The 144,179-nt window shown below is 30.3% G+C and overlaps 13 protein-coding genes, 2 long non-coding RNA genes and 1 other non-coding gene across 24 annotated transcripts; 10 read left to right on the top strand and 6 right to left on the bottom strand.

The window, feature by feature from the left end:
* Positions 1-10,391: 10,391 nt before the first annotated feature.
* On the top strand, positions 10,392-14,256 carry LOC114191748 (zinc finger protein GAI-ASSOCIATED FACTOR 1-like). Its single transcript, XM_028081123.2, has 3 exons — positions 10,392-10,864; positions 12,096-12,492; positions 13,070-14,256. The coding sequence occupies exons 1-3, from the start codon at positions 10,645-10,647 to the stop codon at positions 14,028-14,030; spliced, it is 1,578 nt and encodes a 525-aa protein (XP_027936924.1). The 5' UTR covers positions 10,392-10,644; the 3' UTR covers positions 14,031-14,256.
* Positions 14,257-18,007: 3,751 nt separating this feature from the next.
* On the top strand, positions 18,008-19,592 carry LOC114189880 (Photosystem II reaction center PsbP family protein). Its single transcript, XM_028078601.2, has 3 exons — positions 18,008-18,537; positions 18,635-18,845; positions 19,138-19,592. The coding sequence occupies exons 1-3, from the start codon at positions 18,240-18,242 to the stop codon at positions 19,448-19,450; spliced, it is 822 nt and encodes a 273-aa protein (XP_027934402.2). The 5' UTR covers positions 18,008-18,239; the 3' UTR covers positions 19,451-19,592.
* Positions 19,593-19,647: 55 nt separating this feature from the next.
* LOC114189879 (JmjC domain protein JMJ24) lies at positions 19,648-26,685 on the bottom strand. Of its 2 annotated transcripts, none has more exons than XM_028078600.2 (13): positions 25,804-26,685; positions 25,571-25,713; positions 25,386-25,485; positions 24,887-25,019; positions 24,703-24,757; positions 23,954-24,593; positions 23,492-23,821; positions 22,756-23,178; positions 22,574-22,646; positions 21,110-21,195; positions 20,542-20,661; positions 20,320-20,390; positions 19,648-20,000 (listed from the first exon to the last, which is right to left on the bottom strand). In XM_028078600.2, the coding sequence occupies exons 1-13, from the start codon at positions 26,416-26,418 to the stop codon at positions 19,901-19,903; spliced, it is 2,889 nt and encodes a 962-aa protein (XP_027934401.2). In that variant the 5' UTR covers positions 26,419-26,685; the 3' UTR covers positions 19,648-19,900. The 2 variants fall into 2 exon arrangements, with proteins under 2 accessions (XP_027934401.2, XP_027934400.2); XM_028078599.2 differs by having other exon boundaries at positions 25,571-25,716; positions 25,804-26,683.
* A 5,157-nt stretch (positions 26,686-31,842) lies between these two features.
* On the top strand, positions 31,843-32,800 carry LOC146884813 (uncharacterized). The gene is made up of 2 exons (XR_014996459.1): positions 31,843-31,974; positions 32,087-32,800. It is a non-coding gene; the product is annotated as an uncharacterized LOC146884813 (long non-coding RNA).
* Positions 32,801-33,562: 762 nt separating this feature from the next.
* LOC114189695 (P-loop containing nucleoside triphosphate hydrolases superfamily protein) lies at positions 33,563-41,343 on the bottom strand. Its single transcript, XM_028078339.2, has 15 exons — positions 41,036-41,343; positions 40,794-40,952; positions 40,615-40,704; positions 40,352-40,480; positions 39,966-40,066; positions 39,221-39,335; positions 38,355-38,486; positions 36,401-36,466; positions 36,024-36,203; positions 35,728-35,823; positions 35,419-35,556; positions 34,545-34,627; positions 34,406-34,443; positions 34,073-34,281; positions 33,563-33,848 (listed from the first exon to the last, which is right to left on the bottom strand). Exons 1-15 carry the CDS (start codon positions 41,207-41,209, stop codon positions 33,756-33,758), a joined length of 1,803 nt encoding a protein of 600 aa, XP_027934140.2. The 5' UTR covers positions 41,210-41,343; the 3' UTR covers positions 33,563-33,755.
* Positions 41,344-47,855: 6,512 nt separating this feature from the next.
* Positions 47,856-50,656, top strand: LOC114192392 (autophagy-related protein 18a-like). The gene is made up of 4 exons (XM_028082099.2): positions 47,856-48,741; positions 49,333-49,540; positions 49,839-49,965; positions 50,349-50,656. The coding sequence occupies exons 1-4, from the start codon at positions 48,019-48,021 to the stop codon at positions 50,437-50,439; spliced, it is 1,149 nt and encodes a 382-aa protein (XP_027937900.1). The 5' UTR covers positions 47,856-48,018; the 3' UTR covers positions 50,440-50,656.
* A 1,005-nt stretch (positions 50,657-51,661) lies between these two features.
* LOC114190837 (uncharacterized) lies at positions 51,662-55,258 on the top strand. Its single transcript, XR_014996649.1, has 2 exons — positions 51,662-52,388; positions 54,728-55,258. It is a non-coding gene; the product is annotated as an uncharacterized LOC114190837 (long non-coding RNA).
* Positions 55,259-57,676: 2,418 nt separating this feature from the next.
* Positions 57,677-64,165, bottom strand: RECQSIM (RECQ helicase SIM). Of its 7 annotated transcripts, none has more exons than XM_028082590.2 (15): positions 63,099-64,165; positions 62,806-63,025; positions 62,299-62,409; positions 61,865-62,054; positions 61,442-61,775; positions 61,114-61,328; positions 60,725-60,781; positions 60,091-60,171; positions 59,866-59,929; positions 59,600-59,699; positions 59,442-59,525; positions 59,102-59,189; positions 58,664-58,783; positions 58,453-58,545; positions 57,677-58,133 (listed from the first exon to the last, which is right to left on the bottom strand). In XM_028082590.2, the coding sequence occupies exons 1-15, from the start codon at positions 63,616-63,618 to the stop codon at positions 58,080-58,082; spliced, it is 2,331 nt and encodes a 776-aa protein (XP_027938391.2). In that variant the 5' UTR covers positions 63,619-64,165; the 3' UTR covers positions 57,677-58,079. The 7 variants fall into 7 exon arrangements, 4 of the variants coding, with proteins under 4 accessions (XP_027938391.2, XP_027938392.2, XP_027938388.2 ...); XM_028082591.2 differs by having other exon boundaries at positions 58,664-58,780; positions 63,099-64,163; XM_028082587.2 differs by having other exon boundaries at positions 57,677-58,113; positions 63,099-64,159.
* Positions 64,166-66,979: 2,814 nt separating this feature from the next.
* LOC114190208 (formin-like protein 11) lies at positions 66,980-70,910 on the bottom strand. Its single transcript, XM_028079005.2, has 4 exons — positions 68,936-70,910; positions 68,649-68,839; positions 68,104-68,339; positions 66,980-67,866 (listed from the first exon to the last, which is right to left on the bottom strand). Exons 1-4 carry the CDS (start codon positions 70,501-70,503, stop codon positions 67,126-67,128), a joined length of 2,736 nt encoding a protein of 911 aa, XP_027934806.1. The 5' UTR covers positions 70,504-70,910; the 3' UTR covers positions 66,980-67,125.
* A 15,551-nt stretch (positions 70,911-86,461) lies between these two features.
* LOC114190984 (respiratory burst oxidase homolog protein B) lies at positions 86,462-92,193 on the top strand. The gene is made up of 12 exons (XM_028080090.2): positions 86,462-87,358; positions 87,448-87,607; positions 88,566-88,614; positions 88,841-88,954; positions 89,467-89,895; positions 89,976-90,362; positions 90,461-90,556; positions 90,646-90,761; positions 90,861-90,963; positions 91,061-91,134; positions 91,229-91,743; positions 91,832-92,193. The coding sequence occupies exons 1-12, from the start codon at positions 86,836-86,838 to the stop codon at positions 91,939-91,941; spliced, it is 2,676 nt and encodes an 891-aa protein (XP_027935891.1). The 5' UTR covers positions 86,462-86,835; the 3' UTR covers positions 91,942-92,193.
* A 5,905-nt stretch (positions 92,194-98,098) lies between these two features.
* LOC114191863 (heavy metal-associated isoprenylated plant protein 35-like) lies at positions 98,099-100,444 on the top strand. 2 transcript variants are annotated; one of them, XM_028081303.2, is made up of 3 exons: positions 98,329-98,621; positions 98,717-98,792; positions 98,891-100,444. In XM_028081303.2, the coding sequence occupies exons 1-3, from the start codon at positions 98,547-98,549 to the stop codon at positions 99,907-99,909; spliced, it is 1,170 nt and encodes a 389-aa protein (XP_027937104.1). In that variant the 5' UTR covers positions 98,329-98,546; the 3' UTR covers positions 99,910-100,444. The 2 variants fall into 2 exon arrangements, 1 of the variants encoding a protein (XP_027937104.1); XR_014996731.1 differs by having other exon boundaries at positions 98,099-98,797; positions 98,891-99,158.
* A 5,559-nt stretch (positions 100,445-106,003) lies between these two features.
* LOC114190463 (rapid alkalinization factor-like) lies at positions 106,004-106,690 on the top strand. Its single transcript, XM_028079357.2, has one exon. It carries the CDS (start codon positions 106,180-106,182, stop codon positions 106,528-106,530), a length of 351 nt encoding a protein of 116 aa, XP_027935158.2. The 5' UTR covers positions 106,004-106,179; the 3' UTR covers positions 106,531-106,690.
* Positions 106,691-114,116: 7,426 nt separating this feature from the next.
* On the bottom strand, positions 114,117-114,188 carry TRNAE-UUC (transfer RNA glutamic acid (anticodon UUC)). The gene has a single exon. It is a non-coding gene; the product is annotated as a tRNA-Glu (tRNA).
* Positions 114,189-116,449: 2,261 nt separating this feature from the next.
* LOC114192452 (26S proteasome regulatory subunit 6A homolog) lies at positions 116,450-119,859 on the top strand. Its single transcript, XM_028082180.2, has 10 exons — positions 116,450-116,725; positions 116,869-116,985; positions 117,134-117,241; positions 117,438-117,629; positions 117,731-117,922; positions 118,340-118,458; positions 118,598-118,685; positions 118,939-119,058; positions 119,138-119,278; positions 119,602-119,859. The coding sequence occupies exons 1-10, from the start codon at positions 116,609-116,611 to the stop codon at positions 119,677-119,679; spliced, it is 1,272 nt and encodes a 423-aa protein (XP_027937981.1). The 5' UTR covers positions 116,450-116,608; the 3' UTR covers positions 119,680-119,859.
* Positions 119,860-122,853: 2,994 nt separating this feature from the next.
* Positions 122,854-124,733, bottom strand: LOC114190155 (Methionine sulfoxide reductase (MSS4-like) family protein). Its single transcript, XM_028078941.2, has 5 exons — positions 124,486-124,733; positions 123,859-123,932; positions 123,473-123,601; positions 123,218-123,375; positions 122,854-123,125 (listed from the first exon to the last, which is right to left on the bottom strand). The coding sequence occupies exons 1-5, from the start codon at positions 124,511-124,513 to the stop codon at positions 123,008-123,010; spliced, it is 507 nt and encodes a 168-aa protein (XP_027934742.1). The 5' UTR covers positions 124,514-124,733; the 3' UTR covers positions 122,854-123,007.
* A 6,441-nt stretch (positions 124,734-131,174) lies between these two features.
* On the top strand, positions 131,175-133,709 carry LOC114191337 (beta-amylase-like). The gene is made up of 7 exons (XM_028080506.2): positions 131,175-131,228; positions 131,317-131,715; positions 131,802-131,966; positions 132,102-132,365; positions 132,444-132,653; positions 132,969-133,208; positions 133,308-133,709. The coding sequence occupies exons 1-7, from the start codon at positions 131,190-131,192 to the stop codon at positions 133,521-133,523; spliced, it is 1,533 nt and encodes a 510-aa protein (XP_027936307.2). The 5' UTR covers positions 131,175-131,189; the 3' UTR covers positions 133,524-133,709.
* Positions 133,710-144,179: the final 10,470 nt, after the last annotated feature.

Genomic DNA, 144,179 nt, shown 5'->3' with positions numbered 1-144,179 from the left:
AAATTTAATTACTTATATATTATAATTTAATTTTACTTTTAATTGATATGTGATCTTCCGTACATCTTTACACAAAAAAAATACTGTACGTTGAATATAGGAATGAAAAGAGTTCAAGAAACCAAAATTTCTATTAGATAACCTTTGAATTTGATAAGTTTAGTTAAACTTAAATTGGTATGTTTAATAATTAGAAAATATTTTAATAAATGAATTAAAACATTTAATTAACTTTATAAAACATGAAAGTCGCATTCTACTTTAGGGTTGCTGGGTCTAAGTTAATAAAAATGTAATTTATTGAATTTATAATTATTATCTTATTAGTATAATATTCGTGGTCCATTTCATAGTCGGTGTTTGTTTTTAGTTCCGTATAGCGTGCAAAATCCATCCTGTTGTAACTTTTGAACAGCACCATCGAATGTATAAGAAATACTAAAACTAGACTTTGTCCTTGTCCATTGCATGTGTTTCATGCCGATGGAATTAATGTAAAATTACCATACATATAAAATTTTGTTTTTTTCTCTGTAGATAAGGTTTCAAATTTATCTTTTAAAGTTTTTCTGATACATCAAATTATATTAGTTAATTTGATGACGTATGATAAACTCCAAAAAATGTTGCATTGGTCAAAATCTATAATATTTAGTACCAAAAACTGATAGAAATATAAATTTGATTAGTAAATACATTATAAGGAACCAAAATTAAAAAAAAAGGTTGAAAATAATAACAAATTTGAAACCTAAAATATAAATAAGTGACTAAAGTTAGTTAATAATATACCATAACATGAACTTTTGGTTGGATTTCAAACAATGTATCTATAGTTGGTCAATATGATAAAGTGAAAACAATTGATGGTGGAAGTGAAGATGTTGCAAGTTCGGGAACTGTTATGATGAAATGGAAATCTCTGGGGAATTCAACAAGAATCAAGTATATAAAGGATTTAGGTGTATGAGCAATGTAACATGCTCTGCAGTACAACACATATTTAGCTTTAATTAGTAGCTAGAAAAAAAAATACTCAATCATAAAATTACAAGAAAATCTTGTATTATCAACAAAAATAATTCCTCGACAATAGTAAAATTTCATTGATAATAATAAAAATTCATCTATAATTTGAGTTTATTCATGGTCAAAAATCCGTCAATAAAGTGATTCGATAAATTTTATGTCGGATTTCAAAATTTGTTTACAAATAACAAAAAATTTGTTGGTAATTACTATTCTTCTCGATTATCTCCTCTTAACATATAAAAAAAAAAAATTCATTAGTCTTTCTGAGAAATTCGTTGTTCAATTTATTGATAGATTTATTTAAGAAAACATAGCTTAGTAAAATAATTATAAGATATCAACTGAATTTACGGACGAAATTAACATAATTTAATGTATTTTTCTATTATATTTATAAGATTCTATCTAATTTTATAAAAATAATAAAAATTTATGAAAAAAAATATGTTCTATTTTCACTCTAATATTTATCAATAATAGAAATTTTAATTTATTGACAAAAATAAATTTTTATAAAATAAATGCGACAAATATATGTCTCATGCCTAAATCCTTAGCATACAAAATAATTTTAAAATAATGTTGGTGATCATTTGCATAGGGATGTTACTTGAAGAGAATTCCACTCCATTCTTTAATAAGAGTAATTATTTTATTATCATGTACAATATATTTTGTGCTGTATTAGTAAAAGTCATTTTGACTTAATTAAGTCCCAAATAAATCAAATTTTGTACAAGTATATATTTAAGTGCCGATTAAAAAGGTACGTGTAGACTTTTAAAGCCACTCAATTATGCCAAATCCTCTATTGAGAAGAGACAACATATAGATATATATATTTAGAATCCAGGGTTCTGTTCAAAAAAGTGTATCAGCTTTACTTAATCATTCATTATAATTTTTTACCACTTTTATAATTGAAGTATGATCAATGGAGGACAGGGGAGTAAATAAATAAATAAATAAAAATGAAATTTTGAAATAACGAAGAACTAATAAGGAGTGTTGTAAAAGGCTAAAAGCTTTAACCATGATTGCACATCCAACTCAACCAACTGGTGTTTCTTTTTATCATTATTTACCAAAAAGAACTCATAATCTCCAAGTGGATCTACCATGGCATTCTAAGTTTGATCACATTTGCAAAAATCTGAACCATCTTCTCTTTCCCCCATCCCCATATATACCAAAAGACAAGAAAAGAGAATGATTACTATGGGATTTTTAGATGAATATTCATATATATATGTGTGTGTGAAAAGGAAAAGGAAAAGCTCTGATGGAAAATGTTACTTTTAGCAGTTCAAAGAAAGAGGTATAAGCAGTTGCACATGAGCATTGGGCAGATTCATATCATTTGCAACCACGTGGGTCCCATTCGGGAATCAAAAAGAGGGTCAGAAAGGTGACGTAGCGAGCGAGGGTTTTTTAAGTGACTCATCAAACCCTAAATTATGTGGACTTTATTATTAGGGTTCTTTGTCGGCAAATGCAGCACCTAAATGATAAATTCATGGATTGAGGTGTTTTTTTTTTGAGTGATATCGTACAGTTTGATGTATTAGATCATATGAAAAAGAAGAAAAAGATGTAGATGTTCATAATTATAAAACCCGCTGTAAGCCATTCATGCATGTGATAATATTTCACTTTTTGTCCCCCTTATGTGTGTATATAACTCCTTTTACCTTTCCTCTCACAATTATTTTATTTCCTCTTTTCAGCTTTCATAAATCACCCTCTATCATTTTCCCTCTTAATACACTTCTACAACTTTTTTTTTCTTTTAATTTTGCTGAACAAAGTGTTATTGATTTAGTAACTAATAAAATGAATTTGTAAGGAGTTGTGTGAAGAAAATTATGGAGAGATAGATGGATGGAGGATGGTACAGTGGCTTTAGACATGAATAAAGGTTATTTACATACAAAAGGAAAGAAAATGTACAGATTATTTGCCCCCACACCACAGTGATACAACCACACCAATGTCCCACATCTGCTAAGTGCAACTTCCTTCTCATATTTAAATACTGAATGAGTGAAACTTTTCCTCAAAATGATTGATCAGGATCTCTCATCCATAACACAAAGATTGCCTTTACAGAATTACAGTGGAACAAGGATAAGAGCGCATTATCCCCTGTACCTCCGTCCACGTCAAAAAAATAAATAACATTCTTCTGTTCTCTTCTGTCTTCTCATCACACTCACTGTATATCAACATTACTCTCATTAATCATTCATGTACTCATTCTTTTTATAGCCATTCAAAATTACGCTCCTAATTCTACATGAAAATATACAAACAGATTAAACACGCATTGTCCTCGTATAGCAAAGGAAGTGAGAAAAAACAAAGCTGCTGGTTTATTGGTTACATGTGTGGAATGGTCTTGTTTGTATGATTGTATGAATTGTACGTGAATCGGAAGTTTCGTTTGAATTTATGTTATTGTTTGTATGTATGTGTGTGTATATATATATATATATATATATATATATTGATTGAGCGTGCTATTCTGTGTCTGGTTCTCTCACACAGGCCAATAATCATCGATAGTAACAAAGGCATGATTTGGAAATAATGACAAAGTATGAGAGCAATGAAACTACAAAATTGCCGTTACTGGTTTGGTATATATGGAGATGGAGCTTGACCCCAACTTTTAGACCTTACCCATTTCTCATCATTCCATTGTCTCATTCTCTTCCAATTCTTTATTTTATTTTCCCAATTTACCTTATAATAAATAAATTAAATATATATCGCTCTATCCATTCATTAGGTTGCGTCAATATTATATATATCAACTCTCATCTATGCAAACGACAATAACATCGGCTACATGTTTATAAGTAAATTGGTCTCTCGCATAAATATATTATTGTTGTTGCAAGTGGACGACATTAAAGTTTCAATCTTAATCAGTGGGACCTGTTGTTCCAATTTTATCAGAAATTAGTGGGGACCTACATGGACCATGCCATATGCATGGCTCAATTACAGCAAATCACACCATCAATGAACATAACTTAACTTTTTTTTCATATAAAACAAAACTTTCTTTGCATAATAACTTCTAAAGGACCATCAAAATAATATATTTTTTTCGTTAAAAAGTAATAATAAGTTTAATAGCTTCGAGTTGTTCTGTACTGTACTATATTCAATCCCTGCCTTCTGCAATTACATCATAAAGATTGATTATTAGCCTGCAAATCACTTTCAATTAATGTATTCTAACATATTATTATTCAATCTCTTTTTTAAACCAAAAACTATATATATATATATATATATATATATATATATATATATATATATATATATATATATATATATATATATATATATGTTATAAATTAAAGAAGGCAAGTGGTTGATACAATGAGTTGAATATACTTCACCGAAGAAAAAGAGAGAGTTGAATAGACCTAAATGGTTTCCTTTTGTCAACACATTTCAAGGAAAAGAAGGTTGAAAACAATCCTTCACCTTTTCATTGATTGATAGGGATATTTACTATATATATGTAGAGAGGGATGTGATATATTTACTAAGTGCTAGCTTTTTACTCCAAAAACATGACAAATAAATTAACAAAGTAGATCGAGACACCCGTGGGAACTATACAAGAAAATTTGATTAAAATGGAAAACCAATTCAATGTTTATAATTTTTTTTTATATATATTTATTCACATGCATCAATTATTTGACAGTAGTACGAGCAAAAAGGTGTAATCATGGTTGTTGAGACGATGTTTAGAAGTTAAGAAACCAATGCTTAGACTGGCAAATCAGAGATTCTATGAGCATTATGGAACGACGTAAATATTTCTCAACCTGAAATTTTGCTTTTTGTTTATAATTCTATTAAAAACTTGAAGCTAATCAAATAAATATTTGATTTGATAGTTCACATGGTTAATTAATTATGTGCACATGTATACGAAGTTAAATATATTGTTTTTGTTTAAAATTAAATAAGTAAATATGAGGTTTGTTGTTGATTCATAAATTTGTTAAGAATTAAATTAAAGCATGTGCTTACATGAAGTTTGAAGAAATTGTTCCCTTTAGGAAAAGGGAAATTGATTAGGTATAGTAGGAGTAAGTTGGAATAGAAGGAGTGTCCCTAACTCAACATTACTTTGGAAAAGTGACTAAGGAAGGTGGACTATGCCTACATATATTTATGAAAGTTGTTCTAACTTAGTAGTCTCCACCGTTGAAACTCAACAGGGAGAATTTCATTGTCTTTATTAGTATGACCTAGGTCAAATTTCAAATGTGGATTAAATTATATGTAAGTGAGTTTTTAAATAATACTTTTTTTTTATTTTATCAGCAAGAGAAAAAAAATACATTTGAATTATTTCAACCCATATCCAAGGATCTAAAATGCACATTAAAAGCCATTGAGTATTATTTCTCCTAAATTATTTAAGAGTGGAAGTATATGTATCATTTCTCAATTAGTGTATTAATAGATTATATGATTTAAAAGTATTCTAAAATTATTAAATTTGCATAACTGTTGGTATTAAATTAATTACATAATATGAATGTCTTTACATCTTATATAAGTAATGCCATAGGAACATAGGAACAGACAAAGTGAATGAAAGGAGGGTGATTTTTGTGGAGTGAGACAGTTCAAGAAATTAGTCTATGGCCTTTAATATTGTCTAGAAACAGAAAATTAATGAATAATTGACGACATCTTTTGAAGAAAGACTAATGTAAGAGATTAAAACAAAATTCTCAAATCTTTCTTATATAATATGAAAGAAACAGATGGAATCATCTAATCGATTACAAATATGCTAATCAGAAAAAAAAAAAAGGAATTCATAAATAAAAGTGAGTAAAATAAATGATATATAAATAAAAAAGAAGAACGCGCAATAATTGAATTTATATGTATTATTGATATAAAAAATTTACCCTGTCATTCAAACAAAACTCGTCGTATGTAAGACTGTTTAGATATTAATGGTAAAAGTTAACAAAATTTATTATATAAACAAACGTGATTTGCAAAAGAAAAAACTATTAGTATTCTTATTTAATCATTTATTTTATGAAAACGTTCAACAAAGCATATTTTTTATTATTGATTAAAAATTATTAAAATTTATATAATTGAGATTAGTAATTAAAGCGTGACACAAAATGTTGTAAATTTTAACAGTTTTTCTATAAAAAAATTGGAGTATATAGACTTTCACCTGCATGCATTTATATTATTCTATAGTACATATAATATATTCTTTTTATATTAGTTTAAGGTTTTATTCAAAGTTTTCATGACATCGTGTTAATTTATTATCGTACACACATCATCAATTTAATTACAATTACATAAATTAGCGTTTCTAATCACTTGATAAGTGATTTATTATCATCATCATCCTCAATACAGTTCATAGCAAAACTGGTGGCATAAAGTAATATCAAAGTATTCGTAAGCAATAAAATTTTTAAAACATTACATATTAATTATATTGGTTGTAAGATAAAAAAGAAATATTAGTTATAAGCTAGTGTATACATAACTAAACTAGTTTATATTTAATCATAACCACAACTAAGTAAAAAATGTCACTAATTAAAGAACAGTGTACACTGACAGAAAATTGCATGGTTAATTTTTTTTACCCATAAAAAAATAAAAAAATATGTAATTAACGTAAAACACTTCTTGTTGGTAAATTAAAAACTGTATTTTGTTTTTAAAAAAGGTAGCATATATATAATGATGTACTGAGAGGAGAGGCATTGAAAAAAGAACGTAAAGGACGGAAGACAGCACGTTAGATGGAATAGTCACTTTCTTTCGTTATTCGAAAGCGCTATTATATGCATTTTTTTCTTTCAATTTTAATTAAATTTTAAATTTGTCATTTTCAAACTGAGAAGTGAAGATAGACACAAAAGCAGGAGCCAATAAGTGCTTCAATATTGTTCACCATCTACCAAAAAGCCCTACGTGATCCAACATATATATTATTATTTATTTATTATTATAATTCATTATTCATCTTATCTCAAATTCCTTAAAATAATATTGGTAAAGTTAATAACTATATATTTTATATCATTAATATTTTCTTCCAAAATCACTTCAATAATAATAATAATAATATACGAACCAATAATAATTTAAATGAGTTTGTATAATCTGAAACGTTTACAGATATACACAGTTATAATGTATGCATTTTGCACTTTAGATAAGACTGCTCCTGAAAATGATATAAAAAATTGACGGAAAAAATAAACTAAAGTGTAAAAGTGTTGAATTTTATGTGTAAATATTCTTTTCTTGCCTATTTCATGTAGCTCCGATAGTATATATATGCAACTATGTGTGTAAGAATTATTAAAAAATAATGACGACATTATTATTGTTAATAATATTACTATTATTTTTAGGTTAAGTGAAAACGAGATATTCCTTCCCCTTCTTGCTTTTTTAAATTGTGACAGTGACAATTTGACGATATTCAATTTATTTGATGATTAAAATATTCAAAGAAAAACGCTCCAATTTGACAACCCAAAAAGAAAGATCAATTTAAAAACGTATCACTATGATTAGGGCTTTTTTTTTTCTTCAATAATTGAACCATTTTTGAATTTGTAGCCAGAAATTAATCTTTTTCAAATGCAAACTTATTCGAGTAATAAATATTATTTTTTAATAATTTTCATACACAATTAAAATGATATTCTATTCACTGTACTTAAAAAATTGAATGAGGTTGTTTTACACGATGACTATTATTGATCAATCTTATAGCATCACTTATGAAGATCTTGACTTTTGCCAAGCAAATAATATTACAACTAATAATATAATGTTAAATAAATACATATATTAAGACCAATAATATTACACTTTTTATTCAAAAATCCAACTTGAAATTTAGAAAGAAAAAAAATCTCTAACTGTTGTTATTAAATAAATCAGGCTAATGACAGTGGAATAACAGAGGAATGTTTTATTCCTCTCTCAGTTTCAGTGACTAAAATGAAAGAAGTAAACATAAAGCAGAACAATAATATTATATTTATTCGTTTAATTTTAATTTAGTTTTAGATGAATTATTATTATTTATTAAAAAAATAAAAGAAAGAAAGAAAAGAATAGGAAGACCAATTGATGCACGCCACTGGTGAGCATGCTGGGAGATAGATGAAATTACATAATAGTCCAATATTTGAATTTTAATTTCAAAATTACCGAGGAATCTGAACCATCGGAAATTACCCCGAACACACGTGAACAGAAGAATTTTTGTATTATTGTGGGGTCATTTTCGAGAATGATTCGATCAGAATCAACCCGTGACGGGGTAAGGTTAAATCGGTAACTACCAACTCTAGGCGGCTGAGTCTTACTCATAGTGCCACTTCTGTTATTTCCATTAAAGAAGAGGGGTGTTTTCGGGAAAAAACTATTCACTTTAAAATATCCTCAGAAAATGACAAACTTTCCAACTTGAAGCCCTCGTCTTCTAGTATTGTCACATAAATTAAACTTTTAAAAGACTACCACAACTGTAATTCCCACAATACCCTTCTTAATTATTATTATTATTATTATTATTATTATTATTAATAAAGAATATTGTAAATATTCTCTCTTTTTCCCATACAGTTTATAGAGTACAATTAACTATTTCAACAATACAAAAATTTAAAGTATGAGAATCAATCTACGTGCGTTTCAATCTACTTATAGCAATTCTGAATAAAGTTTACTTCACCCTATTAGCACAACTTTTCATACACTTTTCACAATCAATTTTTCAAATAAAATTGTATATAGAAGGATTATTCAAGTTCGTAATCCAACGGAAAATATTTAAATCAATGGACATAAATATGTGAATGTGTAATATTTAATTTTTAAACTTAAATATGAATAATATATATATATATATATATACTTTTTTTAAAATTATTAAGATTATGTATTAAAATTTGTGATTATAATTTATTTATTAATAATCGATATTAAAAAAATTAAATATGTACTATTTTGTATTAGATTCTTTATCATATATATTTTTTATAGAAGATTATTTAATAAGTATTTAGATAAATACTTATATTTTTAGATTGGACATAAATTTACATTGGACGAGGATAATTAAACTCATAGTCACTGCCATGTCATCGCTACTCATTGGTACAAGACATTGATACACTAGAGTTGGTGGAATTTGAAAAAGAAAAAACACTTTGATTCGGTAATATAGGCAAAATAAGTTAAAGTCGTATTTTTTTTACCACAACTAATTAACATACTAAAGATTTAATTTAACTTTTATAAACCTAATAATGTAAAAGATAACATTATCTGAGCAATAAACTATGTAGAATACGACTTTAAAAAGTAATTACTACAAATTTAACGACTATGCATTATGAGTACAAAAAAAATACATTAACAATACGCAATAAAAGTTATAATTAATACAATTTTTAAGATTGCTATAAGAAAAAATATCATACTTACCTCATTATTCTTATTATTTCTACTACATCTATATATATGACGGTTTGTAAAAAGTGGTAGTATAAAATATTGTTATATACTAGTTATCACAACCTATTTTTAATTATTATGCATATATAATATTCCCTTCGTTGTTCTTATGTATTAGATTCAAATTATAGATCATGCTCATGATTATAAAACACGATATTCATACCGTCTCTTGTATTAATATGTTTTTAAACTAAATGTATATGGAAGAGGAAAAATTTATACTAGGAAATTAATGAGAATCTAAGTATGAGTTTAAGTCCCACATTAAATAAATATGAAAAAGTTGAGTATTATATTGAAGATCTATAAATCTCTTATCTTATAAATTTTTAGTTAAGAGTGATGTCAATTTCTTATGTATATATTAAACTCATGTTTTATGGTTGTTATATTTTCTCCTTTTTCGAAAGACCCAACAATGATGTCAATCCAGTTTCACCAATAATATATCATTTGAAATTTCCTCTTAATATGAATTTTGTGTATAAAACTAATATATTTAGTAAAAACTTACACACATTATTAACTGAAACGATAGTAAAACTATTTTTAATGAGCATAAAATGGTATAGCAATATTATTTTGAATTAATTAAATAAAATGAGTATGTTTTAAGTAACTAATTACGTATTCGAGAAAAAAAAAAAAAAGAAGTGAAGGGCTTTTTATTAATATGAAGGAAGGGTAGGGGCATATATATATATAGCTAGAAACAACAGTGCCTAAAAGAAGTATAATATATAAATATATTTTATTACAATGCAAATCCAAAGCGTGGTTTCTTGTATTGTTGTGGCAGCAAACACCCTCGTCTCCACACCATAAAAGGAGGAGAGTTTCCTGGTTTTTGTCTTCCTCTAGTTGCACAAATCCCACCTTTTCTGTCTCAATTTCCTCTCTTTTTTTCTTAGTTTTTCTCAACAAAATTCATCTTGCTGCAACAAGTTCAGTTGAGTGAAAGAAACAAACAACACTTGTTTGTAAATTAAGTAAGGGAATATTTTCAATAGATTCTTCTTCCCTTTTCTTTGCCTAACTTCAATGTCAAACATCACAAGTTGTGATAGCGGGAGCTTCTCCACAGAGAATACCAGAGAAGATGCAGCAGCAGTTAAACACCAACCTGAGATGCTTCCTCAGTTTCATAGTCCACATTCTCTTACTTCAACCACAACAACAACAAATAACACCAATGCTTCCAACACAATTTCACAACCTCCTCCACCTGTTAAGAAGAAAAGGAGCCTACCAGGAAATCCAGGTATGAACTTTTTCAACACACATCTCACAAATAAAGTTTACTCTTTTTCAGTCCCACTTACATCAATATTCATCATTCTTTCTTTTCTTCTCCTTCTCCTCTTGCTTTCTCAGCTTTACTAGTTTAAGTAACACTTTCTAATAATTGGTTTTCAATTTCTTTTTCGCTTTTAAAATATGGATGGTCAAATTAAAGCTGCAGCCATAGATGAATATTGTCATCTATGGCCTGCGCATGCTGTGTAACAAGAGTTCTGGTGTATATATATGAGGAAAAAAAATCTGTATATTTTACTAAAAAAGGGCTTTTGTGTAATGAAATTCAGAAAATGATATCCTACAAAAGGTGTACATTAAATTTCAGGACGATGACATGGTTAATTAACTACAGCACATTTAATTAAGATATATGAAGAGATAAGCACCATGAAATTAAGATAAGGCCTTGATCTGTTAGAAGTCACCTTCTTTGAAACTGTGACAAGGATCTGGGTATGTTTTGAGCCAGAATTTGATAACCCAAATGAAGAATTATTGAGGAGTAATTAGTAGTCGAAGAAGCTCACTCAATTATTGCCCTGAAGGGCTTTACAATCATTGCTGTTCACTGTTGACTTTGCTTGACTACTTGTTTCCTTTGTTTTTTTGTTTCACAATAGTTTCAAGATAAAAGGACCATACATATATATATATATATATATATATATATATATATATATATATATATATATATACATGCTTTTATATATATCTGAAATAATAACTCTTGCTCTGTGTGTATGTGTGTGTGTGAATGTGAGTATTCTTATGTGTTTGTTTTCTTGTGTCTGTATCTGGATGCGTCAAAAAAAGAATGAAAGGGTGTGGAAGAGACAAGGAGAGAGAGAGGTTTAAGATCTTGGAGTTTTGTTGCTTTAGTTTAAATTATATGGAAAATATATATTCTATCTTTCTCTTTCCATTCTTCTCATCTTCGTGTGAACCAAGAATGAGATGTTGCATTCTTCTTCTTCAACTCCATTATTATTACAAATTATACTTCATCACTTCCTAGTTTTTTGTCACTTTCTTCACCTTTAATTAAATATATCCATTGAAACAACTTGGAATTATATTAATAATCAGTGCACATATAATTGCAGCACATTAAGCTACTACTAATAAGATGAATATATCTGCATATACTTGTAGTACATAGTTTAATTACCATTTTGGAACTGACGTGTGTGCAGATCCAAGTGCTGAAGTAATAGCATTATCACCAAACACATTAATGGCAACAAACCGGTTCATATGTGAAATCTGCAACAAAGGGTTTCAAAGAGATCAAAACCTGCAGTTGCACCGGCGAGGCCACAACCTGCCATGGAAGCTGAAGCAGAGAACAAGCACAGAGGTTCGGAAGAGGGTTTATGTTTGTCCAGAACCTTCGTGTGTCCACCACAACCCTGCAAGAGCACTGGGTGACCTCACCGGTATCAAAAAGCACTTCTGCAGAAAGCACGGCGAGAAGAAGTGGAAATGTGATAAGTGCTCAAAGAAATACGCTGTTCAGTCTGACTGGAAAGCCCACTCAAAAATCTGTGGTACAAGGGAATACAAGTGTGACTGTGGTACCATTTTTTCAAGGTTCATTATATTATATATTCTTCTTTTTTATTTTATCATACCATGAATATGTATGTTTGAAATTTGACTCCGCAATATAATTCACCATGGTTTCCGTGCATAAGTTTCATGCAGTACCTTTACATGGGGACCCTTGTTCACTTAAATAATCAATTTCTTTCGTAAATAAACCTTTGTTAGGTTGCTTTTATCTGTTTTCAAGTTTTGTCTCTAGTTTTTCTAAACCTTTTCTTTATCAATGGTCAATAATAATTAGCAAGTAGCATTTATATACATTTTTTGCACGATGTGTAGAACTACCAGAACCTAAGTCTTTGTATATATATATATATATATAGTCAACAAGAAAAAGTCACTGTAAATATATAAAATTTATTTGACTGTCAAAGATTCCAGGCTGAGGCACTTTTTATTTGATAATAATAATAATAATAGTAATACCCATGCATGGTTTTCATGAACAACTATGTACCTACTTTGCATTATTTATATGCAGCTTGTCAAAATCCTGTCTTTTTAATTTTCCTTACGCATGCATTATACTGAATCCTTCGAATATTCGTTTTTTTCTTTGCAGAAGAGACAGTTTCATTACACACAGAGCTTTCTGTGACGCACTAGCTGAAGAGAACAACAAAGCCAACGAAGGACAAATACCAAAGATAGGTTCAAACCTGCAATGTCAACAGATTCCGAACCTTGTTTCTTCATTACCGATCAACACCAACGTTGTTCCCAACCCACAACAAATCGGTGGCACCTCGGAGTTCAACCGTGGTGAACAGAAGCACCCACTGTCACTCCCACACGAGCTAATGCCAATGCCTGCACCAAAACCCTTCAACAACAACACCGCCATGGCAGGAACAGTGTTCTCCAGAAGCCTCTCGTCAACCTCTTCGCCGTCTCTCCAACTGAGTTCGAACATATTCGAGGAAAACGGGCCCCACCTGGCTGCAGGGTCGCCACACATGTCAGCCACCGCGCTGCTGCAAAAAGCTGCGCAAATGGGAGCAACGGTGACGGAGAAAAGTTTTAGCACAAACATGGCACCGCCGTCGTTTGGGGTGCTGCAGCAGCAGCAGCCGAATGGACAATCCTTCATGAACCAGTACATGCACAGTGGGCAACACCAACAGGATCCGAACGTTAACATCTCCGCTCAGTATAACGGTTTCGGCGGAAATGGGATGAGTGGAGGGAGCGTTGGAATGAACGGTGTGGACATGTTCAACGCTATCTTGGACCAAAGCAAGGCTTTGTCAAAGATCATAGAGCAAAGCAACAGAAGCAGTAGTGGAGGTGCAACAAATGGAGGTTCAAGTGCTGCTATTAACGTCGCTGGAAGTAAAGGAAGTGAGGATGTGATGACTCTGGACTTTTTGGGAATAGGAGGTGGCGGCGGCGGCGGCGGTGCGCAAGGAAACTTCTATGGTAGTGCTCAGCAAGCAGAAAACGGTGCAGCGGATGAGGTTTGGAGAAACTGGTCAAGTAAGAACGCAGGGTTTGAATCATTTTCAGCAACAAGTAGCATTTGAAAGGGTGCAACAAACTGAAAAATGTGTCTTTCTAAAGAGGAAGATGCATTGAATCGTGGACAGTGATCGATTACTTACCATCAGGAGCAGCCAGTGGAACATTAATTGTAGAACCATGCATAAAATTTGTGCTCCGATGTTAAAATTAAGGATAATGTCAATTTCTGAAACACTTCTATAATACATTTTTTAATCTCTCTTTTATCACAGCATTTATATTACTTTACTCTATAGGTTTTTCTCCATCCCTCACCACGATTTTTTTTTCTTTTTTCTGAACAAAATGTTGTTTTTTTTTAATGTATATTTTACATGCATGTTTGTTATTTGGAGGTGATTTGTTTTTTTCTTACATGGCTCTGAGCGGGGGAAAATTAACATTTGGTACACACAGAAGTTTTATTTCGACTGTACCCTTCATTTTGACTGAAGTAGGGGCGGACTGTAAAATTATGATGAGATCTTAAAACCTTTATTATTTCATATACTTATTATATACATAAATATATTACTACTAGTATATTCTAAAAAGTTATTATATTTATTATCATCATTTAAATAGAACACTTTATTACTAAAAGGAGTTTTTAATGATTATTTGAGAGAAAAAAAAGTGTTGCTAACAAATATTTTTATATAAATTATAAGTAGAGTTCTATCAACTATGTACGAAATAGAATTACATTATTTATTAATTTGGATTCTAATGTAAAAAACTACAAAATTTTTAATTATATTTTGTGGATAGCTTTTTATTATAAAATCAAGAGAAACAACTAACTTTGGAAATATATCTGTGTGTGTAACTTTAGTAAGAAGTGATAAGACGAATAAGATTTAGAAAGAAAACTTTTAAAATTTATGGATCCCATGACACGAACATAAGGTCTTTGGAAAACATTTATGTAACACCTTAAAAAAACTATTTTCTCTATTATAAATCCAGTAGAGGTTTGCATAAAGCGTCTTTCAAAATATAACATAAATATACACACACAAAATATACATAAATACAACTATTTACAAAAGAAATTTCAAAATAAAGTCTCAGATTATCTTATTGTCTTTCGGTTGTTGTTCATGCACTTGTATACCTTATATTTATTCTGGTACATAGTATAGTCATAGTAAGTTATTATACAAACAACACGGTAAGTTATTGAAATAAATTTCTATCATTAAAAAATATATATAAAAAGAAACAATTTTAAAATTCATAACAATCTATTATAAATATATCTCCTCAAATACTAACATATGATCCATATTAGAAAGTTTGTTATTTGGTTAATCTATTTTATTAGGATATGATCAGTTTAAAAATTCGAGTTTTCTATATATAAGTCCCGTGAGATATGGAATTCTTGGAATTTAGTCATTTAGAAAGTCAAGTTCAAGGGAAACTATGGCTAAAGTCATAAGCGAACCTAAAAATAATGTATCTCAATATTAGTTTATTAAGACATAATTTCGCACGTTTCACATTGTATGAGAATTCTCAACTCAACTACTCATTACTTGATATTTTAGTCTATGTAACTTAAAGCATTAGTGAATCAAGAAAATTCATCATTACAACGTAATATCAATACTTAATACACAACTCAAATAATAATTCACACATAATCTCATATGTCTAATCCCAAATTCATCATTCTAACTAAACATTATCATATAATATAACTAGTTTAAACAAAACCACAAATCAATCATGTATAACAATTAATATTCATTTTTCAATTATAAAAACATTTATATTCAATTCATTTAAGAGACTGTAAGAGAAAAAAAAATAATTTGAATGAAAATTTGCTCGCTTAAACAAAAATTCCTTCTTTTAATGAAAATATGGACAAATCAAGGGTTGGGTTGTAGTCCTATATTTGTTTTAGTGAAAAATCTTTCGCTTGAGTGAAAATAAGATCGAAAACAATGTCATGTAACAAAATAAATTTATTTTTAGTTTTGCCCAAAGTCAATTTAACAAATACAACTCTCAAACACATTCAAAATAAGTAGTATACGATCTAAAATTTGCCCAAACATCATTCTTCATTTATTTCAATTCAATTTTATTTATTCAAACTCCTTATGTACTTCATTCACATCAAACTTATAAACTTATAAAGGGACGAAAAAACAAGTGTTGTCGACCTTTCGCTGCTATTTGTATAGCGCTACAGAATTTGTGCTCTCCAAGCAAGCATTAAGATCATGTATGTGGACGTAGGGTAAAAAAGCAAGCATGAAGCTTTGACATAAGGTTCATCTTCCTCTACCTCTCTTGTTATTGGATTGAAGAGAATGACAAGAAAGAAGTGATTAAAGCACTTTCGAAGTTAGTATTTTTCTTTTTTTTTATGGTCAATATTATATCCAGATCTACCTTAGTCAAAGTTGCATCAACTAATACGAAATAACTAATGTTAAGGAGCTCTAAACATGGTATTTTATCTATAAAGTCTTCCTAAGTCAAGGTCTCAGCAAAGATCGTTTCATACACCCTGAAAATAAAACGAAATCTCTGGACTAAGTCACATGCATGCAACCAAAAATTATAGGAAAGTAACTATATTAGGAGAAAACATAACTTATGTTGGTTATGTAAGTGGATTATTTTCAAGATTATTTGCAAAAAAATTTCTTCTTTTAATCTAAAATATTTAAATAGCGTGTTTATAAAATTACAAAATCATAAAAATATAATTACAAAATTACAAATTAAAAGTTATAATATTATAAAATTACAATCATAAAATTGTAATCACCAAATTATAAAACTAATTATCAAATTATGAAATTATAGAATTGAATTATCAAATTATGAAATTATAGAATTGAATTATAGTTAGAATGTATTGGTTCAATAGGCTTACATAGAATAGAATTATAGTTAGAATGAAATTATGTAATTAATTACTTACGGTGATTACTCGCTGACCTGATCCGTAATTAATAACGTATTGATACATAAGCAAAATTCGTAACAAACATGTTCGTAGGTAAGATAGTAGATAACATGTTTATAAGTAAAATATGTAGGTATATATCTATAAGTAAGATATGTAGGTAATTATTAGCTAGAAAAGAATTATTTATGATTTTTTTTGTCATAAATAATCTATAGGTCAATCATAATTATTTACGAATTTTGACTAGTATCTCCGTATTTTGACTATAGATAATAAAAAACTATGTTCACAACTTAGTTTAATAAACTATATACTTTTAACATACATAATTCAACCACTAAATCAACTTATTGAAAGTGCTCAATTCAAAATATTATAAAACAATCAAAATCTATTATTTGCATATTAACATATTATTAGTATGTGTCTAAATAATTTATATGGATAATTATATACAATTTATGATAATAACACTTATAAATTTTTTATTATAAAATTTTCTTGTAAGTGTTGAAAATTATTAAATTTAATATGTAATTGTACATAAATAAAGAATAATCAGTGTTATCTGTTAATGAAATAGTGCAGAAAATTGTTTCATGATTATGAAAAACTAGTTGAAAATATTATACAAAGTCCTAATATAATAAATATGGGTAATTATTTTAAGTGCATATAAATTACATATTTCTTAATATTAGCACAAAATCTTAAACAACTAATTAATTTTGAAATTAATCAAAAATAAAAAATAACATTCCCAACTTTAGATTGTTAATAAAATAAAAAACAGAAATCACAGCAAACAACCCTAAGGACCATAAAAGAGAATAAAAAAGATACTAGTTGAAGAAAACAGTAATGTGATGACTCCATGCCAATAACTTTTTTCATAAATATTTTAGAAAATAAGATTACTTTCTTCCATGAGTTCAAATTAATTTTTTTCTTCATTAAGTTTCTAATAATGTTGTGAAAAAGTGGTATGTAAAATAAAATAGTGTAAAAATCTTTCCAAATGAAAGCAAGAAATAAAAGGGGGGGAAATGAGAACCACATGATTGATGAAGCAGATAAGAGGTATGCCATTGGCATGGCAGCATGGAGTACCAAACAGAATCCACCACTTCATTATTTTGTCTTCGACTTGGATTGCATCCCTTCTCGTGATTGGAACCCAAAATTGAAAAGGTTACAATGGGTAGGGGCCAGGTAGTAGGGACAAAAATATACGGTGTAAATTAAATTTGGCATCGATATCGCACGACAACTGCCCTGCGACTTAGAATAGCAGCACATGGGTTTGGCAGTGCAAGCGAACCCAATTCTAATGCCACGTTGTTCCGGCAATCGTAACGACGGGGTGAATGGAGGACCATCTCCGTCAGAGGAATTTGCACCACTGGCTACCAAATTTCAGAGGCGTCTTCTTGTGGGCACAGGCTCAGCTTCACTTGTGGCTTTGGGTGCAAACTTTGGAGGTATCACCAGTTTTCTTCTTGGTTTGTCACCACAAAGTGGTCGCAATCTGAAGCTGGACGTGCTTTATCCGATTGGTGGCTACAGCCGTTGCGTTGACACAAAGGAAGGATTTGGTAATGTGAATTAAAGATTCATTATATTGAAAGCAAACCGTTGTGTAACAGAAGAGAAAAAAAAGGAACTCATGTTTTTATGTATTTGGATGATCAGAATTCATATACCCAGCAAATTGGGTGGGAGATCAGACAGTGCTGTATCGAGCTGCTAAGAAAAGAGAGATGGAACGATCATTGGATCCTCCTCCCCTGAATGTACGGCGGCGTTCTAACATCAACGAACCGGTTGTTGCATTTGGTCCCCCGGGTTCTACTGGAGAACTCAATGTTAGTGTAATTGTTTCACCTGTGGCACCAGATTTCTCGTGAGTATGAGCAGTAGAATCTAGTAAATTTTAGAGATGTCACTTCAATTTCCCTTTATTAGTTATGAACCGACCAGATGACCGACTATAAGAATTATATGTTAATTGAAAAAGGAAAAGATAACTTTTCACTTTTTCCTTTCAGTGCAAGGGCATTGAAAAAATAAACGAAATTTTATCAATAGTTTGCCAATCATGAATCACCTGTCTCATGTGATGTTCTCTTTTTCATAAGTATAGTGATTATTAAGAAAAGGAAGATTGACAGCTTGCATACTAACCTTTTCACTAGGATTGAAGCATTTGGAGGGCCCGATGAGGTAGGTGAAGCAGTGGTTCGAAGCATAACAGGATCAGGGCAACGCCCTGAGGTGAAGGGCACATTGATAAAATCAAGTTTGAGGGAGGATTCTGTCAGAAATGCCAAATACTACGAACTGGAGTTCAGAGTTGAGAGCCCCTCGTTTAGGCGACACAATGTCTCAGTCTGCTGCGCTCGTGGTGGTAGGCTTTTTACTTTAAATGCTCAAGCACCCGAATCAGAGTGGCCAGGATTGAATTCAGATTTCTATAGGATTGCTAATTCATTTAGCCTCACAATTTAGTGATTCAAAAAGAATCTTCAATAGGAAATAAGGGCAGAAGCCCAGACCAAAAAGCTTCCCTTGGGTCGACCTTGTACATGCTTTGTTTCCAAAACCATGTTTTTGAATTGCATGGCTAGAAAACCAAACAAATTTTGTGATATGTGGGGCGTCTGCTGCAGTAGAACCCAAGTATTTCTTAATTTAACAAATAGGACTGACAAATAAGTTTTAACTTTATACATTACATGTTTCTTTTCAACTTTTTGAAATAAAATACAGATCAGAAGTTTGTCACTATACGATGATTCTCTAACTGTAACTATTATACACATTTAAATGATTACCTAGGTATTTGCTCAAACCTACATTGAAACATACTACTAACCCATCAAATATTGCTCAAATACAACTAATGTACATAAGTCTCCCGTTTCCCAACAACTCGTTGACCAAACCGAAAGTGGAAGGTCAAGCACAAGTAATCTGCCTCCGCTTAACCATCTTCTCATAATTCTCAGAAACCATTGCAGTCAAATTAGGGTCTCCATATCCAATCTCGGCACCAAGTCTGGCAAAACAACAGGTAAGACGTCTCACTATTTTAGGTAGCAATAAGATGTTAACTTTGGGAAAATTAATTTTCACAATAGATCAACTAATAAGAAAAGAAACACGATATTTCTATCTATGGTTGACCTTGGAGGGGACCTAACTGGTCAACTGATCAATTCCAAATTCCATGCAGAAGGAAACTTAAAGCCACAGGACTAAGAACTCAGTCAAGCAAATCAACTTATTTTCCATTTTTAATGACGAGCGACGGGAGAGAGAGAGAGAGAGAGAGAGAATTAATGCAATTGACAAAGACAAGTGCGAAAATTACATACTTTTGGTCAAGTACAAGTTTCTGAACTTCTTTGATGGCAGAACTTGCTGCATAGAGAGATATCTTCCCCACCTGCATAAATTTCCAAGAAGTACATGCCAACACCAACTCGTCAATAAAAACAGTATATGAAATCAAGCATTTTAAAAGGAGAAAATGAGATATAAGCAAGTGAGAACTAAGGAGGAAAGCTAATTTAAATGTAACTTTTCCCTCTTCTCACCTCCAATACTTGAACTTTTGATTCATGTTCATTCGGTAGACATCGAATTTCCTCTGTCAATCGTACAGCATCGCCCAGGCTTTCCGGAGATAAGAAATCAAGGCCCAGCTGAACATTCGACTAAAATATAGAGATAACGCACATAGACATATTCAACGGTGAGAATTCATTTTGTTTCCATTAAACACAAGAATATCCACTTTAGTTCATCAAATTTAATATTCAGTGATAACTGTCACATCTGGGTTGTATGAATTTAGGCTACAACTCACATATATCAGCATTCCACTTCAAAAAGAAAATGCAATATAATCCAAGCAGCTTATTAAAACAATTTTAGTCATGGATCAACCAATGCCATAATTTTTTGTAATAAACTAGCCCAAATAGAAACCAAACAATGAAGCAAATATCATTTACCATATATTTCAAATCACTTGAGTTATGGCACTATCAGCCATAGAACAAGACCTCAGTAACTCAGTAGATTAAATGGTCATAAAAACTAGGATTATATTAATAATGGTATAACCTTTATCAGATAAAATAATGATGTAAATGAACTCACTTGAACATTCCTTGCTTGGAAAGGGCAACCAGCAGGAACAAATATAGCTTCCCCCAAATTCTGTTCAAATGACCAAGGCTCCACTCCTATTTCGGAAAATAATAATCAAATTTAAAACGAAGATAATTTTTTTTTTTCAGAAATTTCTCTGATTACCCTTAATGAAGCACATCGGTAAATTTCCAATAATAAACACTTAAACGTTATACATGAGAAAATTGTTCATACCTACATTTAAGCCTTATAGAAGTGTTCATTATCTTTTCTTAAACCAGTAAATTTATACAGAAAAAAAAAATTTGTTTAAAATTTCAACAAGCAAAACTAACAAAATTTAAGTTACTGAATTTATAGGGTAAAATAGTAAATTGCATGTTTTTAAATACAAGGCAATGTAGAAAAAAAAAAAACCTGTGTAAAATTTCAACAAGCAAAACTAACTAAATTTAAGTAACTGAATTTATAGGGTAAAATAGTAAATTGCATGTTTTTAAAGAAAAGGCAATTCTAACTACCCTCTTCCCCTTCATTCCAAAAAGAAGCAAAGCTTTATTAAGTACTACTAAGGTGTGGTCTCTACTTAATAAGATTTCAACCTCGTCATAGTATAGTATATGCAACCCGATCCTACCTCCGGCCTTATACAGTTGATTTGGGGACTCAACCCTCTTAAAGTAATCTTGGCGATTGTCCACCAAGACACTTCACTCAGCCTTTCTAGACAACCCTTCATAGGTAACCCTTTTTATAGACATCTTTCCAAAAACTTTACTTCAACCTCTGTTAAGAAAATTTATGAGGGGAAACGATTAACCCTTCTTATTCCATTTACCTACCAAACTACGACAAGAACTTCACTCATTTCCTTAAATTAAAACATTAAATTACGATTTCTGACCATATCTTCCTCCCTCTCACATCAACAAAACATCCTTAAACTTCCAAATATGGCACTAGGGGAATGATAGGGAATTGGTCTCCTCATATCCAGTTCTTAAAAAAATCTTAAACTCCCAATAAAGGGGAATCATTTTATTCTATTTCCATCGCTCTCATTACTATAATTAAAAGAAACTCGACAAGATTTTGTCAACTCAGTGGGGAACACCAACACGAAGCACCCAAGAGCAACGCAAGGCCCTCTGTAATTCCATTGTGCCAAACTAATTTATACCACTTCTCTATACAGCTCTTGAAAATTTTAAAAAATGTCAGGTCAGGAATCATATTTTATTATTCTATATTTAGAATATTATAGTTAAAATTTATAACTGAAATATTCGTGAATCATAGGGATCTGATTATGTCCCTGAATCATAAGGATGTAATTACGGTAAGTGTTGATATTATATTTCATAAAATTAGTTTTCCAATCTTGTATATATGTCTTGTGTACTCTTAGCAAAAAATCATCCTATTCTACCCTAATATTTGAGAAAAACAAAGAAAAACATAAGATCTTACCAAATTCTTCCTTCAACTTTCTTTTATGGTGTTTGTCGAGAAAAATAGTTCCACCATAAAGAGGCCATGCAACCTTGAATCCGGAGAGTACCATCAGAAATAAGAAAAAACAGAAACATGTTACTTAACAAATAAAAAGGAAAAGCAATGTAATTTAAAATGATTTTTTTTTAAAGACTTACAAATTCATTTCCCACATCATCTGACTTCCTCAATTCCTTCCAATGTATTTTCAAATATTTAGTCAATATTGGTACATCCTGCCGACGAAAAACATCCCAAAGAACTCCAGGATGTGTTTTCTCAGAGACATCTCCATTTTGTGTAGACGGGAGCTTACAATTGACCATATTACCTTCAGCACTAGAATAAATTTCAAATTCTTGATCCATAATTGACTTATTCTGGTTTGAATCCATGTCAAGTCCACTACTTTTTGTGCCAAGTGATGAATCAAGTGAACTCCCCCTTGAAAATATTTGAGGATCTCCATGTGACTCTTTCGCTTCAGATTCCTCATCAGCTTTAGCCTTTTGTATAATTTCAATTTTAGTTCTCTGCCAGTCCTTTAACTTTACTTCATTTGTATGAACCAAAAGGTATACCTGTTGAAACTCAGTAAATTAATTATTTATTACTTCAAACAAATCAAAAATTCCATTATTTAACTCTAGACATTATAACAAAGAGATAGGGAGAGAGATAGAGAGAAAGAGAACTTCAAATTATTAAACACAAATGCACAGTATGTAGTAGTGCTTAGGTAAACAATCCACATGTTTAGACATTTGAGTTCAAATTGCAAATTATAAATTGTCAGTAAACATAAATCAATAATGAAGCATCAAATTGATTTTGTCAATACACTTAAAATTAGAACAAATTTTATAGAGATGTGTCGAGGATAAAGTACAATACCATGTCACGAATATTGAAGTGGAGATTTGTCACTGAATCACCTCTTCCAAGTTCATTGCTAATTCCATAAGCTATATATATCTTGGGTCCTACGTCATTCTGCAAGGAGTAATGAGGCAATTTAGCTGCAACATTGAGAAGGCCCCACTTGGAGTGAATATACTGAAGTAAAGGTAGTTTGCTGATAAACTCGGGTCTTTGATACAATAGAAATTCTTCAGATGCGCTAGGTGAAGGCCAATCCTTCAATTTTAATAACTGTGGCCAACCATTTTCATGAACACGCCCTTCGAAGTATCCTTTCATGAACTGAGCAAGCTCGATATCAATCTGTCAATATAGTAATAATAAAATACAAACATAGCAGAGTGATTAAAATAAATGATAAACCCAAAACACAGTTCAACATAAAACCAATACAATCTCAATAACCGAAAAGACAAGAGGTACAGATATGTGTACCTCAGATCCATCTAAGCAATCTATGGCCTTAACCATCCTGTTTTCATCTTTTGCTTTTTCATCTGTTGTCTCTTGAACCCCCCTCCATATGACCATTGGATCCCAGCTTGAAATGGATGACCCATCAAATACTTTCTTAACAATAATGGGCTCACCAGTTTTCCAGTGCTTTCTAAATTTTCCAATCCCATCATTTTTTATATCGTCAGATGCTGGACAATAAAGATAATTATCATCACTGGCTTCTCTATGAGAACATTGGCACAGTCTGAGACCATTCAGGCCAGTTTCCGGTGGACCATCGGCATCACTAATTCTGCAGCCACTAACCATTTCCTCTACATTTTTCACCAACTTTGCTACCCAATTCATCTTGAAAATTCGGCTTAAGTTTAATGAAGAATGACCGCAGCCACCATACTCCTTAGGAGGACATGGAATACTTCCATTGTCATTGGATGTCCAATGAGGAAATTTACTTAAAATATTTTGATCACAAGTTTTAGCTAACTCTGTCTGAGGTTCTTTATTGTGATCTGCAGTTGCTTCTCGAAGATCTCGACAGCAATTAAGGCACAAATCATATGAGCAATTTGGACAACGTCGATGATAATCAGTAATAGGTATCCTACAGAAATTGCTGCAAGAAAACAAATCAAAATAAATAATGACTTATTAATAAGGAAAAGGTGCTTGATGCGTCAGCACCCACTAAAATCAACCGTTCTACAAAATTTGTTACAAAGTACCAACACATCTGTTCATCCGTGTTGAATTTTATTCTCGGAAGATCTATTTCAGCACCTGAGAAAAAACATTTTATAACATCATCAAATGCTCATCACGACACAAAGAAAAACAACATAGACAACCAATCACCACTTATGGTGCAAAGCTGCAAACAAACCTAATAAGCCTTAAAATGGACCTTACCACGCAACTTCTTTTCAAGTTCAACTTCAAAACACTGTTCACGGTGGATCTGCTTTACCACCGGAAGAACCGAAGATAGCAACACATGGAGGTACTGTAACTTATCCAGAACAGGTATCTCGCGTATCCGAACCTTAATCCCATCAAAACCAGAAAATCACTAACAGGGAAAAAATTTACACATGCTAAAACTTCAAAAGGCAGGCCTCATCAAATTTTAAGGTCCTACTTGGATAGTAAAAGTCCCCATAAGCACATTTAGGAGAAGGAAATAAGTAGGTAAATTGAACGGAGCTTCTCTTATAAGCTAAAATAAACTTTTGCACTTAACTTCCGTAGAAGTAATCTTATTTTACTTCTCCAAGTTAAAATGCATCAGTAAATTTGAGCTAACAGAAGAAGCTCATCTCGTTTTAGTAGCTAATGATCTTCTTTCATGAGTGTTAATGAGAAATTTATTCAAAAGGAATCTAATCTAAATTTGTAACAAACAAAAGACCTTGATAGAATTATCACTCCGCAAGCAAGTCTTGCAGTTACATATACCGCGGCAAGCAGGACATATCCTCTGTATATCATCCAACGAAATGTCCGAGTACCTAAAAACAAGCAAACAATAACTTAAAATAACAACCCAACTGAAAGAGTTATTATCTCTTATCATTACTAAAATCCCATGCTCACCATGCTGATATACAGCTATCACAGTATCCCCTCCGGTCACATTTTAAGCACCAAGTAACTCTATCTCGGTCATTCCTCCGGCACTGATGACAAGTCTGCCCGCCGGTGTCTTCAGAAGAACCAGAGGTTCCATCGGAATATTCCTGCTACACAACACAACCTTCCAAATTCAGCACAGTACACTACACTTGCATCAAAATCACCCACCCAAACAGAACCCGAAATGAACTCACAGTAGTGGCATTAGCATCCAAGCTCCTTCGCGATCTCTTGCGCGAGGAGTCCGGTGGGGAATCATAAGAGACCCAATTGTCTTCTTCATAGAGCGCCACATCAGCATCAGCATCTGCATCCGCGTCCATATCCCCATCCACATCCACATCCGCATCCGCATCCACATCCGCATCCACATCCGCATCCGCATCCACATCCACATCCGCATCCGCATCCGCATCCGCATCCATGTCCACCTCGTCATGGGCGTGTCTCGCATAGGAGCCTCTTCGCCCGTCACGCTCGGGCGTGTAACGAAACTGGTTCTTCGAGAGCTTCTTCTGCGAAAGGCTTATAGCGGAGAGAGGAACGTCGAAATCGTCGCTCTTACTCTCCAAATAAACATCAGACTCGTTCAGCGACTGCGACTTCCTCTTGGCTTTCTTGAGGTTGGCCCTCATTGCGGAATTCGCGGCGCGCTTCTTAGCCTGGATGTAGTGTTTCTCGCACACCGTCTTATCCGGCATCGACATGGCCGTGCACCGCCACTGCTTTCCGTCAGACCTCTTGCACCGCAAGTCGTCCGGAATTCCCGCCGCATTGTCCTCGCCGTTGGTCGATCGCGCGTGATCCATTCAAAGAGGAACCCTAACTGAGCAGTAGCGCGAAGCACGAGGAGACGAAAACAAACCCTATCCGAAAGAGGAATTGAATTGCGAGTGAGTTGAAGGTGTTACGGGCCGTAACGGTAGAATTGGTCGGAGATTGAGGTTGCGGCGGCGGCGGCGGCGGGCGGCAGTTAGTATTGGAAAGTTGGGAGAGAGAGAAAGAGAAAGAAAGTAAGAGTTGCGTTGTGAGATAAGCATCGAAAAAGCTTACATAATACATTCAGTAAACGATGGAGGGCCTGAGAGAGGGTGATCCCTTCGTGCGCCTGCAACTCGAACGGTAAAAAAAATTATAATTAAGTTATTTGATTTTTTAAAACAGATTAATTTTCGAATATTGGAAGGGAAGACTCAATTCATTATAACCTTTGTATAATATATGATCATTTATTTATCATTGGATAAAAATTTAAATCATTTTGGAAAATATAATGTAAAACTTATTCTATTTATGTATTTCTCTGTTCTTTTTTCTTTTTTCTTTTTTCTTTTCAAAATCTTACCATTTTTAATAGTTCAACAAATTTTGTTGTGCAAGATTGGTAAGTTCGTTGCCATGAGAAGTGTCCGTAACAACTTTTATAAATAATCAGGTTAATTTTATGAGTGTAAAGATTTTTTTTTTTCATACTGTTAATTAATTAAAAATTATATTAAGTAGATTTATTATTGTTAAGTTTTAAAAACTTTTTATATGTATTATTTTGTTGATAAACATTTGGATAATTTTATACGAAGAGACAGAGTTGTTTAATGATTTACGACTGAGAGAAAACGATGATTTGCGTGATAACAGAGGATCAGTGAAAATATGTAGGGTAAGTAAAAATGTGAAATTTTTTATGTTAAAAAACCATGGTGTAAGACAGGTATGAATTTCAAGTTTCAGTTTCAGCAAAAATAATTAAGATGAACACAATTTAAGGAAAGACAGCATGATAATAAAACAATAATAATAAATAATAACAATAATATATTAATTTTAACTAATTTAATACGATAGTTCGGATTATTCGTAAATTTTCAAAAACTTCATCTTTAAATTTGTTGATCTCCATTTTCAAATTTCTGAGGTACTCTTTGGATTGAAAATAGGATTTGAGGGAGAACAATTTTCGCTTCAGGAGATTACCGGTGATGATAGATTAGGAGATGATTTAAGTCTTCGTTTCACTCAATACGAGAATGAGGAAAGGTGATCATTTGTAGAACGAGATGATTTTTTATTCCCACATGGTTGGAGCTGATTTGATTTGAAGAGATATTATATGTAAATATTATTTTATCTTCAATTAAAATTATCATATTTTAATCTAGAATTGATCCACGAATAAGGAAGGGATATGATCCCTTCACTTAGAGCCACCACCTTCTATCATCATCTTATACGACTTTGACAAGCGACTCAAGAAGGGCATTCCCATAAGCCATTTAACAAAGAATAAGTTTACAGAGAGAAGGTCGTAACATTGCTCCATCACTAAATCATCTGGTATATTCATTGCTACTAACATTTCACATATGTCACTCTCCACATATTGTAATGTCGAGGTACAAGGAAGAATATCATTTCTTTATTTAATTGTCACCACCTTTTCTTTCAATATCGCGCCAACTGTCATTTAGCACAACTAAATAATTTCTCAAAGTGAAGATTTGTTCTCCTAAGGTGTTCCATGAATTTATCGTATCGGGTTTTGAGCGATGCAAATTGGTTGGAGATTTCCTTTAAGACCTATGATGGAGTCAGCTCAGAGTTATGTGAATCCACGTGCAGAGGTGATGGTAGTGTTGGTTGAGCGCCTTCATCAAATTGGGGTAAGTCTGGGATGTAATCCATCTGGTCAATTAGATCCATGTTCATGATATACCTTTGAACCTGAACCTCTTGTCTTTGCTCTATGGGTCGTGCGACATATGTTCCCTATGGCGCGATCAAATCCCAACAATTCCTCCAATAAGGTATAATGTTTGATTGAAGTCACCCTCCATTTCATAGCAGTTGGCTTTGCCTGGAATTAATTCCAACAAATAAACATTTCACAAACATTGTCCATGACTTTTGTTAGCGTTACTCCAAACACCGTCTTCAACTTCGAAATACTTGGTTGAATCCTTCTAAGAATGTTTGGTTGAATCATTCTAAGAAAATCCGTTTAATCCACTAAATAAGTCATGGACCTCACGCCATTTATCCATAAGCACTTTTTTATATTATTCTTATTTAACCCGACTAAACCATATTTGTGGAGATTTTCGAGAATGTTGTTGTAAGCTTGGAACACCCAATTGTCGTCAACTCTCTTACCCAGTCAAGCTAAGTTTATCATAACAGACAACAATCAAATATTCATATCTTCCGTCCATTTAGTGAATTCACAAAGGTCGTCAGATGAGTTTAAGACAAGACCCTTCCCCCTATTCATGATGTCCTATGGAAAAAAAAAATAATGCAATGATATAAAGAAAAAAATCATATAAAAGTGTGAAACCAACCCAACTTTTAATTATAAATAAGAAATGTCTAAACACTTCCATTAATCAAATAAACTTTTCAAACACATTCATTGTTTTCATAATCATGCCATATTTGATTTGCCATTACATCCTTAAGGTTACACTCATGTCTATAGTTAACTTCACAATCTTAAGTATTTTTTGAATCTTCTACTAGTTTCATCAACTCCTAATCTACTTCATCAAGGAATGAGTCATTGTTGTCTACCCCTCGTATGAAGTTATGAATAATACAACGTGTCAACACTATTTTTGTCATTGAATCAAAAGAGTAACGAGGTTCAATTATGCTTGATATAATTGCAAATCATTTTTTCAGCACATCAAATATCTTTTCAATAACATTTCAAAGTGATGAATGTTAGTGGTTAAAAAACTCTAATGGATTTTGTGAATCCTTTATGTTGTACTCCTTTAAGTGATATTTTACTCCTCATATGATGTAATTATGTTTCGATTTAACATAAATCTTGCATCTCCAAGAAAATACTTTCCTTCAGTTCATTTAAAATTCCATGATTACCACTATTCACAACCCATATATATATATATATATACCCGATATAAATTGTTACAGCAAAATAAAATTTAGTTAAAATTATAAATAAACTAATTCATATTCTATATATATATATAGTAAATTTATATAAGTACAAAACTTTTAACTTCAGTTCTTCTTGGGTTATTTAAAGTTTGTAAAAATTATATTAAATTAAATTTCTAATAATTAATCATAATAATTAACATAATTGATCATAAAAAAACAAAAATTAATTCTTATAAATTACAAAATATGTATGAAAATAAATAATTTGCATCTTTAACTATGTTATGATTATTGTATCTTTTAGACATAAATTAAATGAAGTTAATTTCTAACTTCAGGTAATTAAAATTGCAGGTTCTAAAACCTTTGAATATATTTTTAATAAAATACAATATACATGTCAGAAAATTAATAGGAAATTATGATTTTTTAAAATTACAACTAAATAATACGATTACAATTAAATACACTAAAATGCATACAATTACAATTATGATATGTTTTTATTAGTTTTTAGAATAATTTTAGAAAAATAAAACGACAAATAAGAATCTTGTCAAACTCCATTGAATTTTTTTAAAATTTTTAAGACTCGGTAAATCACAATTTAATACGAACGAATAAACATATTTAAATCATCAATGTATATCTAACTAACAAATCATTATGTCTCACTGATTAACAAACTAAATTAAAAGAAATAAATATATTGCATGCAACTTAATTGACTACATTAAGATATTTATAATTACCAATTAACATACCACTTTGAATTAACAAAATTATATTAACACTGACAAAGAAAAACCTGACGAAGACCAACAAAGAAAAGCTTTTATAGCTCCAAACCACCACCTCACCAAACTACAAACAGGACCATCCCTCACCAAGACCACTTCAGCACACACCACTGCACAAGCAGCCACTGAAACTCATCAAAAACTGCATCCAAGGAATGAATAAAATGCAAGATTTCTCACCAGAACAACCTTGTAATTGCAGTCCTGAAGAAGATGACCACGTCTTCCCCTGTCGACAACACCTCTTTCTCCTTCTCCTCTACTCACTTCAACAACTCCCTTAAATATTAGAAGAGAAATAAATGTTCTCAACATTCACAATGATGCCTTCTAATACAACCAACTACCATCATTAGTCAAATAAGCACGGAGACGCAGAAGAATTTGTACTGTTTGTGCAACCAATTTTATGCATGTAGGAATCTTGGTAAGCTCACACTTTTGTAGAGCTTCATTTCAAAATAAAGTCATTATTTTTGTATTTTACATTTGTACTGTTTGTGCAACGAATTTTATGCATGCATGAATCTTGGTAAGCTCACACTTTTGTAGAGCTTCATCTCAAAATAAAGTCACTATTTTTGTATTTTACATGTAAGTGTACAGCAAATCAACCTATATTTTTGCATCGGAGCGTGGATGAATAAAACCTTCTTTATGCAAATCGGTTACTCCAAATGCTTTCACATCCATGAAAATAAACATTCAACTAAATTGCTCATCCTTCCTTCCACACATGCGTTAACATTACCATCGCTTGATACAAATAGACTTTTAAAGTAAATAACTCGAACTTTATTTTTTCAAATATATTTATTCATTTCATGCTTTCTCAAATCTATCTTTAAAAATAAACAAAGCCTCAAAATTTTGTAACATAATCTTATTTAAAGTTTTAGTTCTTCATAATGTAAGAAAAGTCAAGGTAAAGAAAATTAGATTTTTTTAGTTTTATAATTTGGTTTATAAATGATAATTTGCTTGTGAATTAAATTAAAATTCTTGAATGTGCAAACTTAAGGATTGCATTGTTTGCTTTTTAAAAATATGTGAAAGTTTCGGAAAATAAAATTATATATTTTGAAATGAAGATGTTATAATATTTATGAAACCTCTTTTATTTTGAATCCTTCGTAAATTGTAAAAACCAAATTTATAATGATGGGACTCTGTCGAGTAATTTGGTGTTTAAATTGTATTTTGTTAGACCTTAAAAGGGTTGGATGAATGTTTTATAGTCATAGCTTAAATTTGCGAACGAAAGATAATTGTTATATTAAATCAATATATTAGTGTAAAGTTTGTTTGACTAATTTATTTGAAAGTGCGAATCAGTAATCATTGCATTATTGTTTTGAGACATAAGTCAAATTTGAAGTGGAATGATTGTGAAAGTTTTGAAGTTGTTAAATGCAATGAGTAAAATTTATTCTTCATTATGTGATAGCCGTAAAGCCCACTTTCTTTTTCTAAACTTTTGGGCGCAGTTGAAAAAAGCCAAGGTCAGCCATTAGTTTCCTTATAGGAGATTTTTTAGCCTTCTATTTTGTCTTCGGATGCCAAAACAACTTATTTTTCTTTCTCCCTTATCTGAAACAGAGCTGAGCTAGGAAAGTTGTGAAACTCTCCTTCGAACTAGCAGAATGTTCCTTCTTCCATGTAAGTTGAGCACAAACTTCTGTTTTTTTCTCCTTTTCCAACTCTATTGCATTGGTTCTCTCATGGGTTCTTCCTTAGAATCTTATTTTCGTTCTTGTGTTGGTATTTTCAGCCCTCTAATTTGATCCTGAAGCTATGGTGCTCATTCTGTTAGTGTCTTCTCCTCCTCAAGTTTAGCTCTCAGTTAAGCTAAGGGAAGCTAATCTCAAAAACTTTTAAAGTGATGTTTTTTTTTTCTAGTTTTGCTTAAGGTTGGGTGTTGAGATATATTGGACTGATGATTGTATGGAATGGAGTTGGTTGCATGTTTGTTTATGCTCTGGTTTGTGGTTTTGCATGTGTGAGCGCAGGTAGGGATCTGCTGTTCTCGCATGAGTGAGGGATTTTTTGCCCAAACGAGAAGCTTTCGTCTAAACGAAAATAGCAAAAATTTGTCCCTATTCTCTGTCTCAAGTTGTCGCCTGAGCGAGAGTAATGTCGCCTAAACGAGATGAGTTAGCTTAAGCAAGAACTCGTGATACTCTCTATTTGCAATCTCGCCCAGGCAAGGGTGTCTGGCTTCAGAAACGAGGGACTCTTGCCGCTTGAGCGAGATTAACAGCAGAATTGTGCAGAATTGTTTTAATGACTTGATTGCTTTCATGATCGAGTGATTTACCCTTAAGCATAAAGAAGGATACCATATATAAGTTTTATGTGATGTAACGAGATTGAAATTGATGTGCTTAATATGTATATAATATGAGCTTGATATAATTCAATGACTTTCTTGGGGGCACCTTATGATGGTGTTGTAGTATGTGTAATGAAATAAGGATTCAAGTAAGACTACATCTTGATACCCTAATGAATCAATCAGACTCATAGGATAGACTGGTTCAAATATTCACATAGAGTATACTGACTGGTTCAAATATTCACATAGAGTATACTGATTCAAGCGTTTACATAGAGTATTCAAAATGTTTTATAGGTACTCAAAATCTATTTGCATATATCTATATATCAAAATTATTTTTACTAGCTTATCCACAATTCTAATTCTCTTATCATTTATGTCAAGTCTAATTCTCTTATCATTTATGTCAAGTGACCTATTTTATTATAATATGTGATATTTTATTTACTAAAATTTATCTAATCAATATAATGTCAGAATAGTTAATTTAATTTAAAACCACGTGTTTGAATATATGTAGTTTATTTTTTTTGTTAGTAACATATGGTCATTCCAACATCTTATTTAACTACCGTACATGAACCAAAGAATTAAAACCAATGATAAATAAAAGTTAAGACGCTAAAATTGGTAACATTTGTTCATGAACTAAAATTACTAAAAAAGAAATATTGAAAACCTAAGAGTCTATTTTGTAAAAGAATAACTGACTAAAAATACTATGTTCATTTAAGAAAACTAGAAAACACAATACTAGGACCAAAATAGAGAATGACCACTAAAACATTTTGCCGTGTTAAAATTAAAACTGAATTGGCCACAAGCTCCAGCGACGTTTTTGGAATGGAAAGGAAAAGACATTCTAGGGTTCCAATATGAGCTTCCACTGCCACATGCACGCCAGAGATATGAACGAATGCGAAATTATGATATCAATAAGCAAAACTTGATTTTGTAACAAGAAATACTAGCTTTAGATCCTACACGGTATGAAGGGAATAACAATTCTAATACTTTCACTATTTTTGATTTAGGATATTTGGAACTAAATTACAACAAAATTGAGCCTGTTATAAGGCTTTGTGGGAAAAGGGTAAATCAATCATAAGCCCTTGTTTTTGCGTTTATGTCTATCACTGCTATTGTTGCCATCGCTTCCACCAGTCTTCCTAACTTTGTGCGGTCTTTTTGATGCCTGACATGACAAAAATGTATAAAAGTCAGAATACAGAACAATCTAAAAGAAAGTAACAACTAAAGACACTATTCAGTAACAACATTGTATTCATATTTTATATGCATTCACAACATCTTTGTTTCCCTCCTCTCCAAATGCCCCTCTTCTCTTGGCCTTCACAGTTAAAGATTCAGAAATGGCATAAAAGTAAGGTAAAATTGATGATAAAAGGTTGATCATACCAAAGCGGAGATAGCCTTCAGAGGGTCTCCATCTTTTCTTAATTTTCTCTTGGATCCTTTGCGGCGATTATTATTTCCCATTGCATCCCTCGCAAGTTTGACCATTTCCCTTGCCTCTTTCGTTTGTTTGTCTAATAGGTAGTCAGGCACATCACGCAGGTGCGGAGGCGGAGCATTCTTGCTCAAAACTTTGTCGTGCTTCAGTAGATCTGCTCAAATATGATTTTGATATTTTAAATTCAACTTTAATATTAACGGCAAGAATGCCTTATCCAATCAGCAAGCATAATAAATGTGTCAATGACATATTTAACCATAATATCAACCAATTACCTAGGTCTTTTGGATTAGTCTCAAAATGGGCTTTCAACCTTCAAAGAAACACAGGAATGCAGCAATAAATTAGAATGGGAAAAAACTTAAGATCATAGTTGTTTTCAATAATACACCAAATGATATACCAAGTACTCACTTTTCAGAGTTCAAAATTTCATTCCTCAAATCCTGCGCTCGTGATTCTCGGACTGCAATTCTGGTTACACTCTTGGCAACATCCTGCAAGAGAAAGTCAACATCCCATTAGTTGCAAAAGCAGCTGGTTAGACCAGATATACTCATGCATAGCATATGCATATCCACTTAAAATCAGGTAAAAAGAGAAGGCAAAGCAAGATATATTCTATACGCTATCCATTCAAAAGAAAAACATACAAGTGTATGTACAACATGCAGGTCCATGCTTGACGTAAGGGTAGTAAAAAGCAATTAAAATATTGACACATAAGATCATTTTTTTATCAAGCGGAATTTCAAGTTAACAACCTAATACAGAAGGAAAAGATACTAGTAGTCAAACAAAAAAGCTCTCTTAGGTTTGATGGATCAATAGAATCCATTTTAGTTTTTCATCTTCAACAATGAATAATGACAAATACCCAGTTTTGTGTACACAGTTCTTTTTTCAAAAATTATCCCAGACTGTTTGCTTCTTCTCAGATGAAAGCTCCCACTACCAACAAAATTGTCTCCAATCAAATTATATTTGTTAACTTTCAGTAATCTATAAAACAGTCTGGGATAAACTTTTATTCAAAAACAAAATTAAATATTTCAACTGCTACCCACAAACAAATCACTCCCTCACGCACGTATGAATATTCATTTTAGCTGTTACCCACAACACAAGCAAATCACTCACCAATGCATGCCTATTAATAATATAAAACTAAAATTAATATAAACTTTAAAAATTTTAACTCTACAAAATAAGATAACAGGATGGAAGTACAGGTACACATGCGCTACTTTGTTTCTGCTAGTCAAGAGTAAAGGAAATAATAAATCACCTCTGCCCTATACCGTAACGATTCAACAGCGTTCTTGGTGAGAAGGGGAAACTCGGCAATAGAACTTGTGCCTTTGTTTTCGTCATCCCCAACAAATGATCTTATTTTTTCTAAAGTATCCATCTCATCCGGAGAAACCTGAGATGAAAAAAAAGAAATATCTAAACGACACACTAATATGCAGATTGGTGCCATTTAGGATCTCCATGAAATACCCAATGTACAAGAGAGAGAGAAATGAAACCAAGAATACATTTATAATGTAGGCATTAAGAAAAAAAGTGGATTTGTTTTGTCCTAGGAACTCACCAGAGAGACAGAAGTACCAGAATTGTATGCTCTTCCTGTACGTCCAATTCGATGTACATATCCCTCAACATTTTGAGGCATTTCAAAGTTTATAACCTTTTCATCAAGAAGAGAAAGCATTAACTAATTGATTTTAGTGAACAGGGCTTCCTCCCTAAGAAACAAGGATGTAAATTAGAAGATGCAATTTACTAAGTAACATAGTACACACCGGTTACGAACAATAGGATATGCAGAACAATTTCAAACATGCCAACATCAGACCAGAGAGATACATACAGAGAGAACTTGCATACCGTGAATACATTTTTAAAGTCAATCCCCCTTACAACTCCGAATTCAGAATCTAATTTTGCTTTAGCACGTTTTCTAGACTTCCGCGATATGGCATTACTTTCCTTAGGCACTTCATCCTTTGCCTTTGACTGACTAAGATCTGTTGCAATTAGATAATCAAATAGGCCCGCATTGAATTCCTGATAAGAACAAGTTTGTCACATTGTGTGAGAAAATGGGGATCCATAAATCATAATGAATTGATAATAAAAACAACTTTTCAAGAAAATATAAACTCCTCAAGTTTTGTTGGCAGGAATATGTAGCACCAGGTTAAGTAGAAAGCTCTTAGCAGCTATTGCCCAAATAAAAGAAAGAATTGAATGGCATTGCCTACCTCCAGAATATGGAGACGGGAATTCTGAGGCAACTCAGGATTTAAAACAGCAGATCTGATCCCAAACTACAAGGAAAAAAAAGGACAAATGTGAGAGAGTGAGGATTAATGACAATAAAATAATCACACTGCAAGTATAGATGTTTCAAACCCATCGCTGATTCAAAACATAATCCAAACATTTTGGAAAGATGTATTGGGCAGGGGGGATTCAAAGCGCATAAGTATTTATTAAATAACCATTATCCGATGAATTGATACAGTATGAAAATTGACACAAACAAAATAGAAATAATTCACATGTTTAACTTGGGTAACTATATACTAAAACAAAAGTACAGAAAAAGAGGGAGGAGAAAGAGAGGAAGCAATCAACTTTGCATTTGCATATTCTTTCATCAATTTTTCTTACATTCTAGCCTCGAATCCTTTGCATTCACGAGAAGTAAAGGTTTAGAATTGTTGTTTTTAGTTGAAACTTTAAAGGAGAAATACCATTCTAAGGAACTTACCCGTATGGAATTCTTTGAGGTAAACCTACAACTCATTTGTTTTGGGATTTTTGTTTTATGGCATGACTGGGTTGCGGTTGTGGTTTTGACAAGTAGAAAGTTAAATCCTAGGCTTTATATTGGTTCCTTTAAAACTCCAGGCCTGTAAATTGGCGGTTTGGTAAATCTATATTACCCATTATTATGGGTTTTGGAATAGATTTCTGAAATCTTGAAATTAATTTGTTGATGCTCAGATTCAGAGGAAATTACTCCAGTAGCTCCTCCTAAATGCATTGATAGAGATCAAACTAGTCCTTTATAGTAGCTAAACTACTTGGTGACAACTTTAATGAGTGTTCCAAGCTAATAATTTGCATAAAAAGTGTTTATTATCTTTTATGCTGATTTCCATATTTTAATAATTCTATCATTTAATTTCCTCTTATACTACGAGATTTTATATTTCAGAACAGTAGTGGTGGGTGGTGACTTCATGTACAATTTAAACAAGTATTGATTTGAATGATGAAAGACTTGAGATAGAATATAGTCCTGACAGATTGGTGTAATTTTACTTCTCATGGTATATTTGATTGCGTTTTCATTATGGGTGCGGTAACAGGTCATTATTTGCTGTAAAAATTGAGAAATGAAGGCTGAGAGTTAAATGTGGTTTGTCCTATTTATATTGTTTGTCATAATGAAGAGATAACACAGTTTACGAGACTAGTTCCCGTAGTATACATCATGGTATACCATTTGCCACAACAAAGAAATGTGGCCTATTTAGATATCAAATAAGATCTGGGCCCTAATGAGTGATAACCATGATATTTGACACAATGGGTTGGTATTGTTTCCTCATTTACTGGTGTAATTATTAACAATGAGTTTCATAGAAAACTGCAAATCCTAGTTGAGTTATATTTATATTTTTGAATAAATTCTAAAGAAGCATTGGCATTGGCTTTATATCTTGTATCTGATATCTCTTTCTCCATTTTGTTACCATAAATTCATATTTCCACTTCAACACTCAAATAACGTTTGTTTATACTTTCTGACTACTTTGTTTACTAAACTCTTAATAAGACTCCTTGACTCACATTCCTTTCTCCTTTTCCTCATATTCTCTCGTATTGCCAAGTAGATTGTTCCTGGGGTTGGCAGGTTTTCCCAGGAGTTTTCTCATATTTTGATAGGTTTATATTAGAGTTTTGATAGAGTTCATAAAAAATACGCACTCGATCAAGAAATTATCCAAAAAGCAAAAGCATAAGCTATTAAATGAAGGATCATGAATGGTTTTACTTCTACCACAAAACTTTAGGCAAGAGTCCTATGGGCTTGAAGTGATGAAAATGCACCAGTCCACACGAAATGTCATACATATTAACAAGTAACTAAAGTTGAACACGAACCAATGATTGTTTATGAATAGTTATATATCAAACGCATACCTTTTCCAAGAATAGTTTCAATCTGAAACTCATGTCTATGGTATTAGTGAATATCAGAACTTTCTTTTGGACCAATCCCAACTTCAATACACCAAGGATGTAAAGTAACTTATCACTGGCAGAACATGAGATCTGACACAAATAGTTAATAAAAAAAGTTAAAACTTGATCAGTTCCATAGAAAAACCGGAAAGATACAGCCATAAATAAAGATTAAAAAAAAACCTAAAAATTCTATTGTGCAAGTTCATGCTTCCAAACATGCTCTAGCTGAATCAAACGACTTTTTTAGTTTTAAAGTCTTAAAATCCTTCTCACTCCAAATCAAATTTTTCCTTGCTAGAATGGTTCATTTCCTTCTAATATAAATGAAGAAAGATCCCAAACAGAGAAAAATGGTAAACCCCCCTTCCAAATAAGGGCTCATGCTACGCATTACTGTCATAACATGAAGATTTTATTAAAAAATAAATAAATAAATAAACAGAAAAACAAGGGAGACAACACCAAACCCATAATAAAAGTACATTGCACACAGGCAAAAATACCTATTATAGAAAAGCTAAGCAACTACATAGATGGAAAAAAGTAAACCAATGCAACATCAGTAGAAAACTAAAGCTCAATAATCAAATTCCTCAACATATTAAGAGATACAATCTGCAAAAGGCCTTTAAAACTCATTAGTGTTTTTTAGAAATCCTTGCTTTGAAAGATTTAGTACTAACTTTCTTTGACCTACTCCTACCATATTTCCTTGTTCTCTATAGAAAGAAATTATGCAATATTTACGAAGATACAACAAATAATTAACGTAACTGCAATTAAGTTCACAATCATAAAAAAGACAGGTAGAAATACATTACCCAAAACTGCTGAACATTTTTAGGAATGATCTCATCCTTATTATTTCCCATTTCACTCAAAGTCAAAACAGATGGGTTGTGTAGAATCAGCTTCTTTAGTTTGTCAACATCCGCACTGCAGACAGTACATTAGAAACAAATAAATGCACTAGATGAGATATTAAACAAATGGTGAATAGGAAAACACTTTACCATTAAAATTTCATAGAAATAATATTTCATTTAGCCTATAGCTAACATAATATATAATCTACAAATGTACTAGAAAAATTACCATGTTTGTTTTCATTTTCATATGACGAAGATACAACAAGCAAGCAAATCCTTACGTAGGGGACAAAAATGAAGCTGTTCGCACTCATGCAAGCTAAACTCACACTATTGAATAAAGAACTCATTGTTGAGCAAACTTTACAAAATTTGACAAATAATGTAGATACTAAAATGTAATAATCCAATGGACAAAACAATTTAAAATAGTTTATGAAAAGCTATTGTTGGTGTTAAACTAAGTGTAACTCATATTAGTGTGAACTAATATAATGATATAACTCAATGACCAGATTAATGAAAATCACATTTTGTGTAAAGCTATTGATAGGGTAAAAGTGAGTGAAACTCTTTAGTGAGAACTAATTACTAATTACACCTTATATACGCACATATACATATAAAGAGAGGGATTTAAAAATGACAGGAAACATGAAAAATATCATTAGTGGAAGAAACACCATAAATAACACACCTTGATGTTGCAGACATAAGAAGACACTGGCAACTTCTGGGAACATGAGGTGTAAAAGCTTTTATATCATTCTCATACCCATATGATAGAAGAAGATCTGCCTGAAAACATTATTTTGAACATTAATTGGGTCACAAAATACTAAGCAAAGATCGTTCATCAGCTACTTGAAATGTTAATAACTCCATTAACCAAAGCGTGAAAACAGGAAATCAATGAAAACCAGCAAGCCCAACAATAATATGTTGGATAGCAAGTGTATCATTAACACAGTCGCAAATGCTCCGTGAATGTAAAACTTAAAACAAACTGGTATTTGTTTCAGAAATAGACAGTAGCCGATAAGCAAAGATTCTAAACAAACAATACACTGCATCTGGTTTCACCTCATCAAGAACAAGAGTTTCAAGGGATTCGTTAATGGATGCCGCCTTAAGTATGCCACCGGACAAACACTTCGCTACGCAAGCAGGAGTGGAGATCAAAATATCAGGAGGTCCGGCCAATGCTGCCCGCTACAAACCCAATTCAGAGACAATTACAGCAAAGCACATTCTAAAACAAATTGTAGACATAAAAAGTGTAGCAGATGAAGAAATTAACTTCCTTCCTAAACGAAAGGAACGATATTTTAGAAGACATAACCAACCAAGTCATTAGCAAGCATGTTGCTATTCAGCTGCACAACTTTCAGTTTAACTCTGCATAACTCAACCAGCGACAACACTTCCGCATACACCTGAGATAGGGAAAGAAAGAAACAACACGAAATTAAGTTACTATTAGAAAAAAAAAAAGTATAACAGAAATCGAAACAAATTAACACACCTGTTGACACAGTTCGCGAGTAGGGACAAGAACAATAGCATTGGGCGCAAGCTTCTTCCGATCAGCACTAACGGTAAACAGTTTCTGAAGCAACGGGAGAAGATACGCTAAGGTCTTTCCTGAACCTGTTTTGGCGCGTGCAACCACGTCCTTACCTTCCTGGAAAGAGAGAGTGAACAAGTTTAGGTTCAAGTGAAGTTGAACGGTGAATTGCGAAAGGTGAAGCTCGAAAGAAGGGTAACCAGAATGAGTGGAATCGCGACGCCTTGAATTGGAGTTGGTTTCTCTATCCCTTTCTTTTGTAAGGCGCGAAGGAGACGAGCGTCCACGCCGAGTTCTTCGAAGCTTTGGTTATCTGCTTCTTCTTCTTTTTCTTCTTCTTCCTGAACTGTTTCTTTCAACTTGGTTTCCGCCATCACGAGTCGGCGAAAGTCAGAAGTTTGAGTCGTAACAATTGTTCAGGTATCGATGCTGTGGCGGAGGCCAAAATTTGAAAGCCGGTGGTTTGAGTTTTGAACACCTGCAACTGCCTTTTGTTTAGGTCTTCAGAACACACGCTTGAAAGCATTCAAACATGCGTAATGCCCATGGGTGGTGCCATGAGTTATCGGGCCCAATTTATTGGGCCGCTTCACATGTGTTTAATTTATGGTCATTTCTTCATACAACTCAGATTTTTATATTTCAGACCTGTATGATTCAGAATATAATTTTTTATATTTTAAGATGTAAAAATGAAAATTGTATTTTAAGTTATATATTCTTAGATAAAAAATTATATTGTAAATTGTATATTTTAAAATATAAAAAGTATATTTAAGATTATATATTTTAGAATACAAAATTTATATTTTAAATTATAAAATCTAAAATAAAATAATTTATAAGATTGTAGGTTGAAAGTATAGAGGTAGAGAAAGAAATTGTCTTAATCCATAGTTAGTTTTTTCCTTTTTTTCTTGTGTGTTTTGATTCGGCCCGGCTTGATTATATTGTTTAGAAATTAAATCCTTCTTGACTTGTTTAAAAAAAATTATAAAATTATATTTTTATTTTTTTCTATTTTTTTAATAGTTGGTTTGAGATTATATTTACCAAGGGATTTAACAAACTAAATATTTCAAAATATTTAAATAGTACCTTTTCGTTAATAATATTATTATGTTAGATTTTATTAATGATTCACACTATTACAAAAACTCATATTTTTTGTCAATTTTGTTTTGAAAATTTTTTCGTAGAAAATACATACAAATTTTGTTGTGAAAAGGATTTTGCAAGAAATTGCTACCAATTTTTTTGCAAAATATTTTGTATAAAACACTTTTCGCAACAAATTTTGTAGGAAATACTAGCAAATTTTATAATTTTGTAGGAAATAATTACCCACGAAGGAGTTACTTGCCAATTAAAATTTTTACAAAAAAAAAATGGTAGAAAAAAGTATTTTTTTATAAATTTTTTTAAAAAGTTTGTAAGAAAAATCCTATGTAATGTGAGAATTTCTAATAGTGTCATAACCATAGAAAATAATAAGGAAAAGATACATAGGAGATGAATAATTTGTTTCTTTTATTAATCTCTAAACATTATAATAAAAATGAAAATATAAAAAATAAAAATAGTCTATTAAGATTATGTGATTGCATAGACATGCATATTGTTAAAATTTGAAATTGTGTAATTGGCTCTTTGAAAATCTCAAAAAAATATTGGAATTCCTTGGAAATTATAATAATTAAAAAAAATTAACAAAATTAAATAGATATTTGAAGTAAAAGATAATTTGGGTAGTTAGTTATAATTTAAAAGATTTATTTTATTAGACTACTAGTGGAAATACATAGTACTATTTTTGTGTCTTTTTATTTTAGCAAAATTTATTGAACTATACTTTTTTTTATTAAAAATAATTATATATAGGTATAGATGATAAATGATAATGAAATATTTTACTTGATATAAGATAGTTAAAATAATATTTAGTGGAATATTTTAGAATATAATATATAATATGTATTGTCCCAAATATATCATTCGTTTCTCACACAATCAGTTTGAAAAAATGTTTAGGCCAAAAGCATGTACAATTGACAAGAAGTGTGTCTCCTAAAGACCGAGCTATATAAAAAAAAGAAGCATACAATGAATTAGGAAAATAAGTTTATAAGGACTAATTTCAAAAGAAAGCATACAATCAATAAGGAAAGCATGTTTCCATAAGACCGAGCTATTAAGAAAGTGTTGGGGAATCCAAGTGAATCTAAATTATACATTAAGTAAAAATGAGAAAGTTTGGCATCGTATAAGGATGAAGACACATAAACTCATTGTCTTAAGATTTTTGGGTTAAAAGTGGAGTCAATCCCTTGTCTCATTGGTGTTGTATCTCCCTAGTAATCCTTCCTCGAAATACCAAACAATTGGTATTGCACCTAAGAGTGAGATTTCTAGTAAGACAATTGTTGAGCGAGAGATGATTGCAAGTAGTATCAATTGTCCCATGACAAAGACCAAGTGGCCTAGGTCACAATCGAATTGTGACGTTTGGGCTATTACACTTGTAACTTGTAACTTGTAAATAAAAAGAGTTGTGTTTTGATTAATGATTATAGCTTTTGACCTAATGGTAAGCGCTCGATTCTAACAAAAATCTCACAACCACCCATGAAAGAAGGTCTCCTAAGGGTCGAGTTATGAAAAGAGAAAATACAAAAGATCGAAAAAGGAATTCAATATCATTCTGAAGTCGACCAACACCAAGATAGGTACTAAACCGATCACTACAAAGATTGGTGTGGGCCTGGACAAGAATGTGAAGATTTTGTGATATTTTGTTATTATTGTAACCTATATTCGTTAAATATTATAAACCAACATTTAGAGTTAATATTTATTAAGGTAGTTATTATTTTCTAACTTATTAATATTTTAAAAGATATCCTTAAAAAAAGAAAGGATGATGTAATGATATACCATCCCGGGAATAACCGATCTCAAAATGATCATTTTGATTCCAATCCGATAAAGACTTATCATGAAATACAACAAGTTTCATTAAAGATCTGACATGGATCGAGGTGACTTTTCAAGATGTATATCTTAGTAGATTTAACATGTATATATGTACAAATTTCTACGACCTTTAACATGTATATATTACTAGATTTAATTATTAGATTGTTTTTCGTGTTGATTTATAGAAGATTTCATTTCAAGTATAGTAGTTTTGTGACATTAAGATAGAATTTCATGTATAATATTATAAATAGAACGAATTATCTTATCTTTGTCAATGGTCTTACTAACTAGGTCTTTGTAGGAGGTTATAAAGGATTAATCATACAAATTATGAGACTGTATAATGTTGTATAGTCTCGTGCGATTTAGGATTAAAGTTTTAATGTATTATAACTTTGTCATTTTTTATTTTTTATGATTAATTAAGAAATTGTTTGTTTGTATATGGAATTATGAATGAAATGGAAAAAATATATATAAAAAAGTAGAATCATGATATTAGGGATGATATGGATCAAATATTTTTCTTCTTGTGCTAAACACAAACTTGGATATTATTGTAGTAAAAACATGCATCTAATAATTGTCGTCCTATGTACGAAAAGATTGAAAATTTACATGAATTAACTTTTCGTCAATAAAAAATATTCAAAGTTTTATATCAAGTGTTTTCTTTAAATACTTTTCAAGCTTATATTTGTTTAAAGAGATTAATCATGTTATTTGTAAAAATTTATTCCATCCATATGCAAAAATTTCCCTTACCTTTGTGTTGTCTTTTACTTTCCTTATTACAGGAATGCAAATATCTTTATCCTACAAATGGAATTCAAATGGAAAATAATAATTAAGTCCAAAAAATTATGCTTTTAAATGCTAAACATTAAATTTAAGAAATTAAAATACTTTTTTAAAATTTATTTTATCTTTTAAATTTGAGAGATTACCTTCTTTAATTTGGAAGATTAACTTTTTTTTTTATTTGTTGGATATCATTGATTTAAATCAAGTACATAGAAACATTATGGAACGCAACGGCACAAGAGCTTATTTCAACCATTTTTTAATTTTTTAATTGAGAATTCAACATCTTCCCATACCCTATTTTATTGCAAAGTTACCTCATGTTACCATTTAAGAAAAACTTAGTTGCCATTCAGGTGTAGTGTAAGCTTTGTCCCAAACACAACATATTTGCAACTTATTTCATTGCCTTCACACAAAAGTAATAGAAAATCCAAATCCCATCAAACCCTAACAATGAGCATTTAAAAAAAGAAATCCTCACAGACAAAAATCTATAAAATTTGTGTTTTCTTTTTTTTCAAAACCAATAGTAACCACAAAGCTTATGAAATGAAAATAAATTAGGATTTGAAATATCTTACAGACAGGGGTCGGAAAAACTGCATCAATAGAGTGTACAAAATCAACCCAACAACAACAACTAGTGCGAGAACAAAAAAAGTGGAAACAAATAAAGGAAAGAATGTAAAAAGAATTTCGAGGTAGAAGAAAATCCAATTTCATTGACACAAAATATAAAAATTTCAAAATTTTAAATACCATATAGGATTCCATATAGATGTGTGAAAAAAAAAGATGTAGTCAATATAATAGAATAGAAGAATATATACGTACGTACATGATGTTTCTTCAATAAAAACTAATTATAGGAGTAATAGAATAGAATAATACATTTGCAAATTAATTAGATGCATCTTCCAAAAAAAATATATGAATTTTTACTTAGTTAGTTATTATTTTTATCATTAATATGGTAGGACCCATCTAGCAATTTTCCTCTTCTCCACGTGTTGGTGGTAATGAAGTCAAGTGAGTTGAAGTTGGATGGTGAGAAAAAGGTGTCAAGAAGAGAATTGAGGAGTAAAAGATAGATAAGTAAAAAAAATATATAAAAAAAGGTGATAATTGTATTTCCTTTAGTTAAATATGTTTTTAATATTAAAATTATTATAAAAATGTATGTTTACCGTTAAATTAGATTATAAAATGTTGTTAAATATGTTTTTGTCCCTTAACTTTTAGTAAATTTTGAAATTAGTTTATTTTGAAATTTTGGACCAATTTAGTCATTCATTTTTCGAAATACATGAATTTAGTCTTTTTAATCAAATTTCTGTATATTTATTTTATGTTTCGTACGCATTTCAGGATTGTATTTAAGTTGTTTATACTGTTTGACACATTTTCGCTTTAATGTTAAGTCAAATATTATTATAAAATGCGCTTGAAATGTCAAATAAACCTACCAAAATTTGATTAAAATGACTAAATTCACGTATTTTGAAAGATGAAGCACTAAATTGGTTCAAAGTTTTGAAATAAACTAATTCCAAAATTCACTAAAAGTTAAGGAACTAAAAACACATTTAACCTTAAAATATTTTGTCTTAACGGTGTTAGGTAAATATTTATTTTTAATTTAAGTTATATTATACTTTAATATGAACGTTTTTATAAATGGTTTTACATTATTTTTATAAAATGTGAAGAGTAAATATTTTATATTTGTGAATAAAATATAATTTTTATAACTATTTAGAAACGATAAATATATTTAATAATTAATTTTAGTATCTTCTAACAAATTAACGTGAATCGCAATGAATATTAAAAAAAATATATCAAATAATATCTTTATGAATAGTAAGATGAAATTAAGAAAGTATTAATAACTAGAAAAAATAAACTCTTAAATTTGTTTACTTTTTCTTAAACTACAGTAGATAAATAAGAGACCATAAATTAATGTTGTGTTTGATCCGACACTATTTTTATTTGGATTTGTTTTTCTATAATCCAAATAGTAGATGTATACAAACAATTATTCTATGTATACAAACGTAACTATAAGTTATAAATTACAATACATATGATATGTTTCTTAAATTTTAAAATACCCCTCTTAAAAATTATAAAAGAAAAAAATACAGGACTGATGAACAGTGTTCAAATCCTAAAAATTCTGTAACAAAAATGTAATTTTAATCACACATCTTCTCGCTTAGTTTCAATTACGAATTTTGTCATCTAATTTTATTCTTGTAATCTTATCAACATAATTTGATGTTTGTCATTTTATTATTTCATTAAATTCTAAGAACGTGTAGCTGTATTATCAAAAAAATTAAAATGAATCAACAACACTAATATCTTAAAGAAGAAAAAAAAATTATAACATTTTACAGCTTAAAAAAAAATCTTAAATTAGCAACATTTGAAGATATAGTAATCCATTTAGCGACCAACATGTGAAATTGATAAAAAATAATAAACTAAAAACATGATTTACCCAAGAGAAATACATATAATTATCATGCCCCTATTAAGATATTTGATTGGTAGAACTAAAAACTCAGTAAGAAAAAGTTTTACTTCTTTTAGTTCTTAAAGCATAGAATGAATATAGTTTTAATTCTGTAAATTAGAAAAAAAAATCATTTCAGTCTCCAAAATAAACAAAACGTGTACGTATTTAAAAAAATTGGAAAACAAACATTATTTGCTCTCATAAACTTAAAGAAGGCATAATCATTTTAATTTAGTTTGTTATTGTTAATCAAATTTAAAATTTATGGAAAAGTAATTTAACTTTACAACTTTGACGTTTGTTCTAAGTTACAAATAGGTTCATGCAGATGTAATTTCAGAACCACTGCTATTTTATTACAATATACGTCTCCAAAATTTCAAATTAATTTATTACATTCGTAATTAATCAATTTATATCAGAAGAAAAATATTATCTTAATATTTTATTTTGAAAAGGTGGTGTGTTTATTAATGTAATTAATGTAAGTTAAAAATCTGGAGGGGATAGAGAATGCATGTATTATAGCAGATACACGTCAGAGGTTGTTGAGTTCTCGTGTTTTCTTTGGGTGAAATTAGGTATGTTCAAAGGTTAAAATAAATATTAGTTTTTAATATTTGTCTTAGAAGGAGAAAGAAAAAAAAAGTAGTTAAGATTGTGAAAATCCATGTTTACACAAAGACATCCCTTGCAAAACAGGAAGACAATCCAACACAACACAACACGACAAAATACAATACAACTTCCCTTCTCTTGGACCTACCTCACCTTCCTCCAATTTTCAACTCCACACAAAACCAAAACCTTCCTTCAGAATCAAAAAACACTTCAATTTCTACCATAATCGAATCGATTCCATTCCCAATAATGTCCCACACACCACCGCAAGCCCTCGATTCCGAGGAGCCAGCCTCCGAATCCGCCGCCACTGCCGCCCAAACCCCCGACTCCCATGCCGCCACGCTCCTCCACCTTTCCTTCAACCAGGATTCCGGATGCTTCGCCGCGGCCACTGACCGCGGTTTCCGCATCTACAACTGCGACCCTTTCCGGGAGATCTTCCGCCGCGATTTCGGCCCCGGCGGCGGCGTTGGCCTCGTCCACATGCTCTTCCGCTGCAACATACTCGCCTTCGTCGGCGGCGGCGCCGACCCACGTTACCCCCCTAACAAGGTTATGATCTGGGACGACCACCAGTCCCGCTGCATCGGCGAGCTATCCTTCCGCTCTGAGGTGAAGGGCGTCCGTCTCCGGCGCGACCGCATCGTGGTGGTCCTGGCGCACAAGATCTTTGTGTACAACTTCTCCGATCTCAAGGTGCTGCACCAAATTGAGACCATCGCTAACCCTAAGGGCCTTTGCGACCTCTCCCACGTTTCGGCCACCATGGTTCTAGTCTGCCCCGGGTTGCAGAAGGGGCAGGTTAGGGTTGAGCACTACGCCTCCAAGAGGACCAAGTTCATCATGGCGCACGATTCCCGAATTGCGTGTTTTTCTCTCACGCATGATGGCAGGTTGCTCGCCACCGCCAGCTCCAAGGGCACCCTCATTAGGCTCTTCAATACCCTCGATGGTTCATTGCTCCAAGAGGTGAATTCAATGTCATTTCCTCTTTCTCTCTTTTGTTCAAGGATAAATCTCAGGTGTTGTTAGTATTGGTAATAGAATTAGAGTTTTACTTTTGGTAATTTATATCGTAAAGCTTTTCAATTTTGCATCAAAGATCAACATGGGTTATATAAGTTAATGAAACTAAAAATTTGATGGGAAAAGCAGTAAGGAATTGCATTCAAGCCTTTTCCTTTGTGTAATCCTCCTATAAATCTTCCCAATACAACATGAATAAATACTAAATAAAAATTGAATAAATTACATTGGCGCCATTTCGGTTTCTTTAGTTTGCACTCAATATACAATAAAGGGTGTCGGGGTAATGTGTTTCAAGTAACTAAGAGGGTTTCTGTAGGATTAAAAGAACAGGGGGTTGAGTGGAATTCTAAGAAATCACGGGGGTGTCTGTGATTTGCTCAAATAAATCTGATACGGCTAGCATAATCGGAGCTAAATATGTGCTTAGTAACTGAGAAATAAATTGCATTTAATGTTTTGAGATGTTAGTGGTGAGATCAAAGTGATTTGATTTGGAGGTTTGAATGGGAATCTGTGGGTGATTATTTTCAGGTAAGGAGGGGTGCAGACCGAGCAGAGATATACAGCCTTGCATTCTCTCCTACTGCGCAGTGGCTGGCTGTTTCAAGTGACAAGGGGACCGTTCATGTTTTCAACCTGAAGGTTGATTCTGGACTGATGGGGCATGACAGATCGAACAGTACTTCGGAGGCTAATCCTGCTAACCCTACAGCTGTTTCATCTCTTTCGTTTATTAAAGGTTTGTGCGCCATGAGTTTTTTGTGAATGATGTTTTTTGGAAATTTAGTGTCATGGTTTGTGATTGTGAAAGAACCAGAACAACAATAGTTGCTGTCTTGCAATACAATTGCAATTGCAGCTGCAGTTTTCTCATAATCCTTGATGTTGCTTACAAATGCAGCTGATGCAACTGCAATTGAGGCTTTAGACTGTATTTTAGAACCTTGATCACAACATTACCAAGAAGAGTCTTGAAATTAATAATTTTGTGGTGAAATTTGTTGCTTGTGATTATATAATTTTGTCTGTTTTTACAGGTGTGCTACCTAAGTATTTTAGCTCGGAGTGGTCCGTGGCTCAATTTCGCTTGCAAGAAGGTTTGCAGTATATTGTTGCATTTGGCCATCAAAAGAATACAATTGTAATACTAGGCATGGATGGCAGGTATGTCAGTAGTGCATCATATTTGTGCTCTCTTAAGTTTGTCATGCTCTGCCTTTTTGTGTTCTGTTTTTCGAAATGGGGTAGGAGTGTTGCTTAAGAGATATTAAACATTGAGTATGGTGAAATAATGATTTTAGGACTAGCCTCTAGAGCCTACTTCACATCATCACTGCATTAAACTTTTATTTATGTGTATACCTGTGCACTGTTTTGCTAAAAATTGACCAATGTTGGTGGCTTCATATAACGTTTTATGCTTATGATAGTCTTAAAAACATATAACGTTGTATCCAAAATGAGCACTAGTTCCTTGTTTTCTGGGTTGGTATTTTTCCTGTGAATGGAAATTGTAACTCCAAATTTTATTGAAATTGTTGATGCAGCTTCTACCGATGTCAGTTTGACTCTGCGAGCGGTGGAGAGATGACCCAACTTGAATATTATAATTTCCTAAAGGCAGAAGACACATTCTAGTTGAGTATGGATGCATCATGTATATACTTCAGTGGATCTTGCTTTCAATACTATTTGGATTTTCTGTTCACCTCGTTGTTTGAAACTTTTAAACTGTAAATATGAGTACTGCTAAATCCACTAATGTTGTCCAATTCACTCTGTTGGGTGCTTGTATATATGAACTATTTAACACCTCATTACAAATTAGAATGAATTGTCAGCAGCATTCGCTCCAGATTCACTACAGCCCTTGAAGCTGCTTATCTTCTAATGTTTACATTTGTTTGGTTCTGTTGAATTCGGTCGGATATGTTTGGTCTTTGAACACCGTTTCTTTTGAAGCTTTCGGTAAATGTAAATGAGGAACAAAGGACCCTGTAGCTTTCAATGTTAGGTTTTATTTTGAAATATAATGCATTTGAAAAAAAAAATCACTAATTAATTTCGATCTATTAAAATTATTTTAAATTTTTAATATGACAGGTCCAGGATATATAACATGGTCAGGACATATAACACGTTATCTAACTAAATAAAAAAATATAAAAATTTAATTAAAAATGCCTAAATTTATAAAGAACTTAAATTTTAATTAAACGTTATAGATAAAAATAACGAATATTAATATAGTAAAATTATTTAATTTTAGTTAATAACGTTATAATTTAATTTTGGAAAATGTTTCTATTTAGTGCTTATATCTAGGACCCGTTTATTTTAAAAGTAATTATTGTTTATTTTCCAAAAAAATTATAAAAATATTTTTTTTTAACTTTTTGTAAGATGCATTTTCATGATTAATCTTTTTTGAAAAAAATAAAAAAAATACATTTTAAGAGTAATTACTTTTAAAAAGGCTAAAAAAATACATTTTAAAAATACATTCCTAAAATTAAAATAAACATTTTAAAAAATAATAGTCATGAAAAAAATGGCTGAATAAATTTTAATCATTAAGTATTATTGACAAGAGAATTTATAAGATTCGAAAAATATTATTATAGATCATTAATCATCTGTAACAGTCTTTAATGAATTTGACATAATTCATTCTTTTATTTCTTTTATAATGGGTTGATTAGATGAATATACACTTAACAGTATTTCTTTTATAATGGGTCCAATTAACATCTGCCACTACCTCATTGCTGTATAAAATTGTGCCAAGTTATATAACATCTATCCATATATTTTGTTAATCTTTAGTTCGTATGTTACTTTGAGTGTTTGATGAGTTCGTAATTAAAAAGTCAGAAAACAAAAGTACAAGTATTTGAAATGTATCTCTCCAATCAAATAGTGACAAAAATATGTAATCAAGTGAGAACTAAATATCATTTTTAAGAAAATGATCACTTTTTTAGTTGTTGTAATTAAAAAAAAAATGAAACTGAAATATATAGAACCTACTAAAACAGACTAAATAAATACATAAATATACAATTATGCCATGAAAATGATAAGAAATAGAAAGTAGATTGAAGCAGGTGTTGAGGAACCTAAACCCTATCTGAATGAATTTGTTTTGACGCATCCAAATCTAACCGAACGTCGATTTCGATTGCATCGGGGAAAGAAGTGATGATCCTAAATTGAATTTTCCTCAATTGAAGGGCAAAGTCCAAGGCCTGGTTCATGGTGGCTCGAGCACCCGCTATTGCTTCAACAAGCTCTGCATTGGTCAAGTAAGTGCTGCAGATTTGGTTCAAAATTCTATCGTGTCGTTCTTGGAATCTCACGGCTCTTTCCTCCGCCGCTTCCAACGCCTCGTTAACCATTTTTAGTTTCTCGGCAGCCAGGTGTTTCCGCTGCCATCTCTTGATGTTTGGGACGCAAAAGAAGAAGGAGGCGGAGAAGCCTATTACCGCGAAAACGATGTGGCCGAACTCCATCATCACCGGTGGTGTTCATGCTTCAACTTCTCCAACACCCATATATGACCATGATGACAATGGAGAGAGACCCCTGTAAGTACCTTGCTTCGCTTTGGAGTTACCACATTTCTTTTCCTCCAATTCATTATCTATTCTCTTTCTCTATGTTTGTGGGGAAATCAAATGAAAATCACATAAATCCATTATCATATTTTTAATTTATTTTTATGGAATTTAGAAAATTGTTTTAATGATTATTAAAATAGATATTTCAAAGTTTTAAGTTAATGGTCTCGTCTCCCCTTACTTCAATAAGATTTTCAAAATTTGATAAAATGTGAAAATAAGTTAATATTAAGATACAAATTTTACAAAGTTATAAAAGAAATGGAATAAAATATGTAGTTAAGTGTTTTAACTTTTAGTATTCTTTTTAATAATTTTAATAATATTTTGTAATATCCTTAAATCAATTATTTGCAATCTTTCAATACTACTTTCACTCCTAAGTTCACTCCTAAGTTGGTGTAAGACGACTAAAAAAGTGTAGTCCTATCTATTCTCATATCAAATAAAATTGTGATAACAAAAACAAACCATAAACAGGATTAATTAATGTAATTTAATTAAAACATAAATTGATCAATATAATTTTATATCACATTATTTTTCATGCACATGTTTATTACATATTTTATCTCGCACACAGAATATTTGATGATATGAAAACATATTTACTTACAAAATAATTTATAAACAAATATGATAATATACTTATTATAACACTAAAAATAATTCCATTGATTTCTTACAATAATTTTTTTATGTGGTCTACAAATTAAAATTTTGAATAACCCTTTTACTTAATTGTTTTATTATTCTAAGATTCCATATCTTAATCATAATTGTTTTCCCGACCTTCTATTAATAATTAATAGAGTGAATTAAATATTCTCTTTAGAGAATGTCACCTTGTTAGCAATTTGGATCATTATATATATATATATATATATATATATATATTAAATATATAGATGTCAACAATATTCTAATTTGATGAAGAGGTCAAATTAGGAAAATTGAAATTAAGTAAGTAACTGACAACAATTACATAAGGGGTTATGGTCTTCATCTGTGATCACGCTGTGCATTATTCCTGCTCCTTTCTCTCCCTCCCTATCAAGAGAGAAATTCTAGAGGGACCTTAAGGTATTATATAGTTGGAAGACCATGTACCATCTTTCTCCATCTATTATTTCATTGAAAATTGAACTTAGGGTTAGGCGAGGAAATAGTTATACATAGGGGTGGCAATGCGGGCCGATCCGACCCGTTTAGGCCTAGCCCGTCCCGCCCCGCATACTTTATGCGGGCTGAAAACACTAGCCCGCCCCGCATACTCCTTGACCCGTTTTTTTTTTTAATTTTTTATTTATTTTTATGATAAAACTTTCAATGTTTAAAAATTGAGAAACTTTAAGAAGTTCACAAAATTAAGTAAAGACTTTGGAGAATTAGATGATAAATTGATAATTCTACATTTTCATCATATTCATACTATGACATACATAATGTATTCTTTAAATTTTAGCACATTAAAAATTACATAATATTTGTCTTTTTCAGTTATACAAGAATTTGAAACGTTAATGCAAGAGTCCATAAAAGAAGTAATTAATATACACAAGTGAAGTTTTTTTTTTTAATTTTATGCAGGCTTGCGGGTCGGTCCGCGCGGCCCGCGGGCTAGCCCAAACGGGCTGCAAGCCTATGCGGGTCAGGCCCGCGCGGACCTGCGGGCTCACTATCCTGACCCACCCCACGTTTTTTCTGTGGGCCTACGGACCAGGCCCGCGGGCCAGGCCCTAATTGCCATCCCTAGTTATACAACATGCGATAATGTCTTCTTGAACAACTATTTCATTGAAAATTGAACTTAGGCTTTGAATCTCATATCTTGGATTAAGGTTTGTTTGTCAAAGGATATAATTAATACTTAGAGCGCAACTCTTTCTACTTAAATATCACTATAAGAAAATTCTAAAATAATAGCAAATTTTAGTGCTAAGAAATTCTTAGTCACTATAATAACCAATTTATATACAAATTTACAAAATAAAAAATTATTGATTACTAAATTAATCATTATTATAAAATAATTATAATTAATTATTAAATTGATAATTAATTAATTAGAAACTAATTTTTTTATAGCCAAAATATTGGTAACTAATAGTAAGTGATCAATTTATAAATTAATTTCTTTGTTAGTCAAGATTTTAGTAGCTAAATTGTAGAGACTAATTATAAGTTTTTAGTCATGACTATTTTAATAACCAATATTTTTTATTTGATAAATTGGTATCTAAATTAATCTCTTTATTAACTAATAATTTTTTGTTACTAAAATTGATGACCATTCTTCTTCTCAGTTATTCTTGTTGAACGTGAATGTATATATACTCTCCGTGTGAAGGGGAGAGGCTGGCGTCGTTGATTGGTTTAGTGGGTAGTTGGGGGATCGGTGTGGTGGCTTTGCCGTCATTGATGGTGGCTTTGCCACTGTACTAGCTAGAATGTCTTACCGTTGAAGGCGTTGTCTACTTTAAGAACGACGGACTACAAGAGTTGTTGTAATTGGCAAATGCAACCAAGTTTATGAGCGAGATGAGGAGCAAGTTGATGCATTAGGGAAAATTCATCAAAAAGAAAATGGATACCCCAACAAATACTTATGCTCATCAAAAAGAAAATGGAAAATTCATCAAAAAGAAAAATGTACAAAAAAAGATATAGAGTGTTAAGATAGTGCTCCTCAAACTCATTGCAAAATTTTAATCATAAATGTTCATGTTGACACAAGTGAGATAATTTTGAGCGGTGATGAACTATCTTCATTGTTTATCTAAATAGTGAGTAATCATATTATGTAAGGATAATATAAAATGTGGAGGTAGGATAAAGTTTTATTTGGGTCCTATAGTGAGTGTCAAATGTTCTTACTAAGATTCAAAGCGTGGATCTTTGGATATGTGACAAAATCTGAGTGATTTGATGACTCCTGATGAAAGTTCATGAGAATTGAAATACAAAGAAATATCCACTTGCAAAAAAATCTTCGACGCTCAAGCCAATTAAAAAATTTTGATTTACGTGAATGTATGAGTGAATATGAGAGTGTGTTATTCTCTGAATGAATGACATGTATTTATAAAATTTCGAAATCCTTAGGAAATCATAGATAAATGGAAAGATAATAAAAACTTACACATTCATGATAAATTAACAAGATAATGACAATAATATTATTTAACCATATTAACCATATATTACGTTGATATATGATATAGAAGAATATTTATTATACAATTAAACTATTCGACAATGTTTGGTCAAATTCTTTAATATATTGATGGGATTAGGTACATAGATTTGTGATTTAGGGACTCTCCTTCATAAATCTTGGGTTGAATTGGTGAAATGTGTGATGAGAAAAGGTAAATCTCTAAAATCTTATATTTTATTACCCAGCTGAAAAATGTTTTCCACTTTGGAGTGAAAATGAAAACATTGTAAAACATGCGAACATTATGATCCCAATTGAATTTTTGACAGTTACATTTTGATATTGTAATAAGATAGAAGAGGAGCAAAGTGGTATTTGGAAAGTCGTTGTCATAAGATGCTGCCATAGAAATTCAAGAGTATTCTCTTTGTCCACAAAATGTTGATTCTTAGAAAACCAACATACTTTTGGTCAAACTATGTTGATTCTTAAAAAATATTGAATTAAGTTTCTTACATGTCGTTCTTGTCTTTCTCTGTGTCAGGCCTCTGTTTTTCTTGATAGATTAAATAATTATTGTATCTCAAATAGTTATCGTTCTAAAGTTGTTTTTTCTTTTTTGTAAATATTAGTATTTTTATTTAAACATTTATATGTAAAATTTAACTTTTTTTTTCGTTAATTTTCTATGTTCTTAAATACCACTTTTCACGGTTCTATGTCTGTTCATAACATTTTCTACAAACCTTTCTATATTTTATATACTCTTTTTTTAATTTCTCATAATAATAATTTTTTACGATATCTTGTTGTTTGGGGTGGTATTTTGGTGATCTCTTCCATTTACAGTGTTCTTCATAATTTGTCTTTCATTTCATCTTAATCATGATTTATCATGGAATCCGTCCTTGTTAGACCTTGGGTTAACTTTTATAGAATATCATAATTTTTTAAAATTCTATTAATGGTTCTTACAGCTAATTTTGTTTTATTTTTGACTTTATTCATTGTTTTTTTTTATTCTCTAAATATTATGAAACATTACATTTATAGATTTATTTATTTTTCAATAGGAATTATCGTATGACAAACATCACTTCATCTTCTTCTTCTTCTTTTTTTATATATTTTGTAAACATTTATCTTTTCCAACCTTTTCATTTCTTCCTTATATCCTTAGAAAGTTGAAGTACAGTAACGGGTGTTATTGGATTGCGATTTCGAAAAATATGATTACATATGTATTTAAATCATGATCCTCGTACACAATTTATTTTATTATTATTCTCTTTATTTATTTATTATATATATATATATATATATATATATATATATATATATATATATATATATATATATATATTTTGAATTTGATATATATAAATATTCAAATTTTGGTCATTTTTTATAATTTTAAATGAGCTATTTGAATAAAAAATCACTAAAGTGAATTTTGTTGTTTGTAAAAAATATTAAGTGTTTATGTTCATGTATTAATCGACCTAATGGAAATTTAATACTTGATCGGAATGTATGCACACATATCATGATAAATCTGTGATATACTAACACAAAAAATCTTTATAATATCTGTTATTTTTTACTTTTGACGTCTGCAAAAATACCAACATCATATTGGATGACATCAAAATTAACGTCTAAAAGAAAACTTAACGTCAAAATATGGGTGACTGACGTCCCTTAACGTCAGTTCGATCCCTATCCAATGTTCAACTCGAGTCACCTAGATGGAAAAAACGGTTAAAATTGACGTCTGTCATTACATAAACAAACGTCAAAGGACATTGAACAGTACTATAGCCGATGTCCTTTAATGTCTGTCAGTGCAAGAACAAACATCAATTCCCACACCTGAAAAACAAAGTTGTGAATATATATATATATATATATATATATATATATATATACTCACATACTTTTCTGGTATTTTATTCGATATCGTAAATTTATTAGTTGAACTTTATCATGTATTTTTAACATTACTTTTTCACTACTATGTTTTTAAGTATTTATTTATCATTATCATTATTTATAATTTGATAAATTAATTAGCCCAATGTTTAAAATGGAAAAATTAATTAAAAAGCTATGCTTATTATTAATTTTTAATTTCATTAAATTTCTTTAAATTTTTATAAAGTAAAAAAGAAAGGAAAAAAATTCTAATTAGCCCAATGTTGTCCCAATCCCCTCCCAAACTAATGCATTAGTAGCTGATAAATATCACTTATGTTTTGAGAGTTTTGCTGTTAGTCTGCCACGAGAAGTCCTCAAATCATGTTGCACTTTTCCCTTTCGTTTCCTTTTCCCTGACTTTCTATTCACTCCCATGCTTTGTAGGCGCTGGCGACGGATCTCAGGATCAGCCCAACCCTTTCCCCATTCTGAGAATGAGGAAAATGGTTTCTCAGTTAATTTTCTTGCAAGCAACATATCTGCTTCAGGGTAAACCCAGAAAGCTTCCTCATTCATGGACCTCACAAATTCCGGGAATTTTGCCTGAACATGCCTCTGCAATTGTATGGTGGAAACTGTGAGATCAAATCACACAATTACCAAAGCACATAACTGTATACTGCACATAATACAGCACCTACACAATAAGATAGTCACACTATGGTTTTGGTATTGAAGAGCAAATCAGTGGCACATCTCCATATGAATGCAGAATGCAGAGATATCTTTCTTTCTGGTCAGTCCTTTAAATTTTAAAAACCTCCATAAAAAGAGCTTTCCATGAGTTAAATTATGAATTTTTTTCTTCTAGGATCACCACTTAATTGTATACTTTTTTTTTTTAACATTCAGCGGCAACAAAATTTATGAACAGAGTAAAGCAACTGAGTATACCTTGTCATCTCCTTCTCTGATGTATCCTTTAACTTCCAAAATTCGAGCAAGACCTCTCCACCATAGCATGTCAGTGGTTGAAAACTTTTGAAACTGTATACGGACATTTCTCAAGTGAAAACAAGTCTTGTTTCATGGATTGGCAACAAAAGATAACACCCAATATATATCAAACAGTAAGAAATGAAATGACAATTATAACTAGGTTCACCTGCTGCTTTATTTTTCCAACCAACATCCTAAGATTCGGCCTCTCTCTTTGTCCTCTGTAATTGTACTCAAAATGTATATCATCATCATATGAGTAATCCTTGGAATCCCTACGCCACTGCTAAATTAATATCCATGTCACCTCCTTTTCTTCTATAAGGGAATAAAGAAAATACAACAAATTTGTTCTTCCACAAAACTCTACCTATATTAAAACTATAGATCCTGGAACTCCAAAAAACGAAGCAGTTGTTTAATCAAGTCATCATATTGAAACTTAAACCCAGAGAAATAGACTCATACACAACTTAGGAAGATGTACTCATGTTTTGAAAAAGATGCTTTAAAAATTCGAGACAATTTTGATATAAATTCAAAAGTAAGATGGAATTGATAGCGTAGTTGGTAATTGGAATAAGAATGAAGCTATTCAACATACATTATGGGAACCTATAGTTTGCAGCAAAATACAGGCTTCCTCTTTTAGATTCTGCTTTTTAGGTGGACCATCAATGCACACATCACATCTGCGGGAAAGGAGGTATATGATGAAGGCGATAATATGAAGGGTAACATGCATTAATAACTGATTCAAACATTCTAACTTGCTACAGGTAAATATGGAGACGGGTTAATACCTTGACTACAGAAAGAAGTAAATATGCTGATTCAATTATCAAGATAACTCCATACCATCTATTCTGTTCTAGAATATTTTTTCAGTTCAAGCATGCTGAAACATAATAAAACAGTAAGCATTGAGACCAAACATAACATACAAGTGACATTTCTGATGACTGAAATCCTCTCCAAAGTATTCGACGAGTATCTTTGCTCGACAGCAGGAAGTATTCATTCCATATCTGTAAATATACATTAAGGTTCTGTACTAAATAATAACAATGAAAAAGGCAAAGATGTATTTATCAAAGCAAACCTGAAACAATCAGACAACATAATATATGCTTGTTTTTTCTGATCTTCACTTCTTCGACTAGGCAAAAGTGATGGCTTGCTTGCTAGGTTTGCATACAGAACTGGTTGTTGGCCAAATGTTAGTATTGGAAAAAGGAAAATAAATTATAAGTAACATACCACTTAATTAAACCGAGGGAGTGGTATAAGTTTAAAATGTAAAGAAGAGAGAGAGAAAAAAACAAACATTATAAGGTAAAAATTATATTCTAGTCTAATTTGACATACTGCAATCTGATAATTTCCCATCTCGACCAGCCCGACCAGCTTCTTGGTAGTATGCTTCTAAACTCTGATAAAAATACACATTCACGGTTTTAATTATTTGAGATTTCTAAAAAAAAAAAGACAATTCAGCTAGTGAAAGCATGAACATGGGAGTGCAAAAGAAATACAGATAGAATTCAATTCTATAATTAATTATGGCTGGAAAAGTGTATATGAATAACAAACCTGTGGCCAACCATAGTGGATGATTCTTCTGACATTTGGTTTGTCAATACCCATTCCAAAAGCTATTGTAGCAACAATAACCTGAATGATAAAACACAGACGGATACGTGTTGTTTGGTCAAACTTTTTAAGGTTCCAGGGTGAAGGAAATAATAAACTATGTAGTAAATTCACAAACAGCATAGGAATGAACAAGGGTAAAAACAAATCAGATCTGTGTCATGCTTTCAAGAAATTTAATTCTTCATTTTTTGGGGGGCTTGATTTTACAAGAACTTGAGAAGAAGCAACAATTACAAAGAAATGCCCAACTCAGATGTTTGCCAGGTAGGGCAGGGTTTCAAATACCCAAAGCTGCAAAAAAGATTGTAAAATCATGCCTAAGCAAACATAAGGGGAAGGGGGAAGAAGAGATCCAAACTGGTAAGAACTTAGATTAAAAATGCCATCAAAATCAGACAAACATTCATTAATAAAAGCTATGTGAACAGCACACCACAAATATAAGATGGAATAATGATACATCATAACTGATAATTGGGTATCTCAATTAAAATAACACGTTTTCGTCCCTCTTTAAAGCCCCCTTCCCATCGGACATCTATAATATTTAGTTCAGGCTCCAGATACATACCTCTAAACTATTTTCGTGAAACTCTTTATGAACCTTTCTTAGATGCAATTTGGGAAGCTGGAAAAAGAGATTGAGCACATAAATTAGTTGAAAACCTAATAAAAAACATAAATCTAATGGCGAGAGGTGAATGCGCAGCAAACATTTATTGGATAATAATACAGGCTAACTATTAAGTTTGGTTCCATGAAACCCACAGTAAGCATGCAAGAAGACTTCAAAAGTAAACCAGAAGGAAAATGTCAAAAGAAAAACCAAAGTTATACTGCCTAGTACTTCATGATGTCTTAGAATTTAAGATTCTCTTGTCAACTGACGTGATCAACCTGATAAATTTTAATTCACTAGCATTTAATCAAACAAGATTGAATATAATATATAACCCATACCCCTGCATTATAAGCAGCTGCCTTCACACCAAGCTTGCATAGGTACTTCGCAATTCTTAGAGTTTCTTTTCTGGTAGGTACATATATAATTGTTGGTCCTTGTTCCAAAGGCTCGTTAAGAATTTTTACTCTTCCTTCTGGTTTCTTAGGTGTGTCAGTGTTCTTGGATAATTCCAATTCCTTGTGAGGTAGCACACAGAAGTCATCACGGGTAACTGCATTTACAAAATATGGCAATACATCATTTGATCCAATATTGCTTTTAGTTTATTAACTACATTATTTTGGGATGAAATCAGAGACCCAAAAATAGCAGAAACACTAGTACCATCTAAGTTATCCACACTTTGAAAGGCATCGATATCATTTTCCAGGAATTCAATTGACAGTTCTTTTCCAGTTAAAAAGCCATCAGAGTTTCCTGAGTGCATTATATTAATATCTCTAAAAGCATAATCATCTTGGTTGTCGTCCATGTCATCAGGTGAAACACTGTCTGTATCAGAGATACTACTAGCATCGGAGCTATTAGAAAACTGATCTGAATCATCTGAGATGAAAACCTTTTCATTTTCATCAATATTTTTCTTTCTACCATATACATGAATCAATTCATGAAAATCTTTTGCATAAGAAGCCTGTGATACTCGACTATGTTTTACCTGTAAGATACAACAGTGAATCTTTATGTAACAAGAGATGATATATTCAGAGAAGAATATACAAGTTATATATTAATGAACAAACTTACCATGAATCGTAAGTTAGGTCTAAAAAATGATGTAAGACAAACTTTCGTTTCTTTTGACATGTGCAATGATTTTAAAATGTCTTCTCGTACTCTTTTTGTAGCTGTAGCTGTTAAGGCCATCAGAGGTATATCAAATTTTAGGGATTTTAGCTTGCTTGTACTAAAATTTTCTCTCAGCACAGACAGTCGCCTGAAACAAGAGCAAACATTTTAAAAACAGGTAATACTTATTAAAGTGGACTAAAGACATTCAAGAAATTGTGACATGAGCACCAAACAAAGAACAAAAGAAATATGCACGATAATCAATCAAGATCTTAAATGCAAACCATAAGTTGCATTTAAGATCCTTCAAGACATTCTAATTACACTAATTAATCCAGTTCATCTCCAATAACCATAAAATATAAGGTAATATAGGGGATAAAACGAACCTGTAATCTGGACGAAAATCATGACCCCATTTCGAAACACAGTGTACCTCGTCAATTGCAAATAAAGCAATACCACGACTTTCTGCAAGCTTCTGCAGTGGTTGAATCAATCTACATGGGTTTGCAACGTAGTAACAAAACATTAAAAGATTAAAAGAAACTAAAAAGAATACGGCCTTTTTCGGATAAATTTATCCATAACACTTACATGAGAATGAAATAAGAAGGCAAAAAGAATGCATTGAACTTCTCCACATACTAATATCAACTACCACATCTTAACTTCTGGAGAAGTTAAATGGAAAGAGTTTACATAAAAGTTAAGTGCAAGAGTTGAGTATAGCTTATGTAAGAAGGTTAATTCAATTTCCGGCATTTTCATTTCCTGTAAATGTCTACGAAAAAGTTTATTCAAACATAACCTACGTCTTCTAGGACACAATAAGTTTCAACATCAACTTTTAGTCCTTGAAACTAAGGACAATCTGAAAAAGGCCCCAACCATACCTTAGAACAGTCTCTGGGCAAATATACACTATACTATACAATCCTCTCATCGCTTTCTGTTCAACGGTATTATCTGGTTGCCCGGAGCCAAGAAAGCACGCACTGATCCCATGTCTAGTTAGCTTTAAACACTGGTCATGCATGAGGCTTATCAAGGGCGAAATCACAACCACCACTTTCCCAGACAACAATGCAGGAATCTGAAAGCACAGAGATTTCCCTGTTCCAAAAAACATAATTATGAATAAATGCACAAAGCTACTCTACACTGCAGAGTAAGGCACAAACATTACCGGATCCTGTTGCAGCAAGGACAAGACAGTCTTTATGAGCAACCCAAGCAGAGAGGGCTTCCTTCTGAAAACTCTTCAAGGATGAAAAACCAAAATGCTTTTTCATCAGATTCCTAATCTTCTGCTCCCAATCAGATTCAGCATCCAAATCTTGCGCTTCCAAAGGCTCTAAAAGCACAACGGGATTGGGATTAATTCCCAATTGAGGGAGTTCCTTTTTGTGTTCTTTGACATCGTCATTGGAATGGAAATGGTCGTATATATTGGATTGTCGAACCAAAGACGTGCGCAAAGGTCGTTTTTTGAGAGCATTCCCATTGCGGGCATGCGAATTGGAGGTGTGGGTAGTGGATGCTTCTTCAGTAGTAGAATTGAGAATGTGTTCCACAGCGCTGGGAATAGATGGACCTACTACTTTAATGGCTTCCACTATGCTCGAATACTCGAAACCCATTTCAATCATTTCTGCAATCACTTTGTCCCAACATGTGTTGTTCCCATCCATCGCATTCCTTCCCATAAATTACAACAAGAAAGACAGAACTCCTTTTGTCGTGGTTGGGAACAAAATTCAAAGGGCAGAGAAGAATGCGCGTACCTGAGATGAAAGTGGTGCTGCACTCAATCCCGCCAATTTTTCTTGAGGAAGGTAAATGTTACGATGGAGATTTAATTAATGATTCCCAATTTCGCAATTCAAAAACACACATCATACTTACAAAGGTCCAATTTTTACACCTTTGAATCAAAGAACTACAACCTTGTAACAACAGTGACCAACCCAGGGATAACTATTGTAGGTCAATCATCCAACAACTCACGTGCACCAGAAAATCACAAACTTTCACTACAATCATAAACTCCAACACCATGGCCACACATGCACCTAATGGGTATTTGATAAACAAATATTTAGGGCACTCTTCCCTTAAGGCATGCCCACATTGATGTTTTTACATTCCCCCATTCAATACAATATTTTCTCTCTATTGGAGTGTTTTTCACTTTACAAAATTTTCCCGCAGGATCCTTTTCTTCAAACTTCTCAATATGTTTTTTTTCCTTTCCATGGGAACTCTTTCCTCTTAAATATTTGATAGTAACTTATACACCAAAGGTTGGTCTAATTGCAATCAATCTATTATTCTATATACTGAATTTTTTTTTATGGGGAATAACACTTATCTCTTCTCTTCTCAGGTGAGAATATGTTGAATGATTTTTTTTTCTAGTTTTAAAATAAATATTAATTCTTTTATGTTTTTAATAAAAAACTTACATCTTTTTAAATTTCTAAATAAATATTTATCCCTTTTGGTATTTTTAATCAACAACATTAATTTTCTCAATATTTTAATAAAACATAGTATTGACTAAAATTCAAATAAAAATCATATATTAATAAATTACATTTTAAAATATAAAAATAAGAAGTATTCTATAAACACAAATAAGAAAAAATAATGTAATAATAAAACAAATTTGTAAATGTCACTTTATTAAAAAAAAATAAAAATTAATATGACTTATTAAAAAAAATGAGAAATGTATATATTTATTTAAATAATTTAGAAGATATATGTATTATTTTATTAACATTAAATTATGTTTTTAGTCTACATTTTCTTAGTAAAATATCCATTTAGTCATTTTATTTTTATTTATATCAATTTGATCTATATTTTGGAGAATTTAATACAATCAAAGACCTACCTTTTCGTTAGTGTATCAGTAACAATGTTAAATATGTGTCACATGTCAGTTCTTGAACTTTTTATTTTTTTTATTTTTTTTAAATTAAAAGTTTGTCACGTTTCAAGTTAATATCATGCCATGTAACAATGTCACATATCATTGTTACGTCATGTGTCATTTTTCTCATTTCAATTTGGTCCCTATATTTTTATTTTGTGTCAATTTAATTCAAAACTTTGAAAAATTGTGCAATTTTGTTCTTCTCAAAACTGAAACAAAAAATAATTTTTATATAAATGTTATACCAATAATTTTATTAAATTTGATATTTTGATTCAAATTGATATTTTTATTATATATTTTTAACAAAATTAAGTTTATTTTTATTTGAATTGAACATTCAACTTTATTTAAAATTGTTTTCAATTATATAAACCAGTTAAAATTATTTTAAAATTTTATATTTAAATTTATATAATTGTTATTTTTACATCAACTCAAATATTTATATTGAAATGATTGAACTTTACACATTTTTAAAATATACAATTATTTGAAATATAAATTCAAATTAAAAAACAATATTAAAGTATGATTTAATAAAATATCAATATAATTATTTCATTTTTTTTTCTATAAGCATTGTTTTCTATTAACAATTTTAAAACAATTTTAAATAAATTTTAATGTAAACTATAAATTAAATAAACTTAATCTTGTTAAAAATATTTACTAGAAATATCAATTTTGATAAAAATATTCGTGTACCATAAAAATTAAATTTGATTTTAATTGCAGAGTGACAAAATTACTCAATTTTTACAAAAAATGGAACTAAATTGAAACAAAAATAGAAATAAAGGGATCAAATTGAGAATGAGAAAATAACATTTGACATAATAGTAATGCATGACATTGCATTTGAATCATCACATTGTCACTTTGTCACTGTCACATGACACGTCAACTTGACATATTGCAAATTTTTAATTTTTTTAAAAAATAAATAAATAATTTAAAAAAAAAATCACGCACTGACACGTGAAACTTCTTTAACATTGTTACTACACCACTAATGAAAAATACTTAGATTGCATCAAATTTCTCAGGTAGGAACCAAATTGAGATAAATAAAAATAAAGGGATAAAATCGATATTTTGCTACGAAAATGGAGACAAAAAACATAATTTTACCTTTTATTAAAAACATAAGATAATTACAAATATTTATTTCAGAAGTAAAAGAGATTAAACATAATTTAGAATAACAAGAGAGAGAAAATACAGTTTAAAGCATTTAATAAATTATGCTTATTTTCTGTGGTGTTTGATTGAACATCCTCTTAAGAAGCATATATTTGGTCATTTTTTGGTTTTTGTTCTCACTGATTGGTCCCAACTTTTGTGGAACTTGTTTGTTTCAATAAGAATGATTTTAGCACAATTATTCTTTATGAACAAGAACCATTCTCTCCCAAGCAAGTGGATTTATTAGCAAATCATTTTACATACCGAATCCGACACCAGAGATTTAGTGTACCCCTTTAATGCATTTATCGTTACTTTTTGCTATCATTTCATATTTCCTTTCCAATATGCACTAGAATACAACATAATGAATTCAAACACAACATGCATACTCATTACAACCCTAACAATACAAAATTTAATCAAACATATTGCTAAGTACATGGTGAAGGACCCACAATTTTTGAAAAATCAGAAAAGGAAATGCAGTGGATTGAGAAAGGGTGTAGGAGAAATTATTATATACTCATCTTTGTTTTCGTTTAAAAAAATTGAATAATACTCATGTCTATTAAATAAGTTATTCTCAGTTAAATTCAGAACGAATTTGGATTGTAACCAGAAGGTTCAAGATCTGTGTCGTGCCTGCAAAGAAGTTTGGTTGAGACTAAAAGGTCTACAATATACATTTAAATGTGTATGTTTGTTCTACTATTACATAATTGATTCAAAGAAATGCATGTAAAAGAATATTCAAACATCATCGTAAAAAGCAAACTCATCGTTCTTGTTCATTTGTTTAATTTGTTAATGTCTTCCCTTGATAAAAGAGCATACATCATGATCATGATTCATAGTGTTGAAAATAAAACACGTTGGGACAACACTTTATTATAAATTTAGTTCTCTGTTCATTTCTTAAGAACAGACGAAAAGTGTTAATCAATCGAAGTTTCATATGATTAGGAAAGTCAGTGAATACAAATTCCAAATACTCCAAAACTGCATAAAAACAAAAATAAAGTTACACTCTGTTTAAAATTTTCATTTCCTATGAACACACGAGACAGTGTTTAATTCTAATCTATGATCTATCTAAAGGGAGCATAGCAAGAGGATTTGGACTACGTGGAGCTTTAGACTTTCTAAGTTCTTTACACACATTATCTAACATCCCCAGAAAATCTCTCACAATCACAAATATCCTCAAAGGATTTGCATCTTCTTTGCTCACATCCCCATGAAAATATTCCGTGATTTCTTTCACACGTACCAATACTTTATTTTCATCTCCTCGTAACTCTTTCAAGTTTGCATCAGCATAGTTCAGAAATGACTTCATACACTGCACAAAGTTCATGCTTCTCTCATCTTTATGCAGTTCCTTTTCCACTAGATGTTGCAGCTTTTTCATACCTTCTGATAGATTCGACACAGAACTTGCAAGAACATCCAAATCTATTGTAGCAGTTTTCTTCACGTTGTATAACTCAGTGCTGAGACCAGAAACAAGTTCTAGTCCCATTCTTTTGTAATCTTCTTCCTTCTCTTCCTCAGTTCTGTTCTTACTTCTCTGGCTGATTTTTCCCATAATGCTATCTGAAACTCTTACTCCTTCCGAACGAACAATCTCCTGAACAACAAAATGGAGCAACGTGGTTTTTCCATCAGTTCCCTTAACATCTGCAAGCTTGAGAAGAGCATCTAGTTTAAATGCTCTAGCACCTCCTCTGATTGTTCCAACGTTCATACGGTTACCCGTTTTGAGCACTGCTTCTAGTAGCTTCAAGAACAACCTGCTTGATCGAAGTTCCTTGCATGCTTCCTATAGAAATGGGAAAATGAAAGAATTCATAAAGCTTTCGCTTGCTTTCAAAGGGATGAAAAAACTTCAGTTAACAAAACCAACAAACAATGCTGTCAGATCAAAGTTAGCGTTTTATGTTAACATTTAATGCAACCTTTATTTGGTGCACCTACTCAAAATTCTAATTTTGTTCGAAAATAAGTACTAGAAAAATGTACAGATCGAAATGTAAGTTTTGTCTTTGATGGGTGGTACCTCAAGCATTGAAAATGAGTTCCTGAGGTGAACTACTTCATCGTCAAATGTCTCTCTGAAAAGCATACCTTCTACTCTTTGAAAGGCATAAGGCACATCAAGCATTGCTCTCACGAACCTTTCGGCGGACCCCAATTCATTGATGTCACCTTTATAATTGAAGAGCTTGGATTCTTCTTCCTTGGTGGGTACCATCTTCACTAGTGCCTCTAGTTGGGGTAAAGACAACCCCTTCCCTGATTTTCAAGAAAACAATAAGACCTTCGACAATATTAATATCACCATCAATTTTCTCCAGCATATGGAATAAATGCACATGAATACTCTGATGTTATGAAAATAAAAGTCGGTGTGAGAATTTACTAACAAAATTGATCATTGTTAACGTTGTCACTTGAGTAAGAGATGCTTTATATTAATATTTCCACCATAAGTATACTTACGGTAACATGCGCTTTGGAGTTAGGAACATTTTTAAACAACGATTTTTTCACCTTTTTCACTTTTTCTTCGGCATATTTCATAATTGAGAAGTTATACTTTACCTTGCATTAAGGCCTCGCAGACATGCTCAGCTGTCGCATTCAGAGCTTTTGAGAGTATAGTTATGTTCTGCAGGCGTTTTGGCTCAAGTACGTGCTTGCCTGGGGATGGGGTTTTACTCTTTGTTTCGTCGTTCTTAATTGAATTTTGCAAGTTGTAACCAAAAAGAGACTCGATCATTTCCTCATCCAACCTGAATCAAAATCCATAATGTGCTTAAACTTTAAAAACAAATGAAAATAAAAAACATTGATGCTGGGCTATGTATGAGTGATTAAGTTGGACTTACTCGAATGAGCTTGATCGCAGTTTATCCCAAACCATTGTGCGATTTGGTGCGGCTCTTACTTTGTCCCAGTGAAGTGGTTTTAGTTTTGGCAATGGTGCACCATCTTTACCAAGTGGGGTAAATTGTGGGAGTTGAGATGGTGGAGGAGGTGGGGTTTTGGTATTGTAACTATTGCCTTTGAGAAATGGAGGTGGGCATGGTGGTGGGGGGATGTTGGTAGGAGAATGTGTAGGGTAAGGTTCAGGTGTGGAAGGTAACTCCTTTTCTGGACTTTGATTTGAACCAGAAAAAGTGTCTGAATTTACCGGAGATGATAGATTATTAGATGTTAAAGAAAGTGGGGAATGGGAGGAGACTCTGGAGGAAGAAGTGAGAGAATGCAAAGAAAACAATGGCATTTGCAATGGTGGAGGAGGAGGAGGTGGTGGTGGAGGTGGAGGAGGAGGTGAAGTAAATGTTTTTGAACATTGGTGAGTGGTCTCAATCTCTTGCTTCTCATGTTTTGTACCACTTGATGGTTGGTGAGATTGTGTATTTGGGATTGAGTTGTGTGGTGGAGAGCTAAGAAATTGGTTCAGTAATGAAGTTGAATTTTGACGTGACAGAGAGTTTGTGTCACTAAGATTAGAAGCTGAAGCATTGGAAAGTCTATTATTGGAATGAGAATCAACAAAGGAATGAAAACTTTCATCGTCTGAAGAATGAGAATCTTCAGGGATAATCTTATCCCCATCAGATTCAGCTTCACCTTTTTCTGAGTCTGCATCTTCATGAACAGATGCAATTTCCTTGGTGGAAGAACCGCTAACATTACCATACTCTACACCATCCTTGCAAGTCTTTTTCAAGGTGCAACCGTGTTCCTCAACATCCTCGCCTAAAGCATTAAGATAAAACAGATCTAGTCCAGAGTCTAAACTCACCTTGCTTGATGAACTCTGATAGGTACCTCCACTTCCCTTGCTCTTGCTACACAGTGGCATTGTCCTTTTGGGTTTCTTTTTGTGACTCCAGAATTTCCTCCACAGCAAGAATAATCCACAAGCACCAATCAATGTAGCAACACCAGCAGATACAAGAACAGCTATTAGTATTCTTTTGGCCCTGCCTCTATCTTCATGATGAGTTTGGTGAAGCGGTGGATTCTTGCGATGCCGTGGATGATGAAAATGAGAGTGCACGTGTGGCAGTGGAGAAGGGGAAGGAGAAGGAGAAGGAGAAGGGGTTGAAGCCTGAGCTTCTTCAATGAGTGGTGATGGAGAAGGTGAGGGAGAGAGAAACCCGAAATCACCATTGGAAGGTACTTTGGTGTGAAAACTCTTTAGTCCAAGCAAGGATCTAAACTTGTCCACTATGAAAGCTTGCTTCTTTTCATTCTCATCAAGTCCTGAGATTTTCTTAATCTGCTTTTCATCATTCCCTTCAATGAAAGGTAGGCCATGAAGTTGGAAGCTTCCAACTGCATTGAACAGAGAATCCGCCACAGTAAAAATGTGCGATGACAGAAGCAGCAAAAGGGTGATGATGAAGATCATAGAAAAATGGTCAGAAGCAGAAGCAGAAGCCATTTGTTTTCCTTCTCCCAGCTAAAAGTCATGAAGACATGAATGCATCTTTCCTCTTATAAAAGTTGTTTGCTTCCATTTTATTGCATCATTTTGTGAAGAATTGTGATTTGGGTGATGGTGGTGGTGGTGGTGATGTGTGAGGGAAGATCTGGAACAGTGTCTTTAATGCTACTCCAAGGAACCCCTGAACCTGGCAGTTGTGGTTGTACTGGTCCTTCTTTACTTCCCTGTTCCTACACTCTTATCTCTTCTCCCCATAATCAATTCTACCCTACAAACACAACTGTTAATGCATTGCATACATATACACAACACAGCCAAAGTCTTTTCCTTCCTTCCACTTTGACTTAATTCTTTTGTCTTGTATGCCTTTTTAAGCTGTTTTGTCAGAAAACAAAAGTTATTGGTCTTTTCTCCCGCTCATGCTGATTAAAACATCCAAATATCCACACCCTTTTAGTGTTAAGTTGAGGATTCAAACCCATGTTCTCTTCAGAATTTCAAGTTTGGATAAAACTTTTTAGCACCTAAAAGTCACCTAATCAACACCATGTAAAAGTAGATGGTAGGTCCTGTTTTGTTGGCCCTGCCTAACGCTATGAGACGATTCTATAAGATTTCTCCAACCCATTATTGTTTATTATAAACAAAGAACAGGGTGCCGTAAGGTGGGGACAAATCAAATTTCACTCTATAGTTTAAGTCTGCAAAGTTAATGGCACATAGACTTATAATAGTGACTGAAGTTTTATGTGAGGCTTATTAGTACAGTATAATAAATATAAACGTTTAGATTCACCAAATTAAATATGCTAATTATGCTGACAAACTTTTTCCCATCTTATCACGTGAAGACATGTATGAAGTGGTAAAAGTAGTGTGTTGATTGTTTAATAATGAGATGTTACAGAAAGTGCTGGTTTTCTTCCCACATGATATTGTACTGATTATTCAGTCTCAAGTGTGTTGTTTTAACGCAAGTTACTTATGGCTCCAGTTGCTATTGACATTTTGTGAACAAATTTAGAATAATATATGGAAAAAAAAGAAGGTTTGTGGGGTGATATTAAGAAGCAGACATGTACACGTCTGAATGTCTGATTTAACCTCAAAGAATGGTGTGGTCTTGACAGCTACTTGCAAAACCTGTTATGTGTCGCCTTCCCATCGTTTTTTTTGGCTGACTTGCTGTACCATTTCATCCAGGTAAATCAGATGTACCTGCCTCTATCCCTAATTTCACTTCATTCGTATTTTAAATATATATAATATATTTCACAAAAAAAGGAAAATTTAAGATAGCTTTTATTCTTCTTTATTCTAAAATATACATAATCTTTTTTATTACACTTCATTAGATTCATACTCTTTCTTGTTTTTTAAAAGAATAATGATATTTTAATCTACTTTTAATTTATCACTTTAATTATTCTTAGATCATCATATTATACCACTAAAAAAAATAAAATTAGATAATTGAAAGGTGACTGAAGTGGTGGATTAAAAGTGAGTCAAAAAAAATTAGTCAAAATATCATTATCCTTTTCAAAAATGTTTGGAACTAAAGTCTATGTCATGGGTAGAGCTATCAAAATAGGTCAGAATTTGTGGGTTAACCCGGCCCACCACAAGTTGGAGTCAAGTTGGGTTGAATTTTTTTACAAATTTTAATACGGATTAATTTATAACCCGACTCACCAAAAACTCAGCTCACCCAGGTTGAACTCGTAGTGAGTTAGGTTGACTCACCAACCCACCTTCAAATAAAAGGTCACACAATTTTTTTGTATTTGGGTTGGGTTGGGTTGGTCGTTTTTTTTAGCCAACATATTAGATTGCAAATGCAAACATAGTATTTTTTTATGCATACATGAGTATAGGTTGTTTTCATGGAAGTCAATGAGGTTTTGTTAGAAATTTTATTTCTAACTAATGTGGGTTATACATATTATTTATAACATTTATATTAGTTATTTACGTCTAGTTGGACTCGATAAAAGTGATATAATTTTAATGGATTTTTAGAATACTAATGGTAAAAATTGATATGGAGGGGAAACCATATTTGGTTCGTTAGGGATTAATGGGAATCCTACATGTTTAAGATTAGGAGGATGGTCATGGTCCCCAAGATGTCAAATTAGAAACACAGTCTCTTTGTCTTCTCATCAGTAGATGAATATCCAGTCCTATTGAGGAATATGGTGATTTGGCTGAGGAAGATCATTGCACCAAAAGACTATTCCGCTACAATCTTCGATCAATACCAAGATGGAAACATGTATATTTTAGAACACAAAAGACATTGATAATATGATGCAATGCTTGTTTGTCTTCTATTGATAACAAACAAGATATTGATACACGTTTACATCCGAAGGATGGTCATGGTCGCTATGATGCCAAATTAGAAACATAGCCTCTCTGTCTTTCCATCAACAGAGGGATATCAAGTTTTATTGAGGAATATGGTGATTTGATTGAGAAAGATCATTGTACCAAAAGACTATTCTGCTGCAATCTTTAGCCAATACCAAGATAGAATCATGTATATTTTAAAAATAAGACTTTAAGTGTTTTGGTTCATTGGACAAAACTAATCTCTCTCACAACTCAATATCTCATAGATAAGTTTTTATAAAATGAGTCAAATCTTGTTGTACAAGTTTCTCCCAATGATTACAAAATTGAATTTCAGTTTTATATTTTAAATAATTTTAAAAAATGAAATTGAGAGTAGAAGTTTGTTTCACTTCGAAGAACATTCAAAAGGTCGAATTATCAACTTAAATCGTAAATAAGTATAATCTAAAATTTAAAAGTAAGAATGATTTTATTAAAATATTTTTTTAAATAATTTTATTTCAGAAAAGAAAATATAAAATAGTAAAATTACTTACCTACATGATAATGTAGTTCATTGTCTGTCATTCTTGTTTATGCTCTACTTTTAAGATTTTAAAGTAACCAATAATTGTAATGCTTTTTCATTTTAACAAAAAAGTCATCAAATTTCTTCTTCTTTTTTTTCGATTTTACATTACAATTAACCTATACATAGGTTAATTGATTATAATTTAAATTAAAAGTAATAATATAATCGACATTTGAATAGTAAATCTATCTTAAATTTTGACCATTATAATTAAACACATAAAAAATATTAAAAAATTCAACAGCTAAATTAAATATAAAAATAATCACTTTCGTTTACTTCCCTTTTGAGTAAAACTAAATTTTGAGAGCATTCAAATCCTATTTTTAAACATTTCTGTATGTAAGAAATTAAAAGAACTTATTGAATCCCGTTTGCACCATCAGCCTCCACTGTACATTATAGCAGATAACAACATCTTTGTTGTGATTATCACCAACTAAATACTAAATAGTATGTTTGACCTATTAAATTATTGTTCTTTGCAATATGTATTAAAATAGTGAAAATTAACCATATTATGCTTAACACTTAGTAAACTAATTTATTAAGATTTTTAAGTCATGTATTATAATTTGATTACAGATTTTTTTATCTTTTTTATAGGAATTTTTATCAAGGAGAAGTTATATATGTAACACGAGTTTAACTCATAAGAAACTGACATCATTTCTTATATGATGTTTAACTTTATCATTATTATTTAATGTGATGCTTAAATTTACACTTGCATTATTTTCAAAAATATTTTTTCAAAAGTGAATCTCTTTCATATGATATATTTTCTTTCAAGTGTTGGTGATTAAGACGAATCAATAGGTATAAAAATTTTAACATATCTCTTTATATCAAAGAATCGAACATGAAATTTAATAAAAATCAGATAACAATTGACATGTAAACATGATAACAGGTGATATGATAAATTTAAGTCTCGACTAACATCAACTCTTATGACTGTTACCATACAAAGATAGTAAAATTTACATCTAACTATTAATGACTTAATAAGACTAAGATGTCACATTTATATATTATAATTCGGTGTTGTTATTTTTGGCATGAGATATGTAACAGTATGGAGCATCTCAAAAATCATGTTATTGAAGGTTTTAGATGCAAAGGAATCAAACTTATTGCTTTTGAAATATGTTTTGAAAATAGTTACGATCAGAACAGTGTAACTTTAGATGTGAATTATTGAGAATAAAAGGTAGATGAAGTTGAAGAGTGAAAAAACAGTGAATATATTTATACAAATTAATGTAACAGATGGCAGAAAGAGGAATAAGGGCCCATAATGTGGTGAAGGTTCAAATGATACATAATTGATGGGAAGGAATAAAGAATATCGCATATGCATTGCCACAGACATCAAACAAGAAGACGAAACAAATGAGCAAAACAAAGGAAATGGAAACAGAATCCAATGCAACATTTTGTCAGAAATCAAATTAGAAATTAGTAAACTGTTTCTGTTTTACTATGTCTTCTTCATCCATTTATTATTATTATTATTTAGCCTCCACTATCTATTTTTTAGTTATCCACCACAGTTTTTTTTTTCTGAAATGAACCATAATAAAGTAATGGTAAGTGGATGGAACCATTAAGAAATTTCAACTATGAAATCACCTTATATTAAGTTTTATATTTTATTTAATATATAGTATTCATTATGATAACAAATTTAAATTTAATTATTTTTTTTTTTAATATTCACCCATTAATCAAATAGTCCGATAATAGACCCATTAACATTTTCACAATTTATTGGACCGCGTTTTTATTGACACTTCTGTCAATTGGGCTCTGACTTAATAACTCTATAGGGACTCGCAAATAGATACGAAACACAATGGGCCTTAAGATAGCCAATATGAAATTATATACATTAGAGTGTTGAGCATTTCTTCTTGCACCCCTTTTTTCTTCTTGCATTCCCATAAAATATTTCATCTTTATCTTACCTTGAATAAAAATATATTAAAAATCTTAAGTTTCTTACCTCTTTATTCAGACGGTGTTCCTCTCCACCTTCACAATCTCCATCATCTTCTTCACCCATCACCGTCTTCACGAATTGGTCGATTTAGAATGCAATCCTATAAGAATGTATATCGAATTATCGATATCTGGTACATAATTTTACATTTCAAATTAATTCAATATGTAAATTTACATATTTGATTGGATAATTCGATATAGATTCTCATAACTGATAATACATACCAGATTAACCAATTTAGACGTACAATTTCTTTTATTTTTTTATTCATGACTAAAGTTAGACGTGCAATTTCTTTTATTTTTTTATTCATGACTAAAGTTATTTATAATTGTCGAGATAAAATAACAATTTTAATGAAAAAAATTATCAACAATACTGTTCTAAAGTTATCTGTATATACTAGCAATTACAAGTAATTACAAATATGAAAATAATAATGTGCGTCGGTTTCTATTTCTTAGACTGCATTCTATAGTTGTGTGCATCACTTACATCTATTTATACGCCTTCGGAAAAAAAAGTTATACATGAATGTCTTTTTAAGAAAATATAAACCATTATTTTAAAAATTAGTCATTTTAAAAAGAAGTGTTTGTAAGTTCAGAACTCATATATGATTTGTTGACATATATTAACTTATTTTTAGAATATCTAATTTAGTAGCTTATTCTTTTATGCATTTAAAAATGAAGGTACAAATCTTTTATATGTTTATTCTAATTTTGTATTCAATGTAATATTTTGAAAGGGAAGAGAACATAATTGACATATTTAAGATTTCTATTTTCTCAACATTGGTAACCTTTTATTACAAGCGAAAAATATTTTCTTTAAGATATATTTTAACAGTGTTAGATGTTTTATATTATTACGTAATTCTAAATTGTTATATTTATTGAATTTTATAATAACTAACTTAAATGTCATGTTAATAGTAGCTTTCAATTGGTTAACAGTATAAAACGTTTGGACTAACCAGTGCTACATCTAAATTTCAATGTGCAACAATAACTTAATTTGAATTTTATTTTTCTTCCATCCAAATAAGTATGCGTGGCAAAATAATCAGTCCCATCTATTTAACCCAATTTATTCTTAATATGGTAAAAAAGATTAGATCGAGTTAACTTGTCACAAGAAAGGGACTAGAAAATGTAATCCCTATTGTAACAGGATGAGAGGAGGCAAGAGGTTGACCACTTTTTTTTTTATATCTTTTTATCAAATATTCAATTTTAAAATTTATTTGTATATATACTTAGAAATAAATATTTAAAATATATTTAATTATATAAATATTTTCTAAGTTTTGAATTAATTAATTAATTAATATTTTTAATTTAATAAATTAAATTAATTATTACATTTACATGATAAATTATTCTATTTAGAACTTAATTTGTAAGTATTAATGATTTAAATTATAATAGTATTGTATATTTATATTTTTACAAAAATATAATATAAAAAATTTGATATTTTAAATTAATTTTATGTTAATTTTTAATTAAAAATAAATAAAACAAGTCAGCAAAATAAGGACAGATTGACCCGTCAATTTAAGGGACTAGCGTACCAAAACGGACTAACAGGTTAAAAATTACAACCTAACCTAATCCCTTTTTTGGAGCTGAATGAAGGACTAGTCCAAGGACCACAACCCTAATAACTGGCCCATACAAAAAACTATAAATAGAGGATCAAGGTAAGTTGATAAGGACTTTTAACTCGCATTTATTACATCATTTATTGCTACATCCCGATTAGACTTAAACTGACTTCAACATCGGAGTCTTTTAGATAGGTACCCGATCGTCCGATCAACCGAGCAGAAGAAGAGAAAAGGGATTGAACAGGAGAAAGAACCAAATAGCTAGAGAAGGAGAACATCAAACAAGAAGACTTAAAAACCATTTAAATGTTGGGGATAAATGCTTGGCCCCTATACTCGAAAGATGAGTTATTATTCCAAATGTTTTTTTTCTTCTAAGAATGATGATAGAGAGAACGGAGATAATCTACCGATTGTAGTTTTATTTTTGTCTCACTTTATTAAAATAGTTATACGTATGTGTAAGAGTAAGTGTTTTCATGTAATGTTTGATCGGTACGTAATAATACGAAGACTATATTTAATCTTTAATGAATATATTCAGTTATATTTAATATTTTAAATATTTGTCATTAATTCAATGTGTGTTCCAATTTATATGTATAACTAAAGAAATCTTTGAGAAAAAAACACTAATTAACAACATACTATTTTTAATAACAATTCCACTAGTGTTGTAAAACATATATAAGAAAATTAATTGGAAGAAACTGAAAATTATAGTTGAAATGCATCTTGACCGTTTCTAACGCGCTTTTACGCCGCCTCTTTGAAGGGGTCATTAGTGCTTGTCCTTTTCACAAAAAGTCGAAAAACAAATCTAAATCTAATGATTTCAAGTTCTATCCACATTACCAACACTACCATTAGTGTGTCTTTCGCTTTTTTCTTCTTAACTTCTTAATTTCATCATATCTTCACTTCCAATAACTACAACCCCAAGTGCGTGCTTCGTCTTTCATCATACTCTCTTCTCTTCTTCCCACTTCAACAACCTCTTCAAATCTTTTATAATGTTTCGGACAATATTTCACACATAAAAATGGTTGTTTGCTTTACAAAGAATCATTAGTTTAAACACAAACTGACTAAGACGCAGAGAATGTTGACTTTCCAACATAATACGCGCAAAACTCCTGCTTCTGGATTTTCGTCAAGCTTTCACCTTATCATCCAAATCATTTTTTTTTTTGAGTAATTTTGTCGGGTATTCCTAAACGTTTACCGGCAGATTTATCAACAATGAAATTTGATTAAAATTCATATAAGATGGTTGAAAATCTCACAATAATTAAAAATGAAGTAAAATTATATTATGTAATTAGATGTAAACCATATTTTATAAGTTGATTTTATAAGGTTGAATTAGATTTAAAGTTCACTTATTAAAATGGCACTAAAGTCATTTAAAACCTTGACAATATTTATCGTTTGTTGGATGTATAATGTTATTGGATCAATATTAGATGTCAGAGTCATTTGAAATATATTTTAACAAGATTTATTATTTGTTGGAAATATCATGTCATTTCTATTGAATTACTATCGGACATTAGAGATATTAAAATGGGCTGGACCGGCCCGCCAACCCGTCAAGAAAAGGGCGGGCCGGGTTGAAATTTTCAACCTACCAATCTGCTATAACTCGGCCTACTTAGTCCGCCAATTTAGCGGGCCAAAATGGGCCAGCCCGTCCTGACCCGTCAACCCGTTTTTTTTATTTTTTTAATATTTTTATGTTTAAAATTAAAAATAATTAAAAAATAATAATTTTTATATTATATAAATATATATATATATATAATAGATTTATAAAAAAAAATTAAAAAAGTTAAAAAAAGTTAAAAACAATTAAAAAAAATTAAAAAGAAAAATTAAAAAAAAAAAAGAGACAAGCTAACCCGCCCCAAAATGGGACGGGTTACAATATTCAGCCTGTTTATTGGTAGCGAATCAGCCCGACCCAACCCATTTTTGGCGGACCACAAGCGGGCCGGGACAAAACGGACCGACCCATTTTGCCACCCCTAAAGACATTAAAGTTATCAAAAACCTATCTTAATAAAATAATTTGTTTTTTTGTTGGACCCATGTTGTCATTATCACCTATTATCAGATCATCATCAATGTTTAATTACATAATTTATATATATATATATATATATATATATATATATATATATATATAAATAAATAAATGAAGATAAGTTAAGCTTGAAATCTACTTCTTACAAAAATACTAATATCTCTTCTAATTCACATTAAATTTATAAGTCTTCTATTTTATTGATAAACTTTATTAATTGTTCAACCTAAAACTTAGACCCGCTTTGATTTTAGTAGGTTTGAAAACATTAATAATACATTATCATAACATAATTAGTATCACATTTCATTTGAAATATTTTGAGTTTTTAAAGTTTGAAATTTCTATTTTGAAAAGATTTGATCAAGAGAAGAAACGACGTACAAATTACGTTTTACCTCAAACCTAAACTATATATATATGTGAGAAAGCTGAAAGCCTTTTTCATACCACTCAACAGGGAAGTGACAGAAATATCTGGCTTTCCTATATATATCACGGTCAACAACAACACGATAATGCAATTCTGTCTTTAGTGTGATAAGGAAAAAAAAAAGGTATTTAATGAATACGTTCAACGACGAGTCGTAGATAAAGCCAATTGTAGATGTTAAAGTGAAGACTTTATATCAAACGTCCTTTTGCCATCTTAGAAATATATTTTATGTCTAACGTAAATTATTATTATTCTTAAGTTATCATTATTATTATCGAGTCTTAGTTCTAGAGTTTTAGTTTGTGTGTGAATGGAGAAACCATTTACCTAGCTGTTTTCCAATTAATACTTTTTTCACACGGTCAATGCATACAACGCAGAAACAACAAGTGCTAAGTATTGCTTTTTGAATGTGGAATATGGGTTGTTACCCAACTTTTCACAAGTAACATAGTAATTACGAATATTAATTTATAAATGAAACTATCAAACACATTCATAGTAGATAAAATAGTTTAATTAAGGGTGCCTTGCTACGCTTCGTAAGCAGATATTCAATCGTTGAAATATTACACATAGATAAATATATAAATTAAATAGATGTAATATTCAATCCCACCGATAAAAGTTTCCAATGGTCAAAGTTCAAAATTTCCCTATGTATACCAAACCATAAACTTTAGTTTAATCATCTTATCCTAACTAAAATTTTGCTGAACCGTTACTTATTATATTACAATTTAGTGAGAATGATTTGACAATATGAACGTTCTTATATATGATATAACTGCCAGATTCGATAATATATTTAGAATAATGTTGAAATGGTTAATAGTTAATCTGAAGGTGTTAGACTATATTTTGGGGAGCTTCTAACTCAGTTTCAAATATAAACTTAACTTTGTTTAATGTGTTTTATTATTCTCAAAAGTATATATATTATGAATTAAATATTTCATTTAAATTCTTTGAACTCTATAATGCAAAATATGTTCGGTCCGTGACGGATATTAACTATAAGTTTTGAAGAGGTCAAAATAATAAGTTCAATATTTATATATTTATTTACCAATGAGTTAATATAAAACTCCTCGCTTGTACTGCACATGTAATCATTTGTACTGCACATGTAATCATCACTCACACCGTACATGTAATACAATGAATCTTAAAAAAAAATTTCTAAGTCAACAATGAAATTCTTAGTATCATGTTTCAAAATATGTGAAAAAATATAATATGTCTTGTTTTCATTTTCACAAATATTTTCTCTTTATCATTTGTAAAGAATGAATCCATTCTTTTCTTATTTATATCTTATTTATCTATATATCTATTTGAAAAAAAATTTAAGAACAAAAATAATTTTTCAAAATCTAATAAAAATTTTGAGAAATGTAATTATAAAAAGAAAAATTAATGATAATCAAGTCACACTTAAAATATATCATGAAAAAATATATACTACATAAATTTTTCTTATCTATTAATAAAATAATAAATATACAAAAAACTCAAGAGATGAAAAATACTATTTATTACATTAATATTTTACTCTCAATGTCAAGTGAGACAAAAGAGAGTTATCATCTTATCTTCAATAATGAAACATAACATATGAGAAATAAGAATATAAAGAATGAGTTTGTATTTAATTTCCTATTTTTTTTTAGAAAAAAAATGTGTGAGTGTAAGAATATGTGAAAAATCCAAAAGATAATGAGAGACAACATAAAAAAATATCTCAATAAATTTGTTTAATTTTTATTGTATTTAATTTTACATTTAATTGTTTATTAAAATTAAAGGTTCCACTTTATAAAAAAATAAAAATTTACCTAATTTAATTTCCACTTACACTTTAAAATAGACACATTAATACAATAAAGAAGAAATTCTATGAAACCTCTAATCTTAATTATAATTCATGCTATGAAATATTTATCTTATAAATAAAATATTATGTGTAAATGAACTTTACAAATATATGTCTTTTTCTTAAAATAGAATGTAATTATATAAAATAATAATAATAATAATAATAATAATAATAATTCAAAGTATTGTTTCCATCGAAAGAAATGATGTAGGAATTTCTTCGAGAATGTTACTACAACCTAATTTGCCTAAGTCAATAAGAAACATAATAGCATATTAAATTAGTGTATCAACATTAAGAAAATATAATTATTTAAAATGAATGACATTTGGTTGCATTCATTTTCATATGATGCTTGTTTACTGAAGAATTCTAAATTTTAGCAAAGATAGACCCAAAACCATATTTGCATGAATATAATATGAGATGATATAAAAGTAAATTAGCTAAAGAATGTTATATGTTTACTTATTTATTGAGTGTGTATATAATTTGCATTACGGTAAACATTCGCGTAAGTTCGCAACCCGTTTAAATCTGCATTTAGAAAGGGAAAATTCTCGGATCAATAATTTTATGACTTTATTTCCAGAAAAAATTATATAAAATCATTTAACTTTATATTTTGTTACATTTGGTTATATATATATATATATATATATATATATATATATATATATATAAAAAGAAAGTATATGAATAAAATAAAATAACAAGTTCTTCTTATGACATATCTCTTATATCGATCATATATCCTATATCTTTCATATTTTTACAATTTCTAAAAATTGTTAACACTCATAATATTTCATACTATGATGACTTTTAAACTTTTATAAGTCCGCATCCCAATTAAATCTGCATCAAACTCTCAAGATAAAAATACGAACTTAAGCAAATGTTTAGTGTAATTAAATCTATATCATGTAATATTTTTCAATTTACTTGAAGATGATAACATCAAAAATTAATTAAAGTGTTGCGGTTAATGCAAGTTGAATTGTATAGATTAATTGTTATTACGAGGATTGGCACAATTTACCACAATAATATGAAATTACAACCACCATACCTTAAAATAATAAGGAGAATGCTAATAAGTACCTTAAGTTACCGTTAAAGAATAACTTATGTGTTGGATTTATATTTTTACATTAAAAGTTATAATAATTAATTTTATTAATTAAAATAATATAAATGCATATACCTAATTTATAAATACAAAAATATCTTTTAAAATCTGAAAGCAAAAAAAATAAGTATTTTGGAAACTCAATTAAATCCCAAATTGATACTTTAATTATTACTTTGTTGTAAATCTTTTAGATGTTTAATACTATTTTTTTGTTGGTTTTCTGTTAATTTAAACTTTTTTATGTTTAATTATATTTTAATTTTCAATAACATTAAAATATAGTTATTTTGTTATTCAATTATTTTTTAATTTTTATCGATAAACATTAAATAAAATATTATAACAACTATACAATACTTATGGGTATTCTTGTCTTTTTTCATTTAATATCACAATTAACTATGAACTTTTGTACATTTCAAAGCCTATTAATTATCCTTAACCAGTGTCTTTAGGACATTGGTTAGCAAAACCCAAATAGTAAAATGTTTCTCCTTGCCACGAAGAAACTTATCCTGTCCTCGATTTATGAGTTAAAACAAAACAAGTATCATCATAGATAAAGGTTATTCAATTAATTATTTCTATTTTGTTTGTGACTTTGATGAATATTTGTTATGTTTAATTGTATGCTTACTTTGGAAGAGCTGTCAAAATGGGTTGAAATTCGTGAATCAATCCGGTCCATTATAGGTTCGGATCGGGTTGGGTTGAATTTTTTTTATAAATTTGAATACAAGTTAATTTTTGACCCGACCTATTTAGAACCCGACTCACTGGGTGAACCGGGTTGGTGAGTCAACCCGCAAATAAAAAGTTATACAAGTGTTTTTTATTACGTTGAACTTTGCAATTGGATTCAGTTAGGTTGTTTTTTAGCCAAGACATTGATATTTTTGTGATTTTGGTTTGTAGTTGGAGTTTAACCTCCTTTTGGATTGCATTTGGATTCTATTGAAGTTTATTTAGATTTTAATCAAAATTATAATTTAGTTTTTTTTTAGATTGAAAAAAAAATTGTATTTTTGTTATTAAATGAACCAGTGAGTCAACTCGTTTAACCCACCAACCCGTAGTGGGCTGAGCTGGGTTCACATTTTTTTGGCTCACTAATAAATGAGCTAAATTAGATTAATTCACTAAATAGTCAACCCGTGATTGATCTAACCGGACCAGACTGAATTATCCGTTTTCGTGGCTATAATCTTATATTAACATAATTAGTTTGAATATGTAATGAAAATCTTAAGAATTCTTTATATTGCTGTTATTTTTAAATTGAGTTGTAATAAAAGAGGGACAATGGTACTTTCCCACTAAAAATCTGTTTACACCCGTTTTCACAGTATCTTTCATTCTCTTTTTTTCTTTTTAAAAAGTTGTAAAGGTTATTTTTGGCTAGGATCATTTTACTCTGTGAAAGGTTGTCAAATGATATATAGTTAATAAATGTCAAATAATCTTTTTCTTAATATATATATATATATGTTTACATTAGCTGAGCAAAGTAGATAAAATACACACTGTGTTCTATTATCCATGTTTGATCATCGTAACAAGAATATCACTTGTAGTTAACTGTGCATTAGGTATCTTAGGTATCTTGATATAGTTATGTCATTATTTGAATAAATTGACGATTATTATTATTATTATTATTATTTGATTATGTGAGTTTATTTACATTATTTGTTTTATTCTAAATTCAATTATTATTGCTTCAATATTTGCTTATATGAGTTTGGTTTGATTCTTAATGGAACAAATTTTAAGGATTGGAAAGAGAATATGAAAATTACTCTTGGCTGCATTAAGAAACTCACTTCTCTTACGAACTCTAATACCTTTAAAGAGAGAAAAGATTTAGAAAAGTGGGATCGCTCAAATCGCATGAGTCTTATGATCACTAAGCGCAACATTCCTAGGTCTTTAGGAGTGTTATATCTGAAGATTTAACAAATGTCAAAGATTTCCTTGCTAAGATTGAAAAGCGTTTTGCAAAAAGCAATGAGGCATAAACAAGTGATCTTTTTTAGAGCTTGATTTCCATGAAGTATTAGGACAAAGGAATTGTGAGATAAATATTTGACATTTAGTGCCTTAAGTTTTGAAGCAATATTTGACTTTCCCATAATGTTTTCTCTCACATTTCCTTTACTTTGATACTTCATGGAAATCAAGCTTTGGAGAACAATACATGTTTCCGCCTTATCGCTTTTTGCAAAGTATTTTTCAATCTCAGCAAGAAATCTTAGCATTTGTTATCTCTTCAAATATAGCACCCTAAAGGTCCTATGAATATTGCGCTTCATTATCATAAGACTCATGCGATTTGGGCGATCCCATTTCTCATAATCTTTCATTTCTTCAAAAGTACTATAGTTCCTAAGAGAAGTGGGTTTCTCGATCATTAATGTGAGGTCAAAAACCATGCAACCAAAAACAATTTTTATGTTTTATTTCCATTCCTTAAAATTTGTTTCATTGAGAATCAAGACCAAATTCAGATTAGAAGATATTGAAGCAATAATAGCAAAATCTAGAACAAGACAAATAATGTAATTAAGCTCACATCATAAAATAATTATAATAAAAATAAAAATCATCAATAAATTCAAATAATGGAATAACTATGTCGAGGTACCTAATACACCATTAATATCAAGTCTTTGGACAATGGTGTCAACTCCAAGTGGTATTTTTGTGGTTATGATAAAAAATTGATGATAAAACATGTGGAATAATAAACTTCTCTTTAGATTAATTTATTATAAGCAAAACTTCATAATTATCGTAGGTTTATAATCACATGTGAGTATACAATCCAATCCAGTTCCATTAGATCAATTAATACTAGCATGAACATGAACATTTAATATCTCTTATGAACAACAAAATTCACTTTAGTGATTTTTTATTCAAATAGTTCATTTAAAATTATAAAAAATGACCAAAATTTGAATATTTATATATATCAAATCCAATATATATATATATATATATATATATATATATATATATATATATATATATATATATATCGGTTTACATTAGCTGAGCAAAGTAGATAAAATACACGGTGTGTGCTTGTCTTTATACGAAGACAAGAAGTTACTGTAATTTTCAATTTTGGTCTCTTTATGTAGCTGGCTCTTGTATAAAACTTGTAATTGGTAGAGTTTTTTATTTATTTTTTATCTTTATACTTGAAGCAAACAAGTTACATATATTACCCTAATGGTAATAGCTATCATTATTAATTATTCATTTGATTATTGTTACTATATGTGTGACTTTGCCGAATATAGTGGTTATATTTAATTGTGTGCTATGGCTTGGGTATACAATGAAAAATTTATGAATGTTTTCTTTACATTGTGGTAACTTGATTTTGAGTTGTAGTATTTAAAGAGATGAAGAACAAAGTACACGTAATACATGGAAAACCAAAACGTACATGTACTCTCTCATCTTTTATAATTGACTTAAATACGAAACATGAGGGAATTTTTGTGGTTTCTCGGAGGCAGCAAAGTACTGGTACAGAGGAAGAGATGAGGCCTAAACCAAAGAAAACATTATTCTTACATTCAAAACCGGTGTTGAATAATGTTTGTTAAAAGTTAAAACGTCAAACAGAACTTACAGTCTTACACACGTGGAAGATAATATAATCTGAAACATAGAAGTGGCATCATTGACTTTGTAATGTAACCACGCAGTGTGCTAGATAGCCAAGAAGGAGGCAACACAATTGTGTCGCTTTCGCTCCTCTGCCCTACCGCAATATTTTGTTCCCAACCTTATCCTCCTCGCACTCGAAAGTGGAATTTGCAGTGAAAAATAACAAGAAAACGCAAACTTCTTAACCATTTCCAGACGTAAGAAACATGGTTTGGTTTGAACACGAGAAGAAGGGTTTGAATCCCAACAACTCTGCTCCGTGTGTATCTGTCAACTAACACGCCCAAAACAAAAACCAGAACAACAATATCCACTGCGCCCCTTGATTCACCTCCTCCATTATTTGACTTACATATCCCATATTTTTATACATCAATTTTCCACCTTTCCCTCTCTCCTTGCATTATATAAACTTCCACACTCTCCCCTCACTCCAATTTCTCACCTTATATCTCTCCACCAACCCTTCAATACAATTCTCATTCAAAATATACAAATATTTATCATTCAAAATATACAAATAGGTTGGGAGTGAAGCCAGACAAAGTGGAAACATGGAGATTCACGAAAACTATCAAGACTCATGGTCGGAGACGGAGAGCATCGGAAGCCGAGGCATGCAAGTGGGCTTCAGTGGGCCTCTGAGCGGGCCTCTGAGCGGGCCTTTAGTTACGACGAGTCACAAGAGGAACGGCAGCAAGAACAAGAGCGCCAGGTTCAAGGACGATGAGGAGATGGTGGAGATAACGCTGGACGTCCGCGACGACGCCGTTTCCGTCCAGAACATCCGCGGCGGCGACTCCGAGACCGCCTTCCTCGCCAGCCGCCTCGAGATGAGGCCCTCGTCGTTCTCCGGCCGCCTCAGACAGGTGTCACGCGAACTCAAACGCATGACCTCTAACAAGGCCTTCGATAAAGTTGACCGCAGCAAATCCGGCGCCGCCCGTGCCCTTGGCGGTCTCAAGTTCATGACCAAAAGCGCTGCCGGTGCAGAAGGTTGGTCGCTGGTTGAGAAACGCTTCGATGAGTTGGCCATTGACGCAAAATTGCCCAAGACTCGCTTTAGCCAGTGCATAGGTATCACATACACACATTAGTTAAACTCGTTTTCAGAAATTAGTTTTTTTTTTTTTTTCCGGGAACTAATTAGTTTTGATGACAACCAGGGATGACGGAGTCGAAGGAATTTGCCGGCGAGTTATTCGACGCATTAGCTCGTCGCCGGGGAATTACATCATCTGCCGTAACGAAGAACGAGTTGCGTGAGTTTTGGGAGCAAATTACTGATCAGAGTTTTGATTCACGGCTTCAGACCTTTTTCGACATGTAAGACTCCATGATCAGCGTCTCTTCTTCTACTGTATATTATTTAATTATAATAATTTCATTTTCATCTGGAAGCTCATGTTGTTATAGTTTAAAAATATCTAACAAATAATTCAACAGCTCATTGTTTTGCTTTTGTAGTGAAAAACTACTTGCTTAGGATATGCATGCCAGAAGATATTAATTATATAATTTGCTAATTTAATTAGGCAGAGCATGAAAGAGACGGATTTTGTCTGCTTCCACAAATGGCCCAAATTATATGTGCTTCTCTATATAGAAATATTTCTTGGTTGGACTACTGATGTCAAAGTTTAGGGCGTTCAGTTTTCAAATAAAAATCATTTCCCTTGATCATTTTTTTCTCTGTAAGATTTCCAAATATCATTACCGCGTTTCGTGGGATCAGCATGTGAAATCATGAGTCGAAATATGATATATTGTGTGAAGTACTTGAATAAATGTGTTAGCTAGGGTGTGATAAGAAAATGTTATGACGATGTAGTGGATTGCGATATATAAAAGAATGCTAATCCCATGCAACTGTTTCGTGTCTAACTAAAATGATTTGAAGTCACAATATTTTTGTTGGGTTCAGTAATTTGTTTTGTTTTGATGACTATGTACAGTTTTTCTACGTATCAATGACATCCATGAAACCTTTTTGTTTTACTTTTCTAACCGTTCGAATTATTTGACTCACTATTCAACTTTCCCACGAACAAAGTAGTAGTGATGTTGATAAATGATCAAACACAAAGTGTTATGCGTGCATGACTCACTAACCAAGGTTAGGTGACTATAATAAAAATATAAATGGAAAGCAGCTCTATTTGAAGAATTTATGTATGCGTATCACAGTAAAAAATAATTATTTTTAAGCCAAATGTAAGAAATATCACATCATTGATTAGGTCTGCGTGCACTTTTGGTTACTGATAAACCTAAATCATGTCAGGGTGGACAAAGATGCTGATGGACGAATCACTGAAGAAGAAGTAAAAGAGGTAATAAGAGTCTATTATCCAATAAAGAACTCCCACAAACATTTTTTTTTTATTATTGGATATATACTCAGAAGGAGAAGACAATTATTACAGCGACCATTGAACCAAATGCCCAATGGCTCCTGATTAAAACTTTAACTTTGATGATTTAGATTGTTTATTTTTTTATTTTTTTAATTTGGAGAGTTGTGGAGACGTGAACATAGTTGTATGATTGATTTTGCAGATTATCACCTTAAGCGCTTCAGCTAATAAGTTGTCAAAGTTACAAGAACGTGCAGAGGAATATGCTGCCCTTATCATGGAGGAGCTGGATCCGGACAACTTTGGATACATTGAGGTTTATATTTTACACCATTCATAAATTCAAAACAAAATAAGTTAATCAGCTTGAAAAATGGCCTCATAAGTGGTTTAATGCTGGTCTTTATACGTTTATCTTTTGCCATTGTTTTTATATTTCTTCACTCGGTTGGTGGTAAGCTGCATTATTGGCCTTTGATACTGGGTGCTTTTTCTTTTGGTCAATGGGTTGTTTTTTCTTTTGCTGAAAATTTTCGTACCCAATGGAAGAGAAGACGCGTGTTTAGCACCTTCACTGGGTGAAGCCCATCCCATACTGGACCAGCGGCTGCACTTCTATATTAAAAAATAGAAAAATAATTTGTTGACAGTATAAACACCACTTCATATATAATCCATTTTAAGGGTAATATATAGTTATTAAAAAAAATTAATTAAAGAGTAAAACAAGAAATATGAAGTGGGTATAAAAATTTATTAAGTGTAAAGTATTATGATACTATAATGAAAAAAGTTACCTGACGTAAAACTGTGTTGTTTGTGATGCAGTTGTACAACTTGGAAATGCTGCTTCTGCAAGCGCCGGCACAATCAACCCACATAACGACGGATAGTAGGGTGCTGAGCCAAATGCTGAGCCAGAGACTAGTCCCTACGAAGGAATACAACCCCATCAAACGTGGCTTTCGGGCGGTGTCATACTTCGTGCAGGACAATTGGAAACGCCTTTGGGTCATAGCCTTGTGGCTTTCCATTTGCGCTGGTCTTTTCACCTGGAAGTTCATCCAATACAAGCACCGCGCCGTCTTTCATGTCATGGGCTACTGTGTCACAGTAGCTAAGGGGGGCGCAGAAACAACCAAGTTCAACATGGCCTTGATCTTGTTGCCTGTGTGCAGAAACACCATCACTTGGCTCCGAAGCAGGACCAAACTGGGAGCAATAATCCCCTTTGATGACAACATCAACTTTCACAAGGTAAACAAAACAACACCCTCGTACAAAAACAAATTATACTACCACTATCATTACTTACTTCAACATTTATATGCATACAGGTTGTAGCCTTTGGCATTGCAATTGGTGTTGGATTGCATGCGATTTCACATCTCACGTGCGATTTCCCAAGGCTGTTGCATGCCACGGACGCAGAATACGAGCCCATGAAACCATTTTTTGGAGATGACAGACCCAATAACTATTGGTGGTTTGTGAAAGGAACTGAGGGATGGACCGGGGTGTTGATGGTGGTGCTTATGGCTATAGCTTTCATCTTGGCGCAACCATGGTTCCGAAGGAACAGGCTAAACCTCCCCAAATCCCTCAAGAAGCTCACCGGTTTCAATGCCTTTTGGTACTCCCACCACCTTTTCGTAATCGTCTATGTGCTTTTCATCATTCACGGATACTTCCTATACCTTAGCAAAAAATGGTACAAGAAAACGGTACGTGCTTGGTCTCTCTCACACATGTACCTCTTTTCATTCTCTGTTTGCAAATCCTCTTCACTGATGTTTTTTTTCTTCAATTGGTTACACGACAGACATGGATGTATCTCGCCGTTCCCATGATCCTATACGGATGCGAAAGGCTACTTCGTGCGTTTAGGTCTCGCCACAAATCTGTGAGAATTCTCAAGGTGCGTATGTTTTCAACAACTTCATCACTCCATCTCTGCTTTGATATCAATTGTTTTACTAAATGAAATTTTAACAAAAAATATTCCAGGTTGCCGTGTACCCAGGAAATGTTCTAGCATTGCATGTGTCTAAACCGCAAGGATTTAAGTACTCTAGTGGCCAGTATATATATGTTAACTGTTCAGATGTTTCCCCATTTGAATGGTATGTTCTTTTTTTTTTCATAAGTTCATTGTTTTTACCAGGATGGTGATCATGAACAAAGTCAATTAATTATTATGTGGCATTGATATTTATTTGTAGGCATCCCTTTTCTATTACATCAGCTCCGGGAGATGACTACGTGAGTGTTCACATTCGAACTTTGGGTGATTGGACATCACAACTGAAAGCTGTTTTCGCCAAGGTAAATTTTGCATAACATTTTTATTTCGTTTTTGCGAATGAATCCTCTGATGACATGGCTGATCATCGAACATTCTCAATATATATGACTTATGCAGGCATGTCAACCAGCAAATGATGGCCAAAGTGGTCTTCTACGAGCTGATATGCTACAAGGCAACAACAAACCAAGGTATGTTTCTTCAAAATGTGGCAATGAACAATAGGGTGATATTAAAATCTGACAAAATGACCAATTTGTGATTATTGTGGAAACAAAATTTCAGGATGCCAAGGCTATTGATCGATGGACCATACGGAGCTCCGGCACAAGACTACAAAAACTATGACGTGATCCTTCTTGTGGGGCTTGGAATTGGTGCGACCCCTTTGATTAGCATACTGAAAGACGTGCTAAACAATATCAAGCAACAGCAAGACGAAGAAGAAGGAGTGGTGGAAAGTGGGGTTAAGGACAACAAGAGAAAAGCTTTTGCGACGAAGCGAGCTTATTTCTACTGGGTTACCCGTGAGGAAGGTTCCTTTGAATGGTTTAAAGGGGTGATGAATGAGGTGGCAGAGAATGACAAGGAAGGAGTGATTGAGCTTCACAACTACTGCACAAGTGTGTACGAGGAAGGAGATGCTCGGTCAGCTTTGATCACTATGCTTCAGTCCCTTCACCATGCCAAAAGTGGTGTGGATATAGTATCGGGAACAAGGGTAAAGACGCATTTTGCAAGACCAAACTGGCGCAATGTTTTTAAACATACAGCCCTCAAACACCCTGACAAAAGAGTTGGTAAGTGTGTTTCTATGTTTATTCATTTGTTTTGAATTTAATTCCTGGTTTTTACAGAGACATTTACCATCTGCTGCAATATTTTCAGGTGTTTTTTACTGTGGGGCGCATGGATTGGTTGGGGAACTGAAAAGGCTCTCTCTGGACTTTTCCAGGAAAACCAGCACCAAGTTCGATTTTCACAAAGAAAATTTTTAGATTCTTTTCACTTATGTTGATAGTGTTTTTTGGTAAATGTATTGATATATAGACTATAGTTTGATCATTTTTTGTTGTAGCGGTGGTATATAGCTAGCTGCATTTGATACATGGAATTTACATGTATCTAGAAGTTGTATTTTCTTTTTTCTTTAAGTAGTGTGTAGTCCTGATATCTTGGGCTTTCATACTATCAGTTCAAATGCTTACTGTAATTGTTTTGTAATATATGCCAAACTTCTTAGTTTATAACTTGTTTTTTGAAGGGTACAAAGGTATCCACACACAGGTAAACATATAAACAACTAGTTATTATATATACTGTCGTATCAACCCAAAGGAAGATACTTGTACAACCAAATACAGAAGTTTGAATTTTATTTTTTTTACAAAGTTCTCTTTTTCTCCTTACTTTGTAATCGCTGCAATGCACTTTTACTGTCACACATTCGCTACCTACCAATCTCAACTTGAAATCGTTGAGTAAAATCAGTTTACGTGACTTTTACTACTATTAACATTCTTGTCTTGAATACCTGAAAAGTAAGTAGTAGAATATTTTGTATAAAGATTATACTGTTATTTGTTGATGTTAGTTCTACAGAGTAAGGAAGTTCACAGATATAATTTTAGTGAAACTTGGTAAAATAATATAAGATATTGATATCTTATTTTTATATGATGTTTTATTTTTTTATTTTTATAAAATGTGTGACTTAGACTCATATTTAAATTTTCAACCGTTTCATATGATAAATAAGTTTATCTTATACTGCATCATATGCCAAAATGAGCCGAAAATAATGTTCTATGTCTAAGAAAATAAACTAAATGAAGAAAGTAATTACATCTTTTCCATTTTAATGAGTTTCTTTATTTTTTAGTCCTTCTTCTTCCTCATGCTATGAACAGATACAGAAGTTACTAACTATACTCATGTTTGTTTTCCTTCTTTTTAATAATTTCCACGATAAAACTTGCTTCTTTACAGATATATGATGTCAGAATCCTTTAATCTGCATCTGTGTTGTTTAGTGATGTCACTGTCACTAGTTATTAGTTATATAAATTTGGATGATCAATCCTAATAACTTAACAAGACTTGTTGGGTGAGTTATAGTTTGGTTTAGTCTAAATTAGCTTGATTTCTAATAAAAAGAGTTTTAATCAGAACAAACAAATTAGCCTTTCAATTGTGTACTCCTGTATAATTGGTAAAAGTGTTTTGAATGAGATGTTGCTAGCATTAAAGTCATTATCTGCCAGCTACTAGTATTAATTAGTTAATAGCATCTTATTGAAGGAAAATAAAAAATTAGGTGCCCGTGCTAAACAGCCAATGAATACCAACTTATATTAATCTTAAATAAAACTACTTTGATCACCACAGATTCTTTGGAGATACTTAGGATTTCTCACGATTTAATATATTGTCTTCTTGTTTTGAATTATGTCTCATCATCATTTTATCTTTAAAGATGTTTGATGAGTTAAAAAAAATGTAAGAATTGCATAGTATAGAATACAAAATAATATTGTGGGCTCAAAGTGTTATCATCTTGAAATTTTTACCTAAATAAAATTATCATGTTAAGACAAAATAAAGAATGTTAATTAAGGATTAATATACTTGAGACTTATTAGAATACTATAAATAGAATATATAACTGTAAACAGGATTAATACTTATCATTCGGATCACACTTATTAGAATACTATAAATAGAATATATTTTATTAGATATATATTGTTTATTAATTTGTATTATTATACATGTTTTATATGATATTGACTTGAATATAGGAGTTTCTTTACAGACATCTTAACCTCTCATCTTTATTCAAAAGATCTCAATTAAGGAAACAACATTACGTAATGAAAAGAATTGTGAAACTATTTATTATTGGATGAGAATATCTTAATTGAATAATTATTATTAGAGATGTCAAAAAAAATCGTACCCTATATGGATAAAACTCATAATGGGTAGGAAATAGATATCTTCGGGTAATGAGTATATGTATTTTTTATACTCGCATGTTAATGAGGTGAGTCACGTATCCGCTATACTATAATTTAAATTTAAAAAATGATTAAAATATTAATATATTGATTTTGAATGAGTTACTTTTTTTATCAATTAGTTTTAAAAAAATTATTTATGTGTAAATTATCATTCAACAATATTTAAATGAGTTATTTGGACTTTATTTTGAATGTATGAATGTTATGTACTATCTTTTATTTGAATTTACGATTAAAATATGTTGTTAAATATTTATTTATTTATTTTTTAAATATCTGTGGTTATTCATAGATATATGTGGATAGTAAAAAAATATGTGGATACCCACATATAGATACCCAGATATGAGTACGGGTATAGGTGAATATTTATCAAGCGAATAAGGTAGAGATGAGTTATTATCCCTACCGTCCCGTTGACATCCCTAATAATTATACAAATGATTTTTAATCCTTTACTTCTAAATTATCAAGGATATAAGTGAAAAGTGTAAACTGAAATTTGATTTTGGACTATGATGACTTAACATAGAAGGCTTCCAAAATTGCTTTACAACTAAAGATGTTTCTCACGAGTTTACAGCAAAATCCTATCTGTATATCCAATAGCAATTTGCAAACTCTCTATAAAAGTGGTGTAAAAAAGTTAAAAGTAAAAGAAATAAATGTTTTTTTCTCTTTATTTAAATAGTCGCCTTCAAGTACAGTATTTCCCTGTGCTCTTTTATGCTAGTTATTTCATTTTGTTTTATTATGCATACCTTTACAAGTATCGAAAAAGAAAAAAATTAAGTTAAAATATTTTTCTTTTCTCAATTTTTGTCAAATTTTATTAAATCAGTCATGATTTTATTTTTTTATTTTCATAGATTATAATTTTCGTGTTCAATTTGATTTTTTTTCTAATATTGTTTAAATTATTAATGATAATAAAAAGTAATTTTCACGTATCATTTCGTGATTTTTTTTTTAATTTTAAATTTTTTTAAAATGTTCACGTGTCAATCTAATAATGTGTCACATGTAAAAATTAATGATTTATATTCAATTTTATCCTGTATTCGTTTTTTTGTTCAATTTAGCCTCAATTTTTATTTTTTTAATGAAGTAATTTTGTTCTCCTTCAAATTGAGAACAAATTTACTTTTTATATTAAAATTCATAGTTTTATTGAATTTTTTGTTTAGGTTTAAAATTAGAAAGAAATTTTTAAGGATAAAGACTAATTTTAAAATTTTAGATCAATAATTTTAGTTTTCATCTTTAAGATTTTCATTCTAATTTTAAAATAATAGTAACTTTAAACAAAAAAATATTCAATGAAAATTTGAATTTTAACAAAAACATCATTATAAATTTCATACAAAAATTAAATTTTGTTTTAATTTCGATAGGGATAAAATTGTTCAATTTTAAACAAAATTTGAACTAAAATAAGAAAAATAACAAATATAAGAACTAAATTGAATAAAAAATATTAACTCTAACACGTGATATATAGCTAGGTCAACACATGAACATGTTTTCAAAAAAAAAAAATTTAAAAATTGGAAAAAAAAATTTTAAATTTTAAAAAAATTACAAAATAACACGTAATCGTTACTGTTTATTATCATTAATGATTTAAATAGTATCAAAAAAAAAATTAAATTGAACAAAATTGATAAAAATTGAAACCTATTTGAAAAAAAAAATATGACATATTTAACAAAACTTGATAAAATTGGATAAAATAAAATTGACAAAAAAAAGTTTATTTTCTTTAATCTTTCTCACCGCCACAAAAATATGATACGAAGCCAGAGAATATGTAAAACAAGAAATAAAAAATAGAAAAAAATGAAAATATTCATGATATTTTGAGACATGACATTTTATAATAAATATAAAAACCAAGGAAAATCAATAATTTTTTTGTAAGTAACTAGTTTGTGACCCGTGCATACGCACGGGTCTGTTTTTCTTCTGTTTTATATAAAATATAATATAATAAGAGTTGTTAGTTTTAAGTATTTATTGGTTTACTATTAAAAACGTGATACGATACCTCATCTTATGTTTGGCACGCACGTGGTGAATATAGATATTCATAATTATTTTTTAAGTTAAATTTACCTGAAGAAGCAACTAGGTTTTTTCTTAAATAAATTTAGACTGTTATGCGACCCTAAACTAAAAATTCCTAAGTATCTCCAAATCTTGAGATTTTACAAATTTATTTTTTAATTGATTTACCATAATTACCATTTAAATTAAATAACGTTTTGAGTAATAATAGATAGTTAATTTTTTTGGAAAGAAATTAAAGGTTTGTTTTAAAAATTAAAATAAAACTAATTTGAGAGTAGTTGATTAATATTTCCACGATGAGTAATATGGAATCCAAACTGCTAACAAAAATTATTCTAATTTATAAAAATTGAACTTACATAAACCTAATTTTTTGTCCGCGCATCTAGGTTTGTGACATTAAAAAATGAAAAAAAAAAAAGATTAACTATACATGTCTTCTCTAACTTAAATTATTTGTAATTTATTTTTTCATTTTTTTTTCTTCTAAGGGTATGTTCTTATCTAGGTGATGATTTGAGAGAGAGAAAAATAATTGATTTTGGTTAATTAGAAGGTGATATTTATATTGTTCTTTTTTGTGGAGTTGGGGATGATACTGAAGTAGATGTGAAAGTAATTTTTGTGAAAGTTTATAAAAGATTTGATTAATGTGACTAAAAAAATTAAATTTAATAGATAAAAATGTAAAATTACCTAATTATTCATTCCTTGGTGTTAAAAAAATATAATAAAATGATATTTAGATAAATTATAATTAATTTTTCATATATTATTATCATAAACAAAAATATTATAAATATTTATTAATTAAAAAAAAATTATTATTTAAAATTATATAAATATTATTATTATTATCATTATAATTATAAAAATAATCATTATTTTTTTATATTATTTATATTATATATAATAAAAATAAAAATTGATTGCATATATTATAAAAAATTAATAATATTATTAATTATTTATTTTTTCATTATAAAATGTATTTCTATTTAAGTAATATTATTTTTATTTGAAAAAAGTTAAGACACTGGCACCACACCACATCTTTGTATGCATGGGGAGCTTTGGATAAATATTAAAAAAGTGAGAACAAATTTGTAATATTACTCTCCATCTACAATATATGCTCTCTCACGCAGAGTTCATACTCACAAATCAGAACAAATATGCTTATGCGAACAATGTATTCACTCGCTCTCTCTCGCCAACGGTAGATTGATCGAAACAAACACTACCTAAATCTTTTGGTTTTTTTAAATGAATAAAGTTAGTTTATTAATTGATTTTCTTCTCTTTAAATTTTGAAATTACATGAAATACAATCGAAAAAATAAATAAAATAAAAACTTAATCTGTCGGACCAAATTAAGACATTTTTTCAAAAATTGAGACGAAATTGACACTTTCTAAAAGTGGGACCAAATTGATACATTCAAACAAGAATAAGTATTATCAGACTAGTTAAACCTAAAATAAAATATGAGATAGAAATTGAGTTTGGTATAATGGAATAACTCATGCCACTTAATTACATATTCACTAACTGTTCTATTGAAGTATAATATCAATTTATAGAAAAGTCTAAAAGAGTTATTGAAATGTTATAAAACCTCTATAATATTATAGTAAAATAGGAGAACAAGTTAAAAATATTATACATAGAAAAATTTAGAACTATTTATCCAGGTTCTAGTCAGATATTTTTAGAATAATCTTTGAATCTATAAATATCCATATAGACTATTATTTATAAAAAAAAAAACAACTAACACAGCTGCTCTCAACTAAAAAATATAGTTTTCTCCTATTAATACTTTCACATTCTATTGTCTCTACGTTTTTTTTTTCTATTCCATCGACTATTCTTTTCACATCTCACGGTACTAACATGTTCACTAAAATTTCAATATGAAACATAAAAAGTACTACAAAATTAAGATAACAAAAGAATTACCAAAATTAAAGTAGGATATTGAAACTACATTAAACCTTATCATAATTATGTTATTAATAGACTCTAACATTACTAGAACCTATGAGAATATATTCTCCATATTCCTAAAAGTAAAACCTCTAAAACATTTGCTTCATCAATACATGTATGATGTGATGGAAAATAAAACCAAGTTGAAAAGGCATGAGGCAAAAGAAGAAAAAGCAAAAACCGAATCAAGTATATGTGTCCACTAACAAAAGAATTAAATTTGCATAAAAGAAAATTGAACGATTCCCGTTGAATTACGTCTAAACTGAGACCACCCTGTTTTCACATTCTTTTTCCCAATGCAGGTTCTTCTTTTCATGAAAGTTGAAACCCTTCAACTTTTCAATTTTCCTGTTTTAAATTATAAATAAATAAATTATTCTCTTATGCTTCAAACCCTTCCTTCAACCCTCTCTTTCTCTGCTTTTTAACCCTTTCTACCTCTTTCTCACTACTCTTCTGTCTTCTTCTCTTTTGCTGGAACACCAAAATCTCTTCTTCTGTGTTTGAAGCTCCAATGGCAGCAACAGAATCTAAAGCGGAACCCAGAGAAGCCGAAGAGCGCGTAGAAGGAGAACCCATCGCATGCAAGGTAAACATCGTTCCATCTTTTACATTTGTTTATTCGCTTAACAACGCCCAGTACTCTCCAACAGGTTCTGAACTTCTTACGCTTCTGTCTCCCAGACCGTGACGTTGAGGGTCTCCATCCACTGCCAAGGCTGCAAAAAGAAAGTCAAGAAAATTCTGCAAGCCATTTACGGTAACGTAACCACCTTCAAAACCAAACCCTAATTTTCAATTTCCCTCCTTTTCCCCGTTGTTTGTTTGCGCCACACTCGTTACTCTTCCGTGGTGCAGGTGTTTACGACATAGACATCGATCAGAAGCAACATAAGGTGGTGGTAACGGGGAACGTTGACGGCGAGCTGTTGGTTTGGAAATTGACCAAGGCGGGGAAGCATGCAGAGTTGTGGCCTGAAAAGGAAGATTCCGGAAAGAAGAAGCAAGTGAATTCAGAGAGCAAAGAGAAGCGACAGAGCGACGCAGAGAGCAGCGAAGGGATTAAGGAAAACGATAAAGAAGATGTCAAGGTTGTCGCGCAAGACCCATCCAAAAACGCGGAAGGTACTAACAATAACAATACCAAAAGTAAAGCCGTTAAGAAAAACAGCGATGGATGCGCCGCCGGTAAAGCCGCTGTTCAGTTGCAAGAGCCAAAACCGGAGGTGAGGCAGACGGTGGTGTTACAACCGGCCGGACCGGTAACCGACAAAAAAGTGAGCATCGCTGTTCAAGTTCCTAACGACAATGAAGCAACCGGGAATGAGAATATTACCGGTGGAGCTGGTGGCGGTGGTGCCGGTGGAGCGAAAAAGAAGAAAAAGAAGGTGACGGCGACCGGGAAAGGGAGTAACAGCAACAACGGAAACGAGGTTGGCAGTGATGCAAAAGCTAACGAAGGTTCCAGTAACCAGTCAAATGGTCAAGGTCACGTTCATGAGCCAGCGGTTCCAGTTTCAAGTTCAGTTCCTTTTGTGATCCCAACCAACGAAAGTTCGACACGTCATCATCACTTTTACCGTGAGTACCCACCGCATTACTATGCTCCTCCTGCTGCTCCTGCGCAAGTTGTTCATAATGTGAGCTACCATACGGCGCAACCTAGCAGCAGCTACGGTGCAGCGTACTATGCCCCTCCGCAACCGTATTCGTACGCCCACGTGGTGCGCCCTGGGTACGAAGTGGAGCCTCCACCCTACACGTACGAAGCTCCATCGTATGCTCCATCGTATAATTCATCGTATGCTTCATCGCAGCCGTCGGATTCGTTCGAGCTATTCAGCGATGAAAATCCTAATGCGTGCTCACTCATGTGAATGTGAGTTGCATTGCACGCAATCATTTCATTCGAGTAATTTTGTAATGCGTGTAGATATACAAGAATATTATCACACCCCCCTTTTTATTAATTACTATATTTTAGGGGAAAAAAAAACTATTTCTTTTTTTATCGAAAGGATGAAAAGTAAGGTCCAATAATGGGTCAATGTGGCTCTGAGCCTTCGGTTTTTGTTCAGTGGCTGTTCTTATGGGTACCCCACATGCTCCATTACCTCATATCCATCACTTTACTATGGGGATATATGCTTCTTATAGACTCATAGGTGTGATGAGGTGGGGTGGGCCAAATGGAAGAACTTCTGAAAAACAAGTTTATTTAAGTGTTCAAAATGAGGATAGATTCTATTAAAATTGGTCTCATGATGCATTTTTATTTTTTCCTTTCTTTGCTACCAATGTGCTAGCCAGCAATTTTTAGGTGCCCATTCAGAGTAAGTGATTGAGGCTTATGTAGACTTTTCTGAAGACATGTCAACATCTTAAAGAAAAACATATTGATTTCTTGTGAAATTACTTCTTTAAATTTGTTTGTTCCGAGTTCATCTTGTTAAGGGGCAACTAAAGTCCGCGTTTTTAAAGAGAAAAGAACATCTTTTCCTTTATGGGGTGTTGGGTGTAGTTGCACTTTGCACTTAGTTTAGGCAATTTAAGAATAATCATTATTCAATTAATCAATTTATACGTTTACATTTCAATTTCAGATATGTGTCATTATTGTACCTACCCTTCCTCAAAGAGAGGAACATATTCCCTGCAGTGTTGGCACGGGAAGAACATCTTTTTTGAGTTTCAACTCGGTGCCACAATAAGATCAAGTGTTACATAAATCAATTAACACACTTCAGTTCTGTTACAAAAATCAATCCTTAATTGACTGAAACCTCTGCAGCGTTTCAGATGGTAAATTTTTACTAATGAAAGTCACATCGGGTCCTTTTAAGAGGATTCTGAAGTGAATAGTATTGGAAAACTTATGGAATAATGGAATAATAGTGATGAGAAAGTTTAGTAAGAAATATTTTAATGCTGCCCAAATTGCATATTCTTTCTTGTCTTATCATTTTTCCATTGAGGAATCCGATTCCTTTTATTAAAGATTCAATCTACCTTCATACATAAGCCTCACAAGGCTATTCATTCACACCTTGAACCTTATCACAAGATAATGTTGAAAGAGAGTTGTAAATGTCAGCTTATACAACTTTTTAACAAATTATGGGAAGTTTTTGCTTTCCATATTTTCATATTATAAGAAACTGTGCCTGAAAATTTTCTATTTCCTCTCATTTATACCAATTTTGATAATTGGAAAGAGTCAGAAGAAAACAATACACAATACTAGAAACTCGAAGCTTTTGACAATAGAAGCGCCTGCGTGTTTTTGACGAATAGAATGGTGTTGGATTTTTGTTGTAAATTAAGACGCTATTTATGTACTTCTTCAATTCAAACTTTTTCATTTTGTTTTTGTAATTTTAATTTTGTGAAGTATTATTCTTGATCTTTATTGCTAGAGAACGTTAATAATGTAAACATTATATTTTCTTAAAAGTTTATTACTTGCCATATATGTATAGTTGATTTATATGTAAATTTATTTTAATTTATCTTTTACTAATATTAAAAATAAATAATATCAAATTCATTTATTTAATTTTATGGATGACTGACAATTTAGCTAATATTTTTCTAAAATTTAACAGATCGTTTTATCAATACTTTATTAATCAGATTTTTTTTTTTCATAACTAAAGATGTCTTGATAATATTATAATGGTTTCTTCATTCTCCTTTCATCCACTCCGTCGTCATTGTTGCAAGTTGCATTTCTTCCTTTTCTTTTACCACCATACTTCACCTCTTTCAAACTCGTCAAATCTCATTCTCCAGCTTTCCCCTCTTTATGGCATTTTATCTTTCTGGTATTCTTTCTCAGACTTCCAAAAAATATGTTTCCTTCTTTTGTTTAAATTGATTTTTTTTTTTGCTACTAACCTTTTACTATGCTTCATGTTAAAGAGTGGAACTATTTTCATTAATTATGTGAAATCGTAACGGAATCTAGTAGATCCTTTAAGAAACCATTGAGAAGAAATATGATTTTAGAAATATTTTTGGAAAATGAGACTTAAGACAATACCAAACAAACAAGTTATGATAATCCAACCTTTGTTATTAGATATCCCATGAATAAGGTTTATATAAGTAAAAACAAGTCACTTGTTAATTCTGATAGAACTAATTGATTTTAAATCAATTATATCCATTTTTATGATGTGTGTGTGTGTGTGAAAGTGCTAAAATTTGCATTATTAAGAGGTTGAATTTTATTGTGTAATTAAAATTATATATGGCGTAAGAATTTTAGATTAAACAAAGTTTTTAATGATTTTCATATATATCTCTTACGGGTAGTGTATGGTTTGCAAAATATACTTGATGAAATCACCTATATAAGTGTCGAGTGAGATCGTTTGTATGAAATCTTGGCATGATCTCTAGAGAACTCATAAATATCGGGCACGCACATGACCTAATAATTGCAACACAACGATAACAACAAGAATTGTGTAGATGTATTGCGATTGATAAACCTTTAACACACATAAAGTGTCTTTGGTTCATATAGTTTGATATACCAATAACGTTGCATGTTAAGTTTCTCAATCTAAGACTAGTTGATATAACTTAGTGTATTAGTTCTGATATATTACATCTTAAATGAGATCCATGATTTTTCTTCTTTCATTCTTTCCATACCTTCTCTTTTGCGATATATGGGGAATGTTTTTAAAATATAGGTTATATTGCAAAAGCGTTTCACGAAATTGTAGTCTGTTTCTACAGTGGTTGAACTGAAATCAAGTTATGCAGCTTTGGCTCCTTCTTTTTCTGTAACTAAGCAAGATCAAATTTGGATAGTGCAGTGTTGTTTCATGTTATTGTCAACATATACAACAAAGTTATATTATGGTAAATCGACATTTCAAAGGTTATTATTCCAGTTATAGCTTTAATGAATTTATCTTTCTTACAATTTTTTTTCATTTATATTAGAGGTGATTATGAATTGGATTGGAATTAATGAAGCTTGTTATCCATCCATATTAAAACAGTTATCCGGAATTGTGTTGAATCGTTGGGTATAAAAAAATATTTTACTGTTATTAAAAACAATAGTTTTTCTCTACAATGCATTCTAATATAACTTTTTGATAGTTATATTGTATATGCCTTTTGACTTAATAATGCATTTGAACAAATTAAATCAAAACTTACGATTAAAAAGAAGAAATTTTATTTGCAACATTTTTATCAAATATTGTGTAAAAACTTGTTCATCTATAAGAACTATAATTTCTACAAATCAAAAGTATATATTTGTTTTAAGAAAACTAAAATGAAAGAAACTTAATATATGCGATCATTGATTAAAAAGTGGATCTTAAATACAACATAAATATGTAATATGTAATTAGTTTAAGAATTTTTGAAAGATTTCTCTATTAAATATGTTCTAAGGAATGTTTGGACAAAATAGTATAAAATACAAAAAAATAAAATGTTTTAAGTATATATTTTTTCCGTCTTTATTTTTATAAAATACTTATAGTTAACAAACTAAAACTAAAGCATATTATATATAGTAATTGAGTGAGATTGAGTTTAATAGCATCCTATTATCCAATCTCATAAATAATAAATTTGATTAGATTGACTTCGATTTCACATAAATACTCCAAATATATTAGATTAAATTAAATGAATTTTACTTGGTAGTATCTATAAATACCCCTAATTTATAACTCGTATTTGGAGTTGATACATGCACATAATTGACATACGGACAAATTTGAAGTACATGCCTTTCATTAAAACATTTTCATCAGAAGATGCCAAGTTTTTCAACTACAAAATAATAACGTCTTTCTATCTTACAGAGTATTCGCCAACAAAAAAAAAAATAACTTTAACACATGCAGCTCAAGCAAGTTTTTACGAGTAGACGATGGGATTGAGTTGAAAAAAATTTATTTTTTTTTAAAGTGAGTCGAATCGAATCTGATTCACTTAATTACAGGTTAATTTACCAACATTTTCTTATATTTTTTTAAAACTTTTGTGTTATAATTATTTACTAATTTTAATTATATAGATTCACAGTTTTATATTTTTAAATATTAGAATATTTTTCAATAATATTTAAATAATTTAAATGTTTAAATAATTTGTTTGTCAAGTTATATACATTGATACGTTCATCTTTAATTATTATTTTTATAGTAATATTTCGAGAATTAGGTGAACACTTTGATTTTACTACTATAAAAAAAATAAATTAAGTCAGTTCACTCTCATTATAATGCAATAAAATTATTATCTTTTTAGTAATAGTTTGAGAATTAGGTAAACACTCTAATTTCACTATTATAAAAAATAAATTAAGTCAATTCCCTCTCATTATAATACAATAAATATATAAAATAAATTACAAAAAAAAAATATTTGTAGACAACCTACCAATCCATGGTAGATCAGGTCGAGTTCCGATATTTCTAGCTCACCAAAAAGTAAGTCGGGTTGAGTTGAACTTTTATTGACTCAACCTGTGTGGCCCACTTTGACACTCTATTTTTGAACAATTCTTTAAAATAATACCTCTTCCTAGCAATATATATATATATATATATATATATATATATAACAATCTTAATCTTAAAGTTTCTTTTAATGGTAACATTTACGTGGATATGATTGCACAACTTCAAATTTTTACAATAATGATATAATTTTACATGCAAAATTGAAGAAATTTTAAAAGTTTTATAGAAACGAACAAGTGTACACGGCACTTCTATTATACAACTTTGTGTATGCATGACAACATAACTTTGTACTTTTAAACATTTTAACTTTAGTTTAAATCATATTACACCGAAATCGTATCACCTACACACAATTCTAATTAAAATAAAGTTACATTAAAGTTGTTTCAACGACTTCACTTTATATTAAAAACAAATCAAAGTTAGATTTGAGTAAGATAACTTCTCCTCTCATCTAGAAATTATATCATGCATATATGATTCTTCGTAATAAAATCGTAACACTTACTAATTTTGATGAATTTCATGTAAAATTGTTCTATAGTAAAAAAAGAAAACATAACTTCAATTGAAAGTCATAGCTTTGGGTAAAGGAAGATACATGTTGAACACCCAACTAATCTAAGTCCAATTGATTTTCTCTGATTTGACTTTTTGTTCTACCATATCCACCTTTCAAACTTACCCATGTACAATTCATCGAGTATACTGGTGGTGTAGTTAATCTCTTTCCCAATTTTCCTTTTCGTTTATTTAAGCCCTTATCACCTTCCTTGTCAATCACACACACCAATTAAAGTACTTCTTCGACGTGTTGGGAAGTCACGCATATAATATATCAATACAATTTTCTCACACTTGCAAATTTCTATTCAGCAGGAGTAGGTGAAGGCAAATTTTGGAGAATAATATAATAGAAGCTACCCATTTTAGTTTTTTCCTTCTGCTATCTACTGTTCCAAGTTGTAGGGTGGAAACTAGCACACAAGCACACAAATAGTCAACTTTCTCATGTTTATATAGAACAACAAAACAAATATGCATATAAATAAATATAAACATTTATCATACCCTAAGAAAATGCAAATAATAGACTCTTCTTCATGCTCCACACGTCTCGTCTTGCTCTACATCTTGGTCCCTTCTGTATTCTCTCTTTGGTCCACCAAATTTTAGAGAGCCCTTCCATTAAAGATGAACTTGTCAAATTCGGCAATTTAAATTTATTGATTTAATAGAAAAAAGAAAGTTGTTAACCGGGATTGCTTATTACTTAAGTATTTTCTTTTCTTTTTTTGGTTACATAATAAATACTTTCTTTCTATTTGAGTCATGGTAAAAATGTGGAAAAAAAAAATTGAATTTAAAATGAGAAAAGGAGAGATTTTGATGTAGGGGTTAAAAGAAGGGCGTTAAGAAGGTGGTTGTCGTTGTCGGAAATGGCAAAAGCGTAAATAAAGAGAGTAGAGTGTCTTTTTTCAAAGAGCGGAGAGAGGGTTTAAAGTTTGAAACTTGCAAATAGCTGTGTGCATTTCATCGCGTGAGTTGAATTCGTTTCATTCGGAAATAAAAAGGAAAAGAAAAAAAGCAGCATTCCCGAATTGAGCAAGGAAAGGGAAAAAGAGAAGCCTCTGATCAATGGCGAAGTCGAGTTCGTTGGCTATGGCGGTGATCTGCGCCGCCGCAATACTGTTGGCGATGAGTCGGTGGCCGACAGCCGAGGGCGGCGGGGACCACCACCTGGGAATGGGATGGGCTTCCACGTGCAAGGGGTCCATCGGGGAGTGTCTGGGAGGGGAGGAGTATGAGTTGGACTCGGAGATCAACCGGCGCATCTTAGCCACCAACAAGTACATCAGCTACGGTGCGCTGCAGAGGAACACTGTTCCCTGCTCTCGCCGCGGCGCCTCCTACTACAATTGCCAACCAGGGGCTCAGGCCAACCCTTACAGCCGCGGCTGCAGCGCCATTACGAGGTGCAGAAGCTGAAATTTTCTTTTTCTTTTTTTGTCCAATGTGTTTTTGTTGTTGTTATATAAATTTATTTGTTATTCGTCAATATCTGTGTTCATCCATTTTCGTATTGCTATTGTCAGAATACACTGCCTCCTCTTAAATCTTAATACCAGTATTATTGTTATTATTTGGATTTGAACGTTTGTGTAAAAAGAAGAGAAAAAAAAAATGTCACTGTTTTTCTTTTCTCTGCTAACGTTTTTACTTTGCTTTTGCCCACTCTGTGCTACTCAGAGTCTGAATCTGAGTGGGTGGGAAAAAGACAGAGGCCGTGTCCATGTATTGGTGATTGTATCAGCGATTCATTAATGCTCTCGTTTTCCATTTTTCAAATCGCAGTACCTCTTATGATGCGAGTATAAATTTTCAATCTTTTTTCATTAATGCTCTGTTCAAACCAAGTGTGAAATTGGGATTGGAAAAGATTAAAACAAAGCGACGGGTCTGAACTTTGAATATTACTGAGAGTGTTACTATTTGAAAATTGAAGGAGTAGTGAAACGCTGAAGTGGGTAAACGAACCGACACTCTAAATATGAAACAGAGAATGGTATGTGGGTGAAAAATGTGCGACTGAATATTCTTTTAACACCATGGAATCTATTATATATGTTTTAATGCATCGTGAAGTTTTTTAGGATTCAGACTAGGCAATCTTACCTGTCGGTAACTTATGCCAATTCTTTGTATTACAAGACAAAAACATGGTATTACGAGTTTTCTTTTCCAGCTACAATTTTGCTCCTTCGCTTCTGTCTTCTAAAGTAGAATTAGAACAATTCGGGTTTGGTTATTCAAAAAAAAAAAAAAAACACTCATCACACACATATCACAACAAGAGAACCAGACACGCAGTTACGTGAATTTTGTGAAGCAAGTAAGAGAGCTAGTGAAGCATAAATGGAGAAGATATGCAGAATAGCTTTTTCTGTTTTTTGACGTGGTAATTAAAGTCGTTAAAACACGCTTTTTCTATAACTTAAGTGTTGTTGGTTAGGGGTTCCATCACATTCCAAGTTTTGAACGCAGACCAAAATTTTAAGGTAAAAGTGGGCACCTTGCAGAAGCATAGGTTTATAAGGGCATTAAGAACCCCACAAATTATTAAGGTCCCTTTCAAAAATGGGAATCAGGTTGTAAGGTTCTGTTTTGTTGCTTTTGGAAAATGATCTAAGAGCTGAGATTCTATCGGTCATGAAAATGGGGGACCAGACTAAAGCTCTGAAATTGTTAATGAAGCAGTGTAATAATTCATAATTTTTATCACTTGCCTTACCAAATCATTGGCGTTGGGTCATCAACTTTTCATATAATATTCACACATTTTGAAATTAGCTGTGTAACACACTTTCTGGGATTCGTATGTTTGATACGTTAGGTAGAGGCTTAGTTGTATGGATAGTGTTTATTTTGATACTGAATAAATTTTTGGACATGTTTTACATTTACCATTTTATTTTCAATCTTTTTCTTTCTTTATAAATATAAAAATTAAATTTTTTAATAATTAAATATCTCTAAAAGTAGATTTTCTGGTGCAAGTAATGTCAAAAAATAATTTCCTAGTTGGGTGAAAGAAATAAAATCCAAGATGCTTACCCGAAGAAGCGGGTTCTATTTCGTGATTCTTCTTGCTACTTAAATTGTCAATATCTGAAAATCATTTTCTAGTTCCATTACTTTAATATTTATTTTTTTCTAAAATACCCTCAAACTTGTGAAATTTTTAGTTCATTACTACTCTTTAGTCCCATACCATAAATCACTTTGCTCTAACAAAACCACAATCTCTCTTTTTTCAATTGTTACTTTTAAAGAATGTAAGGTGGGGTTAGATGATAGGGGAAATTAAATTTTATTTTCTAATGATTTTTTTAGTCTTATATCATGTTTTCCTTAACAAATTTCTTGGAATTTGCAACAGCTTTTTTCTTTTTGTTGGTATCTCCGATAATGATATGTGGACATTTATTTGTTTGTGCGTGTTCTTCAATTGTGCTTCTAATTGATTTAAGACTGAGAAAGTTTTTCTATCAATAATTTTGAAAACAAATTCGTATATTATAAGTTTTCATATACTTTATGTATTAACATTGAATTTGAATAATTTAGATATGGTACGAGTAAAAACAATTTTATACATTTCTAACTGAGCAGAGACATGTTTCTTCCATTGTTATAAATTCTAACATACTTCCTTTTTTTAAATATATAGAAAGAGTTTCATTAATATATGGTTTGTGTTGTAACATAAGTATTTTAACTTTTAAGATGTAGAGTTAGTGTGGATATGTATACTACCCACTCACGAGTCCTTAAAATTACAGTAAATATAGAACTAAAAACATAAATACTAAATGTTTCTAAAATGTAGCTAAAGTTGGGGCACAAACAAGGACTAAAATATTTGAGGTCAATGACAAAGTAAGTAACTTGTCTTCTTCCATCAATATTCTCAAACATGTGTGGCTCTGAAAAAACCATTGTTAGAATACTGTTCCTAAATTCTTTGGCTTGACCAAGAGATGGGAATAGACCAATAATGTTGATACCCAAAAGGAATGGGACATAGAGCCGATATTAATGTAGTGAATGGCTTTTAGTTCCTCTTTTGTTTATTTCTGCTATGTCACTTCTATAGTGAATCCATCTTTTTCCTTAGAAACTCTTATCATGTCATTGTTATGCAACGTTTTTTTCTATACATCTATGCAAATTCTTATAAAAAGTAAGTCGAGCAAGTTATGGTTCAAATATAATTTTGCTCTTCATTGACACAGTCTCTTACATGCGTCAATTTTAATTCTACTATTTATAAGTTTCTTAAGTTAAAATATATGTCAAATCATATAAAAAGTGTGTGTCTGGTCAGAAAGATTGATTTGGAAAGAGGAAGATGATGAATTTGAGTGGATTGGAAGGTGAAGTTTGTGTTGTTCACTTTAAGATTGTGTTCTTTTGAGAGAAATGATTAGAGGGAGAGAGAGGAAGATATCAGAATGATTAGAGAATAAAGTTGATGTTGTTTTTTTTAAGAGATTATGAAATGATTTTAGAGTGAAGTAAAAAGTGATGTTCCTGAAAGATTATGATTGAATTAAGTAATGTCACACATTAAAAAAATGAGATTACCAAAATATTCCTAATGTTAAAAGTAATATAAAATGCTATATAAATGATTTAGAATAATTTATTTAATTTTTATTGATTGTGTGAAATAATAAAAAATATATTTATAGAAAAATGAGTAATAAAGTTTATTTTGTATGAAATTAAATTTGACATTTACCAATTTAATTTTTACGGGAAATAATTTATTTACGTTTTATATTTTCTTTTGTTTTTAATAGTAGTCTTTGAAGTATAAAATTTTTGATTTATTTGATATGAACATATTTTCAATTTGATTTTGTTTGTTAATAATATAGGTACTGTTTTTAATAAATTTGTTTTCTTTTTTCAAATTTTATAGAATTGTATATTCTTAACTTTTAACTTTTTAGATGTTTATTAATAATAATTTTTTTAAATTTTATTAATAAATTAAAATTAAAATTACATATATTTATTTCTTACAAAATTAAAATTGGTAAATATTAATAAATTAAATTATCTAAAAATTTTAAAATAAATAATATTTTCACATGACACATAAAAAAAATATATCAAAAATTTAAAGACTACGATAAATTAAAATCATATTTTTTAACTATTTCATTAAATAATTAACAAATATTTGAAAACAAAATTTTATTGGATAATTTATTAACAAAATAGTTTAAGATTAAAAGATAAATTTATGTATAAATTAAAAATTAAACATACAAATATTTTTTGATACATTAAACACAACTAAAATAAATTCTAAAATTAATTTAAACGTATAATTTTTTATTTTGTTTCTCTAGTAAGTAGAAAATAATAGCACTGTGTGAACACGTGAAAAAAGAAAAAAGATGACGAGGATAAAAGAGGTTAAAATTAAATATAATGAGGATAAAGTGGTGATTTCTTATCTTTAACCCTCTAATCTCTTCAACAGTATTGGGATGTAATTTTTTAACTATCCCTCTATTCCACGTCTGTCATTCCCTTGCATCACCCAAAAAAGAACAGGGTGTTCACCCTCTATGCCTTACTCTCAATTCCTCTTGAACAGTACATTAGCTCAAAAGCATAAGGCCTAAGGGAGTTGGATTTGGAGGTGAGAGTGAATGGATCTTAAAGTAAAGTTTCTTAAAGTTTGTGAGCAATTTGACTGATGCAATAAATCAAAAATTAAGTTTAATTGAAAGTAAAACAAGATTACCAAATTATCTTTGATGTTAAAAGTAATCTAAAATTATATTTAGATGAGTTAGATTTATTTTATTAAAAATATTTAATGGATAAATTGGAAAAAACTAATTATTTTAATAAAAACATAATAAGATACAATATTTTTACATAGTGAATTTTTTTTTGATAAATAATTTAAAAATTTGGAGTATTAATTATTGTTGTAAGCATAACTTTAAAAATCATATTTTTACATTATTATCATAATTATGCAACATTGTCGGTGATGATTTGTATCATTACTTTACATAAATTAAGAAAACATGCATGTGAACAGACTTGAATTAAAAAAATGAAATAAATAATGGAGGACATTACAATAATCTTACACAAATCACTTCAAATATTTGCATATGAGAGAGAATGAAAAATAATGAAATTCCTCAATTCCTTCATTTCTAACACCTCAATCACCATCAAATCATTAATCTCTCATTCCTCTAAATAGTAAATATCATCAAGTGAACATATTATAAGAATATGGATTTGAAGGACAGTCTCAGGATGAATTTGGGTAGATAAATGTGTATGTTTCTTTTAGTAGATTTAGACGATATAATGAGTAGATTTAAAGATAATTTTTGTAAAAGTTAGTGAGTGATCGGATAGATTAATATATATATATATATATATATATATATATATATATATATATATATATAATTTTGAAGATTACCAAAAGACTTAGTAAAAATAAAATTAAATGATTATTAGATAAGTCAAAAATATTAAAACTTAACCATAATTTAATTATTATTAATTATTATATATAATATATTTATTGTTATATGTTTAACAATATTTTAATTATTATTAATTATTACATATATATATATATATATAAATATATATTATTATTTATTATATATATACAATAAATTATAATATATATATATATATATATATATATATATATATATATATATATATATATATAGTAACAAGTATCATACATATAGAGTTATAAAAGTAAAATAATTATCTATTATTTCGCACAATTGAAGAGATGAGTTTGAGGCAGATCTGGTTGATTCATCTTCATTTTTCACATTAAATCCTTTTATAAAAACACGGAAATATTTCATAATTTATCTTTACAAATAACCAGATTTATACGATCACCTCAAACAAAAAAAAGTCTAAATCTCTTATATTTTGATGTGATATAAAAAGAAAAATAAAACTAAAAATATTTCATAATCTCAGGAGTCAAAAGTTATTTTTCAAAAGTTTTAATTATTTAAATTATATGTATTAGAGTGTGACAATTTGGTACCCATCTCTAAAAATACCTCAATTGCGTCTTAACTTTTAAAAAGTGTTTCAATTAGATTCTTTTCATAAAAAAAATCATTAACACCATTAACGACGCACCATGTGTCAACCACTGATTTTTTTATTTTTTTTTAAAATTTTTTTTTTTATTTTTTTTTTTGCAAAATTTTTTTTTCCATGTGTCAAGATCTTAGTGTGACACATGTCAACCTTTGGTTTTTTATTTTTTTTTATTTTTAATCTTTTGTTTATTTTATTTTCTGTAGAAAAAAATTTGTTGCCATGTGTCAAGTCTCTAGTGTGACACGTGGTAGGAGAATTGTCTTGATATCAATTTAGTCCCCATATATGTTTCATTGATTCAATTAGTCCCCACTTTTGTGTTCTTGGTTCGATTTTGTCCCAATTTTTTGTAATAATTGAAATATATATTTTTAATCAATTTTTTTATAAGATTAAAATTAATTAAATATAAATATTTTTACGACATTAAATATTCTGAAATTTATATTAAAATTTAGTAGTAAAAATGTTATATTAATAAAGCATTATAGGCACCCAAATATTAGTATAACATTCATGCAAATAATAAATTTGGTCTGACATTGGAGAGAGACAACATTGCTCTATTTCAAAAAAAAGAAAATTGGGTGCCTATATTGCTTTATTAGTATAATATTTATTTTAATAAAAATATCAATACTTAATTTTGTAAAAGTAATTTAACTTAATTAGTTTTAATCTTATAAAAATGAATTATAAAAATATATTTTAATTATTTAAAAAATTGGGACAAAATTGAACCAATAATACAAAAGTAGAGACTAAATTGAATAAAAAAAACATGTATGAGAACTAAATTAAAATCAAAACAATTATTCTGCCACGTGTCACATCAAGAACTTGATACGTGGCAACATCTTTTTTTGCAAAAAATAAAATAAAAAAATAAAAAACTAGAGATTGACCCATGTTGCACTGAAGTCTTGAGACGTGGTAACAAAAAGTTTTTGCAAAAAAAGAAATAAATAAAAAATTCAGAGACTGACATGTGACATGCCGTTAATGACGTTAATAATGTTCTCTAGAAAGAACTTAATTGAAACACTTCTTAAGAGTCGAGAGACGTAATAGATATTTTTTTAAGGACAAATACCAAATTAAAATATCCCTACTAAGATGGGTATCGTGTAATTTAAAAGAAATATATATGTCAAATAAGTTGATATGATATAACAAAATATTTTATAATCAGCAGGAGTTAAAAATTATTTTTCAAAAGCTTAATACAAGTTTCATACTTAACTTTTTTTTTTTTTGAAATTTGAAACAAAAATCCGTAACCTACAAATTATTTAAATTTAATTTTCATGTGTGTTCAGATTTATAAATATAGATGGGTATTTTTACAATTTTATCCAACATCTATGTATAGAAGCAATTAAAATGAGCATCCGTAAACCTATATATTACATTTTTCAAATGATAAAATAGTTTTATAATCACAGGAGTTAAAAATTATTTTTCAGAAACTTAATGCAAAGTTTTATACTTAAAATTATTTTTTAAATTTGAAACAAAAATCAATAACTTACAAATCATTTAAATTTAATTTTCATGTGTGTCAGGTTTATAAATATAAATGGGTATTTACAATTTTATCCAACATCTATGCATTAAAACATTTAAAATGACCATCCGTAAAAACCTATATATTAATTTTTTCAAATGATAAAATACTTTTATAATCACAGGAGTTAAAAATTATTTCTCAGAAACTTAAAGCAAAGTTTTATAATTAAATTTTTTTTAGTTTGAAACAAAAATCCATAACCTACAAACTATTTAAATTTAATTTTCATGTGTCTCAAGTTTATGAATATAAATGGGTATTTACAATTTTATCCAACAGTAATAAAAACCTATACATTAATTGGTAAAATAATTTCCATTGCCGGGAATCGAACCCGGGTCTCCTGGGTGAAAGCCAGATATCCTAACCGCTGGACGACAATGGACTTTTGATATGAATGATGCTACTATGTATTTTACACTTTAACTTACATGTATTACGCTCTTTTATTTTAAGTGACTCATGAAACTCACATTAAAATCACATCTTTGTTTATAATTAATTATTGTACGATATTTCAATAAAAATATCATAATTAGAAAAGTTTATTAAATTTTTACTAGAATACGTTGGTTACATGAGAGGATTTTAAATTTTGAGTTACATAGATTAATTTTTTTTAATACATGCATTGAAGTGTAAATAAGTGTAAATGACTATGATTTGATGCAAATATACATTATAAAATTTAGAATAGATTTTTGCATACTTTAACCGTATAAATATTCAAATAGTATTCTTTGTTTGTCTAGATTTCAATTTTTTTATTATATTATATTAATAATTATATTTTTCCTTTTTTTAGTGTATTACAAAATATTTTAGGATTGGCACCATAATACTAAAAACTTTATTCTTTAATTTGTATAAAAATTTTCACTATTTATAAAAATTTTCAACTTGATGAATCATCTTAACTTTCTTATTTGACACGTTTTAATTCTTGTCCAACTAGTATGTTTTCACCATCCTAAAACAAACATAAAATTGTTTTATATTTTCATATAATATTTTTTAAGGATCCATACCCATGCTTTTTTATGTTTATTATTATGAATCTTATTAGGAATAAATTTTCATTCCAACTTGAACCAATTGATCTAACACACAATTTCTGAGCAAATTCTTTAAGGATGGAATAACCTATAAATAAATATATTTGAATTAAGTCAACAAAATTTGGTCCGTACAGTTTCTTTAAGCATTTTGACAAAACTTTTAAGCATTTAACAAAACTATAAGTGAAAAGGAGATCATTATCTAATATAATGTTAGATGGTATACCATGAAATCTATACAAATTTAGTCTGATTAAGAAGTTTCAATTATATAGGTAGAATGTGTACAATCATCATTAATCTATCCACCATTATTTGCAGGATGTCTAATTGTGTTAACAAACCTCCAAGTTGTTGATGTTTACTCTTTGATTTTTATTAAGTTAAACGAACAACTACAAATTTGACCATTTATTTTCTTCATACTATGCAACAAATAAGACTCTTTTAGATCTTAATACAATTTGATGATAATTGGTGGTAAAGTAAACTTGCTTTCATGACCTTCAAATAACATTATATGCATTAAATCAACATCTTCTAACACACATATTATGTTTCTAAACCTTAAGACATCATCCATTTCCATCGAAAAGTCTTTAATTTCATCAATACCTAATAGGTCTAAAACATTCTTCAAATTTAAATCTACAATTTGGTTTACTCTCCCTTTTTTCTATAACCTCATTAGTTAATAATAAATATGTTACAAACTAATGTATTATGAAGATATAAAAACTACTGAATATAATTTTTTAAAACTTTCACTCAAACTCTCAACCTTAAGTGTTGACACTTGTGTCTTATTGCAACTTTTAGCATTGTGAAAATATCTCCTTTTTTAGGATAATATCTCAATTCATCTATTTTTAAAGTTTGAGGACTAAAATTCATCAAAATTTTGGACAAAGATTAATTCCAATTTCATGTTAAAGTTTAGAAACTAAAAATATACTTAATCCTTTTGATAATTGTCTATTTTTGGATTTATCTTTATGTGTTATGAAACTTTAATCAATTTATTTCCATATTTTAAAATATCTAGAAAACATTGATACAATTAAAAATCTATTTTTAACATGTTTTTATATCTCATGTTCAATAAACTCAATTATTAAAATTTTTAATTAAATTAAATATTTTGAAAACAAAATTTAATTAAAACTCTTGAATTAAACATTAAATGAGGAAATAATATGCTCTCATCAAACATTAATGTGTTTTTCTAAATATTTTATGAAGGATTATTTTTTGTTATATATATATATATACTGATTTTGAAACTAAAATTGAGCCATGGATTCTATGGTGCCAATTTTATTTAGTCCGCCATTAGTAATATTGTTTAAAGTCATATTATTGTGTAAATACTAATTTTCATCATTTTATTCTTTAATTTTTTTTCTCCATCCTGTAAGCATAAAAAAATCTATTCCACCGCCTTGGCATGATATATATATATATATATATATATATATATATATATATATATATATATATATATATATATTTGAAATCTAAGTTTATGTTTTTTAATTCTATAACTTATGTTAATTCATAATTATAATGATTCATAACCCTATCAAAATTCCTTAACAGAGCAATAAAAGCACCCCTTCGTCTTCGTTGGTAACACTTTAAGTATCGCATTTCTCCTAGGTTCTCTCTTTTATCTTTCCCCAAATTGTGAGTGTTAGTGTTGAATCGCTTGGACTGGCATCAGGTTGATCTGAAAGAAGCAATTGAAATGGCGAGCGCGATGGTAGAGGATGCGACCTTCGAAGATGATCAGTTGGCTAATATGACCACCGACGACGTCGTCAGAGCCTCACGTCTTCTCGACAACGAGATTCGCATTCTCAAGGTACAACCTCTTCTTTTCGTTTCGTTTTCTCTTCTTCTGTAACCCTAACCCCATCGATTACGTTATTAGTTTGCTCCGTTCGTTTTCATTTTCTTAGCGCTAGGGTTTCCGGTTTTAATTGAATTTTTTTGCCGTGGCTGAAGGAAGAGTTGCAAAGGACCAATTTGGAATTGGAATCGTACAAGGATAAGATCAAGGAGAATCAGGAAAAGATTAAGCTCAATAAGCAGTTGCCCTACCTCGTTGGTAACATTGTTGAGGTATATGTTGTTCGTTTATCTATTTTGGATATTGTTTTGGGGGTTTCTTGAGTTTGAATTTTGAATTTGTGGAATCGGATGGAAGAAGTTGTTATTCATTTGTTCGCATTCTTATTGGGTTATTATGTTGTAATTGTTTTGCATTTAGATATTGGAAATGAACCCAGAAGATGAAGCTGAAGAAGATGGTGCTAATATTGATCTTGATTCGCAAAGGAAGGGGAAGTGTGTTGTGCTTAAGACTTCTACTCGACAGGTGAAATGGATGATTAGTTTCATATTGTTGGCAATGGATATTATTCTTATTCAAATTTCAACATCTGCTGTTACTATTTCAAATTTTGAGACAGTTGGTATTGTTGTGGTTGTTTTTATCTTGTGCCTTTTGTGAGAAAAACTATTGGTACACTTTCTGTAATGTCGAGCTTAATAATGCTTTCTTTTGATGGCAGACAATCTTTCTTCCTGTTGTTGGGCTTGTTGACCCTGACAAATTAAAACCCGGTGATCTTGTTGGTGTTAACAAGGATAGTTATTTAATCTTGGATACCCTGCCTTCTGAGTATGACTCTAGAGTTAAGGCAATGGAAGTCGATGAAAAGCCCACAGAAGATTACAATGACATTGGTGGGCTAGAAAAGCAGGTGAGCATTGATTATTGCCTTAATTTATGGAATTCTATTTTATTTTTGGTGTTAGGTAATGCAACCTCTGAGTCATTCAATAAATTGGTCTTTCTCCACAGATTCAAGAATTAGTCGAGGCCATTGTTTTGCCCATGACCCACAAGGAGCGGTTTCAAAAGTTAGGAGTTCGTCCTCCCAAGGGAGTCCTGTTATATGGACCTCCAGGGACTGGCAAAACATTGATGGCCCGTGCCTGTGCAGCACAGACCAATGCCACTTTTCTGAAATTGGCAGGTCCTCAACTGGTCCAGGTATGACAATCTATTTCTATTTAGTTTTCATTCTTCTCCATTATATATCTCTAAGCATGAACAATTCTGTTTATACCAACTAATTGTTCCATTTTTACGTGTCCGTAACATTTTCTTTTCTTTTCCTAGTATAAGTGAATAATCAGTACATTATCCCATTGATAATTATTTTTCAGTTTCTTTTTGATGAATTCTTCATGTGGTGTATGTCTGGATTTCTTACTAATTATTGTCTCGTGTTTTAATATTTGGAGTACTACCTTAACCTGCATTAAATAGCACCTGTTTCATCCGACACATCTGAGTAGACAAGATTCACTTTCTCTATTTCACTTGAACACTGCTACCTTTGTTGTTTGTATTAGTGCGTGTTGACGTGTTTTTTATTAAAATGATCTAACAAGGAGTTTTATGCAGATGTTCATAGGAGATGGAGCAAAACTTGTTCGTGATGCTTTTCAACTAGCAAAAGAGAAGTCACCCTGCATTATATTTATAGATGAAATTGATGCAATTGGTACAAAGCGTTTTGATAGGTATTAACCTGCAATAATTTAGACCTACATCTGCAATTGACTGACTACTCCATCTCTGTTTTGAGGTAGAGATAGTGTGTTACTCAGTTAAAGTGTAGTGGCTCATCAACCTTGATATATATCTTGTGTCTGATTGCAGTGAAGTAAGTGGAGACAGAGAGGTACAACGGACAATGTTAGAATTACTTAATCAGCTTGATGGTTTTAGCAGTGATGACAGGATTAAGGTTTGCCTTTTAATTCTTGTTATTTATTTATTTTTCTGTCGATATCATCAAAGTATGCTTGTTGTCTTCAGGCAAAGAGTAAAAGTACATGTAATTTTTTTAAATCCAATGTTTTGGGACTGGTTCTTTAATTCTATAGCTTCCATTTATAACAATTTAAACCGTGAAAATATTTAGTACTTGCATCTAATTTTCTGGACATTTTGTTCAGTTAGGTTGAAGTTACATTTCCATGTATTCATGTAAATTGCAGGTGATAGCAGCAACAAATCGTGCAGATATTCTTGACCCTGCCCTTATGCGTTCTGGTCGATTGGATCGTAAAATTGAGTTTCCCCACCCAAGTGAAGAAGCACGAGCTCGTATTCTCCAGGTTTGATGTCTTAGACTTTATCTGCTGACATGTATTTTGAACAAAACACTTACTGACTGCTCTTACTTTGATATTTTAGATCCATTCAAGGAAGATGAATGTTCACCCAGATGTCAACTTTGAAGAGCTCGCACGTTCCACGGATGATTTCAATGGAGCACAACTGAAGGCTGTCTGTGTTGAGGCTGGCATGTTAGCTCTACGCCGTGATGCAACTGAGGTTTGTCTTCTTCCAGATATTCTAAGGTTAAACATAAACATAAATGTTTGAAAGAAAATTAACACCGTGATTTGTGTAGACGATAGTATTAGCATTGCTGTTAAGAGCTTTTCTTATAAACACCAACATAATCGTATGAACCCCAAGCATAGCTTGTAGTTGGAGCGAGTCATATATCTCTTACAATAACTATTGCCAATGTCTTTATATTTTTTTCCTTTCTGGTTCAATTCAGTGCCAAAGCTTCTGACCAGTTATAGTTTGTTTTCGTATATTTTACCTGGTGTTGGAATGTTTTTGAAATTTGTTTGTTTCAAACGCAGGTGAACCATGAGGACTTTAATGAAGGTATTATTCAAGTCCAAGCAAAGAAGAAAGCAAGCCTGAATTATTATGCATAGGGTGGTTTGTGGAGCAAGCTATTGTTTAGTTTACAACGATCTATCGAGACATCTCGAGCCAATGGAAAACCTACGTGGATGTTTGACATTTATTATCTTTCTCTTATTCTTTTGTCAATCTGTAACCGTATGATATAACCTATAGCATGCTATAATCATCTATCTTTTAAAAATACACAATCTGATCGTCAATTTTGTTAGTAGTAATAGAAATTTGATATGTTTGCAATTTCTAACATGTTAATCAGGCTAATATGATATTCGTCATGGTAAACAAACAAGACTTGTGAACCTGTATATAAACAATTATTTAAACCTGTGGACTTCATTTTTTTATACATCAAACGATTCAAGTTGTTTTCAGCTGATCGAGCAAGTAGGTGTTTGTATCAATGAGGTAGTGTCTTGCCAAATTATGTGGGATGAAACAGTTTCAACCTCACCTTCAATTCATACACCATAACAATTCCTTTCCTCAAAAATGTGATTTTTCGTCCAGTCACAATTCGTCCAATGACTTTAGATATGTTATTCCTTCAACTTAAATTCTCTCGGCGAATTGTCCTTTTGTCCAGTGAAACACCTTTAAATATATATTCGTCTCATCCAACGGCTTAGGCTTTGTAGCTAAATTCTTTTTAATTTGTTAGCCAGTTAAGCTCATTCAACAACCAAAAAATCTCTCATGTCTCTAAAAATTTTCAAGTTCATTTCATTTTTTTCTAGTGAATCTAACCCTCACCTGTTACCCAAACATCTTGAACTATTGGACTTTACCCTAAGCTATTGGATTTTTCAAAATAATCTCACTTAACGATTTGATCGTCCAAAAACTACGTCCCTAGAAGCTGTCTTAACAAACACGTTTAGCAAGTAGAATGTCTGAAGTTCTCTTGATTTCAGTTTTCTGGTCTCGTTCGATGGTAGTTTGGCTTGTTCAACGAGTCTCACAATATTAGAAACTCCATGAAGATATCACCATATCATCAATTTGGATTAGATGACCACTTTTACTCGTTCCTTAGTTCAAAATCACATTCTTTAAGGTCAAAATACTACACATAGGCCAAGTTGATCAAAATTATTCATCTTAGATAGTTTAACAACCACAATACCTTTTCAATCACACCATGTCACACAAAATTGAACATAAATATCACCATTTCAAACTACATTAACCAAAACTCAAGACTAACTAAATCAAAATCACAAGCCAAGCTAACATATCCATTCATCTATCTTCAATACAATAGATTATTTAATTATTATATTTAGTTCTATTATTGATTATTGAATAATTCTTATTTGTTATTGAACATTTTTTTGACATAAAACTTATTTATAATAAAAAAATAATGTTTTGTTCCTATAAATAGTTAATAATGCTTTGATTACAGAAAAACTCTTAAATAATAATCAATTTTAATAATAAAAAATATGCTTAAATACCAATTTAGAAAATACTTTTTCAATTTAGAGATCATGTTCTTTGACTGTCAAAATTTTAATAGTTAATGTTAGTTACCAATTCATAATAGAAATTATTTTAGTTATTAATTTAAAGATTAATTATAATTATTGAAACCATTTTAGTTACAATTTTTAGTTTACAAATTATTATATAATTTTGTGACTATAATGATTAATTATTTTTGTCACTAATATAATTTATTATTCAAGGATTTTCTTTTAGTATTTAAATACATAATTAAGAATTTATGTTTAGTGTAATCCTTAATTACTTTATTAAATTTGTGTGTTCACCTTTATAAGCAAATATGATGTTTTATATTAGGTTTAGATTCTTTGAATTAGTTGAGTATGGACTCTAAGATTTTATGAGAGTTCCGAAATAACTTTATACTTAAATACAATTTTTTTTATAAAAGAAAATAGAATAATGATATTTTAACTATTTTTTTTACCCACTTTAAACCTATCACTCCAATCACTCTTAGATCATCATATTACACCATTAAAAAAAATAAAAATAAATAATTAATGGGTGATTGGAGTAATGAATTAAAAATTAATCAAAATATCATTATGTAAGAACATATGCTTTAATTAAGAAAATAATTGTTGTAAGAAGTTAAAAAGGTATCAACATATATTTTACTCAAGTGGTATTAGATTCTATCATTTTAAGTAAGAACTTAAGTTTGAGTTTTGTTGGTGAAAATAAATACTCAATACAAGATGTTTAACCAATAATAACGCCACGACAAGTTTACCTTATATAGATTATTAATTAACGAAATCTCGAGAGCTCAATTCACCTTTGGAACAACGAGTGGTTATTTAGTTCAAAATTTCCCTCTTTAAGAAAATAATTGTGCTGATAAAATTAATAATTTTAACTTTTATTTATCGAGAAACATCTAAATGATTTAATATTTTATTTTGGTAAAATGTAATCTTTATAATGGATTTAGTATGGTTTCTCATAACTAATCTAATATGATATTCTTTTAATTTTTGTTTTTTATAAATTTTTATATAATAATAAATAATTGATGGACTTTAAATTACTAAAAAATATTTGATTTTGAATTTTAATGCATGAAAACAAAAAATTATAAAATTAAAATTTATTTATTTTGTAAAAATAAAAACATTTAAAAATTAAACATTAAATAATATATGAGTCACTATTAAAAATTATATACCAATAAAACACCTTCATTGGATCCTGAAATTAAAAAAAAACAATATTAATTAAGAATAATAATTTTAAATCTAGAACAACAAATGACAAATAGTTTAATTTAATATTTTGTTGATTTGTAAATCAAAGTGATTTGGATTGATTACTTTTATTGATTCTCTTATGACCTTAATTTTATTGTTGTCTGACTTCTGCAAATTTTAATGGTTCTTCAGACGATTCTTTGATTCATATGGAACAGAACAATATGCACTGAATATAAGGGTGCAGTGATTTTCATAACACATGAGATGATTAAGACCAATTTTCTCTTTTGATCAAACGTGACATTCTAAAATGGTTATTAACTTTTCTAAAATGTATATTTGACATCAAAGAATTACACATAACACAGATTCATAAGTTGTACCAGTTTCTCTGCACCAGTATCAAACCATTTTAAATTAAATATAGAAAATAAACCTATTAAAAGCACAATTAATTGGACAAAATAGAACAATGAGTCATAACCAAAACACATGTTCCTCTAATAAACAACCAAAGTAAAACGGATACAGATCAAATTCTTTAACATAACCAAAAACACAAAAAACTAAAATTAAACACAGTATTGCTTGTATTACGCTGATATATGATAACCACTACCCTCATTGCATGTATTTAGCACTTGATTTCCTTCAAACCGTAGGCAAAATAGACAAAAGTTGGATCAGTGGCTCCTTCTTTGTAGTAAGCAAAGACAAGGCTTCCATCATCATGCATACTCTCACCCACAAAACTGCCACATTGATCATAGTAAGAAACCATTTATGCACAAAGAAAAGAAGCATGTAATCAGGTATAAAACCAAAGAAAAGATGAAGCACATACAATTGGAGATCTTTCAGCTTTGAGAGAAGGAACTTAGTTGCTCCCTCAATGTGTTTCTTAAACAAATCTTGCTTCTCTGCCTCTAATTTCGGTGTCAGCAACTTTATGTATCTCTTCATGTAAGTCACGAATTGCTTTTTATCAAAAGCTGGTTGCTCCTGAAAAATAAAAACAAAAACAACTTAACTACCTGTTCTGCAGAAGAAATCAACACATAGTTGGTTCCTACCAGGAAATAATGAATCATCCTTTTACCTGAAGCCTGAAAGTGTCAACAATATCAACCACTTTCACAGCTTGATCATCAACTCCTTCATCTTCCTCTCCTCCTTCTGCAGAAGGGTTAGCACCAATATCTACATTAACTGCTCCTTGAACAACCCACTGCAGAAAAGAACACATTATTCACATAAGAACACACTCTTTTAGATGCATTCACTCGGTTGAATGTTTTTGAAAATTACAGAACTCGGTGAGTTCTGTAACTTGTTTAAAGACTCTTCTCTGATTTTATAACTCTCAACAAATTTTAAGCTAAGAAAAAGTAGATTAGAGAGTGTTCCTAGCAATCTCCCTTTACATGAAAAGAAAGCATGCAAAGAAACAGAGATTCCAAATTATACAGATCATTCGCAACAAACCTTTCCTTCCACTTCCCACAGCATTCCATTCTCAATTTCCTTGTAAGGGAATGAGTCAGAAAGAAGCTCGTCACCTGAAAATCCATCAACAAACCCAAGTTTACAAGTTAAAGCCGTTGAAAATTATGATCAAATCAACAAATCCTCGATAAAGGAAAGCAGAAATCTTAATTCCTAACTAGCAAACACATCATCTGAAAATCAAACCCACCACCAAGTCCATCATCATTAGGGTCTAGCGATGCATGCAACAAACATAATTTACACTTTTATCACAAATACAACAATTTTGTCATTTAGAACTACGATAAAATTCTAATCTAAGGTTAGACAGTATTTTAAAAGGATCAAACCTTCACCTTATGGGAAAAAACTCAATTATTCAAACCAGACCACTATTGTGACAGAAACAAGATATAAATCTAAAAGAATATATTTCGTAGACAACTAGCTTACCTTCTTCAAAGAATTGTTAGTATAAAGAAAAAAGGAATTATAATCAAAGTGGGTCAAACGAATAATCTAAAAATCCTACGATATCACAAAACTGCACAAAAGAAGAAACCCAATAGGGTGGCACAGGGAAAGAAAGAACAAGTTTTGAAATTGAGAGAAAAAAATTTATACCTGTAAGAAGATCTTGGTAGACAAGCATGGTTATAGTTGTTGTTGATTGTCTCTGATTCTAAGAATATAGGAAACAGAGCAGAAAAAAATTGAAGGTTCAGGAAAACAAGCAGAGGCGGTGAGGTTTTATAGAATAATTGGTGAGAGGTTGCTGATATTTCTTTTAGATTACAGAAAATAGTTCCTGATTTTTCTCATGAACAGATCCTTATATTATTATCCCATGATACTACTGAATTTTCTTTTCCTACTTCTCATTGTTCGATGATGAACACGCTTGATTTTAAAAATTAACAAAATATTATAATATATTTGGAACTCTTTGACAAAATATTGAAATTAGAATTTTAAGGTAAGATTATTCCTTATTGGTTTTTAGTACATACTATTAACCTTATTTTAATCTAATGAATATCTTTTTCATGTGATAATCAATGTTTTGTTGAAGTTCGGTATGTAAATTAGGAAACAATATTTGATGTTATTTTAACCGCTTGTGTATATAATGGGAAAGATTGTGATGAAATTTAGATATTAAGATTGCAAAAAGAAACAAGCATTTAGAATTTTGAAATAAATAAAAAATGCATGGAAATTTTTATGGTTTTAGTTTTATTTTTCTGTAGCCTGAATATTTGATTTCATTTAATTCCTGATTTAAATATATATATATATATATATATATATATATATATATATATATATATATATATATATATATATATATATATATAAAGAAAATCTTATATAGTTTCTGCGTTTTGCTGTTTATTACTTATTAACTAATTTAATCTTTAACTCTCTTCCTCTATGTAAAAATAATGTTTTTCATTGTTTTCCTGCTTCCTTCCTTATCTCTATTATTTAATATATTTAATCTCTCTGTTTAAACTAATTTAACAATTTCATCTTTTAATTCATAGAAATTTTTTATGAATATTTTAGAAAAAAATATCTTTTATCTCTTTCAACTTCGATGCTGATTCAAATTATTTTAACTCTTGTTTTAATCTTTTAATCCAGTTTAGTTTTAATATTTTGATAATTTTAGCTTTTGACTATAATGATGATATAGATTGATGCATATTGAAAATTGTTACCTAGCTTTCATTTGTTATTCAATTTTTCATATTGGTGGTTATTATATTTAGATGAAAAATATATTTTCAAAACTTATCGTTTAATATATGTATATATCTAAAACGTTGCATTAACTGAATTATTTAAATGCATGTTTTTAAAGTTTAAAAATATACGATTGATTTGATTAATTTTGTCTGCCAGTTTGGATTTTATGAAATTTCATATACAAAATCAAAATATGATTATATGTGTATTTATATTAAATTAAAGAATCTATAACAATATACAAAGGGAATTCTCCTTTTTGTGTTCACATCTCAAAATATCAATTTTACCCTTTAAATATAATAATTTATTAAATTTTTAAAAATTGACCGTTACTTTTACAAGCTTCTTATAAAATCGGCTATCTCTGCTTCTTTTCTTCTTCTTTATTTATTAATGATTATTCTGTCATCTGTTCTTATATATTTCACTTTATTCTTAATAAATATAATTTTAGTTTATATATTAACTTAATAACATTACAATATTATCATCTACTAATATAATATCACGCATATTTAAAAAATTCATACATACAAACGCGATAACGCATGTGTTTACGCTAGTATGTAATAATGAATATAATAAAAGATACGTGAATAAAGTTTTATGTATATGTATATGTGTTCTGTGGTATATAGGTGAGTCCAACAAATTATTATTTTTATTTTATAATGTGTGTGAGAGAAAATATCCAAGAGATATATTCTTTTCTATTTTGCATGACATGATGTACAATAAATTACTTATTTATTGTGCTTCACTCAGTTGTCTAACGGGATGACCTACTTTTTTCAGGTAAGTCATTCAATGCAAGTAATAAAATTTGATTTTTGTGACTTGTAATCAAATTCGTGATACAAGAAGTATATCCAATACGATAAGAAACAAAAGATTGATTAGTAAGTTTAAGAAAATTGTACAAAAAGTAATATGTAGTTTTTGACTCATTTGTTCACTATTCTCCACTTATGTTATATATATATATGATTTGACATATTATTTTTTTCTTCAAGCCAGCTACCTACTGCAAGCAATAAGAGTTAATTTTTGTGACTTATAATCAAATTTGTGGTACATAAGAAATTCATCTCATTGGATAACAAACAAAAGATATGTTAGTAAGTTTAAATAGATTGTACAAAAAGTAATATGCAGTTCCCCACTCATTTGTTCAATATTCTCCACTTAAGTTCCAAATATGATTTGACTTGTTTTTTTCTTTAAGCCAGCCACCTAGTGCAAGCAAAAAAGATAGATTTTTGTGACTTGTAATCAATTCGTGTTACATAAGAAGTACATCCCATTGGATAAAAAACAAAAGATTGGTTAGTAAGTTTAAAAAACTTTTACAGATAAAAAATGTTGTTTCTGACTCATTTGTTCATTGTTCCTCACTTAGATTTCAAATCTGATTTGACCTTCTTTTTTTTTTTTTTTCAAGACAACCCTAGTAATAAGGATTGATTTATGTAACTTATAATCAAATTTGGGGTATATAAGAAGTACATCCCGTTGGATGAAAAAACATTATTTAGTAAATTTTTAAAAATTGTACAAAAATTAATACGCAGTTTCTCACTTATTTGTTAATTGTGTCTCACTTATTCTCCTGGTTTGACCTCCTTTTTTTTCAAGTCTGTCATTCAATGCAAGCAATTATGGTTAATTTTTGTGACTTGTAACCAAATTCCTAGTACATAAGAAGTACAAGATCACTTTGAATGATAAAAAAAAAATTGATTAGTAAGTTATTATTATTATTATTATTAAACTTATTATTTTTTCTATTTTTATTATTATCATTATAATATTATGTTATAATTTTTTATTTTAGAATTTCATATAATTTTATAATTTTATAGTTTTATAAATTTAGTATTTTAATATTTTAATTTAAAAGTGTATAATTATAAAATTATGATTTTTTTAAATTTTATACTATTATTTGTTGTCAATTTTTATTCACAAAATAAAATCATTATTTTATAATTATACAACTTTGAATTAAAATAATAAAATTTTAATTGTCCATAAATTTGACGCAAGATTTCTTTTTGTCTCAGAAACAACAAGAAATCCATTTGGTTAAGCAAAAGTATTATTTGAGAAAGTTCATATAAATTTTATAGATAGAAAAAACTCTGTATAAATTTTATTGAAAAATTTATTAATTTTATTAGGCTTTTATTTTACCTAGAAATTTTGATTTTATGTATTTGTCCTACCACGAATTTTTATTACGAATTTATGAAATATAAAAATTATGATATGTTTATATTTTAATTTAAATAAAAAAATCATAATTATATAATTATTCAATTTTGATAGAAAATAATAAAATGATAACAACATAAAATTATACAATTATTTAAAAAAATCATAAAGTTTAAAAATTTTAAAAATTTTAAAATCAGAAATTGTAACATTATAAATTTTAAAATAATAAAATAACATATGATGACAACTCATCAAGGTGATACGACAAGATAATAACCTGATCAGTCCCTTAAAAGTAACATCACTCAACAATCACAAAAAGTTAACATCGGGAACTCAATTGGAAAAAATATATTTATTGAGTACTCAATAGACTAAAAATTTATCAATGAGTCAATTGAAAGATTTAAAATCTATTAGGGACTTAAAACATAATTAAGCCATATTATTATTGATATTATTATTATTATTATTATTAATATTGTTATTGTTGTTACTAGTAAATAAGTAAAATGAGTTAATATAACTTTGAAATCCCATATCAGATGAAAGTGATTAAGGTAACTAGTATATAAGTAAAATGACACATCAAATTTCATGGGAAGGAGATTGTTATCATTCAATATGAGTTTGAAGTCCCACATGTAGTAGAAGTGATTGAGGTAACTAGTATATAAGTAAAATGACACATCAAATCTCATTGGGAGGTGATTGTTATCATTCAATATGAGTTTGAAGTCTCACATCATGTGAAAATGATTGAGATAACTAATATATAAGTAAAATGACACATCAAATCTCATGGGGAGGAGATTGTTATCATTGAATATGAGTTTGAAGTTTCACATCGAATGGAAGTGATTGAGATAACTAGTATATCCACTAGTATATAAGTAAAAACACCCATCAAACCTATTGGGGACAAAAATCAGTAGTTGGGTAAAGGTTATCTTACTTTTTTCCATGCTTTTGTAAAAAAAATGTTAATTAGTTCTACCTTGGTACAAGAGACAAATGATGTTAGTTGTTAATTTATTATAAATAAAGTTAGAATCAACTTCATTACATATATTGTTATCCTTTTTAGGGAAATAATTAAAGTCATTTGTATGGACATTATTTGGTAGACATATATTTATTGGATATTATTTGGTGGATATATTTATGGACATTATTATATGAACATGTTAACATCTATAATAAAATAAATAATCATAATGATAATATCCATTAATCTCAATATCCTAAGTTAGAGCATCAAACTCCTCCAATGTCTAATTTACTTAGTAAAGACTCAAATTGTGTTTTTTTTTTTGTTTAAGGTCCCCGTAAGATTGGTCGTGAGTTATACATTAATAAGAATATATGAGGGACAAATGATGTAAGTTGTTACCTCATTACTAACCAAATCACAATGAGCTTTGCTATGTTTTAATATCTTTTTGTGGACATAATTATGATCATATTTATAGACATTATTTGATGGACATATTTAAGACATTATTTAATGGACATACTTAAGACATTATTTAATGGACCTACTTATGAAAAATTTTATATCTCCTCATTAATAATAAAACATTGGTGTTGTTGTGGTGTTGTTTTTAATTAAGAAATGGATTTTAATTGTATTAATTTTAAATTTGGTGGAAGGTGGTTGTGTGATTGGCAACATACATAACATTGTATTATTTTAATTACATTCACTTTTAGTTAAGTTTAAGTTGAATTTATTCATTCAAGAAGATGATGAGGTGATGCAATAAAAAATCTAAAAAAAGGATGATTTTACGGTTATAGTGATCCTACTATATAACACAATTATGCGTAGAATCTAACTCGTAAATATTATGTAAAATCATAAATCTCGATTTTAACTATCCTGCTTATCATTTCATAAACTAACCATATGCAATTTTTAAACTATTTTGTGGGAGGGTTTTGAAAGAACTCCATATTATTGTCATGTTCAAAAGACATGAACTCATATGAACTTCCTTGTACCTTTTCCTTTACTTGTGTGATTCATCATTAGTGCAAGTATCTATTAAGCAACTATGTGTTAATTAAATGGCACAATATAGACTCCTCCTCTTCCCCAACATAACTTACTACTTTTTAAGATAAAGTTATTATTATGTTAGTAGGTTTTTGTGTAGATCACCTTGATACAACTTACAATATTCACTCAAATGCTAACTTTTATAGTTTGTTGATTCATGTTATTTAAGCTTTTGTCAAGTTAAGAATGGGAAGTTTTAATGCATTTCATACAAAATGAAGATAAACTTCCAAATATAAAAGCTTTAATGTAATATTTAAGATATATAATATCGTCTTTCCATTCACTTTCATCATTTTAACATAGTAATAAAGATGAAGATAACTATTTTTATACAATTGTGTTGAAGCTTAATTAGGGAGTTACTATTTTTATATGTGAACCTTTTGGTGAGTAGGATATGTTTGTTTTAAAGTGAGTGTTCACCAAATCTGACATTGTGTGAAGGTGAGAAAAGTAGAAAATTATTATACCGTGAAAAAAAAAACACTTTTGTATATATCATTTTTTTTATCAATGAAATTTAGTCTCGACGACATCAAATTTTTGAAAATATTGTAAGTTTTTGTAATATTTTAATTAGATTAAATTTAACGTACATCATCTTATCAATTTTAATATTTATAATGCATTATTGATTTTGGAGTTAGTCTCATTTTGGTTTAGATCTTCTAACATAAAATTCATAACAATTCTATCGGATTTAAGAAGTTGGTTAATCCTTTTTGTAAGTAATTTATAACTTTATTTTATTTTTATAATATTCTTAAGATGGTTTCATTCGTTTTTGTGTTAGTCAAATAACAACAATTAAAAAGGCATAATTGACGCCTTTAAATACATATAACAAGATTTAAACTAAGATTATGTTTACTTTTCTTTTCCTTTTCTCATAAATAGATAAATTCATTTATTGCATAATTCATGCATTCAATGTGAAGCTAATCAGAAAGCGGCGAGGCGAACGACAAACAGAAGATTCAGTGTGTGCGCATCACAGTTAAAGATGAGGACAAGAATGGCGCTTCAGTTTCAACTGTACAATTTCCAACGCGAAAGAATGTCAGGTGAAGCTATACCTGTAGACAGAGCCACCTATGGCTTCAAATTGGATCGTTGCCACGTCAACAAACAACTACGTCTTCGACTGCCGTTGAAAGCTTCAGCTGCTCAATTCCAGGTATATTTTAAAAATACGTGTAAGATCTCCGATTTCATCTAAATCTTATAGTAACTTATAAATAAACTCTGTTCATAAATGCAGGAACAAATTCATACAATTGCCAAAGATGAAATGCTTGCAAATTATGTACCAGTATACGTGATGCTCCCAGTAAGACAGTTATATTTGTTTCTGCATACCTGCGCCACTTAGAAAAATGTTGTGTTCCATTTTAAAAATGTATGGTTGTTGGTTTCAGTTAGGAGTTGTTACAAATGAAAATGTGATAGAAGACAGAGCGGGACTGGAGAAACAACTGAGGAAGCTACACGCAGCAGGTGTTGATGGGGTTATGGTTGATGTGTGGTGGGGTATAGTAGAATCCAAGGGGCCTGGCCAATATGATTGGTCCGCTTACAAGACCTTGTTTCAATTGGTTCAAAAGTGCGAATTGAAGCTACAAGTTATAATGTCGTTTCACCAATGTGGAGGGAATGTGGGAGATTCGGTTTTCATCTCTCTACCTAAATGGGTCCTTCAAGTTGGAGAAGCAAACCCTGATATCTTTTACACCAACTGCAAAGGTATCAGGAATAAGGAATGTTTATCCCTCGGGGTGGACAACCAACCTGTGTTTCATGGACGAAGTCCGATTCAGGTCAAAGAAAGCCAAAAGGAATTGTGGATTTTTTTGGTTTCCAATTCATAATATGAATTGATTGTTTGTTTCACATTTTCATACAGGTGTATGGAGACTACATGAGGAGTTTCAGAGATAATATGAAAGAGTTTCTTAAATCTCAGCTCATGGTAGACATTGAAGTAGGACTTGGCCCTGCAGGGGAACTCAGATATCCCTCTTACACACAAATTCTGGGGTGGGTATTTCCTGGTATTGGAGAATTTCAGGTGAGTTTGGAGTTTTCTGATGAAGCTGTTTGTGTGTACTTCTAAAATTCATTAGGTACATCAGTAATAACATCAGTAATAACATCAATAATAACAAGTCATCCTGTTTAAACTTATTTGAATAAAATCTTGCAGTGCTATGACAAATATCTTAAAGCTGATTTCAAAAAGGCTGCAACAGAGGTAGGCCATCCTGAGTGGGAGCTGCCAGATAATGCTGGAGAATCGAACGATATACCGGAATCTACAGAATTTTTCAAATCAAGTGGAACTTATCAAACCGAGAAAGGCATTTTTTTTCTGACATGGTATTCCAACAAGTTGTTAACCCATGGTGATGATATATTGGATGAAGCCAACAAAGTATTCCTTGGTTACAAAGTGAAATTAGCAGCAAAAGTGAGTTCTTTGGATGAATATAGTAAATGAGCATGTTTGTTTTTGGCATGAATTACCTGACATTTTCATATGAAACAGGTTGCCGGAATCCATTGGTGGTATAAGACAGAAAGTCATGCTGCAGAGCTTACCGCAGGATATTATAACTTAAATCATAGGGATGGATACAGACCCATAGCAAGGATGCTTTCCCGACACAATGCTATTTTAAATTTTACATGTCTTGAGATGAAAAATGATGAGCAACCAGGTAAAGCACACAGTGGAGCCGAGGAACTAGTGAAGCAGGTAATTTACTTCAACTGCAATCCCAATCTTAAATGCTAGCTAAAGATTACTGCATCACACGCATTTCCTTGATGAACATTCCCCTTTCATTCTCATCTTTCGCGATAATCGATCCAAGCTTCTTGAAACTTCATATTCAGAAGAAACTGCAAAATTTTCATCTTTACTCCAACTCTTGTTTACACCAATAGCCTCAGCCAGAAACTGAGCCTAGCATTGCAGGCCAACTAAAATAATTCCTTATACATTTCTTTTCCCAAGTTATTGATATATATTGAGTAAATATTGGTGGCTATATTCAATATCGACATACAGGTTCTTAGTTGCGGCTGGGCGGAGAACATTGAAGTTGGAGGGGAAAATGCACTTGCAAGATATGACCGTAAAGCTTACGAACAGATACTTTCAAATGCTAGACCGAACGGTATTGCCAAATTTGGCTATCCCACACTAATAATGTATGGCGTGACATACCTCCGTTTATCAGACATGTTAATGATGCAGAGAAACTTTGACACATTCAAAGCCTTCGTGAAAAACATGCATGCAAATATGGTAAGGAGCACCGTTCCATTCAATGAATGATTACAGTACTTCGTCATTTGAATTTGAAATATATAATCAAAAGACTATCTTATTGTAAAAAATTTACAGGATTACTGTCCGGACCCGGAGAGGTACTATCATTCCACAGAACCTATGGAGCGATCAGAAGCAAGGATTCCATTAGAGCTTCTTTTGGAAGCAACCAAACCATTAGGGCATTTTCCATGGTTAGATGAGACGGATGTAACCCGGAGTGTGCTTACTGTTTTTCTTCATTACATACTTGCTACTGTTTTACGCATACTCAGAATAAAAGTAAACTAGTGAAGGAATGTAAATGAACGATGGAATTGAGGAATAACAGCAAAAAAATGGAAAGGATGAGAGAAGAAGCAAGATATGAAAAATTTTCTTTGGAAACAGTGGCCTTGTGGAAAACAATATTTACACTTGTGAAAATGTAGTTGATGTTTAATAATGTCCTCATTGTAACACACGCATGGTGTTGTTTGTCCTGTCTGATGGAGGCTTTTGCTAGTCTCCGAACAAATATATTTTTTCTAACACAAATGTATTTGACTATTAAATTTTTATAATTTTTTTTTATAATTTTAGTTGTCATTTTTTAAGTGATATTTTATTTTTTTACCTTTTTACTTTTAATATTTCAAAATTATTTAGAAGATGACACATCATGTTGTAAATAAAAGTAATTAAAATTTAGTAGTCAAAAAATATTTTCCTTTTTTTCTATCTGCATCTTCACGTTAGTATGTAACTTTTTTTTTTTCAAAATACCTTAAAATAAACACACAAATGACTTCAAAATATTATAAGATAAGAAATCAGTATTTATTATATTTTTTTTTCAAACTAAAATAATTGTGTCATTTAATTAAAACAATAACTCAGAATAGAAGTAAACTAGTAAGGGAATGTAAATGAACAATAGAATTGAGGAATAACAGAAAAGAAAAAAAAGAAGAAAAAAAGATGAAAGGAGTACCAAGATATCCCTTCATCTTTTCTAACTATCCCTTCACGTTTACGCATTGACTTCAAAAAATTGTAAAAAGTCGTCAATTTTATTATAATATTATGTCCTAATTTAAAATTTTTAATTTTATAATTTCAGCATTGTATAAATTTATAATTTTATAGTTTTATAATTTTAGTATTTTAAAAATTTTAATTTAAAAGTGTATGATTATAAAATTATAATTTTTTTAAACATAAAACTATAATATATTTTTAATTTTTATTCACAAAATAAAATTATTATTTTATAATTATATAATTTTGAATTAAAATAATAAAATTATAATTGTCCAAGGATTTGATGCAAAATATTTTTTTTTTTATCTGAGAAACAACTAGAAATTCATTTACTTAAATAAAGTATTATTTGAGAAAGTAAGAACGTTTGTATAAATTTTATGGATATAAAAAGTGGTGTATTAAATTTATTGAAAAATTTATTAATTTCTTGATACTTTTATTTTAACAAGACATTTTAATTTTATGTTTCTATCATACCATGAATTTTTATTATGAATTTATGAAATATATAATTATGATATATTTTATGTTTTACTTTTAATAATAAAATCATAATTTCATAAATATGCAATTTTGAATTAAAATAATAAAATGATAAAAACATAAAATTATACAATTATAAAATAATAAATTCATAAAATTATAAAATTTAATAATTATAAAATCATAAATTATAAATTATAAAACTATAAATTATAAAATAACATATGGTGACAACTCATTAAGGACTCATTGCAAGATAATAATTACACCCGTCTCTTTAAAGTCACATAACTCAACTCAATAATAAAAAAAAGTTATCCGCGTAGACTAAATTGAAAAACAAAACATATTCATTGAGACCCTGTTATTTTGAGTAGATGTACCATTCAAGAGGTACGAAGACCAAGCATAGGGGCTGAGCACCCTGTTCTTTTTGGGGGTGAGGCAAGAGAATGACAGGCATGAAATAAAGGGATTGTTAAAATATACCATCCCACTACTGTTGAAGAGATTAGAGGGTAATGGATAAGAAATTATCACTTTATCCTCATTATATTTATTTTTTACCTCTTTTACCATCGTCATCTTTTTTCACATGTTCACACAGTGTTAATTATTTAATAAAATAGTAAAAAAAAAAATTTAAAATTATTGTTGTCTTTAAATTTTGATATGTTTTTTTACGTGCCATGTGAAAATATTATTTATTTTAAATTTTTTAGATAACTTAGTTTATTAATATTTACCAATTTTAATTTTGTAAGAAATAAATATATGTAATTTTAGTTTTAATTTATTAATAAAATTTAAAAAAATATTAACAAACATTTAAAAATCTAAAAGTTAAGAATATATAAACAATATATAATTCTATAAAATTTAAAGAAAAGAAAAAAAATTATTAAAAATTGTGACCTATATTATTAACAAACATAATCAAATTAAAAAATTTCATATCAAATAAACAAAAAAATTTATACTTTAAAGACTATAATTAAAACAGAAGAAAATATAAAACGTAAATAAATTATTTCTCATGTAAACGTTAACTTGGTAAATGTCAAATTTAATTTCATACAAAATAAATTTTATTATTCATTTTTTTATAAAAAATATTTTTTTATTATTTTAGACAATCAATAAATTTCATACAAAATAAATTTTATTATTCATTTTTTTATAAAAAATATTTTTTATTATTTTAGACAATCAATAGAAATTAAATAAATTATTCTAAATCATTTAAATAACATTTTATTTTACTTTTAACATTAGAGATATTTTGGTAATTTCATTTTTTTTATCTATTAAAAGTTTTTTTAATATGTCACATCATTCAATTTAATTACAAACTTTTACGAACTTCACCCTCTAATCCACTCTAAAATCACCCCCTAATGCCTTAAAAAGAACCACATCAACTTCACCCTTTGATCCTTCTGATCTATTCTTCTTCCTCTTGTTAGAAATATTTTAATATAATTTAAAAAATAAAATAAATTAAAATAAAAATTCTATTGTTACTCATGTCTTTATACACCTTTAATTTATGGGTTAATGTTTTTAATGGCTAACGGCTATATTCTTATTACTATTTACTTCTTTGTCCCCCTTTACTACCTGCATGAGGAAAGACACAATGAACAAAACAACAACAACAGAGACAATAAACTCTAGAGTTTTTCTCTGAAATGTTCTTCTTTTCTTCTCTATATTATGTAGTGTTTATAAGGTTCGGAGATCCTTCGTTGCACTCGATCGATCTGACGGGTTGTTGTATCTTGGGAGAGAAACACAAATGATTTAAAACACGTATGATTGTGTATGATTGTGTATTTGTTTAGCCCTGTGTAGTAGGGGCGTTTTCTCTCTAAGGATAGCGCTATGCGTGCCTCAACCCAGGATATTTCTACTCTTTACCTTTTATCTTTTATTTATTATTGCTAGTATAATTGTTGATCTCTGATTAATATTCATTGATTTATATATGTTTCAGTATTATTATTGCTCTAATTATTATTATTATTATATTATTTTCATATTTTTATTATTATTAGTATTATTTGAGTGATCATTTTCTAACATTCTTAGAGAGAAAAGTGATTATCTTGTTATTTCTATTTTTTTTATTACTCATCTATATTCATTTCTAAAATTAAAAACAATATAGAGCTGAAAAGATTGAAAACACATTTTGTGAACTAATGTGTTTCTCATGGTTATAATTAAATCAGTTTCAACTAAGCCTAAAAATTGATGTGTATAATTATTTCTATTTCTATTGGTAACAATAATTGAAATTATGAATAAATGATATTTTTGCTCATTGAATAATTTTTTGTGATGTCTATAGCTAATGTTTATGTTGTTATATTAATTTATGCTTTAATATTGTCTATTCTTACCATTGATAAAGATGTTCTATATAATGTATATATTTTAAGTGTTTTGTATGAAAATAATTGTGAAATGTTTGCCATACTAAAAATATTATTGAGCTGTGAAAATTTGTATTTGCAAAAAAAAAAAAAATATAGTTTGATATTTATATGAAAAAAAAAATGACTGATAATAAATTATCATATTTATGAATTTAAAATTATTGTTTATGACATGAAATTAAAATCAATTACTTTTAATTGATATCATATTTAAGATCATGTAAATGTTGATAAAAGAAGAAATCTTCATGTCAAAAATTGAAGGGATGATCAGGTAAAAATTAAACTTGTCTTCCAGCAATTATTTAAAAAAAAATTATGTTTCTGAATTTAGAAACTTCCTTGCTGCTTAACATAGTTATGAAGTGTTTCTTAAGTGTAATAAGATTATTTCTAGACATGTGTTTTGGTTGTTAGATGATATGTTTGTGATAATTTATTTGAGTTAAGTACCTTTATCTTGTAATAAAATATTTATAAGTTTTCTTTGATTATTACAAATATGTTAAGTTGTGATTTATGACACGCTTTTATTATAATTGTTGAGAAATTTTGGTTAGAGACCATTCAAATTATGAAATTTTGAGGTACAAAACTAATTAAATAGAGAAATGACAATACATGTCTTTATAAATAAGTGTTTTTATGTGAAATTCATGGTATTATTCATTAAGTAACATTTTCATATAGTGTTAATCTAATGGTGCAGCGAAAGAAAGAAACAAAAAATGTTCTGATATGGTAAATGTTATTCTAAAGGTCTAGCTTGTCTTTGCCTATAAAATCATATAGGATGAAACTTTATATTCAGCTTACCATATTTTGAACACAAAATATTGTGATAAAACTTGTTATGTGTGAGATCCAGGAAATTCATAAAAATTAATAATTAATAGAGTATAAGAAATGAGGGGTTGAGACTACCATAAGAGAGTTCTTTGATAAATTCTAGACAAGAAACAATGTTAACCTAAGTGGTTTAGAGTACTTGATTATGTTGAGTGGACCTGGGTTCAAGTTCCGAGTATGTCATTAGTAGATTTATTTAATTCTGTTTTATTTTGCAATTATATCGTGAACGTGAAAGCATGAATTAGGTTCATACGAATGTGTGAATTAATAGGAATCATGTGATAGTTTGTTGGTGTGCATGTGTTTGATGGGTAGGAAGGATATGGGTTCGAATCTCGGCTAGAGCAAATATATTATCCTTATGTTTTACTATTTTGCCAAGTGGTTAAATGATCTAGAAACTGTATTTCTTTATGTAAGGGGAGCTAATCTTTTTTTTTTCTTCTTATTACCATTTGTTTGTGGGTAGAACAATATTTGTAATTTGAATTATAGAATGATGAAGTGTCTTTATTTGATGACTATAATATGATATCTAAGTTTTATGGATGAATCAATGGTGAAATTGTGAAATGCACTTTTTGATGTAAAGGGAGAAATCCATATTTTGATTCTGGAAAATTCTTTGGTATGTTTTATTGGATTAAATTAGGAAATTGTATTTTACTTTGTTAGTTAAAAATGATTTTGGCCACTTGGTGGGTTGTGATTTTTCCTTCTGTGAATATTTATCGGAGCAAGGCTCTTAGTACTGTGAGTTGCTATTTTTTTTCTCGTGATTTTATAACGATGAGGTTTTATTGAGTATGATTAACATTGGTTGACGATTTGATCATATTACTTCTATATTATATGGATAAAGTTGAAAATTGTTTCGGACAATTGCAGATTATTTCATGAATGATGTTAAAGTATTCAAATAGTATTTTATTGATTTGGATATTATAGTTACGGTCAAGTTTTTAAGTATTAATTTTTGGGAAATAAGCAATTGGGATTTACAGTAGTTTTGTGTTCATTGGCAACCCCTGGATCTTTATTTTCTTTTATATTATTACTTGTCAATGTGATGAGTAATGCGAAATTGTGGTGATATGAATAGTAAATGTTGAGGGGTGTAGTTTATGTATTAGGCAACACTTTTGTTATTTGAATGATGCTTATTTCACAACAGTAGAGTTGGTGTGTATATAATATTGTGGATGTGATTAATTTTAGTATGTTTACATCTATATTCGCATGACAGATTTTGGAAAACTGGGTTAATAAAATTTGTTGGTGTGTGTGGTTTATTATAAAGCCTAGAGTTTATAATGATTGATATTTTATAATGGGAAGAATTGTAGAGAGAATATAAGTATATTTATAAAAAAAAAGGGGAGCGCATTTTATTAGGTTGATTATGTAGTAATTTTTCTTCTCTTTATGCTAAAGTGATGCATAATAGATTAAATAATATTATTTTGGTTTATTAGCTTAAATCTTATGGGTGATTTATTGATGAGTTTACGGGTTACTATTCACAATAGAATTCATATTATTAAATTTAATAAATACTGTAGAAAAGTTTCAAATTCTTTCATGTTAAAATCATAGTATATTTTTTTGGACATATAAATTATAAAAGGTCAAACTATATTCTTTTTTATGCAAATACAAAAGATTAAAAAAAAAAAGAAGAAGAGAAATTGGAGTATAGTTTTTAATTCTATTTCTATTAGTAGAATTATATTGATGATAGATTAGATAATAATTTATATGGACTCTCAGTAAACTTTTGGTAGTTTACATATTTCTTGGATTATTATATTAAAGATAATATAATATACAATTTTGAATTATTATATTATTTTAAGATAATATAATAATATAAGGTGATTATGGTATTATGGGTTAAGCGGTTTGTAGCCCAATTTTGGTCTGGCGGCGCTTAGGCAGCGCCAGACGATAGTGTAAGGGTAGGGGCCCATTACAGATGGATTCGCATGGATAGCTTGATGGCTTGGTCAGGGATATGTTGGATTAGTTACGAGCGGGGAGGTTCGTAACGGAGATTGGAGATGCGTGATTGATGCGGGCGGGTAGGTCCGTATCTGTTGTACTCTTGTGTGGGGATACGAGCGGGGAGGTTCGTATGTTCCGTGCTCACACTTGAGGCTACTATGAGCGAGGAGGTTCATAGTAGGTGTTCACGCATGTTGGACTACGAGCAGGCAGGTTCGTAGAGTTAGACTACGGGCGGGGAGGTCCGTAGAGTTGGACCACGAGCGGGTAGGTTCGTGGGAGCATGATAATCCCTAAGGACCAAGGTTGTGCATGGATCTTTCTCATATAGGTTATGAGATTGGGGTATAATGTTATAAAAAGGTCGATAAACTAAAATTGACTAAGTTAGATTGGGTGAGGGTCAATTCTTACTATCTTATTATTTGTATAATTTTTCTTTCTCAGCTCACCCTTGCTTGTTTGTGTGTTTGTGTTTGGTGATGATCACGTGACTTGTTACGTGGGAGCAGACGTGAATTCAGGTGATCATGCTGATGCTTAGCAACAGAGCGGGGCTACCGATGGGGGATTTTCTTTATGCTATGCTTTCCTACCTTTTGTAATAGACATTATGATGTTTTATCCATTATGAACTTGTAATAAAGATGAGACAGTACGAATGGATTATAGCGAGACAAGTTTGAAATTTTCTGCGCTTGGGAATTTATTGAAATGTCTGATTTTCTTAAAGTATATTTTGTGAAAAATCAGTTTTATCTAGTAATATCCATCTGGGGTGTTACATTATGAGTTATGAATGAAAAAAGAACCACATTTAAAATATTTCAAATTGTGGGGGTGTCTTGCAATGGTTAACATACATGTTAATAAAAAAATCTTGGTTATATATTATAAAGTGAATGAATATATACCTCACTGTTTTGTCATCTAATGTAATATTATTTGTGTTTCTTCTAGTTATGGCAATATGTCCAATTTCTTAAGATGATTGAAGGATAATGTAAATTTGGATATTGATTTTTGTGACACAAAATCACCTATTGGTTATGGTTATGTTTTAACCTTGGATGAAGGTGCCCTATCATGGAAACATGTTAAAAAGTTGTTGTTCTATCATGATTTATTATGCAAACATAAATTATTCTTTTTTCCAATGCATCCTGACAATCAAATTATTATATTTAAAATTTTCAGTAAAAAATGTCAATGAAATTGACATATGAGAACGAAAGACAAATATATTAGAAACTTAATTACTCATGATATTATCTCTCTTGACTTTGTCAGGTCAGAAAGAAATATTGCAGATCTGCTTGTCAAAGGTACACCCATCTCCACATGAATGGCGATCCCATGGAATGGAGTTCAATGGGTAACAACGAAGTTGTTGTTGACTAAAGTACACCAAATAATTTGATTAAATTTTATATCTCATTCCTATGGCGAGGTGTACTATAAATTGTGGCAATAATAAGGTTGAGGTATGTGCATTATTTTATAAAATACCTCTTAATAAACCCAATGACAATTAATTATAGGGGTGTGAGTCACAAACCACCCTTTGAGGGTTTAACTAGTGAGTGTGATGGTGGGGCCGCCATTGTGAGACATGGGCAAGTCTCTAAGTGACACTCATGAAACAAGATACATGCACAAGGCCGTAACGTGCACCCACTGATTAGAACCTATAATGAACACCGATATTGTATGTGTTATTTACTAAAATCTGGTCACAAAGGATGTAGTTCAAGACAATCAAGTCTCTGCATTTTCTCGGGTGGAAGTTTATAAGCACTAGGTGTAAGGGTCAGACCCGGAAGGTTTCTTACACCGAACTACAATATTTTGTTTTAAAAGATAATATATTTGGTTTTATTTTACTTTTTTAAATTATGTAGGGGATTGTTAGAAATATTTTAATATGATTTAAAAAATAAAATAATTAAAATAAAAATTCTACTGTTACTCATGTTTTTATAGACCTTTAATTTATGGGTTAATGTTTTTAATGGCTAACGGCTATATTTTTATTACTATTTACTTCTTTGTCTCCCTTTACTACCTATAAATACCACCTAGGTGCATGAGGAAAGACACAACGAACAAAACAACAACAACAACAACAACAGAGACAACAAACTCTAGAGTTTTTCTCTGAAATGTTCTTCTTTTCTTCTCTATATTATGTAGTGTTTATAAGGTTCGGAGATCCTTCGCTGCACTCGATCGATCTAACGGGTTGTTGTATCTTGGGAGAGAAACGCAAATGATTTAAAACACATATGATTGTGTATGATTGTGTATTTGTTTAGCCCTGTGCAATAGGGGCGTTTTCTCTCTAAGGATAGCGTTATGCGTGCCTCAACTTAAGATATTTCTACTCTTTACCTTTTATCTTTTATTTATTATTGTTAGTATAATTGTTGATCTCTGATTAATATTTATTGATTTATATATATGTTTCAGTATTATTATTGCTCTAATTATTATTATTATTATATTATTTTCATATTTTTATTATTATTAGTATTATTTGAGTAATTATTTTCTAACACCTCTCGCTCTAATCCTTCCTCTCAGAAGAACACAACCTGAGTACTCATTAGACTACAAAAATTTATCAATAACTCAATTAAAAGTCTTTCAATCTATTAGGGACTTAAAACATAATTAAGTCATATTATTATTATTATTATTATTATTATTATTATTATTATTATTATTATTATTATGATTGTTGTTGTTGTTTTGACTAGTAAATAAGTAAAATGAATAATATAAGTTTGAAATCTCAGATCGGATCAAAACTCATGTAGAGAAGATTGTTATTATTCAATATGAGCTTAAAGTCCCACACCGGGTGGAAGTAATTTATATAACTAGTATATAACTAAAATTACACCTCAAATCTCACTAGCAGGAAATTTAAAGTATAATTTTTTGTGACTTGTAATCAAATTTGTTATAGATAAGAAATAAATCTCATTGGATAACAAACAAAAGATTGATAAGTATGTTTTAAGAAATGGTAAAAAAAGTAATATACAATTCCCCACTCATTTGTTCATTGTTCCCAACTTAGGTTGCAAATCTGATTTGACCTATTTTTTTTCAAGTCAGCCACCTAGTGCGACAAATATAGGTTGATTTTTGTAATTTATAACCAAATTCATTCTACATAAGAAGGAAGTACATCCTATTGGATGACAACAAGAATTGATTGGTAAATTTTTAAAAATTGTACGTGAAGTAATACGCAGCTCCCCACTTATTTACTTATTGTGTCCCACATATTAGGCTTTTTGGTTTAGCCTTTTTTTTTTTTTTTTGAAGTCAGTCATGCAAGTAATAAAGGTTGATTTTTGTGACTTGTAAGATCTCCAGGTACATAAGTAGTACGTCCCTTTGGATGATAAAAAAAATATTGATTATTAAGTTTAAAAAAATTGTACAAAAAATAATACACAGTTTCCCACTCATTTGTTCAATATTCTCCACTTATGTTGCATATATGATTTGACCTATTTTTTTTCTTCAAACCAGCCACTTAGTGCAAGCAATAAAGGTTGATTTTTGTGACTTGTAATCAAATTTGTGGTACAAAAGTACATCCCATTGGATAACAAAAAAGAGATTTGTTAGTAAGTTTAAAAAAATTGTACAAAAAGTAATATGCAGTTCCTCACTCATTTGTTCAATATTTTCCACTTATGTTGCATATATGATTTGACCTATTTGTTTCTTCAAACCAGCCACCTAGTGCAAGCAATAAGAGTTGATTTTTGTGACTTATAATCAAATTTGTGGTACATAAGAAGTTCATCCCATTGGATTGACCATTTTTTCCTTCAAGCCACCACCTAGTGCAAGAAATAAGGGTTGATTTGTGTAACTTATAATCAAATTCATGTACATAAGAAGTACAAAAAAAAATATTAGTAGATTTTAAAAATTTGGACGAGAAGTAATACGTAGTTCCCCATTTATTTACTTATTGTGCCTCACTTATTGACCTATTTGATTTGACTTTTTTTTGTCATTCAATGCAAGAAATAAGGGTTGATTTTAGTGACTTGTAATCAAATTCTTGATATATAAGAAGTACATTCCTTTTAATGATAAAAAAAAACATTGATTA

This window comes from Vigna unguiculata, chromosome 7, assembly GCF_037176805.1.
Source record: "Vigna unguiculata cultivar grain cowpea cultivar isolate G323 ecotype 2 chromosome 7, ASM3717680v1, whole genome shotgun sequence".
Classification (NCBI taxonomy): Eukaryota; Viridiplantae; Streptophyta; class Magnoliopsida; order Fabales; family Fabaceae; genus Vigna; species Vigna unguiculata.
Note: the sequence above shows the minus strand (reverse complement) of the source record. Positions and strands in the feature narration are given on the sequence as shown.

Bases quoted from the DNA above. Each gene is read 5' to 3' on its own strand.
- LOC114191748 (XM_028081123.2), top strand. From the start codon at position 10,645: ATGTCAAACATCACAAGTTGTGATAGCGGGAGCTTCTCCACAGAGAAT. The intron at 10,865-12,095 runs GTATGAACTTTT...ACGTGTGTGCAG, and splicing joins GAGCCTACCAGGAAATCCAG to ATCCAAGTGCTGAAGTAATA. The intron at 12,493-13,069 runs GTTCATTATATT...TTTTCTTTGCAG, and splicing joins TGTGGTACCATTTTTTCAAG to AAGAGACAGTTTCATTACAC.
- LOC114189880 (XM_028078601.2), top strand. From the start codon at position 18,240: ATGGGTTTGGCAGTGCAAGCGAACCCAATTCTAATGCCACGTTGTTCC. The intron at 18,538-18,634 runs GTAATGTGAATT...TTGGATGATCAG, and splicing joins TGACACAAAGGAAGGATTTG to AATTCATATACCCAGCAAAT. The intron at 18,846-19,137 runs GTGAGTATGAGC...CCTTTTCACTAG, and splicing joins CCTGTGGCACCAGATTTCTC to GATTGAAGCATTTGGAGGGC.
- LOC114189879 (XM_028078599.2), bottom strand. From the start codon at position 26,418: ATGGATCACGCGCGATCGACCAACGGCGAGGACAATGCGGCGGGAATT. The intron at 25,020-25,385 runs GTCTTTTGTTTG...GATGGGATTAAG, and splicing joins GGAGTGATAATTCTATCAAG to GTTCGGATACGCGAGATACC. The intron at 23,179-23,491 runs GTATTGTACTTT...GAGTTTCAACAG, and splicing joins ACTTCAATATTCGTGACATG to GTATACCTTTTGGTTCATAC.
- LOC114189695 (XM_028078339.2), bottom strand. From the start codon at position 41,209: ATGGCGGAAACCAAGTTGAAAGAAACAGTTCAGGAAGAAGAAGAAAAA. The intron at 36,467-38,354 runs GTATGCGTTTGA...TTTTCCTTGTAG, and splicing joins TGAAACTATTCTTGGAAAAG to TTTGGGATCAGATCTGCTGT. The intron at 35,824-36,023 runs GTATGCAAGTTC...CTTGATGAAAAG, and splicing joins ACTTTAAAAATGTATTCACG to GTTATAAACTTTGAAATGCC.
- LOC114192392 (XM_028082099.2), top strand. From the start codon at position 48,019: ATGTCCCACACACCACCGCAAGCCCTCGATTCCGAGGAGCCAGCCTCC. The intron at 48,742-49,332 runs GTGAATTCAATG...GATTATTTTCAG, and splicing joins ATGGTTCATTGCTCCAAGAG to GTAAGGAGGGGTGCAGACCG. The intron at 49,541-49,838 runs GTTTGTGCGCCA...CTGTTTTTACAG, and splicing joins ATCTCTTTCGTTTATTAAAG to GTGTGCTACCTAAGTATTTT.
- RECQSIM (XM_028082587.2), bottom strand. From the start codon at position 63,618: ATGGGAAGGAATGCGATGGATGGGAACAACACATGTTGGGACAAAGTG. The intron at 61,329-61,441 runs GTACTAGTGTTT...TTGTAAATGCAG, and splicing joins AAGTGTGGATAACTTAGATG to TTACCCGTGATGACTTCTGT. The intron at 58,784-59,101 runs GTATGTTGAATA...ATATTAATTTAG, and splicing joins AAACTATAGGTTCCCATAAT to CAGTGGCGTAGGGATTCCAA.
- LOC114190208 (XM_028079005.2), bottom strand. From the start codon at position 70,503: ATGGCTTCTGCTTCTGCTTCTGACCATTTTTCTATGATCTTCATCATC. The intron at 68,840-68,935 runs GTAAGTCCAACT...ATTTTGATTCAG, and splicing joins CTGCGATCAAGCTCATTCGA to GTTGGATGAGGAAATGATCG. The intron at 68,340-68,648 runs GTAAAGTATAAC...CTTGAAAATCAG, and splicing joins CTGCGAGGCCTTAATGCAAG to GGAAGGGGTTGTCTTTACCC.
- LOC114190984 (XM_028080090.2), top strand. From the start codon at position 86,836: ATGGAGATTCACGAAAACTATCAAGACTCATGGTCGGAGACGGAGAGC. The intron at 87,359-87,447 runs GTATCACATACA...GATGACAACCAG, and splicing joins TCGCTTTAGCCAGTGCATAG to GGATGACGGAGTCGAAGGAA. The intron at 88,615-88,840 runs GTAATAAGAGTC...TTGATTTTGCAG, and splicing joins CTGAAGAAGAAGTAAAAGAG to ATTATCACCTTAAGCGCTTC.
- LOC114191863 (XM_028081303.2), top strand. From the start codon at position 98,547: ATGGCAGCAACAGAATCTAAAGCGGAACCCAGAGAAGCCGAAGAGCGC. The intron at 98,622-98,716 runs GTAAACATCGTT...TCTGTCTCCCAG, and splicing joins GAGAACCCATCGCATGCAAG to ACCGTGACGTTGAGGGTCTC. The intron at 98,793-98,890 runs GTAACGTAACCA...TCCGTGGTGCAG, and splicing joins AATTCTGCAAGCCATTTACG to GTGTTTACGACATAGACATC.
- LOC114190463 (XM_028079357.2), top strand. From the start codon at position 106,180: ATGGCGAAGTCGAGTTCGTTGGCTATGGCGGTGATCTGCGCCGCCGCA.
- LOC114192452 (XM_028082180.2), top strand. From the start codon at position 116,609: ATGGCGAGCGCGATGGTAGAGGATGCGACCTTCGAAGATGATCAGTTG. The intron at 116,986-117,133 runs GTATATGTTGTT...TTTTGCATTTAG, and splicing joins TCGTTGGTAACATTGTTGAG to ATATTGGAAATGAACCCAGA. The intron at 119,059-119,137 runs GTTTGATGTCTT...TTGATATTTTAG, and splicing joins CACGAGCTCGTATTCTCCAG to ATCCATTCAAGGAAGATGAA.
- LOC114190155 (XM_028078941.2), bottom strand. From the start codon at position 124,513: ATGCTTGTCTACCAAGATCTTCTTACAG. The intron at 123,376-123,472 runs GTAAAAGGATGA...TTTATTTTTCAG, and splicing joins TTGACACTTTCAGGCTTCAG to GAGCAACCAGCTTTTGATAA. The intron at 123,126-123,217 runs GTATGTGCTTCA...TCAATGTGGCAG, and splicing joins AAGCTGAAAGATCTCCAATT to TTTTGTGGGTGAGAGTATGC.
- LOC114191337 (XM_028080506.2), top strand. From the start codon at position 131,190: ATGCTTGCAAATTATGTACCAGTATACGTGATGCTCCCA. The intron at 131,229-131,316 runs GTAAGACAGTTA...TGTTGGTTTCAG, and splicing joins CAGTATACGTGATGCTCCCA to TTAGGAGTTGTTACAAATGA. The intron at 133,209-133,307 runs GTAAGGAGCACC...AAAAATTTACAG, and splicing joins AAAACATGCATGCAAATATG to GATTACTGTCCGGACCCGGA.